This window comes from Denticeps clupeoides, chromosome 16 (genome assembly GCF_900700375.1).
Source record: "Denticeps clupeoides chromosome 16, fDenClu1.1, whole genome shotgun sequence".
In the NCBI taxonomy this organism is placed as follows: Eukaryota; Metazoa; Chordata; class Actinopteri; order Clupeiformes; family Denticipitidae; genus Denticeps; species Denticeps clupeoides.
In genome coordinates this window covers 9,774,750-9,917,748 of record NC_041722.1, presented here as the reverse complement: position 1 = coordinate 9,917,748, position 142,999 = coordinate 9,774,750, and the positions used below count along the sequence as shown (strand labels likewise).

The 142,999-nt window shown below is 42.8% G+C and overlaps 2 protein-coding genes and 1 long non-coding RNA gene across 13 annotated transcripts; all 3 read left to right on the top strand.

Moving 5' to 3' along the window:
- Positions 1–48,213: 48,213 nt before the first annotated feature.
- Positions 48,214–53,924, top strand: aktip (akt interacting protein). Of its 2 annotated transcripts, none has more exons than XM_028956634.1 (10): positions 48,214–48,299; positions 49,275–49,368; positions 49,993–50,198; positions 50,299–50,363; positions 50,452–50,552; positions 51,530–51,618; positions 51,840–51,938; positions 52,055–52,162; positions 52,904–52,964; positions 53,088–53,923. In XM_028956634.1, the coding sequence occupies exons 2-10, from the start codon at positions 49,327–49,329 to the stop codon at positions 53,193–53,195; spliced, it is 879 nt and encodes a 292-aa protein (XP_028812467.1). In that variant the 5' UTR covers positions 48,214–48,299; positions 49,275–49,326; the 3' UTR covers positions 53,196–53,923. The 2 variants fall into 2 exon arrangements, with proteins under 2 accessions (XP_028812467.1, XP_028812468.1); XM_028956635.1 differs by having other exon boundaries at positions 48,229–48,299; positions 49,278–49,368; positions 53,088–53,924.
- A 3,106-nt stretch (positions 53,925–57,030) lies between these two features.
- Positions 57,031–121,911, top strand: chd9 (chromodomain helicase DNA binding protein 9). Of its 10 annotated transcripts, none has more exons than XM_028955813.1 (39): positions 57,031–57,345; positions 61,685–63,248; positions 83,601–83,998; positions 93,731–93,842; positions 95,141–95,269; positions 95,364–95,432; positions 95,534–95,589; positions 95,936–96,053; positions 96,300–96,386; positions 96,854–96,991; positions 97,752–97,873; positions 100,112–100,355; positions 101,764–101,940; positions 102,082–102,225; positions 102,669–102,924; positions 103,232–103,442; positions 103,947–104,142; positions 104,475–104,642; positions 104,806–104,991; positions 105,084–105,194; positions 105,306–105,502; positions 106,488–106,687; positions 107,319–107,478; positions 108,826–108,915; positions 109,345–109,448; positions 109,696–109,813; positions 110,228–110,285; positions 110,746–110,794; positions 110,873–111,104; positions 111,185–111,390; positions 112,101–112,979; positions 113,208–113,371; positions 114,649–114,876; positions 115,459–115,636; positions 117,059–117,198; positions 117,302–117,529; positions 117,617–117,754; positions 117,846–117,950; positions 118,371–119,297. In XM_028955813.1, the coding sequence occupies exons 2-39, from the start codon at positions 61,755–61,757 to the stop codon at positions 119,295–119,297; spliced, it is 8,817 nt and encodes a 2,938-aa protein (XP_028811646.1). In that variant the 5' UTR covers positions 57,031–57,345; positions 61,685–61,754. The 10 variants fall into 10 exon arrangements, with proteins under 10 accessions (XP_028811646.1, XP_028811651.1, XP_028811645.1 ...); XM_028955818.1 differs by having other exon boundaries at positions 57,032–57,345; positions 104,809–104,991; positions 110,870–111,104; positions 118,371–121,911; XM_028955812.1 differs by having other exon boundaries at positions 57,032–57,345; positions 115,456–115,636; positions 118,371–121,911.
- A 2,285-nt stretch (positions 121,912–124,196) lies between these two features.
- On the top strand, positions 124,197–126,382 carry LOC114766271 (uncharacterized). The gene is made up of 2 exons (XR_003742766.1): positions 124,197–124,721; positions 125,123–126,382. It is a non-coding gene; the product is annotated as an uncharacterized LOC114766271 (long non-coding RNA).
- The last annotated feature ends 16,617 nt before the right edge of the window (positions 126,383–142,999 follow it).

Genomic DNA, 142,999 nt, shown 5'->3' with positions numbered 1-142,999 from the left:
GACAGCGCTGCAGTCTTAAACCGCCGCAGCTTTTTAACGCATGTAGATCACATGTCAGGGATCCAAGTTCCCCGCTTCAACGTGGTGTCGGAGAAGGCTGTTGGACGGCATCCCAGGGTTCTTGCTTATTTGTCTTTTATAAAACGGACAACTATCCATGCGGTGCCAAAGCACCCTTGGGCCTTTGATATCTGAAAGCACCAAGAGTGAGGGTGAACTGAGTCAGCTGCTGCACAGATGTGTGCAATGGGAGTCCTCTGTCTGAACCAGCCACAGATTAGTGACTCTTTTCCCCCCGACCCTCAATAAAAAAAAAAAAAAAAAAAAACGAGCACAAAACAATCATATGTGTTAGAGGAATATAATTCCAGCAGCCAATAATTTGCAGGTGGCAATCAAATGACTGAGCATGGAGACCACATATAATGTTACCCTTATCATTAAAGAAAAAAGGGAGCGTCACTTTTAACTTTTTACTGCGCTCATGGTCTTGGATTTTCCAAAAGGGTAAGGAGAGAAGAAAAAAAAAACCACATGCTTGTGTTTAATTATTTTTTCCTATTGTTCGGAGCCGTGTAGCCGAGGCGTTTCTGCAAAGCTGGACAGCGGTGGCTGTCAGCAAATGTTTCCAGATCGTCAGATCGTCCTCTCAGTTCCGTCACAAGATTAATGCCACCAACTAAACCAGTGGCAGAAATGACACGTAGTGATGAGGTGCCAGCAGTAATGGCCCTGCGGTTCCTGCCAAGCTGACGTGACCCTTTTGGGTCAGACCAGGGAATCTTGGAGTGAGTAAGGAAACAGCTTTTTAGGAATGGTGCTGACCCCTGACAGGGGTAACAAGGGATACAGAAACTTACTGAGGAGTATTTGCTAAAAATATGTAAATACATTTTAGAAAAGTACAAATCAGATGCATACATTTAATTACACCAATATAATAATACAATAACAAGATCAATTGTGGGTAGAAATTTTATGAAATTAGTTTAAAAAGAAAATATTACAAAAATTATATGAAATGAAGTTAGAAATAATGATGTAGTCAAACCCACATTACAACTATTTTCATCTGTTTTTAATATTCAATGAACCTTGTAAAGTGACAGAGTTGCATTGGTGAACATAGCATTCCATTGGACCATAATTGTTGCTGATAATGGACCAAGAGCTTTTCATGCTCATTATTCATTAACAGACATCTCCAGCTAGCATAGTCATAGACAACATTGCCAATAGTCTGGACATTTATAAATAAACCTTCTTCTGAAATGCACACTGTAGTGTGCATTTAATAATCATAAACGTTAACTCCTAAAGTCTCCAAGTGATTTAATATGATCAACATTACATTCCACATGGGTAATTTAAGCCTGTCAGCATATGTATATTTGCAAATATACATATTAAGCAGACATTATTTCTGTACTCTTTAATAGTCCAACTAGTAGATTTCAGTGTAGACTGCAGTCACAAAGCGAAATGGGATTTTCTGTGAAATTGGAATGATGAAAAGTCCAGTGGAAAAGATGACACACCCTGTCTTCATGATTCACTGAGTCCCCTCCAACACAAGCATTATCTGTTCTGCGTTTGTCACTTTTGACTCATGATTCAAACAAGTCAAACTACTGCAAACAGTCTTGTTTAGCCGTAAACCTGAAACAGTACGAAAGCAGTTCACATAAATCACCTTTCTTGAGTAAAAAAGTACATAAAATGTAAAATCAGATGCATATTTAAATAAGTATGATCATGTAAAATATAACCTAGATTAACCCACATTCTGATATTAATTTTGCCCCATCTGGGTATGCTGGAGTAAGTACAGTTATTAATGATTAATATGAAAATAAAAATGAAATAGACTTGAATAGAAGTAGTTTGTAGTTGTAGGAACTCACTGCTTGGAACAAAACAAAAAAAAAAATATATATATATATATATATATATATATATATATATATATATATATATATATATATATATATATATATATTTTTTTTTTTTTTTTTTTTTTGGTTTGTTTGCTAGTGTTTCTTGTCCCGGCAGTGAGTTCCTACAACTAGGAGCGATTCTACAAATGGAATAATAATTTAACGAATAAAACGACAACCGTAAATGGACATCACTCGAGAGCTGAGTGTAACCCAGATGTTTATATACAGAACGTCAGTAAGTGTGAGCGGCGACAGGACACGCTTAATTCCCGAAACAATGGAGCATTCAGATCCCCTGAACTGCCGGTGCCCTCGAGCGCGCTGGATTTATGCAGTGGTAGAATGATAAACCCGGCCTGACCCGACTCAACATCTGACCTTGGTTTTATTGCCGTAAATCAGGCATAATTAAAAATGCAAGAGAAGCAGTTATTCTAAATGTTGAACCGCAGAAGCATAAGACAGCCATTTTGAGGCTTTTCCCAGCATCCAGTGCTGCTGGTAATTAGTCGCCCATGGTAGATAAAACATGTGATTGTGAGAGACAACAGCATGGGGAACGCAGACTGTGGTTTTGAATCACAGATTCCTCGGAGAGACACAAGTCTGTCAGAGAAGGAAGCGCTTGATTTAAGCCATTATTTCAGTAAATTACGTGCTCTCGGGCCCGCGCAGGAGGTTTTAATTGCTAACACGAAATTACAGAGCGAAACTGTTATGCGTGTGTTTAAATACAGACGGGCCCTTAGATGTATTTTTGCTCGAGATGTGCTCATCTGTCGCCCCTTCTTGCACCCTGGGCACGGCGCTCTATCGAGCAGCCTTCTCATTTCTAATGGGCAATTTGCTGCTTGGCTGCTCAGATTATTCTTTTAAAACTTTATCGCCGCTAAAGGTTCTTTTTACACCGCGTTACAATGATTAACTGCATCATCTTCACATTTCGCGGCTGTAGACAGAAACTTCTGATGACATCTCACAAAGTATTCTTACATAACAACACATTTTGTTAGGATTATAGCGTGAAAATTTACATTTCATATAGCGTCATGCTTTAAGGTATCTATTTTGAGGAGTAAAAGTGTCAAGTGTCAAAAGTTCAGTGTCGGTAAAGTGGTAATCATTTCAAGGCCAGCAAAATATGCCTCAACGGTTCCCAAAAATCATCCGAAATGCATTTCTCCCCGTGACTTCTGGCTTGGCAGGCTCTCCGCTGTTTCTGTTAATGATTCTGTGGACAGATGTTGTGTGTGACAACCTTGTTGTGGGTTCGGGCTACGCAATGTCGACAAACAACAACGACGACGACAACGGCAGCGGCAGGCACCGCAGCTGAGACCGGCCCCGCTCTGCCGTAATTACGAGGGGATGGGTGCCTGAGGACGGGCGAGGCAAATGGGTGCCTCTAACCGAAAGCAAACAAATGAAACGTCCCCCCCCGATCCCGGGCAGAGAAGGATTAGAGGCAGACAGATATGAATGCGGTCAGGGCTCCTCTCTCTGCCCGCCACATGTCGCTTTTCTCTGGTCACTGATCCCAGCAGCGTCCCCTGGCCCTGGGCGGTTTGATCTGCTGCACAGATGTGCGTGTCAGGGCCACCTCTGCTGGTCACCATGCCCGCCGTGCAACTACTCTCGCTTTTTTTATGTCGTTAATTTTTTCTAAATCTCTTTTGCTTTGGTAGTAGGGTCGTAGTAGCCTAGTGGGTAACACACTCGCATATGGACCAGAATATCCAGGTTCAAATCCCGCTTACTATCATTGTGTCCCTGAGCAAGACACTTAACCCTAAGTTGCTCCAGGGGGGGACTGTCCCTGTAACTACTGATTGTAAGTCGCTCTGGATAAGGGCGTCTGATAAATGCCGTAAATGTAAATGCTTTGTGTGCATACTTCCTCATTCATCTGTATATGCATAATGCTGTGTGTGTCTGGGACGAAATCTATTTCTTTAACGCTTATAATCTCTCAGTCAAGGCTGCCTCCTGCTGGGGGGGTTTAATACTGCAGCCATTCTGGCAGCTCCATTCTTCACACACCCAGGGCTTTTACTACATGCAAACAATCCTCAAATGGCTGAAGACGTTGGAAAGTTGAGCATCGCCCAGATTATAACGTGTGATGATTATAATGTCACTTAATTACCAAGTAATAACAGAGGGTACTTCAAGTGCCTTTAGTGTAATCACACACATACCAGGAGACTATTGTTGATTTATTGGACTTGCTGCTTGTGGGAAAGTATTCGGGAGGGACAGCTAATTACGCCATATGAAGTCCTAAACTGATGAAAATGTTTGCACTGGCCAAAGAAATACAACAAATGGCTTTTTGGACGGAGTCCTCTGTCTCTTTGGATTTGCATAGCATTGCAAAAGCTCTCCAATTATCAAAGGAGCTCTCATCCAATTTGCTGAGTTGCTCAAGTTTCCATCGAGGCACGCTCTATTGAACTCGCCGAAGTTCTTGCAGGGGGATTATTGTGACCTGTTAATTGTTCTGTCTCCTTTTTCCTCCCCAGCGCATCCCGGGCTGACCCCTGAGTAACACCGCGATGATAGATATCAAATTTAACCGTTTAATTGGCGGCAATAAAACTAAACACAAAGACGACTTTGTTTGTGAAGCGCCCGGGCCAAATAAGGGAGAGTGTTGCCAGCCGCGCAGGCCCTGCAACTTTGTGTGCTCTCCCCCAAAGGGAGGGGGCCACCATTTTAGTAACCCTCCCATAGGAGCCCCTAACCACCAACCACCCCACCCCACCCCCTCCCTCATGCTGGGCTCCCTAGGGGGTGGGTCAGGTGGGCGGCCGGGCCCCCTGGTTCTTTATGGGAGGGAATTTGTATGTATGTGGACAGAATGGTTTTGTCAGCAGCCTGTTCTCTGGGTTTGTTTGGAGCTGTGGTCCCTGATGGAATATGGAACCGAATTCCTTCCCCTGTCCCACAATTGGAGTGCGCTGCCAGATTCCCTGGCAACGGGGCCCTGAATGAGGGCCAGTTCTCCTGCTCATCCCACAAAGCCTTTCATGTTCCCAAACCGCAGCCTGAGTAAGGCGCCTCGGTCTCAACAGCAGCAGACCAGCATATGTTTGCCTAATTCCTGAGACATGATGACAGTGGTCTCTGAGCCACGAAGAGAAGCCTGTTCTCGCTCGCTCGCTCTCTCCCTCCCTCCCCTGTTCCTTTTCCCCCTCCCCGCGCCTTTAATTACTATTTTCTGTTGTTGATGACTTCCAATGGTCCGATGCCACATGTTTTCTCATTACATGTGTTTTTGCATGCGCCCCCACCTCCCCGTGCCGTCTGTCCTCTCCCCCTCTCCCGCGGTGCCTTCCCGGTGACCCGATGGCGAGTAGAAAAACAGAAGCGGATGGGGCCTCTTATTGGTCGGCTGGAGGTGGAACTCGGCCGCGGCCTTCGGCGTTTCTCCAACGCTCCAGGCGCTTGGGCCAAGGAGGCCGACGAGGGCGGGCGCCGCGGACCTCCGCGTTACGGGGCTCACGGTTGCGATTCATCAGGCGGTAATTAAAACAGCGAGAATTACGGACGCCGCGCCCCGCCCCGCCCGAGCCGCGACCTCGGCTTCACACTCGCTGCTCCTCCCGAGACGGCGCGTTTCCAGGCCTGGAGGCCGGCTGGGAGGGAAAGCGCCGGTGATGCCGCAGTGTTTGCCTCTTCCGTGCCATCACGCGGCCGGGAGCCCGCAATCCAGATAAGCATCCCGCTTTCTAAGCCCAGAACCGCGTATCTGTTAAACACGCTGGGCGGCGGCTGCGTTGCACCAGTAGCAGCTTTGGCTGAAGCGGGCCCGCAGAGATTTGAAGTCTCCGCGAGCTTATTTAAATATGTGTAATGGCAGCTGTATTAAACTTGGACTTGGACACGGTTTGCTGATTTATATCTAATAACTCCTATCAGTAAATTTATCAGCAGCCCCTTCTTTTTGTTATTTTTCCTCTCGAGGCCTCGGACTTTCTTCGCAGAAAAGTCTGTTTGGCTCGCGCCGAAGGGCCTGCGGCCGCCGTCGCATGTGTTGGGTTTCACCACCCGTTTCCTTCAGCTTACTGCGCCCCAGCTATCCCCGGGATGTCTTGTGACACACACTTATCCCAGGCAAATCTGCCATTCAGCCTGCCAACTCAAACAGCCCTCTGTATAACACCGACGTCCAATTCAATATCTTTAGACTTATAAAGATGGGGATTTTTTTTTTTTATTTATTTCAAACCCCACCCCCGCTCCCTTTTTACATGAACAAATCTGACCAGAGTTTCAAATACTCAATCATTAACCCACGGCCCAGCACGCTGAAGCACTCAGAGTTTATTTTATTCTTGGGTGTACAAGCGGCCACGGTACATTTTTAGAGGCTGTGGCAGCAGCCGTGTGCCATATGTGGCATGGTGACCTCTTCCATAAACAGAGCAGTCGGCTTAGTATGATGGTTCAGTTGCACAACATGGTACTGACGGGGGTGAACGGGGAGGGCGGAGGAAATGCGGTATGAGTGCGTTTGTGCGTGCGTCTGTGGCTTGAAGAAAGGTGGGCATCGCTTGAAACTCATGTCCGGTAACGTCCAGCTCAGTCACTCTCATCGCGGAGCTTCAAGTCCTCAGCCTTATTTCCCATCGCTGGAACAGAGGGCTGAATTTAACTCCTTAAAACCCGCCTGCCCGCTACGTAACCAGTGTTGCTCTCCAAAACACGATTCTGTCGTGCACTCAGATCATTCTTCTGAGATTATTAGCCTTCATCCAGTTCCGAGGGGACCCCAGAGCAGGTAATGGCTGATGATTGTCATTATATCCACTTCAGAAGGTATTTTCTCCTCTCCAGCCTTTGTCTCCAGGCCTCTGCTCACTCCATTGATGTGGGTGGCCGGAGCTGAAAGGCGATCAGTGTGAAAAGCTGGTCAGTGGAGTGCCCCCTCCAAACTCTGCTACCTGGCTGTATCAGATGGCATAGGAGCTGGAGGATGGGCCATGAGGGTAATTATGCGTGTATGAGAGCGAAAGAGGTGGGGTCATGGGTGTCCAAGGAGTAATCATGGATGATAGAGGCCTGACGCCAGGTTGGTGGGTGGTCCTCCCCTGTGCTGAAGTCCCCTGACGCTGAACATCATCAGGCTTCTGTCCGTCTCTGCTCAGGTGGAACCTGCCTGTCCACCTCAGCCTGGACCAGAACAATCAGAAGGCCTCTACCCTCAAAATGATCCGTCTGTTCTGTTCCTTGTTCCCATCAACCCTCTCCAGCCCCCACTCCAGACCACTGCAGGCATTTCATCACATTACATCACATCAGAAGCAATAAGCTAATTACAAATGACTCCAGGCATGCGAGCAGTAAATACAGAATCAACATAATTGATTTAATCCTCTCAGTGCTCAAATGAAAAACTTGTCACAGCACAGAGTTAAAATTACAGCCCTGTTTTTCCAGAGCTGAAGTGACAATTGAATGAATTAGAAGATCAGTTCTGTGCTGTTCAGCTGAAGGGAAAATGCTGGGAAGACAAAGTGACTCACACTACGACGCTCTGCATGGTGGAAAAAGACTCTGCTGAATCACAGAGAGTTGGTGTTCGGCTGAGGTCACTTTTGTATTCGTTTTTTCTTTTTTTCCGGTTTTCCTCCCTTCAGTTTTGCATTGCCACTTGTGAATGTGTTTTTTTTTTTCAATCATTTATTGCACTGGCAAGATATGTTTTATGTATCCTAAAAGCGATAGCGTGGTTAAAAAAAAAAGCATTGGAAATTCAGTGGGAGCCACAGATTTATGCTTATTCATACTCTGTTCCAGAAAAGATGAGAGTAAAACACAAGAAGCTTTCATACCAAAACTTTTTAATGATTAGCTGACTTGTCAAACGGAATAAAGTCTACATTCATTTTCAACTCACATTTTATAGACTTACTTTAGTAGTCTGGATGATGCCACTTATCACAATGATGAGATGAATGCTAAAAATAAATAGAAGGTGGAGAATCTATACACATTTTCTATTTAACTTTGACACAAGATTTATTGACAACATGAAGGTCTGAATGAAGAGTTTGGCAGATTTTTTATGCATCACGCTACTCAGCGGCAGTCTGTTTTTTTCAGTCATGTGGGTTTGTTGGCTGTGAGATCACAAAGGCAATATTTTTTAGGCTTTGGGGATTCTGATATGAAAGTAAATAATCAATGTGAAGTAGCAGAAAGTCTGTAAAACTTGTACTTGGCGTATGTCATGTCGAAGGGGAGGACGCACAAGGCACAAGTGCTCAACATCTTTATATTTATTAAAAGAAACGCAAAACATAAAGTAAACCTACACAAACACTAATTACACATAAATGGGAAACCCAGGGCAGTAAGACAAAATGAAATGAGGCGTGATAAACAGCAGAAGACAGCACACAATGAAATGTGTCCTCTGCATTTAACCCATCACCTTGGTGAGCAGTGGGCAGCCATGACAGGCGCCCGGGGAGCAGTGTGTGGGGACGGTGCTTTGCTCAGTGGCACCTCAGTGGCACCTCAGGTGGCTCGGGATTCGAACCTTCCAATCACGGGTCCACTTCCTGGGGCCACCACTGCCCCGGCAGTGAAAAGTACCATGTACAACTGCCATGTTCTAACAGCCCTCCATGATGAAAATCACAATTGTCTGGTTTATTACATTTTTTTCTTGTGTTGGTAAATGTTTATTCGACATGTCATTTGTTTTAGGGGTTGTGTGGCACATTTTCAAAGCTAAATTAAACCAGGGCCTATGATGGTTTTGAGCTCCGCAAACTACATGGTGGTGTCACTTAATGAGACCAGTTTTACAATTCCATTAGATTTAGGCTAACTGTGATCAGAACACTTGCTCTTTCAATGGTGGCTGTCTGTCAGATGACTGATTCATTGGGGTTCTGCGTTCTGATGTGGCAGAGAGTCCCTTTTCAGACATGTCCATATGTCAGCCTGCCATGAGGACATTTTGTCCTCCAGAACGACCAACAGAGCTTGTTTGATCTTGTCACAAATGATCAGAGATGCCGCACTAAATCAAGCTTTTCCATTATAGCACTGGAATGAGATCTGCTTGTTTCGACAAAAACAAAAGCTTTCCATTGTTTTCTGTCATAGTCTGTAGCTCATCATGCTTAAAATAATAATGATGCTTCATTTTACAGCCTGCAAAAAAGAATGTGAAACACTGTGAAGTGCTGAGCCCACTTTGTGGATCCTTATCTACAAATTTGGCCACCAGACTGTAGATGATTAAGAAAATGTGTTACAACAGGCTGTAAGACTCTGTACGAGTGTGTGTCTTAGTTCTTGCTTGGTGGCAGACCTCTTCACGACCTTGCAGATGTCACATATTGCTCCCATCCACTATTGTTTTCCTAAAATATGCATCCTTGCACTCAACTGCACCCAGACTGTGGGCTGTGGAGAGCCCGGCTATGTTAGTTGTGCAAGTAAGCCATCTAATGGACAACAATGGGAGAGTGTTCGTCCAGAAATCATTGCCTCGGCCCACTGAGTTTTCCCATCTTTGCTTTGAGCAGTTAAGTCAACACAACCATTGTTTTTCAATTGATGGGACACTGCGGATGGGGAGGGTCAAGAAACACAAATATATAATGTGGAATGGCGAGAACCAAGAAGCACTGCACTTGATCTTGAGCTGCAGGAGTATATTTTTTTGGAGTGTATGTTAGAAACTATTTTAAAGAAAGAAAGAAAGAAAGAAATCATGAATAAAGAAACTATTCGTATTTTGGTTTAACAGCAGCCTGATCTGCAAAGTTATACCTACCATGGTTCAAAAAAGGATAGATGCCAAGAGGTCATCTGTGCTGTTGTGGGTCCCCAGTCATGCAGTCTGGGAATTGTTACTGGGTCATTTATCCTGGGTAAATAACCTCAAATTATCCATAAAACAAAGATGCCAAAAAGCCTGTTTCCCATTTCATCTGGCTCTGATTAATGTTTTATGGCGTGGAATTAAAATCTGCTAGAGCCTCCAAAGTGTGCATGTATGGGTTTAGCTATAGGAGCGCTTCTGCAGTTCTTTAAAGGGGAAAAAAAGACCCACCCCATCCCCTTTTCTTTTCTCTCTCTAAGCTACATAAACAGTTTCCATGTGTCAGAAGTCAGAACGGATCTATGGTGTGAAGTGGCAACAGATAATAACCCAAATGAAATGTATGGCAGTAAAGGAAAATACGCTGGCCGGCGCTGTTTGAAATCTCCACTCATCATTCTGTGGCAGCAGAATAGAGCGCATAAGGAGAGGAGAACGGCAGGCTCCTTCCTGCAGTTTCCTTTCAAAGCCGCGTTCAGCCTGAGAGCTCCTTGGCTGACTGACAGCGTCTTGGCCATTCTGTTTGGTTAATGCCGCTTAACCGAGTTTCATATCCTTTGTCATATCGGCTCTTTTTCTTTTTTTTTTTTCAAGAAAAGCCACATGCAATAGCAGGTGCCTAATGCCACCATTTCACTTATTTTACACTGGAGTCACTTTTACCCAGCCGGCCGTGAGAGGAAAAAGGACGTTTTTTTGGCTTCCATTTCCTAAATGAGATCTTTAATTTCATAGAGCCCTTGATATCCCACTGCATTTGCGATTGTGTGACAGGAAAAGAAGTCAAGACTTTTGAAAAGCACATTAACCAGAAAGCAATTAACTAGTGCACAGTAGTTAATTTTGCATTAATACGTCCACAGCTGGACTAGATTTCTCAGCCATTTTATCTTCTCTCCAGCTGTTCCTTGGCTGACAAGAACATTAAAGAGGATTTGTCCATAATAGACCAGGGTCCATATATAGACACCTCCGTCGCAGTGGGTCCCGCAGGGAATGCAGATTATCATATGGAAACCTCTGGAAAAACGGAAGTCCTTTGTGCGCTCCGACTGTTCCTCTTTTTAGCACCAGGCCTCCAAAGGGGAATGATTTACAGAGCCTTTATTTTATTTTATTATTTTTTCTTTTTTCTCGTCACACGGAGTATTGTCATCGGTGTGCATTTCAAAGTGTCTTTATTGGCACAGATGTGCAGCGAGGAAGAACAATCATGGCTCTGTAAAGCCAGGCCCAGGAATGCTTGATAACGCTCCAGCATCCACCGTCTCCACTACATCACCTTCCTCATCCAGGCTCTGCTCTCTCTCTCTCTTACAGGAAGCAGCCAAGCAGAAGTCAGGGAGGGGGGAAGGAGAAAGAAAGAAATTAAATTAGTATTTTTCTTTTCAGCTTTGTGAGGATAATGTGGATTCTATTTGTACTCCTGTAAACCAGAATGTGTTTTGTTATTGGATCAAGTCTCAAAAAAAAAGGCACACACACACACAAACACACGCACACACACACACACATAGACATACACACAGCCCTTACCCCAGTGTCACAGCGCACTGTCAAAACAAACATGGCAAGAACAACTGGAGAGAAGCTGCCACTGGTGCCACATCCGTCCTGCCTCAAACCAGCTTAAACCGCAAGACATGTACTTATGAGGCAGGCCCACACCAGGCCGCATGCCTGCTTGATTAAGTGAGTGCCGTGAGCTGCCCTGACTGACAGGCAAAGGCAGAGACTCTCTGCTTATGCACTCATCCGCTGCATCCACTCAAACCCAGAACTGCTGCAAACACAACCATGCACACGCACAAATACTTTTCATTATGCGTATTAGGGGAGTTACGGTTCAAGTGCACCATTTAACTTAGTGCAGCAGTAAACAATGATGACAGTGGTTCAATAAAGTAAAGAACTGGCATACATTTCTGCTGATAATTTGTAATATTCATAATACAGTGGTAATATTTAAAACAATTAGTGCAGGCTCAATAATTATTGATTTCAGATGATTATTGTTATATATTTCATTTGGCACCAGTATTTTATGGTGGTACTTACTTATTGTATAGTGTACCCAGCAGTAGTGCACACTGCTGTGATGAGTCTAATACAGTTGCTCTGATCAATAGGGACATTTTTAAATAAATGAAGTCGTTATTGTATTGTTTTGTTACATTGCAGGCAAGAAGGTGCTCTGTCAAATTCTTATTAAAGGAAAACAGCAACACTGATTCACCACATTCTTTAAAGTAATAAAACAAAAAGAACATAAATAATGTTTTATTACAGATGGTAAATTACTGAAAAGTTACATTTGGTTTAAGGACTTCTTATGAAAAACAATGTATTGGGGACAGGCCCAAACACTGGTCCTTTCGCGTATATTTTTCAAAATATTGACATTTCAACAGAAATTATATAAGTAACAATAATGGCTGATTGATGTGACTCTCAGTAAAGTGCTTTGTAATATGAAAGTGAGTTATGGACAGGAACAGAACCAGATGGTTAAAGACTGTCATAGATTAAATGCCGTATGGAGACTTACTTAATAGTCGCTTTGTATTTTCGTATTTGCTACATTAAAAAGATACTCACAGACAAAGCCATTTAACACAATGCATATACAAATGCATATGCACAGAAACAAGGACAGCCAGTGAAGTGTTGCTTGAGCCCATTGTTAAGAGGTGAGGGCAGCATATTGGAAGCAGGTGTATGTCCCTTTTTTCCCTCTGCATGAGAGAGCTGGTCCTTCTTCAGTTGCTCTCTCTTTCTCCAACTCCGGTCTGGTGACGTGCCAAGCATTTCTGGGCCCGTAGCATCCGACGGCATCCCGCTCCCCTGTGCACGGGGCAAATGCCATATGTTCCCTCATTTAAAGAGAGGCCAGCTCCGTCCTCCAGCGCTGCTGCGGGGTATGATAGGAACCAGATTAGTTAATATTGCTCAGCGTTTGTGTGGGATGTTGGGGTTTAAAAGTTAAGGATCTACATAGAGGACCACAATAATACCGTGGATGCCAGGTCACGCTATAAAGAACAGAGATCAGGCATCAAAGTCACGCAGTCTGATTTACACACACTCTCACATGGAGCATCTGTATCCATTACCCATCTGTAAAACCGCTGTGTCGTTTAGTCCAGTTTGTAACAGTCCAAATAAATGCCTTCTGCAAAGTCATTTCACATGTGCCACGTTTGTTTTGTTGCTTGGACGTTTTTTTTTTCTCCAAGAGCGAGAGTGAGAGAAATGAAAAGAAAAGAAAAAGCACTGCCGTTTGCAGCACAAATAAGTGGCAAACATTATGAGAGTGAAACCCATAAAAAAAAAAAAAATCTTAATTTATGGATGTGGTCTGTTTGTCATTTGGCTCGGCTACTGCATTGTTGCGCAAGGCAAACTGGGATAATTATATTCATGGACACAGTTAAATACGATTTATAATGGGCAACCAAAGGCAGACGTAGCAACAACTGTGTCTCTCTGCTGCAACGCCGTGCCTCTCCGAACCAGATGTGGGCTTCGACTCGAGCCCGGAACGTTTCCACTTTAATCGCAGTGGGAGAGAGTCAGGCAGACAGTGAGGTAGAGAGAGAGAGAGAGAGAGAGGTATAATCTCTCTGGCAACTCTTTTTTGGCAACACCGCTGGGTCATGCCATCTCCTTAGTGCTCCATGTTCTGAACCCTTGGAACACGTCAATTATTTTCTCTCCCCTGCACACATGTTGGCCACGGCTCACGCCCCATCCTGATCCGTTTATGGAGACAGACATCGATGAGAGGGCCAGGCCTGAGCCTAGACATGTGCTCAGGCAATCTCCAGACCCTCTCTTTCCATGTTTTTTTTTTTTTTTTTTTTTCTTGCGCTCGTGTGTTTTCTTTTAGAAACAGTACCTGATCTCTCCCCCCTCCTGCCCATCTGTGCCCTCCCTTTTGTGTGAACACCAAGTCCTTGAGCGAAATTTACCACCCCATCAGGATGGACACAGGCCGGCTGAGCACTTCATGAACCTTCCCTGCACACAAAGCCTTCCTCACTGCTGGGTCATGTGCGGCATACAGGATGTGCTTTCCATGAGGTTCCAGGGAGTGATGGGACTCCAGGGAGGCAGGTGTTACTTCCTTAATTCCTCTGTTCTCCCCTCGTTTTTAAACGGACGGTGCAGGAAGCCTCGGCCGTCAGGATGGAAGGCATTAAGAGCCGGGCTCGGGCCTGAAACCTGAGCGATCTGACCAGCTGCTGCACATGAGAGGGACCAGCCAGGAAATGGAGGGTTATATCAAACGCATAGCAACACATACGACTATTTCCTTCACCCAGAACTATATATATATATATATATCGCTCTCTGATGGCAGACATGAAAGAATTGTTGATTTAAATGGGCCGAACGTATTGTTTAGTACAAAAAAACATTTATGAGGAGAGTCTGTGTCCTGTCTTTTGCCCCCTATTTTGGGGTCCTCAGATCACTCAAGCAGACCCATTTGTTTCACATCGTGCCTTAACGCATTCTCGGCCCAGGCCATGCCTGCCCTGCTGCAAATAATAACACCAGGCGTTGCTAAATAGCTCCCAGCCCCGACTCGCAAGGCCCGGCGCAGAAGTGCGCGTGAACGCCGCCTATTTGCTTTGGGGTTGTTTGCCATTTGGATTTTTGTTTTGGCTTAGCAGCGAACAGTCAACCGAGGCAGCGGAGCCTGTTTAAATATGGTGTCGCTCAGCCGCAGGCCTCCGGTGCGGACAGCTGTAGAAGGAACGGCGGCCCTTCTGTCACACTCACTGTGTCACTCACATAAAAAAAAGAAAAATCACCCTCAAACCACCCCGGTCCCCCCTTTTCCCTCTGGGCCTGTTTTAATACTTTATAGCCCAATTCACATTTCTGTGAATGAAGCCTCAACACGCCAGAACATTCCGCCCTCCCCTGCTTTCTGTCAGCGGCTCATCGACCGGGCCCGTACCTGCTGGGGCGCTTTCATCAAACCTTGTTTTTGATCACAGTTTCCCTTTTTTGGCATTTAATCAAGAGTCTCGGGTACAAACCTATGTGGCACCAGGGTAACTAACCAAAATTATGCAGGATTGATCTAACAAGTGTTCAAATGTAAAAACGCTTTCAAGACACGTCGTCAGACAGGCGCAGATTCGATAATAAAAGTGCTTTCTTTGATGTCCTGGGTTTTTATTTTTTCAGGGGTATCATACAGCACAGATTATGGGCCCCCTTGTTTTATACATGTTGCATCAATGAAAAAGAACGGACCCATAATAACTTGCACATGCCTTTGCCTTTGTCTGTGCGATTCTTGCTCGGAAGTAAATTGAAGGTATAAGATCTTTTTTTTTCTAACCCCTTTCGTTTTATGGGTGATGTGTAAGACAGGTTTAAATGGGTGTAATTTGGGCTTTGAAGTGACTTTGTGACTCATTAACTGGTGCCTGTGTGCGCGCACACACCGCCACGTTTCTTTGGAACTTCACCCCACGAATCACCGGGTTTTGTGTCCTCACCTCCCAATAGACATCTGGCGCCCATTCTGGTAGATGTGGCGCGCGCCAACACGAACACATTAGGCGTTAGACTAGCGCTTTCAACCCTCATCTAACATCTAACACATGACAGCCAAAATGGAAACCTTTTGCTGCAGCGCCGCTTTAAGCCTCAGTCCTAAGGCCTTGTGAGTCCCTCGTGAGAAACACACACCACTGATATTTCTTATGGTCAAGTATACACAAAAGCATCAGCCCATTCAGTATGGATGGGTCCTCTTTATTGGATGCTGAAAGATGGACAAACCCATAGGTTAGTGTTTTTGGGGGAGTTGATCAGTAAAAAAATTGCCATCTTCACATGGCCATAAAGCAGTGGGTGTTGTTTGGGGGCATTATCCCCTGAGGAAATGGGGGAGTATTAATTATTATGCTAGCCACAGAGAAATGGATACAATGCTTGCAGAATCTTGTGGTGCTTGGCTTTCCAAATATCTCAGAACCCTACTTTTAATAAGCAGTTAACCACTGTCTTTCCTATTGCCGGTTTATTGTGTTTGAGCATTTATAAGCTTTGAGGAACAGTGCTTTGGTGATTTTTTAATAAATAGCAGTTTGTTTAAACTTGAGCATAAGAAATATCAGTAGTATTATGTGACATCTAGATTACAGTCAACTCTCTACCTAAAGCTGATGGCATACATGAGTTATCACCCCTCACATGCACCATGATGACCAGAAGCAGACACATGGCCTCTCTGTCTGATCTGCCATTTTATTGCTTTGGGTTGAAACTGTTGCGGCTGGCAGTCACAGTTTTTGACAGATACGGTCTTACATCATAAAGTGACTCATTTGCGATAAACATCTGCATTGTAAAAAGGGTGACCATGTTCCCCCACCAGCTCCCTGCTCAGATGCAGAAGGGCTTTCATTTATGGCCAAGTGAACATCAATAACATACTGTAGCAAAGCCATTAGTGCGGTCAGTCATAAATATGTCCGCCATGTGATAATGTGCACCGTGTGGTGCTATCACATTAGATTTGCCGTGTGATAAGTTCAAAGTGACCACCTGTTCGGCAAAGGTATTTTCCATTCGAACAGTCACTAAATTTATATACATTTGTAAAATTATAATGTAGCCTTTTTTCGGGGCAGTGGTGGCCTAGTGGTTAAGGAAGCGGCCCCGTAATCAGAAGGTTGCTGGTTCGAATCCTGGGCCGCCAAGATGCCACTGAGGTGACACTGAGCAAAACACTGTCCCTACACACTGCTCCCTGGGCGCCTGTCATGGCTGCCCACTGTTCACCAAGGGTGATGGTTAAAAGCAGAGGACACATTGCGTTGTGTCACCGTGTGCTGTATGCTCACAATGACAATCACTTCACTTTCAGTAGATCTCATAATCAAGCTTTTCCATGTTTTGTCAGACAAGGGCCCTGTTTTTTTGTAAAATGTATGCCATGGGTAGTTTCTATCATCACATTCAGTATAACGACAGGATTTACAGAAATAAACTGTTAAAAAGAGAACTAATTGTTAGCTATTTGAATATGACTACCTCATCCACTACCTCTGTCTCTGTTACAATCATCTTGTCCATAACTACAAAGGTTTGGTGTAGATTTTCTTTCGATTGGTGAGGACAGGTACGCCCATTTGCCATTGCACTGTTGCTACATCCAGTTTTGCCATCTCATCGCAAAATTTCAGGGGACAATTCAGTAATCGCTGGGTATTGGTAGTGGCACATCTGTGCATGCTACACCCTTAACCTGAGCAAACGTCTAGATAGATAGTCAATATTTTTGCCTAGCTGTTTAATGTGTTAATCTTTAAAAATATATATTAAAATGCATTGCTTTGCTACATTGTTTGTGCTGTGCTAACAATAGTGGCATGTTTGCATGTGAGTAACATAGAGTAAAGATGTTTTATTCTTTAATAGAAAGTAATTAATGAAACAGAAACTGAAAATTAGGTTTATAATGGATGGCAGTTCAATACTATATACCACATGTTGAGAAAGCAAACTCTGACACAAACTCATCATCCAGTTCTTTGATTCTAACCATATTTCTCATTGACTGGCACTTTTTAAAATGCTTGTTTCATTAAAGAGATTTTTCCCCCATACTACCAAATGGAGAAGTAAGACAGATTTCCCCTTGGAAAACTACAAGCTCAGAGCATTAGCTGGACCTAAAGTGGCATTTACCAAATCAATGTGGGCTGAAAAGATTTAGTTAAATTGAGTGTGCATGCAAAAGTCAATAGTGTTATTTAAAGAGCTGGGTTACAGTGGACCTCAAAGTGCCTGTATATGCTTTTCCATTGTTCATGTCTTAATTTCTTCCAAAATTAATCACAGTGGTGAACCGTCAAACTGTTCCTGAAAAGAACTGTTTTTTTCATAGATGTCACAATTTTTTTCATCTTCTGGGTTTGTTTGCTTGCTCATTGTTGTCAAAAAAAAGACATTTTACAGAGCTCATTTTCAGAAATTGTTTTTGCACCACAGGACTTGTGCTGCCTCGTTTGAGTCAGCATTTAATCACCCTGTTGGTCCCTGTGGAATTTGCTAATGACAGTCCCTAATCATCAGCCAGGAGCATGCTCAGTCCTGCTCAGAGCGCCGGGCTCTCCGGTCCTCTCGCCATGAAAAGCTGTGTCTGTCACTGGCCAAAACCGTTGTTTAACAAGTGGAAACCCCATTGCAATTAAGTCCCAGTGGTTCGGTTTGGCAGAAATTCTCTACTGGCATTCCCATTCGCTTGCGGCTTTTCCATGATTAAACAAGGAAACCAACCAACAAACAAACAAACAGATAAATAATCTGGAGGTACGACATCCCTAAATGGAAAAATAAACCTTACTGATATCAAAGCTGAAAGTTTCCAAATGTACTCTGGGACTTGGGGTAAAAAAAGAAATCCAGTGTTACACATGTAGATGGGATTAGTGAAGAACCTCGAAAATGTGGGTCTCCAGAGGTTGTGGAAACCCGGTGCTGTGGAGGAAGCGCTGGCGTGTGCTACGCTCTGCCTGTGGTTCCCGCCGCCATTCCCAACTTTGATCTTCCTTACTCAGGTGTGACAGGTCTTTGGCAGGCGCCTGGACTGGCTTGAGCTGATTTCTCTCCAGGACCAAGCCGCACGTCTGCATCCAGAGCGTGAGAAAGGCACCTATCACAAGACAGCACACATAATGATAATGGTCCAATATACCAACAGAATATGTCAAATGCAGGCACAATTTTCCGACTGCGTGCAGACATCACCAGAGGACATTCACCGTGAAGAAACCTGAAAATATGAAGCTGATTTTTAAGGGCCGAACTTTTTCATTTGTCCCAAATAAATACAAAGGCAACCAGTGCCCTGCAGGAAACAAACATTTACATTAACATTTTAAATGTATTGCATTTAGCAGAGCAACTTACAATCAGTAGTTACAGGGACAGCCTCTCTGGATACACTCAGGGTTAAGCATCTTGCTCAGGGACACAATGGTAGGTAGTAAGTGGGGTTTGAACCTGTTGCCTTGTGGTCTTCTGGTTCATAGGTGAGTGTCTTAGCCACTTAGGCTAACCCCTAATACAAAGGCAGACCTTTCCAGAAAATTTTAAATAAACTGGGTTAACCCCTGAAAATACACCCGCTAGCTGAACGGATGGAAGTGATGACGTGTTTCTACATCAGCAGTATTGCAGTATTACTGCAGAAATCGGCAGCAGTGCAACACAGAACAAAACTATGGGACGGATGTCACAGGTCACTTTAGCATTCTAAAGTTCAGGTTTTAGTTCTACTAGTACATGTCTAGTATTTTAGTAGGACCACACACTTTTCCAAGAACTATTGCACCAAAACTTGCATTTATCTGATACATTATGATTGAATGTAATTTCAAGTGAATTATGTGGTAAAAAATTAACAATTGAAAAATATACACAAAACAAATACAAACTATCTTGTGCTGTAATAAAAGCAATGAAAATGCTGCAGTTTGAATACGGTCTTCTGCATTTGCACTGCCGTAAGCAAACTGCAATAGCGTTGTGGTATTTATTTTTTCAATTAGGGCACAAGGGCAGTGCTAACTAAGCAAAAAAACAACCTCTAAAACCTTTCAAGCCAGCTCTGCTAAAATCCCTAAAATCCATCAATCCAAAATAGGATTTTATGAAAAATACTCTCTCATGCTACACAGAGGTCAAAATGAATTTAATATGGTCCCTGCCCATAAAACATATCTGGACCATTTCTATAATTGATGTTTAATGCGCCCTACAGTTGTAGAATAACACCGCAAGAATACAACCTCAAATATCTGGATACATAAAAGGAAACAAAATATCGTTTTATGTGCTGTCGCCTGGACACACCTATTTTTAATAAAAACCTATGTTTGATTTAGCCTAATAAACCTTGTTTGCAGAAGAGGAAATTAGCCTATTACCCTTATGGTTAATGAGTTGCATATTTAGCAAGAATTCAAGCGAGCAGGTTATGGCCATTTGGTCATAATTTGGCGGCCAGTGTTTAGCTCTGCATTTTATTATTTCTTATGGGATAATTAAGACATTATCCATGCTAGAAATTCCTCTGCGTTCCCAAGAACTCTAAAACCTCCCCCTCTTTTGTGTTGTTCCAACTTTTTTTTTTTTTTTGCAGTAGATCCAGCCTAAATGACTTCTGCACAGCAGCTATTTGCAGTGATCTTTGATGAAGGGATACGGCCCTTGCCCTTTCGTGATCGGTTTTGGGTGATGCTCATCACAAGAAAAGGCCCGCGTCTCCTCGATCACTTGCTCGATTGCTAAACGTCTTCTCCCTCTCCTTCCTCCTCTTTTGTGAGACCTTCCTTCAGCCGTGTAACATCTTTGTTAGCCTCATGGTCGCAATATGCAGGATGACTTTACGAAAGGTCACTGTCTGTGTATTTTTCATTAGCAACTTCGCTGTGCTAGCTTGCTGGGTGGATAATGAGAAACATCGCCTCTGCAGATCTTGGGAAACATTTTGGTGTCAGCAAATGTCGCAGCTTGATGGCGCATAAATGTAATTTATCAGCCTGCTTATGTTGACTTTTCAGTAGGACATCTTTATGCCTCGGTGAAGCAGAGATGCTGTGCCAGTGGATAATAACAATGTCACTCCTAATAGCACACAGATCTGTTTGTGGCACTCTCGCTGCCATAAACACAAGAGCTTGAAGTGGAGCAACTTTCGGTCGCTTTTAATTTAACATTATTCGATTATTAGCTTCAGACACAAGACTAGTCTTATTTGTCGGATTTATCCAGAGCCTATTTTGGAATCATTCTGTGGCTACAGTGGTGTAAATGTGTTTCTGGTCTGTGTGACTGCTGATGCTTCTGCATTTGAACTGTATGTGAAAAAAAAAATAATAATAATGCATGTGTGCATACAGCCACATCACTACATATGCTGCCTGCCTGACCACAAAGTGTCTCTGGCAGCAGTTTGGCCAGAGTTCCCATGCACAATGTGTGAGATGAGTTCATAAAGTACTCAAGACATTTGAGTTTTGCAACAATCTATTGATTGACAGTCTTCATTAAAACACCCATTACCTCTCTCTCTCTCTCTCTCTCTCTCTCTCTCTCTCTCTCTCTCTCTCTATATATATATATATATATATATATATATATAGATAGATAGATAGATAGATAGATAGATAGATAGATAGATAGATAGATAGATAGATAGATAGATAGATAGATAGATAGATAGATTTATCCTGATGTTGTTTGCAGTTTTCACAGTTTATGGCTCCAGCTTTAAGCAGTCTATTCTGTGGGAGTTTGGAACTCTTTATCCTCCACATAATAACTGTGCACAGACGTAGGTTTAAATGGAAACATTTTAAATTATGCTTTCTTGACTTTATTCTTCCCCCCCAAACATTCGAAGTGCTTTGATAATGCCCAGCGCATTTAAATTTTTGTTGAACAAGAACATTTCAGTCTCATTGTCAGACTGAATTATTTGGTATTTTGACCTCACCCCTGAGATGTTTCTCATTTCCAACACTGCTGTCTTGGCATTTGAAGTCAGACTGTCCAAGGACTGTTTCTTTGTAAATGGTCTCTGTCCAATTATTCAGGAATGTTCTGTAAATAATAAATTGTGCAGATGTTTTGACATGGCAACCTCTGTGACTTTAGGAAAGTAAAATATTACATTGATGATTGGCTGTGGTCAGACTGGTGACATGTGCATCTTCTCCCTGATGTCTACGCCAAAGCAGTGACTTCAGCATTCCTGTTGTCTGCTGTCATTTAGGGTGTTAGGTGTCTGGAATTATCAAAAACAGACACTCAGCTCTATTGTTCCAAACAATTATCATATATCATACATTCTGTGAACACTCAGGTGTGTATTTTAATAAATGTCATATTGAGTATATAATTTGAGTTTTTTGCTAAGTATTCCAAGCAAATCTATGATGGTTATTTCAGAAGGACAGAAGGAAAGGTAAGGTGCAACTTATCTTGAATTTGTTCCCTTCCCTCTGACAAGATATATTTACATTTACAGCCCTTATCCAGAGCGACTTACAATCAGTAGTTACAGTGACAGTCCCCCTGGAGCAACTTAGGGTTAAGTGTCTTACTCTTGGTAACTACTTACTCAATGGTAGTAAGTGGGGTTTGAACCTGGGTCTTCTGGTCCATAGGCAAGTGTGTTACCCACTAGGCTACTACCACCCTATTTATGCATACATATACACACACACACACACACACACACACACACACACGCACATACACACCCTAGCCGACCTGAAATCTACAATCATTTTAAAAAGCTGTTAGCATAAACTTTACAGCAGTACAAACGACCCTCGGGCTGCAAACAAGCCCGGCCTTCTGTCTTTGACACTGCCGGTGAGCCTGCCAGCGCTGTCAAGTCTGCAATCTTTACGGAAGGACAGCAACAAGCATCACTACTGCAACAGGCCGGCCTTTTACACGAAGCCAGCTTTCATGTGCAGTTGTAATACATCTCCGACTGTGCCTGGAGCGCTGTTCTAGGACAGGAGTCGATGGGTAAAGCAATAAAGAAACGGGAGAGGAAGACGGAGGCAGATGGTCGGTTCCTGCCCACGTCGATGCTCATTGACTTAACTATCGCTCTGAGAGAAAAGGAAGGGAGAGAGGGAGACAGACGCACGGAGTGAAAGTTGATAGATCCGCGCGTATGTCCTCCACCATATTTCTCCTCGTTGACAGTCAGCACGGAAAGACCATCAGGCTCCTCTTCGCACCTTACAAGGCCAGTAATTGTTATTGCCTAAAGCACCGTCAATCCCTGTAATGGGGAGGATGCGTTGGCCACCGATCTTGATGAATCAATACTCTCAGACAGTCACGATGACCTGTCTTGTTTTAGGCTCAGTGTTGCAAATGTTGGTAGTAGCCTAGTGGGTAACACACTCGCCTGTGAACCAGGAGACCCAGGTTTAAACCCCACTTACTACCATTGTGTCCCTGAGCAAGACACTTAACCCTAAGTGACTCCAGGGGGACTGTCCCCTGTAACTACTGATTGTAAGTCGCTCTGGATAAGGGCATCTGATAAATGCAGTAAATGTAAATGTAAATGTAACACAAACAGACTTCAAACGTTATATTATGTCGTGCAAGTGCTAAAACACAAAACTCGATCTGTTCCCACCATACCTGTTAACGAAGAAACTAGTCCTCACCATGGGAGAGGTTACAAGTTCTTCAACACAGACTAGTACCACAGTATCAAACACAGACTGGTCTAAATGCTCAGACTTATAGATAGCATAGGCTTGTAAATCATTCTCATCAGTATTAACTTTAGTGTAACTCTTATCTGACATGTAGAGCATGTGACAAAATTCTATACTATTATATCTGGTCAACCAGATAGAGGAAGAGTAGTCTGTAGCTTTTCAACATTCATCTCATAATATCATTATAATGATGTTTCAGATAAGCTGGTGTGATACAAGACGGCCGACAATGAAATGTCTGTATGAAAACCCTGCAATTTTCTGGACCTGAGGTGCTTTTCCTGAGTGTTTGATGCTCAGCAGTCACCTGAGAAACTAAACACTTACGCTGCAGGCATGATGGGATTGCGAGGACGGCAGGAGGACGTGTCACAGCCACTCTCTAGACTAATTAACAGGGCTTGGCGACGCAACCCAAGACAATTCCAATTTGAAGAGCTGTAATTGAAGTGACAAGTTAATTACAGAATGATATTATCAAGCTTTCCTTGTAGGCTGGACTCGCACGCTCTCTCTCTCTCAGATGGAATGGTGCCCTCCAACGGGTTAATTAAAGCGGGACACCCAACAGGTTCTGCGGCTGCATGAGTGTGCCTCCTCCTCCTCACCTAACCCCCTCCGTCGGATGTATAATTGAACGGATATAAGTTCACTTTGTCTCATTTTCGTTTACAACATTTATGAGCTGCACTTTGTTGAGGCGAAACATTCACACACACACACCCCCCCCAACATACACACACACACGTCCCCCATCCACCTCCCTCTCCAAAGACTCCATAATTAGTGTTAGCATCTTCTTTAAACTGGCTACATAAAGTTTAGTGGCGGGATTAAATCACATCATTACCATAATATGGCTGTGCGATTTGCCCCTATCTCTCTGCTTCTCCGACACATCAAAGCTCGACGGAGGGCTGGTGTAATTGGGCCACGCCGGCTTGTCAAGATGATTCAGGATGATGGCTGTTCCTCTTTCTCCAAACCTCTGGGGCATGATAATTAATGGAGAAGAAAGTCAAGCAAACGCGGAGAAGAGCGCAAAAGGAAGAGAGAAAAAAAACTTTGGACAGCTCTGCATGAATTTTTAACGCATTTGACTTATCTAGAGTTAACATTATCAATTTGATGTATAATACATTGATTAAGAGCCTTGTTCCTTTTTTCAAGACATTATTCAAGACAATGGACAATTTTGCTTTGTCTGGGACCTTATTTGTCAGCGAGTCACTGATCTACTTAATAGAATTGTTAGTCAGATTTAGATACAATATGGAACGGGAGATGACTTTAAAACTCAACGTCACATCATTTATAAATTGTAAATTGTGCTTATATTTATATGATTTGATAGCAACCATTGTGTCATTGCTGCCACTAATATGTCAGCAGGCCTCCAGCCGCTTAATGCTCTCTAGCCGTCCCCTGGCATCCTCATCAGATATACCTACAGACCCCGGCTCTACATAAATTCAAAATAAGTCTCAGTAAGAATAGCGGCATCCCGCGATAGCGACGGTTTATTTATTATGTATGACTATAATAAAATGGCAGCATATTAAGGAGGATGTGGAAGTGGATATCACTGTGCATACGAACAATCCCCAGATATTGCGAGGATGACGAGTGCCACTCAGATGACTGTCTTTTTTTTTTTTTTCGTCACGTCGGAAGCGAGGAGGACAATACCGCTGACAATGACTGTCAGGGTGCCAGCTGGCCATCCTAGTAGCCCATGTGTTATCTGAAGCATGGTTGACACCCAGCAATGGAGGAGTGCCTTACCCCTGACAACACCAGACGCAACTGTACTCCTCCGGGGAAGCGCGAGGAGGTGGGGAGGGGCACGAAGTGGCACATTAGACAATACCTCCACAGTCCCCACACCCTACCCCCTCTCCCTGTCCCCACGCGCGAATGTAGGGCACCGGGGGATGTCAGCTAAACCAAGTAACCTTTCCTCCTTTCTTTCATTTTTTTTTTTTCTCCCCAAATTTGAATATGAAAAGCTTTCTTTCTTTCCCAGTCAAAGACCATCACTTTAATGACATTTGGCAGTCATTTGATTTATTAGGTTTTAGGAGGGAGCAAGAAATCCGCTAAATATTTCATATGCCATGCTAATCCTTGTAATATTGCCAGCTGAAGCCATGTACCTGCATTGCTGAGACGCAAGCAGTGTGGATTTCTTGCTGTCTGATGGGTAAAATGCTTTTGAATCTACTGAATAATAAAACACCCTTATTGAAATATTTAGACTTTGATTCCCATTATAAGAATCTTTAAAACATGAGATTTAAGTTCACACACAGTTTTAAGAAGAAAAGAATGAGCGAGGAGAAGGGAAGATGGGGAGAAGAGGAGAGACGCCAATCACGTCGCACTCCCTAAAAAGATTCCCGGGCCTTTAAGACAAGAGCAGCAGCCACTGTTTTTTCCCTCATTTCGCTGGTAAGTGGATTGAAGTAAAACACTGAGTTCTTCAAAACACACCATGTTATCCTGGCATAACAAATGCATAAGAGGGGCTGTTTGGATGTTCGCATGTGCTCTGTTTCCTGACGATAGGAGGGGGAAGAAGAAAAAAAAAACGTTCCATTTCAAAAGTGCAGACAACAAGTAACGTATAAAACTTTCATTAACATAAGTAGCTTTAGGAACAGAAGTCGGAGAAAAGCCCGGATTCAGCATTTTTTTTTCTCCCTCTACTTTCAATACGTTCCTGCTATTAAGCGAATTGGCATTTGACATCTAAAGCTCCTTTGTCACTGAAATGGAAAAGAGAAAAAAAGTTTTCCCCCCACCATAATACTGTATTTGCAGAAGTGTTTTGCGAGGATTTTTATACTGTAGTTTGATAGTGCTCTGGTTTTTCTGATTATATCCCCTCAAACGTGCATGTTTTAATGGCACAACAACCCCCTCTTTTGGGCCCTCTTTCCCAATTCTCTAAGAATAAACTGACATTTCTGTTCTTTTTATTCGCTGTGGTTAGCCGAGTCATGAGGATGCATTGAGTCCAGTCGGTCTGTTTGTGGACGTGTGTTTAACACCATGTCGTGGGTGAATGTGTCTGTTGTTTGAACGCTTCTGCTGAGACGTTTCTGCCCGCACAACGTTTTGGCGGTCATTTGTCCCACCTCTCCACCCTCTTCATGTCTGAGAATGATCCAGTATGACACAATTCCCACGGGTGAAACAGACACGCTGATGATGAAAGCGTCTTCCATCGGTCACCATGACTGCACACACACATATACACAAAACACTTTCATCAGTACTTTCATTTCTTTCCAGAATTTTTTTGGAACGGGTAGGCTGAAAGAAGTCCAGTCATGTTTGTTACAAGTGTATGGTAAGTGTCTCAGTAATTGCAAGTTTTCAGTGGTCAGGCATGAAGAAATGGAACTGAAAATACTCAAAGGCTGAAATAACAACAGTTGTTACTGCATATCCAGCAAGAAACCATTTGGCCCTCCAGTTTTATTTTGTTGCTTTACTGTAGAATATATACATTATGGCTTCTTTATCATCTGAATTAAGTCGTCGTTAATACCATTCATGTAAACATGATTATAAGATCATACATTTATATGTTCCGCCTGAATCTCTTTGGGGTATAAGCGGCCCCGCTTCCTGCTTTGCCAACAGTGTATATCTGTTCCAAACGTCCCTTCACACAGCTGATTGAAAGGCACTGGCATGATGGCTGCCACATTGGGGGACAGCACAGGCTGCCAAACACAGTGGAGGCATGCCCACTAATCTGCGTGGGCAGGGAGCGGCACAACAAATGGGTAATGAACCAGGTGCTGATTAGGATATCCAGACATAATGCCCCGAGCCCCCCCCACACACACACACACACGCACACACACGGCTCATCTTTCACAATGTTCGTCCTCATCTTTACCTGTGCGTTGGAGAGTTTGTGTCTGACATGTGGAGTTTTGAAAATATAAATACATTCCGGAGAGGGTAAAAAAAAAAAAAAAATCCCGCATTGTGGCCGACTCCAGCAGCCGGGCTAGTTAAGGAAGCTGATCAGTGCAGCTGGGAGTTTAATTGGACATAACAGGCGTCACTTCTGCAGGCAGCCCGGAGAGGAAGAGGATCCTTGAAGGCGCGGGCGGGTAATTTGCACACAGTGATATTCACGCTTGACAACTGGAGGCAAACAAATGAGCCTGGGGAAGGCAGAGCACCACTCCACCTTGCTTGATTTGCCACCAGGGCCTGGTGCCCGGAAAAAAATAAATAAAAAAAGAGGAAGCAAAAACCCTCCATCATGCCGACCTGCTCCTTAAATTGTGAAGAGGAGGAGAACTGACACGCATAAGGAAAGCATCACTGTAATCGGAGTTAAATGAAGAGTGTGCGCGGCAGACATCACACCTGAGAGCGCCAAGCACCACTGTGACCATGCCACCCTGTCAGGAGGGTGTCAACACCACTATCCGCGCCGGATCCAGTCATTATGAATAATGGTACAAATCATTAGAATGTCAATGATGATAATGAATATGATGATTATGAGAGTTAGAGTTTGGTGAGGGGGGGGCTGAGGGTATGAAAATGGAGATCCTGTAGCGGAGGATGGCAGCGATAACTAGGGCCGTGACAGAGATAATGATGGTGACGGTGATTAGCATTGTTCTCGATGTGTCTCTTACTGACAAGGAGGAAAGCTTGTTTTCTACTGTGTGTGTCTCTGAGCCCCATCATGAAGCAGTCCGAATGTGTGTGTGTGTGTGTGTGTGTGTGTCCATGCAACAAGCAAACCAGGACAACAGTAATGTTCAAAACCCCTTGACAAGTCCACGCCATCATTACTGCCATTATCCCATTAAGTCGCTCGAGTCTACTCCAGCACCAGCTCACTTTCTCTCTATTTCTGTCCTGAGGTCTTCCTTCCACAGCCATGTTTAATGTCATACGAAAAGCCTGTTATCTGATGCAAGAAATTAATCCAGCAGCCTTTATCAACATTTTCTGGCTCACCTTCTCCCTCCCTTTCGGGTGGCTTCCTCTCACTCTCGTGAGGGCCTAATTAGACATGTCTTGCTGGTGTGATTCAGGTTGAACAGAATATTATCTTTAATAAAAATGAGATTTAGCAGAACGGTGGCCTGCGGTGAAATTAATCGAGTGCCTGGGTTCAACCATGATTGCTCGCAATAAAGAAGGCGATATAGACGAGGAGTCTGAGAACTTAATAATTGAGTTAAACCTATTGCTTATTGTTGTGTGTCTGCACTAGTATTACTGTCCAATTCTGCATAACAATAAGTGTGCTTTTTGTAGAAGAAAAAAAAGTGGATATTGGAAACTCTAATAAAAATCTGGCTACTGGTCTGCACACTTTGGGTTTTGCAATTAATTGGGGTGAAGGTCAGATCTGTGATCAGCCACGGTCTGAAAAGGAAATGAGAAGGGCAGCATTATGGTGAAATACAGCTTCTATTACGACTAAAGTCTGAACCACAATAGGGCAGGGCAGAGGAGACAAGATGCTACTCGGAATTACAAATTAAACCCAGAACGTCCACAGTTATTATGCTTACACCCATTTGCAGGGAGTGTTTGACATTACACACCACTCTTGCCTATTAAGGTTATTTTTAAAAGCTGTTATGGGGGCAAAGGAGTCACTCAGAAGGCAAGAGGTTGCATACTGTGGAGTGGATATGATGCAACTGTTATGAAGGATGACTTTTTGCATGCCTGTGTGCTTGAGTGTGTGTGCATTCATCCAGCATTCAGGGCCTCCTTGCACCCTGCATCATTATAATCTGCTCCTTGGGCTAAAAACAGACCGGGTAAATCCTCAGTGCCTTGTCGGAGGCAGAGACAGTAGCCAACGAGGCTCCAATAGAAACTGCCACTGCCATTAAGCAGGGCTGACAGTCCACACCACAAACCCACCAGTGTCACAGAGGCACCATCCCAGCGCACCGCCACGCCAGCTGGGAGCCCGACTTGAAGAGAGATACACATCCTCGCGGATTGAGTGATGTTAGCCGCTATGGGGCCAGCACCCTCCCCACCAATCATTTTCCCCCATTCTGACTGCTTCTGTGTTTCGGTGAGGGCTTATACGCGCTGAGACATCCGTCCAACACAGAGGTGTAATACAGAGACAAGGTGAGAGAAAAACAAAACCCTTTTGTTTCACTTCCATCCTTTCCGTTCTGTCACCTGTCTGCAGGTTTATGGAGAGAGGTGAGCGCATGACAGGGTGCATTCTAATGCCGAGACGGGCAACCGTACCTGTCCTCGGATCCCACCCCTAATGCCTGGTGCAGCTGCCATATCTGTCTCCATGACAACGGCAAGACAGCTAGCGGGCCCTGTCACAGCTGCCATCGCCTACAGTTCCGCCCTTTAAATTAGAATTATTATTCACATTTTCTGGACATGATTGAACGTGCGCATGAGCCTTTTTGAGCTGATTTGAGCATGCCGCGCTCTCATTTCCCATAAAGATGTATACGAACACCCTCTGGTGAAAGCGTCAGGAGCCGCTCAAGTCCCGGGGCTTTGACAAGACATGATTTTCCTCCCTATTTAGCACAACAATTATTGCTGATATTCTCTCAAGCCTGTGATGGCTCCCTCTGAACTTCATAGATATATTTATCTGAGGATAATTGGCCATTAAATCCACACCTGACAAGTGTGAAAATGCCACCCCACGAGCAATCGGGCTGCCAGGAGATGACAACGGTTGGCTGTGGGCTGCTGGAGGTTGCATCAGGAGGGGACGGATCTCATCCACGGGCTAGCCGTGTTAAAGTGAAGAGACAATTCCAATTGTTTCCTCGCCATTCAGATGTGTTTTTGCACACGTCTCTGTGTTCCTTCGCCCTGCCTTCTTCTACCTCGCTTGGGCCAAACTTTGATAGCGCCACAGGAAATGTTCAGTGTCCCACTGCAGTTGTTAGCGTTTGCAGCTCTTCGAGGGCATGCTATAAAATTAGCTTAGCGTCTGTTCGACTTAAGTTGATCCTTATCGGGCGGTTCAAAAATAAGAAATAAGCAAATAAACAACCAACGTAGCAAAGATTCAAGGCCCCGCAAACCGCAGCCAAGGCATGTCGGGAGAGGAGCATGTTGCAATGGATTTCTGTCCTGTGGTCCGTCCAACGGCCTTGGCCATGGCTCAAACCACTAACACAAATCAGACAGAGCAGATAACCATAATTATTCACAAGAAGAAAAAAAAAAAAGATGGAAGGGAAAAATGAGGCTTGGATATTGTTTCAAATACAAACCATTGTTTGCCCCCGGGGGTGAAATTTTTCCTTTATCGGTGTTTTTCTCTTCAGACCATATTTTTGATTTCGGTAGTAGTTAAATGAGAATTAGATGTGAAAAAAAAAAGACGAAGAGCAAAGGGGGGAGGGGGGAAAACTGAGTCTCTGGCCCTTTGATTTATATGCTGAGAGGAGATGTCATAACTGACATTCTGCCGTTTATTTATTTATTCATATGCTTTTTTTTTTTTTCCATTTATTTGTAGCATCGCTGAAGGGCTTCAGGATGGGGCGAGTGGGTGTGGGCAGAGGGCGATGGTGCTGACGTACAGCTTATTACCAACGGGAGAACAATCCCTAGGAGTTCTCCTTTTTCCGATCGGAGTGCTGGCTCTGAGCTACGCCAGGAACAAGGCCGGTGTTCTGCAGTGGCAAAAGTTGTCAAGAAGACGAAAGCCACGGCCTTCTTCTCTTTTCATCTGCCTGCTTCCTTCAACTTTGTATAGAATGTGTTCTCTGAAAGGGACACAGGTCACAGAGCGGGCTGTCCTCGGTAATGCGCACTCCATGTCACTGAAACATGGTGAGAGCACAGCTTTGAGCTAAAATTGCACAGGAAAAAAAAATCTATTCTGCCGGTGATAGTGATGAATTAAAAATGAAGGCAGCCAAATCTGAGAGCTCCGGACTCTTGTTTATTAATTCAAAACAACTTTTTTCCCCTTCTTCTCACGGTTCACATTATAAAAATTCTAATGTTGTCCTGAGTGCAGTTTCATGTCGGAGCAGTAATGGCGAATTTAAGAGGGCGAATAGGGGGAATCGTCAACTATTCCCATTAAGGTGAGAGTGGTATTTCTGTCTGCTTAGGCACTTCCACTTCCTGAAGACAATGACAGTGGAAGGCCTGACCCACGTTGTAACAGTGTGTTGAGGGAGCACTTGTTTGTTCTCATGCAAGACTGAAAAAAGCCTCTTTTTCCCTTGTCAATCTGTCTCTCCTGAGACTTGCTCACATCGTCATCTCTCCTTGTCATTGCTTTTTGATGACCTACATTACATTCTCTTTGCATACAGGTACACAGGGTTTACATGCTTCCTTGTGCATAAAATGCTGTGTAACTGGATTGAACTAAATGGAAGTGAAGAAGAGTAGGGAAAGTAAACAAAAGGCATGCCATGGCGAGGGACGCAGCACACTATGCGGGTGCAAAGCTTGGTGTGGGTTGTTTCTTATTAAGGCTTCTGTTTGGGCACTGTGCATAATATTTCTGTCTAAGAAACACACACACACACACACACACACACACAAAACAGCAAGACATGGTATCACAATGTTATTGGATCATACTTATCTCCTTTCATTTATATATATATATATATATAGAGACACACACAGTTGTCTAATAACAACTAGGTTTATCTCCTCAGTCTGGACTTAATTGCATATATGTCTGACGGAAGCTTCTAATGAATGAGAGTTTACTGTGTCTTTAATGCTCTTGAGAAAGCAAAAGCGCGTGCAAGACAGAAATGTTTGGGATTCAATGTACGCTTTTTTTTATACATGCTTTTCAAAAACAATTCATTCACTCTCACACACACACCAACAAACAAGTTAAAGCCACCAATTCAGGAGGAAACAATTCAGTGGGGAGTGCTTGCAAACTCCACTCATACAAAAGATTCTAAATCTCTTAAGGTTGGAGGTGTGAGGTCATGACACTTTCCACCGCCTCATGACCCCATCATGTACCCTGTGACACTTGATCTTCTTTAAAGGTGCAATCTAAAATCTATGCAACGTAGATATATTTCAGGTGAAAGCTTTAAATGAAAACTAAATAACAGTGAATTTCATATTATGAAATTCAAGTTGGCTGAAACAGGCTTTTTTGAAGTGCAACTATACAAAAAAACAAAACAACCAGTCCAACTGCTTTATTGCTTATAAGTGCCTCACTGTACATTAAAGTGTAATAACAGTTAATTACCTTTCATGGAAAATATTAACAAGTGGGAAATTATTCCTGCACTCAGAATAAAAGAGAATCAAGGATTAAGATAAATGAGTGGAGGTAAATGGAAGTGAAAATTTTTATGGTAAATGATAAAGGGGTCTTCAATATTCAATGTCAAAATGAACTTTGCATACACATCCTGTGCAGTACATATAAAATGTAATAGACCTATAATTTGTGGCCTTGAAAGTGGAAGCCCCCAAACATTCATTATTACTGTTTATCGATCACCAGATTATAGGCTGTCTTTATGCCAAATCTGAATGTTCTTTTGGAAGCTTACCTCTTATAATATGTGGTGACTTCAGGACCAGCTCTTACAAAGAAACAAGACAATATTTTCTGCATTTCAAAAGAAGGGATACAAACAGGTCATTAAGGTCATTTGTTGTGGCATTAAAAATGCCACAACAGCGAAGAGAACTCTGTTCTAAATATTTGTTCTCAGCTGAGAGGAAATATACAGTGTGGCATCATGCAAACTTACTATAGCTATCACAACACTGCCTACTGTGCCATTTAATAATTTAGGTTAAGTATTGCCCAAAGAAAACCACTGGAGAAAACCACCAGGTGGTAGTAGCCTAGTGGGTAACACACTCGCCTGTGAACCAGAAGACCCTGAGCAAGACACTTAACCCTAAGTTGCTCCAGGGGGACTGTCCCTGTAACTACTGACTGTAAGTCGCTCTGGATAAGGGCGTCTGATAAATGCTGTAAATGTAAATGTAAATGGAGAAGCAGACCACAATTACATACAAACCAACCATAGGTGCCTCAGCAGGCCAAATGGCAAATGAGGTTAATACGAAAGACATTTTAAAAACAGGTTCCACTGTACTGATCTGTACTATCTGTGAAGACCTGCATTTTCACCCTCACCAGGATGTTCATACCACTTGACACTACTAATTAGAAGTCACTCTTTAATATACATCAGTTCAATTGTACCAAACTTGTAAATTTTTGTCATGCATTACATTCATTGCCTGTTGGAACACAAATACAATTGTGACTCTTTTACTTATTCATTTATTCATAATGTATTACGGGCATGAACGACATCCATTCCAGGGACATTGCAACAGGACATTGGATTTCATCAATTCCTACAATTTTCCTGGTTTTTCATGTCAGTATAATGGAATTTCACAACATAATTATGTAAAGTGTGCATTCATACACATGATACTGATAAATAAAGAAATTTTAAAAACCCTGTGATCAAGTGCATGACTGTAACATTATAATTTGCACCAGAGCAACAAATTCAATGAGCTATGTTGTAGTTACAACAACCAAATAACAGTAAAGAAGTATAACTGAAAAAACACACACTGGTAAATATCATTCATTTTTGCAAATAATTATTGTGACAGAAGCAAAGCATACAGCGCAGTACAGTTATATACTACAATATTTTTATGAAATTATGGAAGCATATGGTCAATGGTATGTGCAGATAAAAGCTATATTAAAACACTATAATACTGTTACTATGATCTTTATGCAAAAGTTGAACCTGAAATAAACCTGGTTTTATAGGTCAGCATAATTAAATTAAACTTTTTTTTCAGCCAAATTAAATATGGGAAAATTCATATGTTGATTTGAGTTGATAGACAATTAATCGCTAATCTTTGCTTCCAAAAGATTGACACATTTTGCATTTTTATTTTTTTGTAGATGTGTGAATGTTTTAAGCTTGATTTTTTGACTGAACTCCAAAGCGCAAGGGAGAGACATGTTGGAGTTTGCTAGTACCCAGTCTGCCTGAAGCATATATGTTGGACACAATGTCAAATCTGCAAGTCATCTTGCTATGTGTTGTTAGTATAGCGTTCCACCACCTAATTTTTTTTTTTCAAACATTTTTTTTTTGCTTCAAAACTCTCGTTTTTAATTCTACATCACACAAATTCAAGCCCTCGTGTTCCTTTCCAAAAGTTTGCTGTTATCCCTGTGAGCAGAGCTAAATGAGGGAGCCAGTAAAGCCCCATTAGGAGTTTCTGCGCTGTGACGATCGCACTGAAAGTGCTGGATGAAAATTGCCCGGATTAATGTGTTAATCCGCCTCTTTAAAATGCTAATGTCCATTTTATGCACATTAAATCTCAGTGTGCATTTTCTTTGATGCGTGCAATTTCTATCAATTAAATACAGAGGAGTGAAACAGGCAGAAAGAAGATTAGTTCTTTTGCTTCCAGCGCAAATTTCTGCTTCTGCTTCCATATTTACCCTGGACGTGCAGTGAGGGGTAGATGGGTTGGGTGGCAGAAGGGAGAATGGAGGCGGACAGTTATATTTACGCTTTTGTATAATGTAAAGCAAAGACCAAACGGCAGTACGGACACCCAGCTGTTTGACTTCCTCTTCACACCTACAGTGCAATAGTTCCCTGTAAAGGGGATGGGAGAAGCTTGTCGTTCTGTGCTCATAAATGTGCAGCTCGCTGTCACCGTGCATGGAGATGCATTCGGGGAAGAAAAAATTTTCATACCCCACCGGTATGAAAATTTCCTGAATATCCCTGTCCTCTGTGGTCTGTGACAGTAACTCACGGATATTGATAATAATGTGCCCCAGTCGTTTCATGTGTTTGAAAGCAGAATAAGCGTTTTTAGATCAAAAAGGATGGCCGGGCGCATCCTGCGGCATTTCCTCCCCGCCGAACGAGCGATGCCTCTGTGAAGTTTGGGCAAGACCAGGAGTGACATGAGCTGTCCAATCAGAGAGTGCAGTGCGGCTGGCCATAAAGTGCTTCCAGATTTGTCACACGTGTGCACACACACTCATACCGCCTGCACAAACACACACGAACGCACACAGGCCCATTGTTCACAGCTAAAATGATTCCAGTAAACTCACATCTATCATGTGGGGTCTATTTTGAGGTAGAGCATTGAGAATGATTTATTGAGGACTCTGCTCTTGGTTATTTCCTTGCCTGCTTGCTCTTCTTTCTTTCCCCTCGCTTCCACTTACTGTCTCTCCCAGACTCGTCTCTCCATCACAGAGGAGAGGCACAGCACTCGGAGCATTTTACAAATGCATTTAATTTGGCATGTCTTTGATATCAGCGTGCTTAATCAGTGTTCTTGATGTACAAAAGCAGGAACTGAATAATATTAAATCCATTTGTATGACTCTTGTCTGCCTCTCTAAGACTGATAGGCCTTATTACTGTAAAAAAAAAAAAAATTGGGGGGTTGCGATGCAGAACAGCAAAAAATTAAATAAAAATAAAAGACTGTCACAATCGCTGCCAAAGACTAACCATTGGCATGATTTTTTAGATAATTAATTTAAAACATCATATGCAAATGCATGAATAGCAAAATCGTGGTACGTTTATAAAAAGTGGTTATGGAACTATTAATCTGGCGCATGTCAATGTTACAATAATGGGTTGAAACAAAAGTACTGTGCAAATTATTTTAAAGCACCAATATAGACTAATGTAATTAAAGCTGTTAATCTAAGATGCAAGCAATTTTGTTAAAATAGCATAATAATATATTTTTTTACATATTGCCTTTCTGAACAATTTACTGCTATGCATTTACAAGCTACTGTTATAAAAATCAAAAACCTTTAAAAATTTTCACAACTGCCTCAGACATTTTAATGAAGAATATAGTGTATTTGACAGCTTGATAAACAGAAATGATTTGGACGTTGCAGGATTTTGGGGGTGAATTCAACACAGACGTGACATTTTGCATCGCTCTACTGCGGAACTTCTGTTTGCACCATGCGACCCCTGTCCGCAGTCATACGCCGGCCATGCCCCCTCGCTGACAAACATCCCCTCCTGCAGATGTAGCATATGCGCGCCATTTCAGTGGGACGAGTAATTTATTAAAATCGACCTAATTTTCCATGATATATTAAATCTCTGCCTCAGTAATCAAGGCCCATTTCATTTAGCAAATGAGGTGCCACTGCTTTGTGTGATCAGAGCCCTGGAAAATTGGGCCTGTGCTCGTATTAGCTGCTGTTCGGGCCCCGGCTAATGGTCAGGAGATGGAATAGATTACCAGACAATTCATTACAGTTCAGTAACAAACGCGGCGGTGGTCGCGTGAGTGCGCATGGTCACGAGCATCTGCGCTGCCTCTGCTGTGCGGTCAATCCGGGCGGGGCTCTAAAAACGACTGCCATGCAATATTTATGCGCTGATGTATGGCGACGGAGGAACGGGCCCACTTTGCATAGTCTGTGCCGGTGGAGATGGTGGCCATTTAAAGTTAGTGCTGACGCCGCGTGTACGCCGCCACGCCTCGCCTCAAAACTCCTCGCCGCAGCCTGTACAGACCCCACACCTGACTTGCGGTCAGCGCTTTCACGGCCGCCTCGGAGCCATTCCGTCACGGTGTTTGGTGTTCTCATAAATATTACTGCGGAGCCGCGCTGTTGCAATAAAATGCCCACTAAATGTCACTAATGCAGAGATCTCTGCGAACTTCCTGCCGTGCGGGGAGATCACTGGGCCACGTGACCCAGCCGTCTGAATTCATTACACTGCTGGAAAGGACAGCGTTTTAATGCTCGCGTTCAAAGATCTCCCCAGCCCGGCCTGTCTTCATCCCCATCACGGCCTTATGGAGGGTGACAGTAATCGAGACCAGTCCTGTGAGGCAGGAAGGCTTCACTATGGGGAAGGGGCCCTTGTCAGCCAAGGGACATCTTCCTGAGTCTGATGCCCTCCCGCTGCTGTCTAAATACACCCCCTCTGTGTCCTATTAGGGGTCAGGGTTCAGAAGGACAATTCTTTTCATGTATTGGTTCTTTAAATAACGGACACTGGGATCAGAATAGAGGCTGAATTGTGGAGCTCTGAGATCCCGGGCCAAGGCCGTCAGAGACTTTTGCAATCTTGCCACTGTCATCATGACTCTGACCATGTAAAATTAGTGGCATCAGATGAGCAGGGACAGCATGCTACAGGGGCGTTCCCACTGCTTTTTGCAATTATGTCATTTGTAGTTGCTCTATTTCTCGTAAACAGGATGTCCCTAAACCTACAGAGGATGCGGTAAGACCATGTCCCCTCCAGCAAAATTGTGACAGGGACCTTATGGGATTGGACAGTTCCAAGTTAGTGTGGTCGTTTTGGGCTATTTTTTCCTCGTCCTTTCTCTTTTTGGAAAGCCTGCATGGGAAGACCAGTGTTTTTCTTTGTTGCTGGTGCAGTGCCACTGCTGAGAAGACCTTGACCTTCATCTAAAGCCAAAGAAAATCCATTTTTTTACCGTAGCATAACAAAATGGCAGTGTAAATCTTCACCTTCTTAGCCCTTTACCATGGCATTTTAGCACAGCTTCTTAAAAACCAGAGGAAGAAAAAGAACTGCAGGTAGTCCGTATTAATCAACAATTGGTTTTTATTAAGGCAGTAACTTTGTGGAGCAAAGACAGAACAACACGTGTTATGTATCTGATCTTTAACTGTAAATGTACCCTTAAAATGTCATTCAAAATGTCACAACATCTCATGCTTTGGGTTCATATTTTTGCCGTATTTGATGTATTGACTGATGCAGTCAATACATCATAAATTCTCCTGAACGAGGAGGTAGCGCGTGTGACAGCTGTCAGTCATCAGGCTCCTCCCATTTTAAACTCGGTTTCTAAAAACATCATTAGAGATCGTGTTCATAAACAATTACACATCAATGAAGAGGGTGACAACTACCAAGCAGTTCTGTGCCTTACCTTACACGCGCAAAAAAGCCCCATGCTTCTCACGTAGCGCCAGTTCGAAAAATAGTGACCACAGGTTCGGACTACAATCACTGAAAGAAATATACCTCAATTCACAAACCTTCCAAATGAGGGGCAGGTGCAGTGGGGCAGTGGTGGCCTAGTATTTAAGGAAGTGGCCCCGTAATCAGAAGGTTGCTGGTTCGAATCCCGACCCGCCAAGGCGCCTCTGAGCAAAGTATCGTCCCCGCACACTGCTCCCTGGGAGCCCGTCATGGCTGCCCAAAGGTGATGGTTAAAAGCAGAGGACACATTTCGTTGTGTGTGCTGCAGTGTATCACAATGACAATCTCTTCACTTTCACTTTCACATTATTACATGTAATATAGAAGATAGTGATAGTGAATATGAGGACTGAGAACAAGATGTTCTTGATTCTGTGAACAGAGCTGACGAGTTTTCAGATGAGGACCAGATTGTCCCTTTCCGACAGGATTAATTGTTTGTGTTCGTGTAAACTTGTTCTAATCTAATAGACTTTCATTTGTTTTTTCCCAAAATAATTAGAAAGATGTTAATAAACCAAGTGGCCTGATTCTGGGTTTATAGCTCCTGGGTTTATAACAGTAGATGAGTACTGAAACTGTAGCCATCCAAAGGAATCATAGTCTCCTTTTCTGCATGCTGTCATGCCGCCGCACACCCTGGTCGACTACACAGCTCTCCTCTTCCCACCGGCGCGTCATTCAGTAAGGAGGATCTGTCATTAATATTCACACTCAAATGACCTGTTTGGGCGCCGGATCCCTGTTTGTAAGCAGCACATCTGAGACATGGTGACATCAATACACTACAAGGATTCATTTCAGGCTTAACAAGAACAACCATACCTCTTTTCACTCTCTGGGCATCAAATTGTGGTCTAAATAATGCAAAGCAATTATGTGGCTGTACATAAGTCCGTTTTTTTTTTTTTTTGTTTTCTTGCAATCAAAAGAAAATTGCAGCAGTAATTCAATTTTCCTTTTTCAACTGATCCTTTTGGCTGAGACTAGGACAAACTCTGCCATCCCATATTTCCTCACTCTGCTATTATTATTTCCATCTAAATGAATTAGGCGGCGGCCATCTGAGCAGGGACACGGCGACAGACAATTCTGCTAAAACCTGAAGGAAATAGGAGCAGGCAGCTCAGATTGTATCTCCAGATTAATTATTCACAACACAGCTTCTCTATCCAATGACCCCAGTAAAAAAGCACAAATTATTTAGCGAGCTGCCAGGGCGGCGTTTGCTGTGCACACGTGAAGCGTGGTCCCCCAGTCAGGGATCAGCGGCATGCGAGCCCTCCGTAGGTGGGATGGAGGATGCGGGCGGATCTCATGCATATTCAGAGGCGGTGTCGCCTGACCCTCGTACCGCTTCCCTCCGTGGCCGCCGGCCCAGTCTGGCCAAGGACGGGGGTTAAAAAGAGGCCTTGATTAGCTGAGTGTTTTGGAAACAAGAACAAATAGGAACAGTAATTGTCTGTGTGTGTGTGTGTGTGTGTGTGTGTGTGTGTGTGTCCGGCAGAGAAAGCTGAGAAGAAGAAAGGATTTGGTGAGAAAAGCGAACATGACATTAAAACCCCTTTGTCCGAGGGCGTTCGGTTTGCAGCGGGACACTCAAATGTCACACTGTTACATCGGTTGCGGTGGTCAAGCATGTTGGTCTGTCACTCACAGAAACGGCATCGGTACCCTGCCATTACGCCGCGTCCGTACGTACAGCGGCGTGCACTCACAGGCTGCACAGGCTTTTTCCCAAGGAAATAAACACGCGTCCATAAAACTGGGAGCGGCGAATTCGGGGCCCTGCTGCATCGCGGCCAGGCGACGCTTATCCGAAGGCACGAAGAAAGTTTCTTTACCTGAGTAGCTTTAAAAACACTGAGAGGAAAGAGGTTTAAACACTGAGCAAAATCTTATCCTCTTTTCTTTCAGATGTTTTTTCTTCTTCTCTGAGCTGCTTGGTCCGACATTTTACTGAGCAGCATCTGTTAATAAAACTCACAGAAAACAGACCTGCTCTTGGACCATCGTGCGTCCATCGCGCTGCCCTTCCAGGGTTTTCTCTTTCTTTGTCCTTTAATAACCGCGCTGCGGCGGTTGGCATCATCTCGCGCAACCGTCCGGAGCCACTGCCAGGGGTCCGAACCGTGGCAAAGCAACCCCAACTTCACATACTCGTAGCCGTTTTGGGCCTAAACTGAACACATTTTCCTTTTTTTCCCCAATGCCCTTAGTTGCTAATGTACTCTCTGGTGACTTCAAGCATGCAGTGTAATTTTCACAGACACTCAGTAGGTGTTATAATTTTACAGTATGCCCAGAATATACGAGGAGAGGGCGGGAGAGGTGTTTGAGGGAGCGGTGAGTGTTAGCCTTGATCTTGTTAGCAGTGATTGGGGTCTCACAGACCTCACACTGGGCCGTGGTGTAATTGCCCCTGGCAGACGCAGCCCGTAACCGTGTCGATTGGGGAGGAGAGCGCCATGCCTTTGTTTGTGGCAGTCACCACATGTCCGCCTGTGTGGCACTGGCTTTGGGGAGATGATCGTTATAGCGCCGGTGCCGGCTTTTAAAACCTGTTTAATGGGAATGCTCGAACAGAGGGGCTTGGGAAAGACACACAGCGGGAGCGAGCTTCGGGGGCCAGCCGTGGAGGAAGTCTGCCACCTGCTGCTGTGTTGTAGAGAGAACGCCGGAGCCCAGTAGCCCACAAAAACACATTATACTTACGCCCCACAGCAAGTGCATGCAGTTTAAAAAATTGTTCTGAAAATACAGATCAATATAGCACATTTCACCCAACTGTCATACACTATAACTTAAATTTTAAGAAAAGCTCTTGAATTTCTTACAAATAAGCTATGTGATAGGCCTGTGAATTGCATTGGTTCATTGTCGGATCATTTATACAAAATTATATCTATTTTTTTAGTTTGGTGTTCCATGTTGTTAAAATAATTACATGACATTTCAGTCCCACTTTACCAAAAACCACACCACAATATATAAAATATCTCACATCATTTAATAAAGTGCAGTTGGTTGTTACACAAACATACAACACACAGCGAGTATACAGGCGTGTAAACATGGTTGTAAAGTAATTACTGGAAACTCCCTCTCCACATGACCTTTGCATGCCGAGGGGCTCCCAAAATCTCTTCCTTAATGAATGAATTAGCTGAATGTAAGCGAATGAAAAGCATTTGCAGGCTAATGTGTTTGCCTAAATCACACTTAAGAGTACCTATAAGTAGATGGGGTAGCCATGTTCCGCCTGCGGTAAGTGTCTAGTTTAATTTAATTCAATAATCCCGATAAATGAAATAAATCCCCTTTGGGACAGCCATCTCTTGGTTAAGTGAGATAATGTGAAATGAGGTTCGCCGAGTAAAAATTAGGACATTATGGTTGATTGAGCTTTTACAAAAAGGAGAAATATTAATACGGAGATATTCTTTATGTTTATAATTTTAGTTTAATGAATGAACGCATCCATGTGGAAAACAATCAGAATGGCAAAATGGATTGAAATGATTGTGGATCTTACTGAGAGAATGTATTAGCATTTCCTCCAATCCCAATGCAAATTGTTTCAGTGAAACTTTTTTATTCTATTTATGTCCTGACTTCATTTTATTAAAACTGCACACCGATTAAAAAAAAAAAAAAAAGCATATGGCCTGACCTGATAAAACTATGAGTATCAGCAATACAATATTAATATCTATTGACTTTAAATGGAAAAGCACAAATTAGGAACATGAAGGATACGTGAGGGTTCATTTTAATGTTTATTTTTAAAGATCAATTAGGATGGTTTAAGAATTAATGAACAATAAATGAAAAAAGGCCAGATCAATTATTGATTGTCTACTGAAAGCTTCTCGAATATTAGAGGACTATTAAGATACATAAACATTTTATCCACCTTCATCTAAGTGCCAAAGTGAAACACATTGACAGAACCACCACATAAACACACACATAAAAAAAAGATAATTTAGGCCAACTGAAACATAAAAAGTATTATATGTTAACATGAGCTCTTCTAATTTATTAGGCAAATTAAGAAATCATTTACTAAAATGTTTATTATACCTAGTAACATGTTACATCTTGTTACATCATCTTCAGTTGCAAAACTACCCAAATAATGAAACAGGTTCCATTTTGACATTTTAGGTTTAATGATAAATGGATAACAAGCAAGCTATAATAATTAAAACCAGCTAATTAAAAGTGCATCTCCTTATAATTTTAATGCAAACGTTTAATTTAATCTCCTTGTCAAAACCCAGAGAGAAACGAAATATTTTTATAGCGCAGATATCGGTAATTGACCAAGAAATGTTCATTTTATAAAGTCACGTCGTCTTTCACGTTATTGTGGAAAGGCTGGAAATTCTGAAATGGTGACGCGGCCGTTTTCCGTGCACTGTGTTAGGGCGCCACCCAGTGGCCGCAACTATGAATTGCGTCTGCCAGAAAGACCTAAAATGATTATATTAGTTTTTAGAAAACTCGTGTAATCTGCGCTTCATGAGCATTAATGAATGTCCGGTCCTTAAACAACTGTTGCTCCGCCAAACCTTGAAGTCGATCACGATGATGGGATCCTGCGTACGCACATAAATAAATATGTTTCCAAAGCGGCTTCGCTCTCTGACTCGGCTGATGGGGGCAAGATATCCGCGTGGATCGATGGCGGCCAGGGGAACTGAGCAGCAGCCATGAGCTCCGCCGGGAGCCAGACATCATGAGGCTGAGTGGACCCAAGAATAGAAATAAACCTGCCAATAATAATAATTATAATAATAATAAATAACAACACCCAATATCAATGCCTACAGTACAGGACAAAAATTTGGACACACCTTCTCATTTAATGTGTTTTCTTTATTTTCACGACCATTTACATTGGTAGATTCTCACTGGAGGCATCAAAACTATGAATGAACTCATGTGGAGTTATGTACTTAACAAAAAAAGGTGAAAAAACTGAAAACATGTTTTATATTCTAGTTTCTTTGCTCTGATTACTGCTTTGAACACTCTTGGCATTCTCTCGATGAGCTTCAAGAGGTCGTCACCTGAAATGCTTTTCCAACAGGAGTTCCCAGAGGTGTTTAGCACTTGTTGGCCCCTTTGCCTTCACTCTGCGGTCCAGCTCACCCCAAACCATCTCGATTGGGTTCACACATTGAATGAGAAGGTGTGTCCAAACTTTTGTCCTATTTTCATTCTTATTGCAGAAATCTTCACAAATCAAGATTTTTTTTGTTGAAATGATGTGTTTCATGCATGTGACATGTACCGTTTTATTTATATTAAGAATGAAATCAGATAATTGTAATATTATTGTTCCAGGGTAAGCATGTTCTCACTTTCGCTAAAAGCCTTGTCATATAGCACCAAATATCTAACATCTGCTTGGCGGTCGGTGTGTATAGTTTGGAGCTCTGCTGTTCAGATTACACTCTGCAGGTCAGAGGCACGTTTCGCTCTCCTTGTCTAGTTCTGGAAAGATCTTCATTCCACTGGCTCATGTAACATAGACATGGATGTGTCTGCCATTGTGTTGGGGCTCAGCTACATGCTCCATTCCAGCACGAGGATGATAGGCCGAGCCTTGACTTTTCATCTCTCTCCGGCTGCGGAGCGCTGTTCGTAAATTTAATTTCCAATTCGCTCTCCTTTTATTAGTTTGGGTGTTATTAAATGAGATTGCTTCATCTTAATATATTTCTAGGGCCGGGGAATGTGGCTGGTGAGCTGGTATTCAAATCCAATAACATGGCCTGTACTTAGTGCAAGGCACTAATAAATGCCAGCCTGTGATGCATATGCAGACAGGCCCCACAGATCACTCTCTGCAGGCAATAATGTTCCCGGTGTCCTTCAGAGGTGCAGCGCTGCCCCCACACACCCTGCCAGCACGCGGCGTGGGTGGGGAGGCGGGGCCTCGCGACAGGGCTGAAAGGGCACAGGTCATTAGGCAGGGCTTGTCTTCGATATTGGTTTGAGGTGTAAACAATGTCATTTTGTGGAATGAAAATGTTACTGCCGAGCGCTGCTCATCACACTCTGACGGAATGGCGCCGAGGTCCCTGACCGGGAAGGAAAAGCAGGTATAGCTCCATCGGCTGTACGTGCCAGTTGTTTTTCGCAGAGAAGACCAACACCACCGGCGACAGGCGGAGCGGGACAGTCGCTTACACAGAGAAGCGGGGTGCAAAGCCCAAGACACGAAATGCAGGAATCTAATATTCACCCCTGCCAAAGTGACGGGGTTAAAGCAGCGGCACGCCTCTCCCCGCACACACCTTTATCAGCATCACCAGACAACTGCTCATGTAAAGGTTGAAGCTTATGGAAGCTTAGCCATTTCAGGAAATGACCTTTACTTTTAATATGAATATGTCTATTTCATTATTCTTATATAGTGAAATCCATGCACACGATCAGCACCGCGGATTTCCTTTTTCATTAGTAGTGCCGAATGTCACTCAGTGAGCGCGAGGGCTCCGCGTGGCCCGCCAGATTACCTGCCCCTCTCCTTCCCCTTCTCCCATCAGCGGGGCCACGACGATGGGAATTAATATGCGCGCGGCCTCTCCGTCTCCATTTGCCGGCTGAGGCTTGCTGGGCAACTTTATCAGGGGTAACATTATTGGGAGATTTGCCGGGAGCTTCTTCATCACACTTGCATCCGTGTCGGCCCAACACTTGTCACTGTCAATCACGGGGCGATAATGCACAGATGATTCTCTCATTTGGTTTAATAAAAACGCCGGGCTTATTTGAACGGCAGTCATTACAGCAAATAATTGCCGCATTGAGGTGTTAGCCCGGTCATAGCCTGAGGGATGAGACAAGACTATTGCTCCATGAAGGACTTGGTTGATGTGTTCTTTTTTTTTACTTGTTTCGTTTTTTGTTTTTTTCTCCTCTCTATTCACTCCCTGGTCGCTCATACTGTGAAAATGGATATTGTATTCGAATCCAGCTTTAGATTTTCTTATTCAAACTAACATTGTTATTCCTTATTATGTGGACACAGAGTCATCCGTTTTCACTCAATTTTTTTTTTCTCTTTGCTGTCAGAGAAAATTTCAGCAGGTTCTGCCAGCTGCAATTTTTTTTTCTGTCATTTAAACCAGATTGCACATTTGAATCGGCAACCAGCCAGCTTTCGGAAGAAATGAAGTGACAGAAAATATAAGCACTTGACATATTTCAATTTAAGCCGAGTGCACTAAGTGAAAATTTCTATCTGTACCAATGCGTCAAGTTAATACTATCTGATATGGTTTTACGTTGTGAGAGAGAGAGAAAAAAAACGCTGAAAGTCAGCATATGGAACAGTGTAGAAAATCTCATCACAGGTTCTAGTTTCTGGAACTGCACATGCAGATGCAATTTCACAAACACTTATCTCAACTATCTAACTATGATCTTAGTACTTTCTTCTGGGAAATTTCACTTGGATTGGAGTGGTGGGTCACAGAAAAGTCAACTTTACCATTAACATTCGCAATCAACTGTAGCAGAAACCATATCTCTCTGTAATATATAATGACTGTTGTGAAGCTGAACTTGGGTTGTTTTGCCCCTTTTAATTCTTGTAGTGCTCCATCAGCAGATACAGTGCATCTGGAAAGTATTCACAGTGCATCATTTTTTCCACATTTTGTTACGTTACAGCCTTATTCCAAAATGGATTAAATATTTTTTTCCCTCAGAATTCTACACACCCCATAATGACAATGTAAAAAATATTTACTTGAGGTTTTGGCAACTTGATTACAAGTACAAAAAACTCGAAATCACATGTATAAAAGTATTCACAGCTTTTGCTCTATACTTTGTCTCTGCACCTTTGGCAGCAGTCTTTTTAAATATGATGCCACAAGCTTGGCTCACCTATCCCCGACCAGTTTGGCCCAGTCCTCTTTGCTTGAGCACCTCTCAAGCGCCATCAGGCTGGATTGGAGGTGTCAATGCACAGCCATTTTTAGATCTTTCCAGAGATGTTTAATTGGATTCAAGTCTGATGTCTGGCTGGGCCACTCAAGGACATTGATGGAGTTGTCCTGAAGCCATTCCTTTGATATCTTGGCTGTCATAATACAGGTCATAATCCTGCTGAAAGATGAACCGTCACAGCAGCCTTTCAAGAGCGCTCTGGAGCAGGTTTCTTTGGGTGTCTTTGAACATCGCTGCAGTCATCTTACCCTCTATCCTGACTAGTCTCCCAGTTCCTGCAGCTGAAGAACATGCTGCCACCACCATGCTTCAATGTATGGATGGTATTGGCCTAGTGATGCGCTGTGCATGGTTTCCTCCAATCTTTGTCTCATCAGACCAGAAAATTTCGTTTCTCATGGTCTGAGAGTCCATGAGGTGCTTTTTTAACAAACTCTGTGTAGCCACTCTAACATACAGGTCTGATTGGTGGATTGCTGCAGAGATGGTTGTCTTTCTAGAATGTTCTTCTGTGTCCACAAAGGACCTCTGGAGCTCTGACAGAGTGACCATCGAGTTTTTGGTCAGCTTCCGACTAAGGCCCTTCTCCCCAGTTGATCAGTTTAGGTGGTCGGCCAGATCTAGGATGATGGAAACCACTGTGCTCACTGAGACCTTCAAAGCAGCAGAACCTTTTCTGTAACCTTTCCCAGATTCCCCAGATCTAGACAATCCTGTCTCTGAGGTCTTCAGACCATTCCTTTGAATTCATTTTTGGGTTTGTGCTATGGCATGAACTGTCAACTTTTGGACCTTATATCATGTCCAATCAATTGTTCTTTTCCAGATGTGAAGTCCAATTAGGCAGCATATCTGAACATCTCAAGGGTGATCAGGGGAAACAGGATGCATTTGAGCTCAATTTTGAGCTTCATGGCAAAGGCTGTGAATACTTATTTTCATGCACTTTCTCTGTTTTTTCTTTTTTAATAAATTTGCAAAAACCTCAAGTAAAAATTGTTTACATTGTCATTATGGAGTGTTAATCCATTTTGGAATAAGGCTGTAAATAATGTGGAATATGTGATGCACTGTGAAAACTTCTGGATGCACTGTATATGTGTTCTTCACTCTTTTTTGTATTTATTTAAGATAAATCCTGGGTTGTGAGAGGCCTTTGAATGTGAAAACTGCAGAACGTGGAAGAGTAAAAAGCTAGCACACCGTTATGTTTTTTTCAGGAATATGCTGAAATACTCGTCATGATGATCACCTTAATATGCTGTGTTTTCAGGACTAAGGCACTGTGACCGAGTTAGGGGGTATGACAAAAACATCTGCCAAAAGTGACACTTCATGTCACACATTTGGACCTGAAAATGTGTCAGGCAGATATAAACCATTTATGTGAATGGAATTTTTGATTTGTAAATGTCAAAGAAAGTCCATGACCTTGCATTGTTGACTGATCCATTAAGAAACTGGACGCTAATTAACTTTATCCACTTTAGTAGAAACAAAATATAATCACTTAATGAAGCAATAATGAAGTCAATAATTAGTTTCTTCTTTCGACGGTGGACAATGTTATTTCCCCCAATTAGGTTAATCGGTGGACCATTAAATTAGATTCTTTTCCTAAAAAAAATAATAATTAAGCATAATTGTCTGGTTATCATTTAATTATCAGTCAGCAGAACCTATTGAAGCATTGTATCAAAATAAAACTGTGCGGACGAGCACAAGTGTTGTTTGCAATGTGCCAAATGTGCCAACATTAAAATGTTAAATTGACTTTTTATTCACTGAAAACAAACAAGTGAACGATTTAACTTAACAGACAAAAAAATGTAGGATGGTCCTATAATGTATTGAAACAAATTAGTCAAAAAACTCTAAGCTAATCCACACGTCAAAATATAATTTGTTTCATTAAAACAAATTATTACAATTAATAGAGTTTAATACTGGTAAGAAGAAAAACAAGGTTTCTATCAAAATATCATAATGTCTTTTTAACCAATAAAATAAGCTACATGAAGTAGTCCCACCCCTGACTAGGACCAATCCTATTGATTGACAGCAAAATGCAGCAATGGAAACCAGCGGGAAATCGCTTTTAACCAATAGCAGGAAAGGGTGCGTTTCTGTCCGGCTGGTTTCCTGTCATTGGAATGTTGCTTTAAAAATGTCTGACAGTTGTGCTCTTTAGAAGTCGGTAAGTACACATCTTCCTAATGCGGCGGCGGCGGTAGCAGCAGCAGCAAAACGCGACGCGTTTTTGATTAAACACTGCCAATAGTGTATTTGACCCCTCAGGCGGGCCTCGCTGGTGTGCTTTAAGAGTGTTTACGGGGTCAGTATGAAACCTGACTATGCCACTCCTGTTGGCGCAACGACTCACCACATAACAATGTCGTCGCAGCCTGTTTAATCCGCATAATTAACTATATTTGCCCATTACGAACAAAATGCGCCTGAGCAACAAAAATAAATGACAAAAATGACATGTTTTGTTTTAGAGTGTGTTTTAGGAACGGAGTTGCAGCTAGCCAATCACAGGTGACATTTATATACAATGTAGGTCGGGGAACCAATCAGATTACTTGTGTGCGGGGTGAAACGCCTTTAGCAAGTTTGTGTGAGAAGTATTTGGCTGAGATTAGCTCCCTAAGCGGCTAGCCTGGTTAGCAATAAGATTGTAGATTTTTATTGTATTTTTTTTTTTTAGCTGCTTAATGGTGAACATTTTAGATGCCATTTCCCGTCATTGGCGCTGTAGTTTTTTTGCGTTCGCAGAGCTCTGGCTTCGGACGCTTGTCAGGTTCCATATTTTTTTTTTTTTTTTTTTTTTTTTTTTTTTAAATAGACGAGACGGCTAGATCAACACTATTTATTTAGTTTTTTTTTTTTTTAAGTATTTGCAATTCAGTCTCTTACTTATACCTCGCATGGAATAGTTTTCCTACATGTGTATATTATTGCGTATTGTGTTCTTTTATTCTTTTGCTTGAGTTTAACAGTAAGGCTCAAAACATGCGGGTTCTGGGGTAAAAAGGTCAAGTTGCCGTCAGCTGTCGTCGAACGTTTGGATCCTCTGCAGCGTGGTCTTCAACGGGCCGTGGCTCCGAGAAGCCTGACTTTTTTTTTTTTTTTTTTTTTTTTTTTTTTTTTTTTAATATATATATTCTAGTAGGTATTCCACGGGCCGGTGAAGACGCGGACTCTGTTTCTCCTCATGAGTAATGAACCCGTCGTGGGGCATGTCGGCGAATACTGGGCGTAAGGTGAGTGTTTCAAACATGTGAAAATGTCCAGGTTTTCGCCATTACATGTGCGTTGCTGTCTTCTTTGGAGTTTCTAACATCCTCTTATCAGGGAAGAGCTGTGGAGACCCCTTTTTCCTTATTTTATTTTACCGGTGTTTTGTCGCAGCTTTTTACAAAGCACAAGCAACACCTCTCCACAGTCCTCTGCAAACTCTGATCTGTTGTCATTTCATGATAAAGTAACAGTTTTGTGATTTTGTTTATTGCAATCAACTAAAGCCTGTGGATCACATGCACTGTCCGATCAAGAATTTTTATTGTCTGCCTGAGTGTTATCGTTTGAAGGTAAAGATTTACTGTGATTTAGTGGCTATGATTGTGTTCTTGTTTTTAGAAACCTCTTCTATGTGCTGGACTTTATCCGGTCTTCCTGTGGAATGACAGGACAACCGTTGACTCAGAAGGGTTCAGGCATTTTGCATATTGTTGGAGCTTCATTTTGTTGCTCAGCAGGTTTCACATTTGCCTGCTTTCCAGTCCTGCCTCATGTAGCATTTCCATACTCAAAGCTCATTCAAAGAGCATTTCCAGAGTTAAAGTAATAGCATGTAAAGTGTCTGCCTCTCTTTTCTTCTTCGACAGAGATCCGACAATGAGGATCCGAGTGGGCAGGGAGATCACCGATCCAGCCCAGCTCGGCCTGCGTTTGGGAAGAAACTCCCCGCAATACCCAAGAATTCAGTCCCCATCGCTAAACCCGCATCTCCAGCCACATCCACGCAGTCTGCAAATGGCACACATGCCTCGTATGGCCCGTTCTACCTGGAGTACTCCCTTTTGGCCGAGTTGTGAGTGTCCCATAACTAATATACTAAAATACCTAAAACCATTTGTCCCTCTAATTTAGGCAAGTTTGGATTTACTAATTCCCTGACCTGTTTGTGTTAGTACGCTGGTGATTAAGCAGAAGCTCCCAGGCATTTATGTCCAACCATCTTACAGATCAGCTTTGAGTAAGTAGAGCCTGTTTTACCCATCCCAAAATGATAACAGCCTTGTCTGTGTTGCATAAAATTCTGACTTGTTTTTATTCTCTGTTAGTGTGGTTTGGTGTAATATTCATCCGACATGGACTGTACCAGGATGGAGTTTTTAAATTCACAGTTTACATACCTGATAACTACCCAGATGGTGACTGTCCTGTAAGTATTACAGAACTTTTGGGAAAAACAAAATTTTATTATTTATTTTTTATTTATTTATTTATTTTAATTGCACGTATTACATAGTTAAGTGTCATCTGTCTCATATTTAGTTGGGAAATCTTTTCATAAAAAAGTATTGCATATATTTTGCAAAGCAATTTCTATTGCTATGTAAATAAACTTGCCTTGCTGATGAACCAGAAAACCACAAAGACACAGGTTCAAACCTACTTACTACCATGAGCAAGACACTTAACCATAAAACTCCTCCACGGGGACTGTACCTGTAACTAATGAATTTGTAAGGCTCTTTGGATAAGGGCATCAGGAGGAAAAAAAATAAAATCACCTTGGAGCAGGGGTTTGCAACCTGTGGCTCCGTATTAATGAAGTGTTATATTTGTTATGGGCCGGACCCCCTAGACCGGCTCGAACGAAAGTTCAAAATGAATTTCATAATAAGTCACAAATGCCGTATATGCCCGCCAAACTGGAATGCATTTATCGAGTTTTTCGAATCCAGTATGCTAAGCCAGGGGCTGCACTGGCCATTCTTGCAATCTGATTTTCCACCCCCCACTAGAGCTGTTAATCTGTATGTTCAATTTAAAATAGTGTAAAGTAAATATATGCAGTGGCATCTTCATGTCAAAAAGAAATTTGCGGCTCCCGGTGCATTCTCATTTGTGGCAAACTGGTCCAAATGGTTCTTTGAGTGTTAAATATTGCAGACCCCTGCCCTGGAGTCTTCTTTCCAAACTGAGTTCTTTTGTGATCGGTTTGTGAATCATTATTTCACAATACAGGTCATTAATTAGCATAACTAGTGTTTTCATCTTGCAATGGATGGTTCTGAAAATAAACTATTATTTTACCTGATCATTTTATTTTTTTTGCTGCAGTTATGTCTGCTCATCTCTGTACTGACTCGGTTTGAATGTAGCACTGAACTGTGCCTGTCTCTCCCTATTTAGAGAGTGGTATTTGACATCCCGGTATTTCATCCACTGGTGGACCCTGTCTCTGGTGAACTGGACGTCCGAAGAGCATTTGCAAAGTGGAGGTTTGTACGTTTCCTTGTAACATGAGTGAAATGTGTAATATAGAATTGTTAAAATATTATACAAGATTTGTGTGTGGTGGAGTTTGCAGTGTTGAAAATGAACCTGGTTGTTTTTGCTCTTTTCAGTAAACCAAAGAGTTTGGTTCAGGTTTGCAAGTGTGGTATTTTACTGTAGAGCGATGTACCGTAGATGTGTTCCTGACTGATCTCTTGTCTCTCAGGCGCAACCACAACCATATTTGGCAGGTATTGATGTATGCTCGGACTGTGTTCTACAAAATCAACACTCATGAGCCCCTCAACCCAGAAGCTGCTGTTTTGTGAGCGCCTTTCATTCTTTGGGGTGCAAAAAGTGCATTGACTAGTTCCTTTTTTGTGAGCTGGAAATGGCAAATCTGTTTTGGAATTCTGTCCAATTTTCACACTTTCTGCTCAGGTATGATAAGGACATTCAGCTCTTCAAAAGCAAGGTTGTAGACAGTGTGAAGCTATGCAACAGCCACCTCTTTGACCAGCCCAAGATGGATGATCCTTATGCAATAAGGTAAAGTGATGAAGAGAACTTTTTATTTTAGCTTTTGCATAAATAAATCTACTTTAACATGGCAAACATAGTTATGACTTCAGTTTGCACTGCGTGTGCCCCAGTGAATTTTTGAGTTTAGTTAAGACAGTCATATCCCCTTCAACAACAGATTAATAATCCTGTGTAGACGTTTACAATCTTCCTCTGTTTTCTTCTGCAGTAGCACTTACAGGGTTCCTACGGTTATTAAAAAAAAATGACAAAGGAATTTAAAGAATTTTTCCAGGCCTTGAAAAGTCTTTGAAATGTGAAATATAACATTGAAATTCATTCATGTGTCAATCATGAAATACATAGTTCCCATAAGACTGCTTGAGAAATGTTTTTCCAAGTTCAGAACTACAAGTTTAGAACTAGAGTAGTCTATCTTGCTAGCTTTACATAGTGAACTATGTCACGTGGTACAGCATGCGTTGAGTAATTTAAATTACACCTGTTTATCAATGTACCTGATAGGACCCATTTTACTCGGGCTTGTGCAAAACACCGGTTTAAGTTAAGCTTTTCAGGGTGGTTGTAAGTTTAGTTTAACAGTTTTCCTTTACAGGCACACATTTGAGAATCGGAATGTCTATTTGCATTTCAAAAAATTTCGGTCTCATCGAGAGTTATAAAAATGATTGATTTTATGTAAATGTGTTACCGAGCTTACTCTGTCTTAATGATTAACTTTCTAACCACATCATTTTTGCTCTCTAGCTTCTCTCCCTGGAATCCAGCGGTCCATGAGGAGGCCAAGGAAAGAATGTTTTCACACAAAGTGAGTAGTTAATTTCACCTTTGCCTCCTTCATTTCAGATATTGAAAAGAATGGAGTCATTTTGGAGACAAATGTAGAATATTTTGGTTATGGAAATAAAGGATGTTTTCATTGGTTTCCTAGAGACGGCCTGAGGATCATCACAAAGGTCTTCAAGTGTCTGGCCTATCCTGGGTAAAGCCTGGCTCCACACAACCTTTCAGCAAGGAGGACTCCTCTCTCCAGACCTGAGCCTGCAACCCCATCCTCACCTCTTGGACTGGCATTGTTGGACCCATCCAACAAGTTTATTCTGGGTGCAGAGAAGCATGTCTCACCATAAGCAATGGATTTGACTCCATCTTCATTTGCAACACTCGTTCAGCTTTAAAGGTATATTAGGATTATAGAGTATAGTACCTGCTGAAATGCTTTAGAATTAAAATAAAATAAAAAAAGGGCTCTTGCATTTTCTTGTCTAGTTCAGCAATGACTGATGGATGTCATAGCAACTGCAAGGCTAGATGCAATCAAACCGCATAGAGCTTGTTCCTTAGGATAGATGATAAATGTGATACTTGCACATACTTCGGTTGCACATTTTTTTTATTTTTTTTCCTCCAGAAGCAACAGATCACCTCAAGCAACTTAAACATATAGACTTTAATGACAACTGTAGGACCTTTTATAAGAATGTTCTGATTTGGTCTGGTATTGCCTTGGAATCACAATGAGGGATTTATTTATTTTTTTTCTCTTCTCTTTCCCGCTTCAAATCCTTCCCTTAATTTGAGTTTAGGACACAATTGCTTTTTGATTTATTTTTTTTTTTTAAAACTCTTACTGTCTTTGTGTATGTAAAGTTTTAATATATGATTCAGAGCAAGCAAACCATTTAACTAAATTATGTGATCATTTATTCCATAATGTAAATTTTTTTTTTTTTTTAATGTGTTTTTGATTTAATCAAAAGTGATTTGGTGTGATGTGTAAATATATATAGTACCTTTTTTTTTTTTTTTTTGGTATGTATGTAGAGGTGTGCAACCTCAATTTGAGCTGGTTACACCATCTGTATTTATATGCAGGTTCTTTCAGAACTTCTTGCACACTACAGTTTTAAAGGTTTGTTAATTTCTATTTTATTTTTTTTGAACGGATGTGCTGTGGTTTACAGTTTTAAAGCCCTTGTCTGAAAGCAAATAAAATATTTAAATCTGATTTAAGTGTCTCACTGTAAAAATTCACAAATTAACTGTATGAAAGCTCCTACAACTAATCATTCCGACATGGTGGAAGGTGGCCAGCTTTGGTTAATGTAAGCTCATTTTATGGATTTATTTATTGGGGGAAAGGTTTACAAGGCTGCACCATGGTGTGGCCGTTATTGATGGGGCATCAAATTTCTAAGGCTGTGAATTCAAATCCCAACTCAGACATTGTGTGTGCGGAGTTTGCTCCCTGTGTTTGCTTGGGTTTCCTCCTTCCGTACAATGAAGTACACTATAGTGGTGTGAAAAGTGTTTGCCACCTCTGATTTTGTATTTATTTCCCATGTTTGTCACCCTTAAATTGAAATATTAGTCAAAGACAAGTAAACTAAATGAGGTTATGTTAAGAAAATTTCAAACCTACATGGCCCTGTGTGATAAAGTGATTGCCCCCTAAACCTAATAACTGGTCCACCCTTACTAGCAACAACTGCAATCAAGCATTTGCAATAACTTGCAAGGAGTCTTTTACAGTGCTGTGGATATGGGGTTCCTTTCATGTTAGATGTATTGGGACAGAAGTTCAACTTCTATCTTGTCGAGGTCTTCAAGCTGTTTTCTGGCAAAATTCTGCATAATGTTTTGTTTTGCAGTGATTTTTTATCTTGGCACTAGGCCATGTAGACCATTTTTTGCCCAGTCTCTTCCTTATGGTGGAGTCATGAGCACTGATCTTAACTGAGGCAAGTGAGGCCTGAAGTTCTTTGGGTGTTGATCCTCTTGGACGAGACATCGCAGCGCTCTTGGGGTAATGCTGGTCGGCCGGCCACTCCTGGGAAGGTTCACCACTGTTCCATGTTTTTGCCATTTGTGTTAATGGCTCTCACTGTGGTTTGCTGGAGTCCCAAAGGTTTAAAAACAGGCTTTATAACCTTTCCCAGAATGATAGATTAATTACATTCTTTCTCATTTGTTCCGGAATTTCTTTGGATCTCGGCACATGTCTAGCTTTTGTGGCTCTATTGGTCTACAACAGTTATTTAAGTGATTTCTTGATTACTGCCACACCCTATCAGGCCTGAATGTGGGTACAGATATTGAGCTCAGGTGTGAAGAACTACTGTTAAAATATTGGGGGGGTGTTGTTATCACTTTCTCACACAGGGCCATGTAGGTGTTTTCTCTTTTACAAATAAAATTCTCATCTTAAAAAAACACATTTGGTGTTTACTTCTGTTGTCTTTAAATAACATTTAATATTTTTTTAATCTGAAACATTTAAATGTGACTAACATGGGAAAAATTAATAAATCAGAGGTTATCAGACACAACCCTAAATAATAGGACTAAGTTAGAGGGAAAAGGATCAAATCAGGAAGAAGGGAAGCTAAAAGAGGTAATGTGATGCTCTGGGCAATGATTCCTGTTTCTGCATCAAATGCACCCTGCTGCAGTACATAAATCATCTGCTGAAGTCTACCACAATACAAAATACTCCTTCACACTCCATGCCTCAACAGATCGCATCTGTTTGAGGACATGAAGCATTTCATAAAAAATATATTTTTGTGTGACATATAATCAGTGAGTTTGTTTACAGAATGTTCATTAGAAAGGACATTAAGGATGTTGCATCTTTAAGTTTTAGATTTCTGCAATATTTAATGTAATTTTGAATTGTATATTTACATATAAAAAATGAGTCTGTCCAGACATATTGTATATAATCTACATATAAAACTGTTTTTCACTGTCTATTCTTAAAATAAGTCCAAATAAACAGACTAATGATTGTCATGTTCCAACTGAAGAGGAGAAGTGTGTATTTAGAAGAATGTGAACGTGAAATGATTGTCATTGTGATACATAGCAAGCACAGGACACAGTGCACACAATGAAATGTTGCATTTAACCCATCAGCCATGAAAGGGAGCAGTGTGTGGGGACAGGGATTTGAACCAGCAGCCTTCTGATTATGAGTCCGTTTCCTTACCAGCTAGGCCACCACTGCCACCACAGAGAAAACTCCCAATTTAACAGCACCAGATCACAATAAATATGATGTTAAGTAATAGGGGTTCCCCCATAGGGGCAGTGGTGGCCTAGCGGTTAAGGAAGTGGACCCGTAATCAGAAGGTTGCCGGTTTGATTACAGAGCCACAAAGGTACCTCTGAGCAAAGCATCGTCCCCACACACTGCCTCCTGGGCGGCTGTCATTTCTGCCCATTGCTTACCAAGGGTGATGGTTAGAAAGCAGAGGACACATTTCGTTGTGTCACCGTGTGCTGTGCTGTGTATCACAATGACAATCTCTTTCACTTTAAATAAAAATCATCTTTGGGTCGCAATCTTTGGGTCTCCATTCAATGTCTGGGTGGTAGTAGCCTAGTGGGTAAGACACTCGCCTGTGAACCAGGAGACCCAGGTTCAAATCCCACTTACTACCATTGTGTCCCTGAGCAAGACACTTAACCCTAAGTTGCTCCAGGGAGACTGTCCCTGTAACTACTGATTGTAAGTCGCTCTGGATAAGGGCGTCTGATAAATGCTGTAAATGTAATGTCTGGAGGGTCTCCGTCCCCCAGCTAACTACAGGCCCAGCCCGAATAAAATGGAATAAAATGTCCCTGCAACAGGTTCCGCGGTGCCGCCACCAGATGTCAGCAAACACCACCGGCAGGGGGGGGGCGGACGAGACAACTTTTCAGCTTTCGTCCATCAAAGCCTCAGACACGCAGGCTTTCGACGCGGCCATCCGGGAGACTACCGCTCACGCGCAGCCGAAGTAAAACCCTCTCCGATTGGCCGCGGGTGCGGCGCGGCCATCTTGTGCGTCTCCGTTTTATAACCCAGTAATGAGCCGTAACTCGCTCTCGCCACGCCGGTTCTCGACCCCCGTGACACTGGCCGGGGACGCATAGCCTACAGGCGCCGGTCCTCCCGGCGGGCAGAGAAACGGAGGCGACGCTACGCGCCGCGACGCGGCCACTTTCAACCGAGCGTCGCTCGTCCAATCGCAGCGCGCGTGACTGATATGCAAATCGACGGTTTTTACCGTCATCGTCATCGCGTCAGCAGCGGTTCTGCCGCTGAGGTCGTCAGCAGCGGTACAACTACGCCAAACTTCGCTCGCACGATTCCCCCGGTCGGAACCGTCGCTCGCGTCCGCCGAGGACTTCACGTCTCGCCGGTAAGTTGCGCGCCGTCTCGACGGCGGCCGAACCGAGCGCCTTCTCTCTTTCTTTCTTTTCTTCCTTTTTTTTTTTTTTTTTTTAAAGCGGCGCTGCGTGGGAACTCGTGGAGCTGTCACTTTGGACGGCGACTGCGTGACGCTCAGCTGCTTCGCCAGGGAATCCCTGGTCGTAAAACTCCCGAACGGGCGCCTCGTCTCACCTGGGACCTGCCGTGAACTTTCTAGATAAAAACCGCGGACACGCGCAACACCTTGCTGCTAAATAGTGATCCCGGCGGAGCGCGTCTCCCGACTCGAGGCAGGGTTCCTGTCAGGGCGTCGGGGTGGGTTCCGTAGTTACGTCGCGTCCCCTGAAGAGCGGCGAGGGGGGTTCCGACGTCGCGGAACGAGTTGTGTCGTGCGGTTACTAAGGCGGGTGAACGTAGAAGCGTGTTCGGCGCCCTAGCTGACGTGCGCGCAGCCAGATAACAACCTGCGCCTGCTTTTAACTCTTCGCTTCCAGAGGGGTGTTCTGCCGCTCTGCGCTTCCTTGTCCAAATTCCCTACCGCAGGTGTTGGCAGTACGAACGAGAGTTGAAGCGCATCACGGTGTGTGTTTTTGTGCCTCGCAGCGTAAAAAACAGCGGAGGCGTTTTTGACGGGAAGGGCGAAATGGCACAACACCGGCGGACTCGTGAAACACGTGTGCGATACACCGCCGAGCACCCATTCCCTAATACGGACGGGATAAGTGTTTTAGGGCAGTGCTTGGCTCTGTTTGAGAGCTCGGGACCAAGTCGTGCAGTTTAAATGGCCGACATTGTGGATGCCCTGGTCGATGGATGGTCGTTGCCGTTTCAGACACCTGTTGTTTATCTGAAGCCCCTTGGTGTTTCTCTCATTTATTATACATTGATGTGACTTTGGGGACCCCTTTCTTTTCTTGGGGTATGCTTCAGAGGCAAGGCAGCTGTCATGTTGTGCATTGTCATCCTATCTGAGCGGGACTGAACACAGGGTTCTAATGTTGATGGGTGACCAATCTTAATGTAAAACTTCAAAACTGTTGCGTACATTGTTGGAACGCTGTGGATGTTTTGCAGTAACAGCACAGGCACAGGATGCCGCGATTATAAATGTTGATCCAAATGCTTCCCCTGTCCAGCAGCTCAGCAGGAACATGGTTGTCCTTACCATGTTGCACACTGGTGGCATCTGCTTTAGTCCAACTTAAATCATAGATAATAGGACAGCAGTGATCATGTTAATGGCTGTAGACCCTGACGAATCAAATAAAAAGTTGTGGCAGTCGGACTGGAAGGGCCAGACCATTGATCAAGTTCCCTAAAATAGGACTGTTTTAGAGGTAATCCTTGTGAAAACTGGTTCTGTGGCACAGCTTCTGAAAATGCCCGTTCACCACATTTATTTATTTGTTTCTGTCTGATTTTTGCAAGATTTCTGCGCTATGTTTGTGTACTATGAACTTGTTATAGGGTTGTTAAGTGTAATAAAGGGTGTCATACATGGTTAAGATACATTTAATTTAGTGGGTGTTGCATAGCATGAATTCTTGTTTTATATCACTGTAATGCTAGATTATCTTTTTGGGCAATTATATACTGTTTCTACAGCCACAACCCCTCTTTACCTGATAATGGAGAAGTTCTGTCTTCTCAGTGTACCTTGCTTTTTATCTCAGTCAGATAAACCTGTTTGTGATATCTCCACAAGGTGAAGCACGGAACAGATCTTCAGAAGTTCATGCTCTTCATGTGCTGTCTGCTCAGTTTCATAACGGATGTTTAAATCAGGCCTTGCTGTGGTCACAGCAGTCTGGTGGCCAAGCATCCTTGCGTTTCTAAATCAGGCAGTTATGTTCATGTGGGCACCGAAAAAATCTGATTCTTTTTCAATCTACATTCACACACTTTCCTTGAGGAAAAAGTAGTGAATTCGAAATCGGGGGTGTGTGTCGTCTGTTATAATAGCATTACATGCATTCACTGTCACGTGTAACAGGAGCGACTGAAGTGTGTGTGTGCATCAGAAGCACGCTGCAATAAACAAAGAGAACGAAGCAGCCCAAGAATGAGTCTGCGAACAGCACCATTTGTGTATTTGTATTTACCTTAATTTGCAACCCGTTGGAATGGTAGCCAATTAAAAAAATAAAATCAGAAATGCGATGTGCCCCTCTCATTTTATATGAAAGCAGTCTTGCACCATGGGCTGAGTGAAATAATGATCATGCTGGTTACCTGATGAGGACGACCTCCTTTGCACGTTTACCTGCTGTTTCTATTCTTTGGGGACACACCGGCATCCTCTGATTTTAATCTAACAAGTTGTCCGATCGCATGCTTGAACGTGGCATTAAGAATAAACAGGCGAAGGAGACTAGTCATGCAATTGTTGCCACTTTGTCAGGTTTTGACATTGACATGAGCAAAATGGCTGTCTTGGAGTGAGTGAGAGAGCGAGCGAGTGAGAGAATTATATGCTTGTTTTGCCAGTGGACGACTGCCAAATGGCTGTGATGGGAATTCTCTTATCAAGACTTGCCTTCATCTGGAAACCAGTGTTCCAAATGAATGCATTTGGCTGCTGCTGGTTACGGGTGCAATGGCAAAGTGATCACCGGCCAAGAACTGGGATGAAATCTGACCCTGTGTATCCAAATGTGACAAATGCTGGGCCGCGGAAGAGGTCCGGTGAAACTGCAGCAGCAGATAGGCTGCAGAATTTGATGCGTTGGACTATTCCATTTCTTTACTTTTTCAGTAAATTGGGCCGTGGCATTTTCTTGATGGATCTGAAGTGCAATCCGACTGAAGATGCAGGAACACTGCAGTGAACTATGCAGTTTAGTAAGACTACACTGTTTCCAATATAGCATTTTGTTTCCCTTTTGTCAGGTATCCAAATGGTAGCTTCCACAGTACAAGGTATGGATAGATAATTATTTACTGATATATATGCCAATTATGAAAAATAATTCTATTTAATTAGGCAGAAAGAGTAGATCTGAATACTATAGACATATTTGTAATACAGTGTACAATCTACAATATTTACACAATGTTTGGACATTTTGGGGGCTTATTTCTCCTGTTTGTTTACATTGATACCCACTCTTTATATGCAGGTTATCAAGAATGGGCGAAGGGAGACAATACCCAATCCTAGTACACAGCTTCTTCTTCTAGATTTGTGCCAGGGTAGTTTTCTGAATGATGTGATTGTTTTTGGTGGATGTGCAGTTTGGCAGAACCACTCTACTGGGTGAACTGTGACCTGCCATCCTGCAAGCAGCAGCCAGGAAGTCACAGTGGTGACAGTTGAGAGCAGCGCATGTCTGTTGGTAATTGTTTCTGGCATCACTTTTGCCAGACCCTGCAATGACCCTCTCTCTCTCTGTGTGTGTGTGTGTGTGTGTGTGTGTGTGTGAGATGAGTCAGCAAGTCGTGACTGACCTCAGTGTTCCGTCAGCCTCGGGTCTGTGGTCAGAGCAGCAGCCTGTCTTGACTGGTGAAGTGGCATCAGCTGTCAGCACCGCCCACTCGAACAGGGAAGAGAGCGTCACAGGACCAGGCGCTGCTGGTTTTAAAGCAAACGAGCGGCACCTGGCTTGGTCAAGTCTGACCTCTGACTGTTCACCTGCTCCGCCTGGGAGGTTCCTGCTCCCTCAGGGGTTATTCTCACTGTTACCCCAGCAGCTTTCTGCTGTACTGGACTTGGTGCTGCTAATATTAGCCTGATGGACATGTTTGATGTGGACAATTACAGTGTGAAGGAAATGAGAGATTTTTTTACATTTTCACCAGTGGACAGTAAAAATATTTATTTATTTATTGGCAATGTCCTGCAGTAGAACTTGCATTGAAAAATTCACACCAAAATAAACACAGTGCTACTTACCACTAATCTGCAATAGCCCGTTGTTAGTTTAGTGTTTCTAATATTGAGCTTTTCATCAGACAGAATGGCTTCTGGTCCAAAAACAATGCAGTTATATTGTTGAAATGTATGTTATATTCAGGGAGCTTTTGCTTTTGTTTTCGAGTGGATAGCGCCTGTCGGGTGTGGCTAATTTGACTTGTAGGTTTCATTTTCAGTGAATGTTTACTGTTAACCAGACCGTCCAGCAAGTTAAGGCAGCACCTAGTGAACATGCAGTATTTATTATTATGGCACATATATTGTGCTGGCTAGTACTAATATTTGTTTATTGTATGCAACATAGTTTTTTTCTAAATGTTCTTCGTTGTGCTACACCTGGTATAAATACTGGGCAAAAAAAGTTTCTGTGCAAAAATCCCATTTTGTTTTTTTTGTTTTTTTCTTCCTTTCTTAGGATCTTTGTGTGATGGGGAGTGCCTGGTTCTACAACCTGTGACCACATTTAGCACCAGTGTGCTCACATCATGACTGACCCCATCATGGACTTCTTTGATGACCCAAACATTTTTGTGGGCGGGCTGGAGGGACTGGCAGATGATGGTTTTAACACAGGGCCATCCCTAGTAGATGAATTGAACCTTGGACCTGGCTTTGACTGTCTTCCAGTAGAACCCATGGCAACAGGAAAGCACCCAGGCATGATGCCACCACCCTCCTCGTCTTCTTCCCAGCAGGGGTTGGGTTATGGTCAACAAATTGGCCATTTTGATGCCATCAAGGCTCAAGGCTCTATGGGCCAACCATACGCTGAAGCAAGCAGTGGATTCCTGGCCCAGCAGTCCCAGTTTCAAAGTACGCCCTTGAGCCAAGCTCCTCAATCCAACGGGATGTTCGCAGGCAGCAGCCCGATGTGGGGGAACCATAACCTGAATGGGAACACATACCACTCAATGCCCCAGCAGCAGCATCAGCGACATCAGCAGCAGCAGCAGCAACATCAGCGTCAACTCCAGCATCAACAAACACACCAACAGCAGCAGGGCCACCACCAGCTTCTGGGCCAGACTCACCAACAGATGAACACTCAGGCATTACATCAGCATGGCGAAGCCTACCAGAACCACCACAACTTTGCCTACTACCAGGGAAGCCTCCCTCAAAGCCAACAGCAAAGTCGCCTCAACTCCCTGAGCTCAGGAGGAAACCCTTTCCACTGTGGGGTCGTCCCTAATGCCTCCACTCAGCCGAAACCCTACATGGAAGCTGCTAACTGCATGTCTGCAGCTCCACAGCGGCAGAGGGGCTTCCAGCTCCCTCAGCAGGTGCAGGGTTTTCCTGGAACTGGCTCTGAAGATGGTAGCATGGCATTCTCCATGCAGTCTTCCATGCCCCACGTCCTGTCCTCCTGCACAGTCAGCTCATCCGCTGCTTACCCTCCATTGGAGTACCCCTTCCCCCAGCAGCCAACCATGATGAACGTAAGCCAGCCTTTGTCTTCAGCCCCGGTCTCCATGACGACCACCTCATCTGCTCTTGGTTCGTCCTCCCATCACGTGCCTGACCTCTCAGCGACTACTTGTCCGTTTTCCTCTGCTCCTACCCTGAGCCGTCAGCAGAGGGTCCAGGTACCTGTTAGCCAGCAGGAGCAATGCCCCTTCCGCTCTTTGCCATGCCCCAACAAGGCCCAAGGAGCCTATGGCCAGTCAGAGATGTACTCTGAAGCTATGAGGTCCTACTCCACACGGCAGAGTCAGTTTCAACCCGAACAGCAGACTAGCTGTCAGATGTCCAACAGACACAGCAGCACCAATGGCTACCAGACACCGGAGAAAAGCATGATGATCGGGGCTCCAGAAGCAGGCTTTGAGGGTCTGGATGCCCCTGACCTCCTTGAAGATGACCTTTTGCCTGAGCTGGAGGCAGCACTTAGTCAGCCTGAGGACTCCAACTGCTCCTGGACTAATGGAAGTCGAGAAGATGAATATGAGAAATCTCCCTTCGCTGACCATATGACTCAGGTAAGAGATCCTGAATCCATTATAAGCATAAGGAGTTGCTTGTGCATTAAAACAGCGGTTACTGAGCATGTGACGTAGAAACAGCCAGCATGCTCTCATGCTCTCGCTCTCACATATCTCCCAGCGGAGGCCAAGTCCCTGCGCAGGCTAATGTTTAACTCTGTCAGAGACAGGCGTAGAACGTCAGGCTGAAACCCACAGACGCTGGGGCAGGTGGGGGTGAGCCTCCATTAAATGGTAATGATTCAGCCGTTCCTCACTGAGCTCAGGCTGCAGGTATTGGCTGATTAGCAGTGGCAGCAGTGTCTACCGGACTTAATCTAAGCATACTTAAGGCTTTAACAAGATGTGGGTCAGGGCAGGGTGGTGAGGCTGTGCACTGTGTGGGGGTGGAAGATGTTCTGTGTGTGTGTGTGTGCTTGACAGAGATAAACATGGTGGTTGTGTGGAAGTAAGGTGGGTGTACACATGATAAGGCAACGCGCAGTGATGTGGACACGACTCCATCCTGCAGCAGTGGAGCTGAACCCACTGAGTTACCATTTCTGGACTAGTGAGGTGTCAGAAGACCCACGCTGTCATGTAACTGTATCCTGTTTTTTGTGTGTGTGTGTGTGTGTGTGTGTGTGTGTGTGTGTTTTCTGCTCAGACAGGACAGTGGTACATGCAGAGACTGCAGGTGTTTTTTTTTTTTTTTTATAAATGTGTCTGCCCACACGGGCACTTAATTAAAATTAATATGGGGCACCAGTGGCTGGCTCAGCGCTGGTTTTGTGTGACTGTACCCACTGCTGAGAGGTAGGAGAGTCCTATTCATGTGCACTGGGGTGTGCAAAGCCAGCAGATGCACTGTGTGCCAGTCACCCCGGCTGGCAGAGGCCTGTGTCCTCCGCTGCTCTCTGTGGTTTGTGTTGGTATTGGAGGATTTATGCTCCCAACAATGGATGGGATCACTGCTTGGCTAATGATTCTGTCCACCACTTAACAATAGGGGGGACTTTTTTTTTTTTTTCGGGTTGGCCTGGTATTCTGTTTTAAAATGGACGTGTTTACTCTGTGTGTCACAAAGGTTAACATAAATGTGTATTATATATTTATAATTGCTGATTATGTTCGTGTGTAGGTGCGTACAGTCTTCTATAATATGATGTACCCCCCCTATTGCCACCAAAAGAGCACTGACCTATTGTGGCATGAAATAAATTTCTGAAGATATGCTATGTCATCTGGCACGAAGCAGTCAGTAACAGATCCTTTAAGTCTCAAAGTCCCATAAAGTGCAAGGTGGTGCTTCCATGGATCAGACTTTTTTTTTTTCCTTCAATTTTGATAGTTTGATAAAAGATCTTTGATTGAGATCTTAATTTGGAAGAACCTCAAATTAGTGTTCCTCCAATCATTTGCAGTGTGGCAGTGTACATTTCTGTTAAGGGGTGTGCTTGCTCGCCAACAATGTTTAGGTAGTACATGTCAAAGAGTTACATTCTCATGAATGGGAGGACTCTTACAGAACACTGCCCAAAGCATCACTACCTACTAAGCGAGGAACAACCCGGAATAGCTTCTGTTTTGGAGATGCAATGTAGCCATCTGCATCTGCTCTGTCAGAAAAAAAATCACTTTCCTTTTGTTTAACTTTTGTTAATAAGTTTGTCTGGTGTTTACTGGATAAATGCAGTAGACAAAAAAAGCAATGATGTTCAAGGTGTCCCTTGCAAATGCCAATGGTGTAAATGAAAATTGTTGCCAAGTTTTGGTTAAAAACCAACTGCACTTTTTAGTGTGCCTTTAAGGCACTTGAACATGTCGTAACTAATATTGGCACATGGGAGCAGCCATAAAATGTCTGCAAAAGTTAAATGTCTGCTTAGAGATAGGCCAGCACGATCAATTATAAAACAAGTATATAGATAGGCATGTCTTCTCGTTTTTTTACCAAATACACAAAAGGATGATATGAATAGCAAATGCCAATAAGCACATGAATGCAGAATTCCCAACAGCAGAAACACTCACAAAACTTCGGGAGGCTTTTGCAGTAGTGCAGGGAATAACATATATTAGGTTTGTCACGATACTGAAATTTCAAACTCTTTAACAATACTTGTATTGGGGGAAGAAAAAATGAACACGGGAACTCTTTAATAATGTTTATGTATATACTACATAATGAAAGAAATAACAAAATAAATAAATTGATAAACATTTGTTTGATTTTATATCTATTTTTGAGCCAAACTAATAAATGAACTCCTCACTTCTCCTGCTGCAGAAGTGAAAAATATATGTGCGTTGTTACACAATTGTAATATGTGGAGAGAGATGCAAAGACACAAACATTCTTATTGTTAACTTACTTCAACAGTATTGCTTGACAGTGGCAATAAAAATATTCATATTACGTTTGAACAACTTTACTCCCATATTGAAAGTCTGTGAATAATTTATTGAGATGTTTTTTTTTTCAAATACTTTGCTAAATTTGTCGTGCTGCTTGCTTTGATGGTGACAACATTGATGGACATGTTTATATCTTTTTGGTTTCTCCATTCATCTGGTTGATATCTGAAATACTTCCAGACAGTGCTCTTGATTTTTACATTTTGCAGCAATGGTGCTTCAGAATTAACATTGGAACTGCCTTCTCCACTGTTATGTTTAAAGCGTGTCTCTTTAATCTGGGTCAGGGCAGGGAATGTCCGCTGCAATGCCTGTTTAAAATTGTTTTAGTTTGCTGGCAATTTCTGTGAACTTGCTGATGCAAAGCTGGAAATTATGTATTGATACCACTGCTAACTGACATCAAAATTGATACTAAATTTTAGTATCTGAGAATTACATTTTTGACAACATATATTTAATACATTTTTTTAATATCTTTTTTAAGATATTTTAAGTTGAGGACTATCAGTTGCAAAATTTTAAATGGACATAAATCAATTATTAAATATTAAAATGTAAATTGGAAAAATAAAACTAAATTTAATGACAATTGAAAATCAAAACATCATTCATTTGAAATATTTCACAGTTTATTTAATTTGGGCACATTTAGCTCATCATTAATTTTTTTTTTTTTTTTATCTGTCAGTGTGAACTAGGGCGGCATGATTTGGGGAAAAAGATATATTGCAATTATTGAGATCAATATTGAGATGCGATATGATAAAGGGCACTTTATCGCATACAAATTACTAATAGTGAAATATTTAATTTCAAAGTGAAACATACAAACAACTTGTTTGTGCACTTTATAACAACTTGAAATGCCCAGTGCTTTCATACAATATTCTACAAAATTAAATAATCACAAAAAACCCTTTACATTACTGTCGAACGGCAAACCCTGGTAAGGCTAAACAATTGTTTTGATTATATTTGGCCATTATAAAATCCCGTATTATAGTTCTTACTTTTAACCAAAATGTTGTTTGGAGGCTGACTTGAACACAGGGATGCATAGCTTTGCTAGCTTAGCTAAGGTAAAGATTTGTTAACTGAGGTGAATTTCTTTAGGAAACCTTCAAAGTTTGAGAAAAGTTAACTAAACAGCTAAGAACAGTCTAAATAGTTCATGCCTACGTTTAGCCAAAACGTTGTTTGGAGGCTGACTTGAACACAGGAATGCATAGCTTCGCTAGCTTAGCCTAGCTTAGCTAAGGTTAAGATTTATAAAACGGGATTTTATAATGGCCAAATATGTAATATGAAATGTAATCCCCCGAGATCTGGTTTGGAGCGTACAGCCCCAAGCAGCACAAGAGTGAGGCATTTTTATGCACTTCTCTCCATTGCAGAGCCTATCGCAATATGGCGGCGACGTTGACGTACGATGCAGCTCGTCATGCGGCGTTTACCCATATGTCTATGCGAGTCACGAATCTGAGGTCTCCAATGAACCGAATCGAAAGTCATGTGACCAAACACGTCACATTCGACTGAAGTGAGACTTCAGTCAGCTCACAAACTTTGAGAGAATGAGTGATATGTTGCCGATTCAATCCATGTACTAATCATTTAAATCGCAGCTTTTGCGTTCATGTAATCGCACAGGCTGACATCGCGATTGCAATTAGATTATTCATGCAGCACTATTGTGAACCATCAAAGGGTGGGACTAATGCTGATCTAGCTTGTCGTTTAACATTGCGCTACCATTCATAGGCACTACCATTCACAAAAGTGATACACAGCAGCACAGCACAATTTGTCCTCTGCATTTAACCCATCACCCTGAGTGAGCAGTGGGCAGCCATGACAGGTGCCCAGGGAGCAGTGTGTGGGGATGGTGCTTTGTTCAGTTGCACCTTAGTGGCACCTTGGCTGATCGGGATTAGAACTGGCAACCTTCTGATTACAGGGCCTCTTCCTTAACCGCTAGGCCACCACTGCCCCTGTTGATATTGCCCCCAAGATATTGGTCAAAGTGCTGAAATAACTATCCATTTGAATTCATCTGCTATACCCGGTACATACTTTGATGTCATACAATAACTTTTACCAGCACTGCTTGTAATCACTCATGAATTGCAGCACTGTGTTGGAAGGGACACAACTTCAGACCAAACCAATTGTCTGTGCAAGATCAGACTTGATCAGCTTTAGACCCGCCCACTAACTCTGATAAAATCATGATGCGGTGAATGTGTCCAAATTAAATAAATTCAGTATGACACATTTAATTAATTCATAATGTTTTTAGATGTCATGTCATATTATTAATGCTTTTAATTTCACATTTTAAATAATTCATGACATTTTATTGTTGATTTATCTATTTAATTTTAATCAGTATGAAATGCATTATAACAATGTCTCAATTGCTTTATATAGGTCTACATTTTTACATGTACTATATGAGATGCATCATAGACATGTCTTGACCAAATATATGGGATTATTTGGATTATAAGTCTAATTTGTTACATTTGCAGAATTAGATTTTTTTTCTCTTTATAATAGTTTTTTTTTTCTTTTTTTTTTTTGTAGCTTATTCTCTCAGTTCCCCAGAGGGGAGATTTTTTATTTATTTTTTTTTATCACAGAATATTACCCCAGATATGATCCGTTGTCTTTGTTGCTCACTCCTATATCAAAACTCACTGAAATATACACCGAAAACGTTAAAAACAATTAATATGGCTTTTTACTCGTGCGTTTGAGTATACTATTAGTGAGCTATGAATAAAGTGGAATGACTCATTATTCATACCATTATTTAAATAATGTTTGTGTGCCATGTGACCATATCCATTCATTCTGTATCTACCCCAATCCTTTACTGTGTTGTTATTAATGGAGGTGATGGTGGTGATGATGGCAATGTGCCCTCACCAGTTAATTTTTGCACCAAATCTAAATTCTGATCACTCACATTAATGCAATTGGAATCCTAATTGCAGTTGCCATTGATTTTAACTAGTAAAACTGTAGAATGTGGTCATCTTTTACTGTAAGTGTGGTGCAGGCGTGCAGTTGGATGTCACTGACTGCCACAAAATAAATAAATGTCCAATGTGTGTATGACACTGTCTCCGAGAGATCAACAAGCTCGATCGTGCAGCTTTGAAAGAAGTTCTGCCATCCCATCAGAGAAGGTCTTCAACTGCAGTGTAGACTGGCACATTCCCACCATAGTAATGTAAAGGCTTGCCTGTGTGTGTGGAAAGGGAGATGCAGGTGCCGTCTTTCCGCAGTCTTTCTGCTTCGGTGGTTTAGATCTCGTTTGCTCCCTCCCCCTCTCACATCTGTGGTGTGTGTTTGCGAATGCGTATGTGTGTGTGTGTGTGTGTGTGTGTGTGTGTGCCTGCAAGTGAGTGAGGAGGCTGTGTGTGTGTATGTGGGTGATGGCCCCTGCTGAATTGCTGGCTTTGTTGTTTCCTGACCCTCCTTCAGGGAGGTTTATATAACTATCTCAAGTGGGCGGGGCATCAGACAGCCCTGATACACGACACCCTGTCAGTCACTGGGAGCCCCCACCCCTTCCACTGCCCTCCGGAACTTTCTCTTCTCTGCCGTGTGTATGTGTGTGTGGTGAGACACGGGAGGTTTACAGCTACTTCCTCCCTTTGATGACTGCTCTCTCAGGCATCCAGCCTGCCTGCCTGTCGCTGGGGCCAGGGAAAGCAGGGCGGAGCCTCAGAGTGAGAGGGTCAAAGGTGAACAGGAAGCCTGCCTTTTTTGAAGTGGGCGGTCTTTGCTGCAGAGCGGAAGGAAAAGTGGGTAGGAGAGGGAGGGGCAGGTTTGACTAGGATTTGGACTGTTGAGGAGCATGTGGGAATTCTGCCAGACCGAACTCCACAGTAGGTCTGAAATAAACAACAATTCTCTCCTTTTCCACTCTGATTTTGATATCTGAATGTCTTTGGGTCCATTTCAGCTAGCAGTAAGTGCTTCAGAGTTTTTGCCAGTTTTTTGAAAAGTGTGTTAATTTGGCGGCTTGCTGTCTCCGTAAGGGGGGGGGGGGTTGTGTGACTGGAATGTCAGGCTTTTTGCCGGTGACACACGTGACCTTCCTCAGCCTTAGTCATGCTGTCCTTTCAGTGCCGGGCCCAGAGACGCACAAAAAAAACTCACAGAAACCTCTAGTGGCTTTTCTGAGGTCAATGATGAGAGCAGGTATTGCCGACCCTGATGAGATGATTTGCGTTCACTTCCTACTGGTGGTTTGTCAGTTGTGATATTTTTCACCTCTCTCCATGGTGACTGCCGTTCACCCCCCCCCCCTCTCCACCTGGCCGGGGGACCGTGCCAGTAGTGACTTTCTCAGGTGACGCTCTGAAGTTGAAGAGTTCACCGGTTTCCATGGTTCCCGGGCTGCGAGTGGAGTGTTCTGTTGACAATAAGGAGGCCTTGTTTCACAATTTTGTGGAGAGGATGAGGTCTTTGCCGCCGTGACACAGGGGATAAAGTCCAGTTTGTGCCGTGGAATAGCTGTGGCGGAAGCCCCCTGTCAGAGACTGTCCTCCTTGCGCTTGTCCTTTTTGTACTTTGTCAGTGTGGCTAGGACCTTGTTAATGTTTTACCATCTGAAGTAGGAATTGGAGGCCAACTGCCGGCTCTGAATAATCTATGTTGCATGCGGTCGCTCCGCTAATTAAATCAGATTGGAATTTCTGGAGTCACATGACACATGGCTTCACACTGTTTCCCACATGAGCACAGAAGGTCAGTTCAGGCAGCGGATCCTTGTGCTTTATTTTGGTAGAGCCTCAATATGGCCATTTAATTAGTGCTGCACTAAATGTGTGTGTGTGTGTGTGTGTGTGGTACCCCTATGGCCAACCTGACCTCATTCCACACTCCTGCTTCAGCGCAAGGTCTTGCCCTCCACTTCTCTAAAGTCTCACACCCCCTCACTTTCAGACATGTCTGACTGGAGGATGATTACATCACTTGTTTGTCAGCTGTCACCTGTTTTTCTTATGACCCAGATGACTGCGAAGTCGCAGATTCAAGCCCCCTTGCTCCCACTCTGTCCCTGAGCAAAGCACTTAACCCTGAGCTGCTCCCGGGTGTCTGTGCCTGTATCTGGTGATTTTTGGGTCACTCAGGATGAGTGAGCATCAGTAATCTCACTTGTGAAGGGTCTGCGAAGATATGAGGGAGTGATGAAAGATCCCAGGATCAAACAGAGGGGTGTTTTCCAGGGCAACGGGCCGTTAGCATCACTGATTGCTTGATGAGTTTGAAAAAGATGACCCTTAGTCAACAAATATCCCCGTAAATTTCCTGGCATATAAGCCGCTAAACAGGGTTTGAGAACTTCGGCTTTTACGATGGTGCAGGGAATTTATTGATTTTTTAAATTGATTTTAAAGGCTATAGGGCCTTATCATTTCCACAATGCGGAAAACATGGATGAAATTGCGGAATCCAACAAAGAAAACAGAATCCGCTATAAAATGCAGAATTGTGTAAAATTAGCATTTCTGGCTGCTGCAGCCATCTACACGTTTCCAGGTGAGGCGGGACTTTCGCACACACCGACACAACATACATTTACATTTACGGCATTATCCAGCGTGACTTACAACGTAATTTCAAGTCACCATCGATGAAGAGATCAATTCCGGTTCACTAGGACCCCAACTATGAATACAATCTTTTTATTCACTCTGTTGTAGATTCTGTACACAAGTCGACAATAAGAAAGTTACAATTTAATCTAAATATTCTTTAAAGAGGAAGGTCTTGAGCTGTAAACACCCGGTCAGCGATGGCGAAGAGGCTGTCAGTGCCGAATTCGGACCACTTGCCCGATTGGTTCCGCGCATATGCGACATTTAGGATTGGCTTGCTGGAACACTGATGTCCTCAGAAACGTACTGAATTCGACTCTGAGTTTAGAACTGAACAATACCCAAATATTTTTTTATGAATAGGAAGAACTCTTTTGTAAGAACATATGTGACAACTACTTACAGTCAACAACTCACAATAAAACAAAGAAAAGCAAACTAGCGTGATCTAGTCATGCAAACAAATTCAAAACGTGATTTTATTACCATGGTTCATGGTGTGGTTTTTTTTTTTTTTTTTTTTTTTGTATTTTAGGCCTCCCCAATGTTTATTTATTTGATCTGGTTTTTTTTTAAAGTTTGGGCTAAAGCACTATTATTTTACAAAAAGAAGAATGAGTAATATTGCGAAATAGTTATTTGCATGAAATGCACATATTGTTTACATGTAAATTGTTTACAAAAGCAAAAAAAATGTGAGCTATATAATCACATAGTTTTTAGGTGAATAAATGTGTGTTATTGTGGAAAACATGGAATTTGGAAGAATTAAAATGGAAAACCCACCAACACGTTTAACCTCATCATATCAGACCAAATAAATTACCGATTAGATTACTGTAGATCAACGAAACTGTTACAGAAAACTCACTCACACTTAATTCTCCGTATCAGCCATTTTGCACAGACCCTCATCATGGAAAAGACACAAATACATCCATATGATGCAACTTTCAAGTTAAAAGTGATCAGTCTGGCTGTCGAAGAAGGAAATAACGCTTCTGCATGTTAACTCAAGTGCACAGGAGGGCTATGGTGATAGTGATCAATGACTTGCTTTTCCTGTATTTCCGCAGAGTAAGTGTGTGATTGAGTTAAATTTCGATACTGAAGATGAGGACATGAGAGCAATGTTAAATGTGTATGTAGTTGTGGATATTACTGGCATTTATTTAACTAAAAGTAATCTCTTGTTTCATCAGGGACACCTGTGGATCATAGACAATTGGGTCTTAGTTATGTACAATTTCTTATATATAGGTGCTCTATAGTCTGGAATTTACAGTAGTCCTATCATATGAAGAGGCATCTTTAGTGTGAAGTGTCCATCTCTTTGCACTGAAGATTCTGTCATGAGTTTTTTTTTTTTTTTTTTTTTTTTTTTCCCCCCCCCCCCCCCCCCTTCAATTGATTTGTATTTTGAGAGGGGACCTAAGAATGAAAATCAACTCGTTCTCATTCCCTCCCTCTCTTTATCCACTGAACCACTCCTCAGTCCACCTGTATTCTACGCCAGGCCTCCAGCTAACTCTGCACTCTTTCTATGTGTGTGTGTGTGTGTGTGTGTGTGTGTTTGTATGCATCCATCCTCTGCCCTAAATAATGAAAGAAAAGTAAAGTCTAGAAATCGTCCCTCCTGCTGTGCTCATCTCTACTCCCGGCAGTCTTGTTGAGCAGCACCCAGAACCCCCCCTCTGTTTTGCGACCTGCTGTGGCCCTGCAGAGCGGCGGCATACCAAGATCTCCGCCCTGATTTGCCCTCTCCGCCGAGCTGTCTGCCTGCTTCTGTAGGCGGTCCATTGATCAGAAGGCTGGTTAAGCTGACTGATGAATGGGGTGGTTTAATATCTTTCCTCAAGTGACAGACCACCATACATCTCTATCAGAGAAGCTTCATAAATCTGAAAGTCTCTATGGTGAACGCTTCTGTATCGGACGCCCTGCTATTTGGCCCTTCAAAGAGTTTGTCTTGGGTGGTGTGAGCATCAAAATAAAGTTGAAATCTAGCCAACTTTATGTTCATGACATTTGACAATATTCTTTGCATTAATTGTTACAGGACAGCCAGAAAGAACTCACACTCCACATCCACTTCCAAAAAATGAGTGGAAATGTGTTAATTACTTTATGTGTGGATGGTGTAAGATATCTTACCTTGCATTTTGTCAAGTAATAATTAAGCGTTTTTATTATTAATGGCTTTTCCATTCCCACTGGAGCAATGTCAGTAAATTACACTAGGTTTGCATAGGCTAATGTACCAGATTGGTACATTAATGCACCCCTAGTGAACGGTATACGAATTTCTGCAATAGGTCCAGTGACATCTTTTTCACATCATCATCATCATCATCACAGTCCTTCTTCAGAGGCAGCATAGATATTACATTGATTTGGCCTGCTGGCCTTCACGTCTGCCTCTGTTTCGGTATCATGGGAAGCAGATCAGTCTGGCTCAGCACCACCGCTCCCTTCCTGTCCTGTTGCTGAAACTGATAATGATGGAGCACCTCCTGAGCGACCACAGACTGACCTCCGCTACGCTTGCATCACAGCGCAGCAGGCGCTGAGACACAGAGAGAGAGGGGTCCACACTTTTTTTTGGTTCCTTTCACCGACATGGAAAGGCTGAGGCATTCTGTCGTAATTAAATTAAGGAGACAATTAGTTCCACTTTCAGGTGACATGCTGACTGTATGATAACATTTGTATGTATTGGGGGTGGGGTTTGGGGACCAGTGGTTCAGAGCTGAAGTAGGGGTGTTGAAATTAATCGTATAATCAATGCATCGCTATGCAGACGTGGACTATTCTGCATTGTTGCAATACAGAACATAATCGATTATATCATAATGACGTTGCTTGGATCAATATCGAGGCATTGATAATTGTATTCCAAATCAAATTGTGAGACCAGTGAAGGTTCACCCCGCTACACTGAAGTGCAAGTGATGTTAAGTCTTGCTAATAATATTCAAACACAAGTTGCTAATGGTTGCAATTGCCTCAAATTAGCATAGCAATTTGTGTGCCCTGACCCAGGATGGGGAGCTGGCTAATTACTATAAATATCCCAGGCATAGAGGCACACATACAGAGGCGTTTTGGAAGTGTTCTAGGTCTCAAAAGCCATTTCAAATGTGTTTATTCATGCCAAAAAAACAGAAGTCCAGTGATTGGGCATTTCAGTCCTGGCTGTTTTAGTTTCGTAGGCTAGATGACGAGGTGTCTGTATAATCATAGCAAGATTTAACACAATTGATAGAATCATTCCTTAACATTTTCTTACTGTGATAAAAAATGTTTCATTATTTATTGGTAATATTTTAAGGTTAAAGGCCTGTAATGTAGTTTTGATCAAACCAAGCTTAATGCACTACACATGTTAAGGTTATGCAGTTGCTAACAAAACTAGTTTGTAACAATAGTTTTCTATAATTAACTTGCTGTCTCCCATGCGCCAGTGAGGCACACAGACATTTTTAAAATGATGTCATAGGAACACTGATTGTCACATGTTGTCACATGACTGTACCAGGAAGTTCAGAATGTCACCTAGGGACTCATGTCACCATGGCCCATCCAACACGTTCGTGTGGGGCCCATATGGGTTGGAGATGTGCTGGTGTGGTCTGCCCAACTGGGACCCAGTTAATTTTGTCCGGGGGCTCTATTGGGTAACCTTATGTGGGCAAGCTTAGATTGGGAGCAAAAGTTGCCCTGATTTACCCACAGTCATAAAAACACTTAGACCAACATGGACCTCACTGGCTTTTCATTCTGCTTTTAGAAAATGTTCCTTTAAGCAATTTCATTGCTTGTAGGTCTCCTTGTAGTTCCATGGTAAAACCATCAGGGTACTTTTAATCCTTCTGAGAGTTTATATTGTATCAATCTGTATCAGAATTATATTTGTAAAACTGACTAATTAGTTTTAAATTACAGGTAATATATGGGTGGTCCATATCAGCCCCACCTTAATTTGAACCTATTTGAGGAGCAGGATTTACCTTGATTTAACCACCGTCATGGAAAAAACAATATGGAAGTCACTGGCTTTTCTGTTTTAAGTGGTCAAGCTTGTTTATCAGTTTTATCCTTTGGTACTGAACTGGTAATACTATATTATTACCCTTAATTTTAGGGTTGACGTTAATAAAAGGATTACAGTGACTTTTCATCATTTTAGGTGAATGCATCAATGCTGACAGATGTTTCACGCTAAGGTATTTATTACAGCTTTACTTCAAATACAAATGCACAGATACAAGAACTCCACCCTTTCATCGGTGCTGAAACTTCATTTAGAATGTAAATCGACTGTTGATTCATATTGACACTAAAGCAAACTTCAAAAGAAGTAAGAGAAGAATCAGCAAAAATTGGTTTGACTTCTTAAGTTTTGCAAGCAGAACAGAGCCACAAACACACAACTTAAAAGTGTTTTTCATGACTGTGGGTAAATCAGGGACTACTCGTTCTCCCCATATGGGTTTAGTTTCATTAAATAATCTGGCAAAAACAAGCACAAGAATGGTGTGTAACTTTTGTAAATTGATTTTAATATTTTTTTTCTAAACCTGATCTATACGCTGCTGGAAACCTTGATTGAACATCAAGGCTTGCCCCCATGGGACCACCATGGAACCCCGGGACAAAATTAACTGGGACTTAGTTGGGCAGCCAACATGAGCCTATATACAACTCATATGGGCCCCGATTGAACGTGTTTGCTGGGGGTTACTAAAATGCATGGGTACCTTTTGTCGTTTGTTTTGTGTTTGCTTTAAATTTAAAAGCATCACAGTTAAAACCATTTTGTTCAGCAATAGTGTAGCTAATGGTTGAACTGGTAGTTCTTGGTTCTTGAATCCTCTGATCTGACCACAACTATTTGCTAATTTGCTAACTAGCAATTTAGCAGTGCAACCACATATCAGAGGTAGCTGTTTTGCATTTTGTGTATTGTAACCTTTCCCAGTGTTTATACTGCTCTGCACAGTAATGCCGAAGCTTTTTTTTTCTTCTTAAAAGGTCCCCTGACATGATTTATTTGTTTTGCTTTTATATAGGTCTTAGTGGTCCCCTAATAGTATGTCTCTCTTCGAAATTGAGCCTTGGTCCAGCCACTATTAGAGAGTCCCACATTGAGATTTCCCCAGGAAGTGCCGTTTCCATGTCTTTAGCTTTAAATGGTTATGAAGAGGTGAGAGGTGGGATTAGGAGGAGAGTATAGTGAGGGGGCATTTGCAGAAGTTATGTCATCACCAACAATGTTTGGCGCAGACTGTACCTTGTGTAACCTTTCCCCTTATGAGGACATAATGGGAGAAATTCCAGATCCGGAGAGTCTCTGAACGGCTAAGCAGATTGACCAAATCTCTCTTTATACCCCTTGCCATTTCTAGCCACTGCAGGACCATAGACAGGCTAGGAGAATTCAATTTAATATTGGAAAATGTACTTATTTTATTAGTTTTTATTTCATTGTTATCTATATTGATTTAAAGCTATGCTCTGTTTTGCTAATTTTCTTCCTGTCTGCTCCTTTTCCCACCCACTGCTAATTTGATTCAGATCTTGCGTTCCAGTGATAGTGGCTTAAGGATCTTGGGAATGGCAGTGCAGCATTAGGACCTCACGTGAACACGCCTAGGTAATTTTAGGTGCTTGTGAATGCTGTTCAGTACCATTTTGCCGCTCTTGTGTGCATCATTCCTCCTCAGTGGAGCTGCTCTTCCAGTTCTCACTAGTGGCCCTTCAGCTGATGTTCCAGCTCGGCGAATAAATGATGGTTCTCTGCTATAAAAGCCCTCCTCCCCCTCGCCGTCTTTCCACAGATGGCTGAGCAGATTTACATTCTGCCAATATGTCTGTGTGCCTCCTTTTCTGACACTCAGGCGCATTTGAGCTGCTGGGTGTGTGTGCTGTCAGGAGTTTGTGGAAGTGTGCTGCTGTGCACCTCGGTTCACAGGAATCATTACCGTCTGATGCACTGTTTAATTGGTTCAGGAAGCATTGCTTTGCATCACATCCCCTTTCGTTTATCATCCGGCCCGCTCTCGCTCTCTCTCTCTCTCTCTCTCTCCCCGGCAGTGCGCCGTGCTACTTTAAATTGGCCAACAGCCTCAGTCCTGATTAGTGCCTCCTAATCTTTTTTTCCCCCGGCCTGACAGCGTAATCTATATTCTATTAACCAGGACACAAGTCGGGGCTGTGGTTATGGTCGGGGAAGGTGAGTGTTGTGGTGCTATTAGCGTTCGCAAGCACAGGGCCGGCCTATTATTAGCATTAAGAATGTGGAATGTGACACACTTACCTTTTTATGCATGTGTATGTGTGGTACAAGTCTGCCTTCTCCTAACGTACTGGAATACACTCATCGGCCACATTATTAGAGAGACATTTTAGACTTTAGCCTTCAGTTGTCTATTTTCCCTATCCAGTCACACCCTTCCAAACACTACTGACCCTGATAAAATCCTATTGAATCCTTCCTTCAGTCACAAAATGCCCACCGATGAGTAGGGTTGTTGTCTACAACAATGTGAAATTCTGTGGACTGTAGCTCTGATTATTGGTTTCTAATAAAGTGGCAGTCAAGTTTAATTTTGAATGGATTAAAAGGACTGCACAATTTTGATAAATTATTTGAGACAAAACTGAAGTTGTGATTTTATTTGAAACGGCTAATCATTGTCCTTTTAACTACCCAGCCTTTATTGAATCATTTTAACAGGATTAAATGTCTTTAAATGTAACTTTACAACTGAAAGCATGTAAACACGAACAATCAATTATATAGTAAAGAAAGACAAGTAATGAATACAATCAAAATGGAAAGGAGCAAAATAATTTGTGTATACTGTGCTTTTTCAAAAATGTCAGCTGATTTAAAGAATATATATTAATAAGCAATAAAGCCATGTCTGGGAAGACGTTTATCACACGTCATATGTGGGCTGCCGCCTTTTTTTATATGGATCGGAACAGATGTGTGTTAGGAAGCCGGTGTTCTCTGTATACTCCTGAGGAGCCGTTCTGTTCGGTAAGCGCCGATATCAATCAGGATGCTGTGACCTGCTGTTGGGCAGAGATGAGCTTTTATTTCGCCTCTGCGGAGAACCTGTGCCTCCATTCGTCACCGAGGAAACTCTTCACATGGTGGTGCGTTGTTCTTGGACGTGGGAGTGAAGCAGCAGAGCTCTGATTGGGTACTAGCCGTTGTGGTGAGCACGGGTGGGAGTTTCATCCGTGGTGTGTTTGGGGGTGATGGGAGATGGAACTGCGGGAGTGGGTTTGTTTTCCCTGACTGAGTGGAACCATGGGCCTTGGGTCAACCCAATCCGCCGCTTTCATTTCCAGGAAGAGGCGCCCCGCACAGTCTCCGTGATGAGGTAATAAACAGGAGACGGAGACGGACACCTGTGCCTCTTCCCCACTCGCTGCTCTGCACACGCCCGCCTCTCTATTTATTTTCTTCCTTTTTCTGCCTCACTCCCCTCCCCCCTGGTGGAAGAAGCCACTCCCATCAGCAGAGCAGAGCAGCACTCACACATCGCATTTGCATTTTAACTGTTAGGCTGCTGGTGAGCTGCAGCTCCTCACGCCATGTGACCACTCCTGCATGTGTCTGCTGGTAGTTCCAGTTTCTTTTTTTTCCCTCTTCCCGTCTCTCTCTCTCTCTCTCTCGCTCTCTCTCTCTGTCTGTCTCACATGCATGCATGCACGCACGCACACACACACGCACACAAACATATATAAATATATAACACTCTCTGGCTTTCAGCCATAGTAAAGGCTTGTCTGGTAGCAAAAATATCTAATCAGCCCCAAATCATTAATTTCTTTATGCTAGTCATGATGGTGTTTACCTGTATAAACTTGCATAAATATTTGTGCATGTTTTATGCATCAAAATATTGCTTGAGCGGCAAGGCCAACACCCTAATGTTAACTAATATTGCACTATGTGTAGTATTAGGAGCCTGTATGTAGCAGTTTGCTGATGTGAATCTCTTTCTCTTAGTAGGCCAACTGAGCAACACACACACTCACTCTCACTTTCCTTGTTTGTGTTGCCTGCTCAAAACCACGCACAGTAATGGCCCGGCGGCTTGTCTACAGAACCCATATAAATACCTCTTGCTAAAATGCCGGCATCTTCACATGCTTCGACAATGCAGTCAAAAGGCACAGTCTGGACGTGAGGTGCAGCGTTACAAACATCACGTCTGCTCAGTGTTGTCAATCAAAATGTAGCAGGAAAATATGTAATAAATCTCGTTCCATAATTTTTTTTTTTTTTGCCTGTTTGACCCTCGTCTGGACAAAGGCTCCCTGTGCATGCGGCACATTGAAAGGAATCTTTTAGATGTGGAGTGTGTCACAGGTTGGTGTGGCATCTCGTCTAGCGTCCCCAGTTCATGACTCATGCTGAATCCCCGGCCTTCAGCACAGCTGCACACATCTTGTGTGTGTTTCTGTGTGTGTGTGTGTGTGATTTGGGTGGGGAGTAGCTAATGACTACTCAGCAGCCGCAGGCTTTTTTTTGTGAATACAATCTTCAATATTCCCAGCGTCAGGCTTTCGCTGTGCCGGAAAACATTTCACACGGATCAGTTTTTTGATGTAACCCGGCCATCCAGTGTCAGACACTTCTGAGAACCGCTTGTTCTGTGTGCCACTAGTTGCGTCACATTCAGGTTGTCTCCTGACAGACTGACCTTCTCTGAGTGCTCTGCAGAGTCTCCTGGGAAGACCCTGTTTCCTGGAAACGTGTATGGGAAGCACACAGTACCGTGTCCTCAGCACTACATGTCACTTACAGTTTTGGAATGTTTCTAACTTTCAGGCAGTTCCCAATTCCTTAGCATTGATATTTTATATATTTCTATATTCGTTCAGTGTTTATATTTAACTGCTCATTTTACTTGTACGCAATTATACTAGACAGGAATTGCTATGTCATTTTATATTGGCACTTCTTTGCTCTAAGCCAGAGGCACATGGCCGAATGTGAACGCCTCTCACTCAGTCGATGAAGGGTAGCATGTTGCGTTATTTCTAGTTAAAGAGGACTTGTTTTTTGTAAACACTAGTGAAAGTGATGTGTGGGGACCATACCGTGATCAATTATTTGGTGACTGACTATCAATAACAAAACCATTTGTTGTATGGGGTGGGTTGTGTGTTTGTTCTTGCCACAGGGGGGCAGTATTAATGTTGCTCTCCCCTGACCCAGAAAATCTTTTTTTTTTTTTTTTTTTATAAGTATCATATTTAGATCAATTATTAATAAACAAACCTGGTAATTCTGTGCATTTTTGCACTATTAACTATTATACATTTGATTTGTTGTTCATCTAGTTTTTGTGTGTGTGAGGGGCATTTTTTCTTTTTATTTGCATCCATATAACCATGTTTCACCCTTTTTCTTCAACCATGGAAAAAAAAAAAACGCTCACGGGGCAGGGAACAGCAGAAATTGGGGGTGGATATACCCTTTAATGTAATAACTGCTAGCACCATCTGCTGGCCTACTTCCTCTCACAGAGGCAGAGAGAGAGAGAGAGAGGGTGAGCGAGGGGAGAGAGAGAATGAGAAAGAGTGAGCAGCCGAGAGAGAGAGAGAGAGGGGGAAAAAAAGAGTGGATTTTAACGACATCTCTAATATTCATGCTGATGCATTTTGCTGCTTTGTGCTTTCATTTTCCACCGCTCCGCCGGAGACTCCAGCTCGCTGCCCGCGCCTTAGCCAGAGAGAGGGGAGGGGAACGAGGGAAGAGGAGGGGAAAAACCAAGTGGAAAAGAGGGGAAAAAAAAGCAAGTTGGCGACAGAGCTAGTAGATCGAGAAAGAAAAAAAAAACTTATGTATTTTGTGTACAAAAGAGGAGTAGCCCTTACCTTTATCCTGAGAAGAGGAGGAAGAAGAAGTGGCTGAAAAAAAAAAAGAGCAAGAAGGGGCACGCGAACGGGGAGCGGAGAGAACGGTCGGCGTCGGACGGACCGAGGGAATCAATGAGAAGGGAGGAGAGAAGGCGGCAGCGAGAGAGAGAGGGAGCGAGAGGGGAGGGAAGGCTGAGCGAGTCGCCGCCCGTAGCCCGTAGCCGCCGAGCGGGGAGCAGCAGAATGAGCGGCCGCGCCGCGCACCTCCACTGAGGGCAGCCGAGCCGCGGCCCGAGCGGGGAGGGAGGAGGAAGCAGCCAGCAAGCCGCCCGCCGCCACCGCCACTTACCACGGAGCTCTGAACACCGGGGGGGAGGGAGGGAGGGGGCGAAGAGACGTAACGCTCGCGGAAGAGAGAGAGAGAGAGAGAGAGAGAGAGAGAGAGAGAGCGAGAGAGGAGGAAAAAAACTGCAAAAGGGCAAGGCTTTTGTTAGAGGGAGAGAGAGAGGGAAGAAAAAAAAAATGTCGACAGTGAAGAGGCCAAGAGGAAGGGTAAGTGAGAGCCCCTTTTTTTTTTTTTTTTTTTGCCCGAGAGGGGAGCCGGATGAGGAAGGGAGGAGGGGCCGGCAGGAACTGAACAACCTCTGCTGCTACTGGCTTGTGCTGCAGCCTTCGCCGCCGCCGCCGCCGCCGCCATCTTGAGCCAGCGTTGCTCCGCATGCCTATTCCCCTCCCTTCATTTGCTTGGCTGTGGTAGGCCTTAAGGTGACATGCGATGCTCTCCCCTTTTCCCTCGTCCCTCCCTCCCTCCCTACCTCCCTCCCCTTCTCTTCCCTCTCCCCCTCTATAAACTGGTGCAGTTGGTGTTGCTGTTGTGAGGTGGTGTTCACTCGCTTTCTCTCTCTCCCCCCTTCCCTCTGTGTGTGAGTATGTTAGTGAAAGTAATGCGTGGCACCTTAAACACGCCTTTCCTCCCCCCAGCTTCTCTCAGGCATGGTGGGAGCCAGTGTGCAGGCAGGGAGATTGAAATCACTGCAGTGCTGGCAGCCTGTAATTTTAGTTATTTATAGATGTATTACACAGCTGCAGTGCGCTCACTTTGCTGCATTTTTCTTCATTTACTCTCCCTTCCCCAAGCCCCCACCTCTCTCCGCACACTTTCTTTTAAACACACACTCATACGTCTTCCCCCCTCCCGTCAGCGTGTTCCATTATTTTTACTAACCCCCTTCAACTGTGTGTGTTTCATCTTTTCTTTCCACAAGACCCAAAAAGGGTTAATGAGAGTGTTCTAGTTTGGGCCGATCATTTTCTGTAATAGCTTCGGTGCCGTGCACGTGAGACGCATAATGCAGCGCCCTTTTTTATCTTCCAAAAAAATGTTTATAACCTTGTGTCAGCCAACTCTTTGTTTCTGATTCGAGGTAATTCCCTTTTATTTAGCGACTGGCTGTGCCACAGTCAGCCGCTGGTGGATTTAGGCGGGCAGTGGGGAGCAGCGCTGGCCTCATGTATAATTCACATATTATCATGTATCGCGCTGACTGTATAATTTATGCTGGCTTGGCTGAATTGCCCGAGTTGAAACAGTGTTGGAATGTGCACTGGGGTGAAGACTGAGGTGTTTGTGACGTGTGTATTTTACATACACATACAGAGTAGGAGCGTATGACTGTTTGCGGTATTTTGTTAAATTTACTTTCCTGCTCCCCTGAACCAGTTTTGTCCTGCTAGACGCGAGAGTGACACCCGTTCCGTGCCATGCCCACTTGGAGCTGGTGGCGCTCTAGGTCTTGTATCATCTCACAAACAGCATCACACATATGAGAGTATGGGAGTATAAAGTAGTGGTACGCAATTTTGCATTTCAGTTTGAATTTGGTCCAGAAATGTCCAGTGATTGGACATTGTCTGGTGGGAGGGCTTTCACCTCTTGGTGCTTATAATCTAACAGGCTCTGGTGCTTATGGCGTCTTCTGTGTTCCCAGAATGGCAGATGTCACCTGAACCTGTTGAACTGTTAAACTTCTGGTATTTCAGCATTGCGCCTGTCATGGCTGCCCACTGCTTACCAAGGGTGATGGTTAAAAGCAGAAGACACGTTTCGTCGTATCACTGTGTGCTGTACTGCAGTGTTTCACAATCACTTCACTGAAGTTAATAACACTAGCACAAGCTGATCGCTCCGGCCCACAGCAAAACGCCACTTGTCTTAAAGCGGATTTCAGAACTGTTACAAACCACAGCATAACAAAAATTGCCTATCGAAAATGCTTTTGAGCAGACCTACTGTGGTAATAATATTGTTCACTTATAGTTCACTTTACAAAACATAACGCATTTGTTTCTGCATATAAAACCTTGGTCAGCGGTTTGTTTTTGTTTGTTCCAGTTGGTTGTTTGGGGTGTCTGGGAAAATCTTCTGTCCTCTGTTTCTCCACAGCCTCCCAAGAACACTAATGGTGCCAGCAGCCATGCGCGGGTCCTCAGCCCCCCGATGAAAGGTGGCATGTCATCGTCATCGTCCTCTTCCTCTTCTTCATCCTTGTACTCCTCTGCCTCGGAGCGACGGGCCCAGAAGCGGCAGCAGCAGCAGCAGCAGCAGCAAATGGAGAGCCTGGAGGACAAGCAGGAGAAGGCCAACCGGATCATCTCGGAGGCCATTGCCAAGGCACGTGAACGTGGGGAGAAGAACATCCCCCGGGTCATGACTCCCGAGAGCTTCCCCAGCTCCTCCCAGCACAGGGGCCACCGCAGCACTTCAAAGGCACGGTCAAAGGAGAAGACCTCCAAGACGGCCCACATCATCTCTTCTCAGCCCAAACAGAAGTCCAAGATTGGGTAAGAAATGCCCCTTTCTAATCTGCTGGGTGAAAATGCACACAATGGTAGCGGTGGGCTTACCAACATTTCCTTCTACTTCCATTTTGTCCCTCATCCCTTTATCCCGTGTGGCTCCTGGAGAAACCTGTAATTAGGTGTATGTAAGATAAATGGAGAATTTGAAGCGTGCATATGTAAAAAGGTTCGGGGCCGCAGCGGGGAGCAGGTTTGTTCGGAATCGATGCTGTGGTACTATTACTGGCGCATTAAGAAGCTGCCGGGCAGATCTAGATCCTTATTAGGAGAGCCCGAGGGGCAGGGAGAACACAGGTTATTTGCTGATTGGGCCCTGAGGCGGGTTGAGGCTGGCTGGAACAGCGTCGGGCCCTCTCGCTCCGGAGCTGCTTGGGTGAAGACGAGACCTGCTTGGTATTCTGCTGCAGAGGTGGTACTGTGCGCTCGCGATCATGACTAATGATTTTTGAAGATCGGTACTGGAAAATGGGTGGAAGTGCATCATGGACGTTTTCCGCTCCCCTCCCTGTTTTTCTTCAGATGTTTTGCTCTGCAGTTTCGGGAACTAGTTGTCCTGATTTAGCGCAAGTACCAGAAGAACTGGATCGAAGGAGAGCCTGCGTCTGTGCCTTTTATTATAAATTGCACCGATGATGTAACATATAGCTCTCAGAGTGAGTCAGGCTTAGAAAAAGTTCCACTCTGAAACATCCCTTACTAAGCCAGAAATGGCCTTTTGATGCTGGATATGGTTTATTATAATCAATGCTAATAGGTTTATTGATATTGATTGTCAAGATTAAACAAAAAAAAAATTCTACAGCAGATGTAGTTGAGTCAGCTGTACATGTGAACTGACTCAGCCGTTCATGTTGGTTACTCTTTAAACTGCACATTTGACTTTCCATCCGAGGGTTCCTCGATTAGCTATCTACCTGACCCAAATACCTTTGTAATAAATGAAAGGCAAACAATAATTTTTGTTCAGGAGGTCTACTTTACTCCCTCCTTTCTCTCATAATATAATATATTTTAATGCAAGCGATTGACCAGACCAAAATCCACCATCGGACTATTTCATACCCATTTTATGAATCACATGAAGACAATTGATTTTAGATTTGGCTATATATTGCATAGTATAACTTGTATATTTGACTAAATATATAATTTTTAAGATTAAGCGTGGTCAGTAACCCTTTCGCTCTTTGACCTCAGCAGTAAGCCTAGTATTGTGTCATTGCATGATAAGAACATAAGGACCATATACTTTATTTCATGTAGTTGTACATTGCGCTATAATGACAACTGGTGGTGTATATAGGGCCATAACGATAGGTGAGCCGAGACCAAAATTGTAATTTTTACCTAAATCTCGTAACAAGGTTCTAGAAGCCACACACAGCTTGGTGTAATCACATTATGAATACGTCAACCCTTTTTTCCATTTCACACATTTCACAGTAATACTTGTTAAACAGGTAATTGTTGTTTTGTTCAGTTAGTAAGAGAGTAAATTATACATTGTTTTTACTGGAGTATATGTTACAGCCACACACTCACTAGACGTCCATCAGTTTACTTAATTAAAGCTCTGATAATATGGATTTGGAGTTCCAATACACCCTTAGTTACATAATTAATAATTAGTGTTTGTGTGTACCGCAGGCTACAACCCAGTTGACATGCTGATAAGAGTAATGTCTGCAGCAGCTTTTCAGCTGCATGTGGACATTTCACTGGAATAAAGTAGGGCTGATCTCCCAGTGCGGTGGAAAATACCCATTCAGTAAACTGGAATCTCCTCACTGACCTGCATTACCCAACTGAACCAGTTTCAGTAAGAATGGCCTGCGTGTGCTGGTGTGTGTGTGCGCATGATGTCACTTCACACTCAGTGTCTTTTGTTGTGGGTGCTCTCCCGTTGAAGTGTCGTTTTGTCTGTGTGGGATGTGTGATAGACCTTAGAGTGTGTGTGTGTTTTGTGTGTGTGGGAGAGGCAGAAGCTGAACAGTGCAATACATGTTGACGGACGCAGCGGTGTTCATGTTGCTCAGGGCAGGTTTTATGGCGTGGCAGAAACCCAAGTGTGCGCCGCCCAGGTTTTGCTCATGAAATATTAATGCAGCCTTTTACCCGCGTGCCTCCGCTAACCTTCTCCAAGACTTATTACCTCCGTCTGTGTGTGCGTATGTGCGTGTGTTCGTGCCTTAGAGGCTGCTTGAGAATGAAGGGTGTGGCGAGGGAGCTGCAAAGCAGGAGAAGGTTTGCAGAAATAGGTCTGATGGAGGCTAAATACCAGAAGCAGGGCCAGCATCGGTGGGGCTTCTGAGAGTGAAGAATACACTTGTTTGAAGGCTATAGGATATACTCTACTGTTCCAAGCTAAATACTCAAAAATAATTAGCTTTTTATCCCAGTTTTTAACATGTGGGGAGTAAACAGTCACAAGTCACCGAGCTCTCGAATCTCTCATTTCCAATGCAGAAGAAATCATTATCTAGATTTTAAATAAATAATACATCTATTTCATGGAATTATATTTTCCTGGCACTATTTGGGGAGTGTTTTGCGAATGTAGTGTCTTCTACAGGGTTTGATAATACGTCCTTGGGTTTTTGTTTTTGTAGCAGTTGTGTTCCCAAGATGGTATCTCTAACAGAGATCATGTTTGTGATGTTCCCTGACACACTCATCTACAAGACATTACTTTTATTGGTTCTAGCTGTGGGCATCATGGGTAGTAACCTACTGTCACATCTCATCAGGAGTGGCCTGTGCACTCAGGGGAAAGAAAAAATTTATCTTTATTTTGTTTGAATAATGAAATAAGCACATCACCTCCCCAGCATGCCAACAAACCAACCAGAAAAATAGAGTGAACTGTGGATTTTGAGGTACTGTAACACCCACATCTCTTAAAAAGTCTGTGACCCTAAGGACTGAATCTCTAATTAGTGAAAGTAAGTCACTCAGGATGATAATAGTATGGGCTTTGCCACCACTGTGCTCGCATGCACCAGGTGAGCTACCCTCAGAGCACAGTCTAAATAAAAGCTTACCCATTTAAAAAAGAATCAAACCTGAAATCATATTAGTATTTGAATCCATAACAAAACTCAATTTACATGTAATTTAACATCCATTTCATATTTGAAATGATCTTGAAATATAATAACAGTTGGACTTTAAAATCCGCATTTAAAAAAGCATGACTGAACAGAAAAAAAAATTGTGCTAATTTTTACATCCAAACACAGAGCAACTGCAATGCTTTGCTCATTTGCAAGTCATTATGGCCAGTGGAGCCATATATTTTTATTTTTAATTTTTTTTAGGAAAAAATTATCACCATTATCACCATTTCTAGCCACTGCAGGACCATAGACAGGCTAGGGGAAATAGTATTAATATTAAATCATCATTTCATGTCAGGGGGCCAGAGCTTTAAGCAAACTTTGAGAGAATGAGTGATATGTTGCCGACTCAATCCATGTACTAATCATTTAACTCGCAGCTTTGATTGCGATTAGATTAATCGTGCAGCACTACTTTACATGCATTTAAGAGAGTGTGTCAGATGTAAACTGGCTTCACACTGGATTGCTAATCTGCTTTCTGAAATGGCTATATATGGGACTGCATAATGTTTTCCATATTTCTTCTCATAAAAACCCCTTTTTTGTCTGTGGTTGAATTACAGTTAGTGTGTTAATGTAATTGGCTGTTATTATCTTTGTTTGAATATAGTGCCATTGTCCTGGTTAAAGGTGGTGGCATCCATGACCCGTTGCCAGGTCTGCTCTTTTGTTTACATGTAAACACAGCTGGTGACATGGCTGGATTAGAGCGCGAACTGGGCGCCATTTGTATGGATGTGTCTGTGCTTTTTGGGACCCTGCAGAACAGAGGGTGAGGTGTGCTTCTTGAGAGGAGGAGGAGGAGGAGGAAGAGGGTGGTAGACACTTCCATTCATACAGGGATTCTCGCACGTGCCTGGCTAGACCCACACTGCTTTGGGCTTAATCCTCGCCTTTCCACCCACCCACTCTTTGATTTATTCCTGGTGAATGAACAAAGCAGCACTGTTGTGGTATACGTTTGTTTGGAAAAGGTGTGCTACTGTGGGTGCGTTAGAATATGCCTCACCAAATGTGCTACTAAAGATAGGGGAAAAGTGTAAATAAAAAAAAACACACACACAAAACATTCTTCTTAACGAAGTTACAACTTGTGTAGTGGTGGTTGGACGTTTTATGATGTACATTGTTCCATGATCCCCATAAAAATATAAACCTTCAGTGCGTGTGAGAGAGACTTCATGTGGACACACCCTGGCTCTCTGATTTCTTTAAAGGGGACGAGACACTATTTATTCACAATGTAGCTGGAGGAAAGTGCATTTCAAAGCATTAGAATCAGCCTGTTGCAGCAGGTTTGTTTTTCACTCGAAAATTGTATATTTGTTCCATGCTTTTGTGTTGAGTGATTAGTGCATGTTTCCTTTTCATTTCTCGCTTTATAATGCTGAACATTTTTATTACCCTTCTGACCGAGTTAATAAAGTAGCAGCACAGCCCTTGATATATTGAAGTCCTTTGGGAATTATTTTTTCCCAGGCTGTGTTTTTGAAAAAATTGAACAAATTTTTTCCATTTTAGATGACCTTTGACTCTACTTAAAGCATTGCTCTGTTATCTACTGCATGGTGATGGCTGGCTGTAGAGCTGTATGCTGCTTTCAGTCCAGTGCGGTTGTGTGAGTGTGCCGGTGTGCATGAGGTAGGCCCGCCTACGTCCATCTCCGGTTAATTTAGGGGAATAACAACATTGATGTGGAGCTTCATTTTTGTTCTCAGTGCTGACCGCATGCGAGGTACAGTGTGGTTAATGGAGTAAAATGTGAACACGCTGTGGTCCATACAGTCTTGGTTTTGACTGTAAACCATTGGGGGTTTTCTGTTAGGGTGCTCTGTAACTAGGCCTGAGGTGCAGCGTAATGTGGCCCAGTTGAAGAAATTTTATATTAATCGTAATTGACAATATGTAATATTTAATAAATATTCAATATTTAATAAATATCAATTATGATACAGGGCTGCTTAGAAGTAGGTCTAGGAAATGGTAGTAGCCTAGTGAGTAATACACTGGTCTATGAACCAGAAGACCACAAATTCACAGGTTCAACCCCCACTTACTACCATTGTGTCCCTGAGCAAGACTCCAGGGGGACTGTCCCTGTACCTACTGATTGTAAGTCGCTCTGGATAAGGGCATTTGATAAATGCTTTAACTATATATACTGAGTATGACTCATAATAAGATGCACTGACTAAAAGCAATAATATCATGATGGTATTGTTATTCATATTGATACTTATATATATATATATATATATATATATATATATATATATATATATATATATATATATATATATATATATATATATATATATATATATATATATTGTACAGCATCTGTGTAACTGAATGAAAAATACAATTTAATTACTTACATTTTAATGTCAGTACTTTTCAACTGAAACACATTGATATTGGACACTAGTTGTTAATGATGTATCATTATTATTATTATTATTATTAATAAAACAATTCTGTTCTTATTTTATGTTAAGTTTGTTCTTATGCTTACATTTTACCATCCTTAGTCAAATAAAGAAACTAAGCATTTTAATTTAACTGATATTCAAACAAAATTTCTTCAAGTCTACTTCAAATTCTACTTTCTTTTATTGCACACAGAAATTGAACAGCCCCTTGTGCCTTACTGTAACACTTAGTCCATTTTTAGCTTGAGACTTACACCTTTGTGTAAGAAAATTGCCTTTATACATAAGCCATTTAGGCTGGAATCAATGCCTATGCCACCCACTGTTTTTCCTGCATTTCAACAGATTTTTCCTCCTTTTTACTTGGTGGTTACACATTTAGAATATGCTCATTATTAATATTAATACCAAGTTATATATATTTGCTCTTAGCAGGATTCTCTCTTTGATTTAGAATTTCCCACTGTGCCATGTGCAGTCTAACCAACAATCTTAAGTCTGTAATCTAGGCGCTATGAACTGTGGGACATTTCTAAAGGAATAATGAACCTTCTGTTTGAGGTATGCCCAGCACTTGTTTGTAAATGCTTCTTCCAGTTGGTGCCTTGAACAGGCTCACGATCCCTTATGCCAAGATTATAAATAATTTTGTGTAGGCACTCACTCTTCAGCACAATTTATATGAATAGTGTGTGTGTGTGTGTGTGTGTGTGTGTGTGTGTGTGTGTGTGTGTGTGTGCACAAGCCTGTTTTGAGTCCTGGGTGACATTTGGTGATTGGAAAAATGGTGAAAGGGATATTTATTTTCGTGAAGATATTTTAGAAGTTTATTTTTATAAATATATATTTTCTTCATTGTTTCACTAGTATGTCTTGTGTGTCCGGTTAGATATATATTTGTGTACGTATGACAATAAACTTAGTGAATTGTAGAATTTGCTTGAAAACATTGACTATAAAGCCTTCATTTGCTGTGTGTGTGTGTGTGTGTGTGTGTGTGTGTCTGTGATAGGTAGTGTACTCCAGGGTGTTGCCTCCTCATGTTGAATCATCACACACTTCCTGACACTATCACACACACACACACACACACACACACACACACACACACACACACACACATTCTTCTTCACTGGGAGCTCCATCCCTCAAGTCATTTCACAGCTGCCGTCCTGTGTGAGGAGCTGAGCTTGCGTGTCGTGCACAGGATGTGACGTCATCGGTCTGCCACCCACACAGGCCTGCTTCCCTCACTGCACGCGTTGCCAGGCAACCGCAAGTCACATTGTGGTGAGGATTAGCAAAGTGTAATTTCATCGGGAGTAGTGGGGCCTGTGTGTCCTCACAGCAGATGGCCTTCCGTGTGAATCACCAAGCAAACAGTCTATAGGACGATCACAGATGCACTTCTGCTTGTGTCTGTGTATGTGAGTGTGTGCACATGCATGAGCGGGATGTAGAGAAGGAACATGCTGTGTTTTTGTTTCAGTCGATTGAAAGTCTACTCAGGAAGCCAGCAGCACTCTCTGCAGCCGATTAGGTCAAGTGTGAAGTAGGGAACAGTTCCTGTTGTGATCTTCTCAATTCACCATTATGAACAACACATGTTATCTCTCTATTGACCATGCCGATATGTTTTATATTGACTCACATTGACCAGTCTCTTGATCACCATGAAGCTGTTTAGTTTTGTTTGGGGTTTCTTTGTAGGCTAAGTGGGAGGAGTCTCTCTACGTTCTTGTCCACTGTTTACATGATTTCTTCATTTAACTGAAATGGGGTCAGAGAGAGAAATTTGTCGCATGTTTGCATGGTGGGAGGATGCGATTTCCTAATTTAGGAGAACTGGAACACCACCTGGTAGATATAAGCCCTGATGTCGAGAGAAGGCTTTTATTTATCACCATTAAATCAATACCAGGGTATGCAGTAGCACCAGCTAAAGCAATTGCAGTAATTCAGACTACTCAACTCAAAAAAAACAACCCCGACCAAGGGTCTGATCAAGTGTGAACGTTATCAAGTTTAGTTTTGTTGTGTAGCCAGAGCCAGTATATGCTGATAGCATGCAAAAACCTTTGCTTTAACTGCACACTGACCTTCAGTATAATCATTTACAGACATTTGTAACAAACTATATCAGCCAGTTTGTCATGACAAGCTTAGACCCAAACACGCAAAGACACACAATGATGCAACACAAGCTGCTCATTTGAGGAACCAGTTGCATGCTTGCATGTTAGGGTGTGCAAACGGGGACAAGGAGAGCAGAGGCTGGTCTCTGTTTGCAGGTGTAGTGCTTGAGTAACACTGTCAGACGTTGCAAGTCTCTGGCTTATTTTTAGGAAGAGGAAGACAATAGAGAACCAAATGAATGAGGCTAGAATGATTGTGCACACACCCATCCAAAGAGAAGACAACACTTAGCCACTGTGAGAGGGAGTTATATCTGCTGTGATGTAGGTCCTTCGTAACATTTAACCTGAGATCTGCCTAAGCATTTCAGAACGGTGGATTCGACTCACAGGCAGTCCTGCACCACCTCACTGCCAAAGCATGCAAATGGACCATTAGGAACGAATCCGATCCCCCTGGCGCCGCGCGAAATCTGTCCATGTACACACAGACACACGCAGCACTGAACTGCTGAGACTATCACATAAAGTCTCCCTCTCCCACAAGCACACACACCCTGTCCTGATGGGCCCTCACTCACTGCCAACTGTGCCACTGCATCAGCTGTGCTCGCCCCTCTGAGAGAGAGAGAGAGAGAGATGCTGGTCCCCATACGTTTGACTTTTATTTTTATCCCCCCGTCTCTGTCTAGACCAGTGTTGCTCAACACGCCCCGTGAAGGACCACTCTGTCAGCTGCAGTGTGTCGTCCTACATTCACCAACGCTCATTTCTCCTGTTAGACTCCAGTGCAGGTGTCCCCTACCCTAGTCCTGGTGGAGATGCTTGCTTATTTTTGGGTCCATCCTCATTTAACACACCCGATTCAAACTCCCTTCTTGTTGCCAGCCAGTTCTGGAGTTGATTTTAGGAGTGGTGGAAGCTGTGTGGGGTTCATGCCCCACAAATCTAGGGTGTCATGCCCTGCTCTAGGGCATGATACTTGTTAACCACAATTATCTAAATGTGTCCTTTAATGTGATTTTGCAATTTTATAGAAACCCAAATGTAAGATTTTTAGATCAGTTTTGTGTAACTTGTACATTTTGTAGATCATTTTGATATTTAAGTATATTTGTTTAAGTAAAGTGAAGTGATTGTCACATGTGATACACAGCAGCACAGCACACAGTGCACACAGTGAAATTTGTCCTCTGCATTTAACCCATCACCCTGAGTGAGCAGTGGGCAGCCATGACAGGCGCCCGGAGAAAATTATGCTTCACTTTTAGGTGTGTGGCGCAGGCCCAGCAATACTGCATATGTGTCATTGTTTCACTCGTGTTTTATGATCGAAGCCTGGAAAACATCGCCGTAACACACTAAGTCTCGTGTCCAGACTGTTCGGGCCTGTCGTAGTGACTTTGCTGGAAGGTGTGTGTGACCGTGGTCCACAATCTAGGCTGCCCAGCATTCTACCACGCTACTCTGCAGCCCTGTGACTCACACATTCTGTGTTCGTTTATAGTGCCATGTACTCATTATTGCAGGATTGCTCCATTTAGCTGTAATGAAAGAGGAAATTCATCCAGACCTATTGTATGTGTTTGTGCGTGCCTGTGTGCGTAGACGGTAATGCAAGTTAATTCCTGTTTTACAGCAGGTTTAGTCAAACTTGTCAGTGTTTTTCTTTTTTTTCTGTCCTTCTTGTGACTGAAAGGAAACTGTTTCTCTTTGTGATAGGATCCTTTCTGTGCTTGTATAAATGATTTTTTTGTTTGTTATTATTTTATTTTTAATTCAGGCAATCGGCAAACAAATTCTAGCAAAGCCCATGCACGTTCCACAGGTCATTTATTTTGCACAAGGACACCACTTGTATCATCATCCATAAATTATTCAAATGCCTAAGAGTTTTACATGAGCGCAGCAGTGGGAAAAGTGTGAGCGCGGGCCATTCGTTTTTATGAAGGGAATATGTAATTGTTTCTTTGTGTCGGCAAGGTGCCGCGCAAGAACAGTGCTCATGTGTCTTAATTGTCATTGCAGAAAAATTGTCATCAAACTCGGGAAGAAGAAGAAGCGGAAGCCCGAGTCTTCCGAGGAGGAGCAGTCTGATGATGAGCCTCCACCGCGGAGAGCCTCCAAAGACGATGATTCGGTGAGCTGTATACCACCCCCCAACGCACACTTATAGCTGTAATTTAAGATGTGAATGAGACTATCGTATCCAGACATGGATCGTGTATGTCCTGACGTCTGTGAGAACGAATGAAAAATGTTGCTCATTGTCTGCTTTGGGAGTGGAGTTGTTGGAGAGGAGACTCTCACTGGTTACAGCCTGTCCGGGTGCATTTAGAGAACTGGGGGATGATCATTTGCTCCCATCTCTCTGCCTGTTCAGATATAATTATCCTCATTAAATGGCACCCAGACTTAATTAAAAACTGTCTGCTGATGACTCATTTAGTTTTGGGTGGGGTGAGAATGAATGTCTATAATGTCTTCCTCACATATGCTTTAGCATAGCCTTGCGACCTTTAATGTTCGCTAAATTGAGATCATATGGGCTCTTGCCCAGCCAGACCTCCTGCATTTCTCTTTATTATTTCATCAGCGATGAATCTCATGTATTCCCCTACTTGTTCGCTCCCAGAGGAAGCATGCTGACAGCAGTGCCTTTGATCACCATCAAACTGATTTGTAGCAAAATAAGTCTTGCTAGTACTGATTGCAGCATGCATGTTTCAACTTGGGCTGCAAGAGAGTGGAACCACAGTGCACTACAGAGTTACAGTAAATGTATATTGTTTTCTTCAACCCTTTCTCTGGAATTTGAGGTTGTAGCTAAACGATGCAAATTCACATCCCTGTGATTTTGAAGAGAACTCTGAGAAGATCATGAAATCAAATTCAAATTATTTATTTGTCACATACACAGTCATAGACAGTTAGATATGCTTAATAGGCTGCTATAGACCACAATATTGCAAATATTGCAAGTATACAGTGAACCAATATGCAAATATTGCAAACATAACCACATATTACACTTATGTTTTAAACATAAAATATGGGTAACAGGTAGGGTGAAGGTGTGCAAATGAGTAAAGTGTAAGTAAAGTAAAAAAAAGAAATTGTGAAGTGAAAAGACAGAAATGTTTGCAGATTAATTTTGTTACAATTGTTAATTCTCTGACTGCATTTGCAGAGGAGCCATATCTTTCTTCAACTCCTTCATCTTCCCATCGAGACCAGATTTACATTTACATTTAATGCATTTAGCTGACAGTCCCGCTGCAGACATTCAGAGTTGAGCAAGATGCAAGGACACAATGGTAATAAGTGGGGTTTGAACCTGTGACTTTGTGTTCTTCTGGTTTAACACACTTGTCTATACACACTAGACTACTACAAGTGGAAATTTCTTTCTGAACGGGTTGTTTTGTGTGTTTGCAGAAAAGAAGGTCCAACCGGCAGGTAAAAAGGAAGAAGTACACAGAGGAGGGTGAGGAAGTAAAGGTCATCGCAAAAGCCAAGAAGACCAACACTGCTGCTCGCAAGGAGCCTGCAGTTCAGCTTTTTGTGGTACGAAGTCATCCTCATGATCCTGAAACTTTGTTTTATCAAAGTTGAGCAGAATTGGGGAAAAAAAAAAAAACATAATTCATCTGTTTTGCAGGAGAACCCAAGTGAAGAGGATGGTGCTGTTGTCGACAAAATCATGTCTTCGCGGATAGTGAAGAAAGAGGCACGAACCATCTACTCCTATGTTTATAACCCCAGTTTCTTGTTTGTGTTTGTTTATTAATTTTTTTCGCTCATTGTATCCTGCTCCATCCATCCATCCAGGTCTCTCCAGGGGTTGTGGTTGAAGTGGAGGAGTTCTTTGTGAAGTACAAAAACTAGTAAGGCTCATGTTTTAAATTCTTATGTTTGTTGAAGTGTAAATTGTTCCCTTTTTCTGCAACCGCTTTGAAGTTCAGTGCAAGGCGAAGGAGTTCAAGTTTAAAACAAGAATCTGAGCAGCGGCACGTTGGGGCCTGTCACAACACGACCGTGTGGAAACTGCTCTGCTGAATGAGTTTCATATGGATGCCTCTGTATTTATTTTAATTTTCTGCAGGCAGCGCTATTTGTGGTGTACAGTTGAAAGCGCGACGAATGGCCTCTCTGTGGGTTTGGCTTTTTAGGGGCATGGCAGCAGCAGCAATGGTCTTTGATGACTGATGTGCTCACTGTATGTCTCCACAGCTCTTATCTCCACTGCGAGTGGGCGACAGAGCGGCAGCTGCAGAAGGACAAGAGGATCCAGCAGAAAATCAAACGATTCAAGATGAAACAGGCCCAGAGAGCACACTTCTTTGCAGATGTAAGAGTGTGTGTGTGTGTGTGTGTGTTTATTTGTTAGGGTTCTATGAACTTCATTCATACATTGTGGGGAATTTACTTTAATTTGTATTACTGTCCAATTATGTAAATAATTAGTTTTGTGTGTGATTTAGTTTTGGTCTATTAGATTCCAGTAAATGCTGTCACCATGACTGCATGTGCATTGCGTGTGTGTCTAGTTCTATTTTGTTGTTAGAATGATCATCTTTTATTTTTTTTATTTTAGATGGAGGATGAGCTGTTCAACCCAGACTACGTGGAGGTGGACAGAGTGCTAGAAGTCTCCTATTGTAAAGACAAGGACACCGGAGAGGTGTGCCTTTTTTTTTTTTTAAACAATACATAGATATTAAAGTGCCTTTTACAAAGAATATGTTGCTGGACTATGGTGTGCGGTTTTATTGTTAAGCTTAAAAGAAAGTGAGTACTATGTCTTGTGTGAGTTGTGTGGCTGTCTGTGTGTGTCCCTGTAGTGAATCACCTGGTTAAATGACTGGGTGTGTGTAGTTTGGGGGAAATCCTGCTCTTTTCTCTGTATGTAGTCAGACCTGTATGTAAGTGCTGCTAAATAAGTCATTGGGTTTTTTAGGTTATTGGACATAAAGACTCAAATAAGAAAGGAGCCATGGCAAATTACACAAAGCTAAATCATGCCAATAATATGTTTAAGATTGTGGTATATGGTTGGATTACTTTACTGTTGTGCTGCTGTGGCATGCAAGAATATGAAGACTTGTGTGTTTTTAGTTACATTGTTGTCTTGTCTCTCTGTCTAAAAAGTCGGTGGTGTATTACCTGGTGAAGTGGTGCTCTCTACCCTACGAGGACAGCACCTGGGAGCTGAAGGAGGATGTAGACCATACTAAAATAGAGGAGTTTCAGAAGCTGCAGGCAGCCAGACCGGACTCCCGCAGGACTGTAAGTGTTTTACACTCCCACAAGTACACGCTTTTCTCTGTTAGTGCTTCGTTCTCTCTGTGTACTCCCAATACTCTTAACAGTGTAACTGTTAATTCTGCACCTTGATTTGTCATGGCAAATTCTGGAGATTCGTTCTGGAAAAATGTCCACAACAGGGAATTATAGTAGGCAAATGGTTAGGTTAGGCAGAAACCAAATCGGTGTTTCATTTTTATACATTGCTCTTGGTTATGCGTCATCAACACGTCTATGCCCAAAAGGTAGTTGCAAATGTGTGTGTGCGCATTATATATATATGTGTGTGTGTGTGTGTGTGTGTGTGTGTGTGTGTGTGTGTGTGTGTGTGTGTATATATGTATGTATGTAACCAAACAAATATATTATTTATCTGTGCTCTTTCATGCAAATACGAAGACAGACCCATAGAAAAACTAAATGTTAGCATGTGTGCTCAGTGAATGTAATCACCTAGCTGGCATCATAAATAATTTTCTGGCTGCAAATTTCCAGTTGAATTGGCCATGTTTATGAGCAACTTATGAGCAACTTGCTGGGCCCTGGTGGTCTTATCTTGGTTCTCTTACAACTCCTGAGCTCATTGCAGGTTCACATGTTCAATGTATAACTGTGTGAAAGTACATACTTTGCATAGCCCTTAGAGGTCCACAAATATACAGTCGATTCAATAAAAATCGGCCGACATATGTATATTATAACATTTTTTTTTTTCTCTTTTATTTTTTTTTTCCTCCTTCAGGAGCGTCCACACGCCAGTAATTGGAAGAAGAGGGAGCAGTCAAGGGAATATCGCAATGGCAACACGCTCAGGGACTACCAGCTGGAGGGGGTCAACTGGCTCCTCTTCAACTGGTACAACAGGTCAGTCACTGGTGTCCGGTGGCCCTGACTGCACCCTCTGCTCCAGCCTTTATCATGTCAGAGACCATCTGAATAGCCTAATATCCCAGAATCCCAAAACCTGATTTAAGCAGTATGGCCATATTGCTTGTGACTGAGTAGGTGCTTCAAAAAGGTCAGAAGAAATGGGTAAGGCGGTTAAGCAGGGATTTGGGACGCAGCCTGTTGAGCTCAGGAGTGCGTTTGCCTGTAGCCAGTCTTTAATTTGCTGTACCTTGTACTGGGCTGGTGTGTGTGCAGCGGTGTTCCATGCTCACAGGAGACATCCAGTGGTTGTATCTCACCACTGTTAATCAGTGGCAGAGTGACCACCAAAGCTAGGCGGGTGGCTCTCACACTGGGCACTGTGCCGCGTACCATGAAGACACCATGATGGATCGATGTAATAGAGGGTTACAGAGTGCGTGGGTGACTGTTATGCCCTGGTGTATGATTGGTCTCTCGCTGGGGAACATCTACAGGGTGACTGCCCCCAGTGCGAGCGCACAGCTGTATAATAGCCTTCACTTACACAGTGGGGGAGAAAGATCACGTGTGTGTGGGAGCCAGATTGCTAAGTAGTGCAGAAGAGGGGCCGGTACTGCATATCTGTGCCCACATCCCTGATACACTGGAGGCATGCTCACAGACCACACACATTCACTGTGGCTAAATACCTTTTGCTGCACTGGGCCCTGGTATTTGGTGCTTTTATTTGGACGATCGACTCTGCATATGCAGAAACTTCATTTTGTTATTTAGTCTGACTTTGCGCGAACAGTTCCCATAATGATGACCAAATTACGTCTGCCTAGTTCAATGGCTACCTCTTTAATCTTTAATAATTAAAAGTTATTGAATTTGGTTCACAGGTCTTACATTTAGTTCCCTGTAAAACCATGGCTGTCACTGCCGACAGGTTTTTTTAAAATTACTGTTTAAATTAACTCTTGAACCATTTGCGAAATAGAAAAAAAGAATAAAACTGTTTCTGAAAACAAAGAAGCTCCGCATTTTAATGATAATAGTGTAATTACGGGTAGTGGCAGAGTGGCACGCAGCACTGTACTCAGATCAGGAAGGCACTTCACTACTGGTCCTTGTCAGTCACTCACCCACGAAAGACAGCGGCGTCATTATTTGTAGCAGTGATGTGCAAATGTCGATTTAATCCTTTATGGGTCACACAATGAAAAATTTGACTTGGTTCAGCCAGTGCCAGGGAATGTGTGGGAGGCACATTGCATTTTGTGCTGAAAAACATCTTTTTTGTTTACACAGTGTTGAGATGGTTTGTTGAGAGATTGCAGCAGATCTTCTGTAGCCCTCAGAGGCCAATTTGGTCATTACTATTTTAACCCTTTGGGCAAAGTCTGACTATATAACAAAATGACGTGTCTGCATTTGTCCAAATAAAGCAATAAATACCAGGGCACAGTGCAGCAAAAGGTATGTAGCCACAGTGTATGAATGTGTGGTTCTGTGATCATGGATGAAAACCTGCTCCAGAGCGCTCTTAAACTCAGACTGTGGCGACGGTTCAACTTTCAGCAGGACAACGACCCTAAGCACACTGCTAAGATATCAAAGTAGTGGCTTCAGGACAACTCTGTGAATGTCCTTCAGTGGCCCAGCCAGAGCTGAGACTTGAATCTCTTGAAATAAATATGCATTATTACATAAAATCATCATCAAATAATCTGTTTTATTACCAGTTAGGTGGTATGAGCTGATTTTATTTTCATCTGCTTGCATATTCACATTTCCTCACCAGTGTGAATAGAGACAGGGACTGTATTGGAATGCAGCCACCTGGGCTTTCAGGTTTGGAATGGAAATACGTGGACCCTGCAATTAACACTTTATGACATCTAGCTGCTTCTCTAAAACTGGCCAGACCAGAGGGCGGAACGTGCCGATTCCCTCTGATAGGAAGTATCAATAAGAGTCTTTGTGTGAGGAAAGCAGAGCTGCGTGAGCATAAGAACTTGCTTGAGGCTGCATTCACATTCCGGCTGAATTCGATGAACTGTGAAAAGTTGTAGGCAGAATATTAAATAAAGTCTGAGATAAGGCATTTTATGCACTGGTCACTTGAGTGTCAAATCTGCTGCTCAGATTGAAGTGTGTCTACTGTGTGCAGCTCGGTATTGAGATGAGGTATTTTGGCTGCTTTCAGTGAGTAATACTTTTTCTTTATTTACTCCCCTGGATGCTCAGGCGCAACTGCATCCTTGCTGATGAAATGGGTCTGGGAAAGACCATCCAGTCCATCACATTCCTGGATGAGATCCGCCGCGTCGGCATCAAGGGGCCTTTCCTCATCATCGCCCCACTCTCCACCATCGCCAACTGGGAGCGCGAGTTCCACACATGGACCCACCTCAATGTCATTGTGTACCATGGCAGCGTGGTCAGCCGGCAGATGCTACAACAGTATGAGATGTACTTCAGGGATGCTCAGGTGAGGGTCCAGCACCTCATTCACATATTTTCATTGTCTATTTTTGATAGGGCTATCAAAGATCATCTGTTATTTTTTGCCATTAATATTAAATAACTGGTTCAAATTTTAATTTACACTATTAACTAGTGGTGTGAACCTTCACTGGTCTCACAATTCGATTCGCTTACGATAACAATTATTGATGCATCACGATGCATGCCATGCATTACCCTACATGGTCACAAGAGTTAAGGTCTCTTATACCTGTGTGGGCACTTTGATTTGCTTTATTGTTCTACATCCAACCCTGATGTTATTGTGACAAAACGGTATTCTTTACAGAATTAAAAATTTTAAATTCAAGAACTAAACATCTCATTTCACATGACCCTGATGGGACTATTTAGACTGTGTACAGATTGAGAACTGTACACTGTGTGGACGCTTTGATTTACTACAATGAGCAGAAAAAGGGTCTGTGTTTAGTCCGCACTCCCCTGACGCCACAAACGCCAGAAAAACGCCTGGTTCCAACGTCCATGGCGTCAGGTGAGTGTGGACTGAACACAGATCGTTTTTCTGCTCATTGTTTAAAATTAAAGTTGCTTTCAGACCAAATGCACTGCGGGGCTCAGCGCAAAATGTAAGCGTGTTTTTCTAAACTCCTGGTAAGATGATAATGTCGTGTTGTAAATCTCTGGACACTCAGAGAAGATCAGCTTTTCCTCCATTCCCGCTTCAAAGTGGCAGAAAGAAGCCTCACCTGCTTGGATACTATCGGTTGCTAGAAAATACATCATGGATGAGCTGATTTTATTTTCTGTGGCGGTTACTTTGTGAATAGTACCATGTTTAGACAGACTGGTGTGTTTTTAGTGGAGTGGTGGGTGAGGTTGTGTGAGTTTAAGTGCACACACCACGGGTGGCACTTGTCAGGCGCTGGCCCCAGGCAGACAGGCCCGCTGGCGCTGTGTGATCGGGGCTGACAGCACACGGTGCAGACATGGGAGGCAGGCTGCTACCAGGCCTCTCTGTAGACGCCTGTGATGTCACACCAGCCCTCAAGGCATGCCACTGCCTGCTTAGATCAGACCAGGGGAATAGTGGAGCATTCGCGAGAGTGAGAGTGGGGAAAAGCAAACCACATGGTGTGTGTTAGAGGAAAGAGAGTAGAGTCCAGGTAAGTCATAAATAGGTGCTTCACTAGCCTGTATGTACTTTATTTTAGGAGGGATCCTTAAATAAGGTTTATTTATTTATTTATAATGTTTTTTTTTTTTTTTCTATTTAAAATTTGACCTAACATTAAAAAGAATATAGTACACACAACTATTTTGATTTATGATTTGACTACCATCATTAAGTGCATATCTAATTCCTGAAGTGGCATTGCCTCATTCACGTGATGTCTATATTTGTTCTGCAGGGTCGTGTTATCAGAGGGGCATACAAGTTCCAGGCAGTCATCACCACTTTTGAGATGATTCTCAACGGCTGCCCTGAACTCAATGCCATCGACTGGCGCTGCGTCATCATCGATGAAGCTCACCGCCTCAAGAACAAAAACTGCAAGCTGCTAGAGGGCTTCAAGCTCATGAATTTGGTGCGTGAACTTGCTTTCCCACATATGCGACAGGATTTAGAGTGTTAATGTGTGATCATGCTATCTGACGCAAGTTAGATGTCAGCTGGCTATGTGTGGCATCTCCTGCTGAAAGCACTGACCGTTGACCTTTGTCTGCAGGAGCATAAGGTCCTCCTGACGGGTACTCCTCTGCAGAATACTGTGGAGGAGCTGTTCAGTCTGCTGCACTTCCTAGAGCCGGCCCGCTTTCCCTCAGAAAACACCTTCATGCAAGAGTTTGGAGATCTCAAGACTGAGGAGCAGGTACAGAATGCGCGTGTATATGTGTATGTTTTGCATAGTCACCTCAGATCATGACTTTTATGATCAACTGTTCAAACTCATGTGACTGTGCAGTGGTGGCCTCGTGGATAAGGAAACATACCCGTAATCGGAAGGTTGTGGGTTCAAATCCCAAACTGCCAAGGTGCCACTGAGCAAAGCACCGTCCCCACACAGTTCCGTCTTTTATGGCTGCTCACTGCTCACTAAGTGTGATGGTTAAATGCAGAGGTGCTGTGCTTCACAGTTACAATCACTTCATTTTCACTTTTTCTTGTTTGCCTTGTTCCTGTTTGCATAGTGTATAAGTCTGGTGTACTAATGTTTGACGAAACCAAATGGAATCTATCTAATTATGGCAGCATGTAACAAATTTATTTTTAATGTCTTCAAATGTACATACATTCATATATGTTTGTGTTCAGGTGCAAAAGCTGCAGGGTATCCTGAAGCCCATGATGCTCAGGCGACTGAAGGAGGACGTGGAGAAAAAACTGGCACCTAAAGAGGAGACCATCATTGAGGTGGAGCTCACCAACATTCAGAAGAAGTACTACCGCGCCATTTTAGAGAAGAACTTCGCATTTCTCGCCAAAGGTGCTGGGCAGGCCAACGTTCCCAACCTGGTCAACACCATGATGGAGCTGAGGAAGTGCTGCAACCACCCCTACCTCATAAAAGGTACAGGAATCATAAAAGTTGCAACAATGTCACTGGATCCTTGTTTTGAGACATGCATTGATGGCTACTCAATAGCACAGGGTCTAAAGGTTATATTTGGTTTCACTTTGAACTAGTAATGAATCTTTTTTTGGAAAGAACTGACTGTTTGGATTCAGTGAAGTCTGGTCCTGGAGAACCGACTAATTAAATGTGTTTATAATCTTTGGAATCTGATTACTTGGCTAATTGGACTGTAAGGTTTAAATGAAAAAGCTTTGTTTAATGAAGCAAGTCATAGATGCCAAGATCTACTTGCATGACACAGGGGCTGAAGAGAAGATTCTTGAAGATTTCCGTGAGGTGTACAGCCCCAATGCAGCTGACTTCCACCTGCAGGCCATGGTCCAGTCAGCAGGCAAACTAGTCCTCATAGACAAACTTCTTCCCAAGATGAAGGCTGGTGGCCACAAGGTCCTCATCTTCTCCCAGATGGTGCGCTGCCTGGACATCCTGGAGGACTACCTCATTCAGAGAAGGTTTGGTTTTCTTTCTTGGTTTATTTATTATTTTTTAATGTTTAATATATTTTGGAAAAATTGGGGTTGGAAGTATTCCATTTATTTTAACCATTTTAACATGGTTGTAAGGCTCTGAAAACCTTATTCATAACCATAACTCAGCTCCCCTCTCTTTTTAACATCTCGTACCGTCTCTGATGCTGAAACAGACCAGGGAAATCTTGATTGTGGTTTAGACTAGCAGGCTTGCAGGGCCTTGCCAGGGTTCAGTTGGAGGGCACAGAACCCCTGAGGAGCCCCTCGTCAGACTGAGGGCTGGGGGCAGCTGGAAGTGGGTCAGTGTGTGGTGGAGGTGGGGGTTGTAGGAGGGATACATCAAGGGCACTCCTCCAGGGGGAAAAAATGGGCTTTCCCTTTTCCCTTAATAGCCACATCTGATATGCACTTTGCAATAAACTGACGAATATAATGAAGAATATTATAGAATTTTTAACAATAACAACCTGCATTTGCTCTGCTCAGATACCTCTATGAGCGGATAGATGGGAGAGTCCGTGGGAATCTGAGGCAGGCAGCGATCGACCGGTTCAGTAAGCCGGACTCGGACCGCTTTGTCTTCCTGCTCTGCACGCGTGCTGGGGGTCTGGGCATCAACCTGACTGCTGCCGATACCTGTATTATATTCGACTCCGACTGGAACCCGCAGAATGACCTGCAGGTGGGATCCTAACGCTGAGACCAAAAAAAATCAAAAGAGCTTTCCTGAGTGATTTTTCACAATAAGTTGTCACTCTGCCAACAATGCAAGTCTCTGAGAATGTTCCTAATCCGAGGTCTTTGATCTTTTAATTGACAGAATTGCCATTACAGCATGTTCGTTGAATTGCATTTTTCTTTGTACAATACATAAAGAAACATGTTGAAAAGAAGACGTTTATAATTAAAATTTTTTTATTGTTGTGTTTTTAATAATCACTTAGCCAGTACTTAAGAGGTAGGTTATGGCTTGAGTCTACTGGAACAAACAGAATTTTTACTTTTTTCACTCAGGCTCAGGCTCGTTGCCACAGAATTGGCCAGAACAAAGCAGTAAAGGTGTACCGCCTGATCACCAGGAACTCGTATGAACGGGAGATGTTTGACCGGGCCAGTCTGAAGCTGGGGTTGGACAAGGCAGTGCTGCAGAGCATGAGTGGCCGGGAGAACAGCGTGGGAGGGGTAAGGCCATTGCAGTCCTCCTGCAGGGCATAATAAAGTGCATGGTGCTTTATTTTTCTCCCCCACACTAATGTGGTAAATAATTACATATTTTTTGCAAGAGCCTGCAGATGATGAGCTTGCTGATGAGAGCTTTGTCCATCACACACTCTCTTTCCTTTAGCAGATACAGCAGCAGCTGTCCAAGAAAGAGATTGAGGATCTGCTACGCCGTGGGGCCTATGGAGCCATTATGGATGAAGAGGACGAGGGGGCCAAGTTCTGTGAGGAAGACATTGACCAGATTCTCCAGCGCAGGACCAAAACCATCACCATTGAGTCTGAGGGACGAGGGTCCACTTTTGCTAAGGTATGGATTGTCTCTCAGCATTCCAACTGTGAATAATTGTATTCCTTTTCTCTGAACGATTGTTCATTTGCATTTTTGTTTTTCTTTCTCAGGCCAGTTTTGTAGCATCAGGGAACCGCACAGATATCTCTCTCGATGACCCCAATTTCTGGGATAAATGGGCAAAGAAGGCTGACATCAACCTTGACATGGTTAATGGAAGAGTAAGTGTCCCCTTCTCAACGCAGATCCCTAGAGCCACTCTGCCTTATGAAAAAAGTCTGATAATAATTAGGACTGAAATATTTTTTTCCCCTGTCTCTTCCCCTTCACAGAACAGCCTTGTTATTGACACACCTCGTGTCAGGAAGCAAACCCGGCCTTTCAGTGCCACTAAAGATGAACTGGCTGAGCTATCAGAAGGGGACAGTGACGGAGATGAAGAGCCCAAATTTCGACGCCCCTATGACCGCCTTAACAGCTACGGCCGTACCGAGTGCTTCAGAGTGGAGAAAAACCTGCTGGTGTATGGGTAAGCCACTGGTTTCATATTATCAATGTTTGCACTGACAAAAAGCTGCATCGATAGAAACATTTGTTTATGGCAATAGAGATATTTGCTGTTGAATTGTATTTACGTATGTTACATAAACAAATATATACCTTACACTTCACCAACATGACAGCCTGTGACTCTGGAGCAGTATGAGGTTCTTTGACTGCCTCCTTGTGGCTCTGAGATAGAATTTATAATTTGCTACAGAGAAATGTACTAAAGAGTGCAGACTTTTCTTTGCAGTTCAAAACTTTGATATATGCAGGTATATGGGGCATGCATTAATTTTTCTTATTTTTTTATTTTAAATAAAAAATTTAGTTCTTTGTGTGGTTTTTTTTTTTTTTTTTTTTTTTTTTGTGGTTCCATTGAGTTACCACGTAGGGTGCTAGGGTGTTGCAGACGATTGAAGTATAACTTTTGTTGCTGAACTAAGGACTGTATTTAATGTGGCGATAAATTTTGTATTTGATTCAGTTTGTGTAATGGAATCTCTTTTTTTTGTGAAGATAGTAAGCAACACCTGTAAATAGTTTTAACAATTCTTTCTGTCTCACAATGTGCTAACCAGAACTGATGCTGAGTTGAAACATTATAATAATGAAATGATAAATATAGCCCAGAGAATGTTTCAGCTCCCAGGGTACTCAAATGGGATAGAATGGCTCTACATTTCTATTGCAAAGCCCTGTGATCTACTTCTCTATTAAATACAAATTGTTAATGACTGAATACAGCCTTTGTTTTTCAGAAATGTTTGCTAATCCATTTCATTACTAATCCTATTTTTATTGCTATTAGTTTTATTCATTAATATCTGTACTCTGAACATAATATCTGAACATTTAATTACAGTTCACTGTAACATGTAGGCATTTTTGTGAGTGATTTCACTGAGGTTTGATGTTAAATCATGATAAACAAATACTGATCAGAATTGCTCCTTGTCTGCTGCTCACAGGTGGGGCCGCTGGAAAGACATCCTGGCGCACGGCCGCTTTAAGCGGCAGCTATCTGAAAGGGATGTGGAGGTCATCTGCAGGGCTCTGCTCTCCTACTGCCTGGTGCATTACCGTGGCGATGACAAGATCAAAGGGTTCATGTGGGACTTGATTGCCCCCACTGAAGACGGACGTACCAAGGAGCTGCAGAACCACCTAGGTGAGATGCTTCACGGACCAGTTCTGAGTGGGCCACCCACTCGCTTTTTTCATTGTTATAGTTATTGAAACTACATTTCCTCATCTCAATTAGGACACAGGTTTCCGCAGGTCCTGATAAAGTCTTAAAAAGGGCAGCACTAGTCATAAAGCAGCAGTCCGGGCAATGCAACACACCTCATGTTAGAGCTGTAAATCTTTGAAGGTTCCAGCACAATTTCACCTCCTGAGCATGGCACTAGAAAACCTTTTTTTGAAAGAAAACTTTTTTTTTTTTTTTTGGGGACAATGGCCATGATTCCTCCTCCATCTACGATGCCACAATTGAATATATCAAATAATGAGATATTGCTACAATATTTTATATATTATTAATATATTTTAAAAGAACATCTGACCCCTTTTGCCGAGGAAAAACTGTGGCCCTTGGACAATTGCAGTTGACCCCGATGCAGGCTCTTAAATTTGATCAAAGGGGCCTTAAAAAGGTCTTAAAAAGTCTTAAATTTGGCTTCGTTAAACCTGCAGAAATCCTGTGCTTACTGCTTTTATGAACATAGCTTGTAATCTTACAAGAGAGGGGGTGGGCTGCTTGCTGCCATCATGACTGAGTGTCCTCTCTGCTCTCGAAGGCCTCTCTACTCCAGTCCCACGTGGCAGGAAGGGGAAGAAGATGAAGACCCAGTCAAGCTCGTTCGACATCCAGAAGGCAGAGTGGCTTCGTAAGCACAACCCTGAGCACATACTGCAGGACGATGGCTACAAGAAACACCTGAAGCACCACTGCAACAAGTGAGCATTTACCACTTCCAGCTTTTACACTCAACTCAAATATTAGACCCTGTTAGGTGACTCATATCTATGTGGTGCAAACTAAAGCATAAATAAAGTAAATTATTACTAATTATTAAACTAATTATTTCTAACAGTTACCAGATTATGGAGGCTCAAAATGCAACAAGTCATCATCATATATATTTGTTGATCTATTGTTTTGGCCCTGTTTAATATGTCAGTGCTTCAGTGTCTCAGCATAATATGTGATTTGTGTGATTTGATGGACAGCTTGCATTATGACATCAAAAGCTCAAAGACTTTGTATGACATTATCTACATTTCTTCAATTATTATCAATTGTGCTTTCTATTGATTCAATTGATGCTGACTATGCTGCCCGAGGGCCCATTAAGACGCTAATAAGCCAGAGTTTGAAAAAAAGCCCATAGAGGTACAGTGAAATGTGGAATAGCCAGATTGACCTTATTGTTTAAAAATGTTTGAGTGTGTGAGACCCAGAGATTGTGTGTGAGGGGGTGAGGTTTTGGCAGCGGCTGCTGCCCACACAGAAAGTTCGCCTTTGTTCTCAAAGCGCTTCTGCTGAACCCAGGGGATCGTTCGATCCGTCACACCACCAGGCGTAGACACACTGGTGTGCTTTGCTTACGTCTGCGTTTTCCCCAGCAGAACTGGAATGCCACCAGTACCGGGCTTTGTGCATCACAACCTTCCAAAGCCTTTAATTGTCTCTGGAACTAGCTGTAATTAAAGATTGGAGTGGCGATGTTCCCCCATGCTTTACATAAGGTCTTCCGCTGAGCTGGTTGGGTGTTCATGCAGTTTGGAACCATGTGTGTGTGTGTGCGCGCCAAGTGATGTAGGAAAGCACCGTGCTCGCAGGGACAGGAAGCAGCAATAGCAGCACCTTGTACACACTGAAAGTACATCTGGGGTCACAGTAAGTATGTGGGGGAGTGTGGGTGGGACATCTCTGTTTTTGTATATCGTTCCACTGTGGGCGATCGCCCACACAGTATCAAGCCCATGTGGATCAGGGAAGTTCAGGCGCCGCCGTTCCCCAGCCTCACACTGCGTGGATGTCTCCCGTGACTCAGTTCCTTTTTAGTTATGCTGCATCAATAATAACTGTAGCTCGCCGCAACCAGAACGACATCCGTTTTTTTCCCCCAACGCGGCCCATTCAAGCCATTCGTTTCAGTGTCTGACCTTTCTTTGTGTGCGCACGTTGCTTTGCTCGTTCAGCAGTTTGTTTGAATGGCAAGCCGCTTTGTTGTGACAGCAGGACTGTGTGTGTGTGTCTGCGCGCGCGTGCGCTAACCAGCAGGCTCTCTCTTGGCTCAGGGTGCTTCTGCGGGTCAGAATGCTGTACTACCTGAAACAGGAGGTGATTGGAACCCAGTCGCAGAACGTGCTGGATGGTGTGGAATCCAGGTAAGCCATCAGTATCTCCCACTGCATCTCTAAAACTTCATCTCTCTCCTCATGCCTCTCTTCAGAAGGGTATTCGATGTAGTGAGGCTGAATTAGTGTACCATTAAATGAATACATTTGTTATAATAAAATATTTGCAATTAAATCTTTTTTTTTTTTTTATAAACTGTAAATGTGATTTAGGCATGAAAGCTGCTTGGTTCAGGATGAAATCTGGAAATATGCTACAGAACCCAGAATGTGACTGAGTAGAAAATGAAAACAAAAAGTTTTCCCCCTGCTGTTTGTTTAAGGTGCTGCAGCCACTTGTTTTCTGAGCCCAACAGTAGGGGGCAACCTTGAGCAGTTCAGGAGTCCGATATTACAACAACTGGAAGTAAATATAGAGAGCGGTTTGTTGAATTTATTTGGACTGCTCTGTCTCCACAGTAAGATTGAGATCTGGGTTCCTGAGCCAGACAACTCTGAACTGCCAGTTCTCTGGTGGGACAGAGAAGCTGACAAATGTCTGCTGTTTGGAGTTTACAAACATGGTGAGTCATTTTTGGGTCACTTTTCCATTTCTCAGCATGATTTACAGAAATCTAGATATGTGGGGCTATTAGAATATTCCATAACATTGGTTGTAGCAGTGTGATTGATGGGTTGGATGGATTTGTTGTTGCTATGAGAGAGTAAGCAGCTCATCTGTCTAAATGCATTGGCAAATCTCATTCTGGACATTTTCTGCTGGCTTCTGTTTAATCAATGCGTTTTTTTCTTTTGTCTGTTTAATGTCAGGTTATGAGAAATATAACACCATCCGCGCAGACGCTGCCCTGTGCTTTCTAGATCGAGTGGGTCGTCCAGATGAGAAGGCCATTGCTGCTGAGCAGAGAAGCAATGACTTCCTGGATGGGTAAACACACTATTAAATTAGGGTGGTAGTGGCCAAGTGGTTAACCCACCCGCCCATGAACAGTAGGGGACCACAAAGTCACAGGTTTAAATCCCACATACCAGCAAGACATTAAACCCTGAGTTGGTCCAGGGGGACTGTAACTATGAATTAGATGCTGCTCCGGATAACAGTGTCTGCTAAATGCTGTAAACGCAAATGATTAAATACTTCCTCTTTATATTTTTCCCAAGCCAAATTGGTGTGTTCTGTTGCCCTTGTTTTAATCCCTCGATTGGAACGTATTCCAATTGATGTGCAGTGCTAGTGAATCACCTTGGTCTGCATGGTACCTGGTCAGGCCTGTTATCTCTTCCATCCGTTTATCCATCTTGAGGGCTTGCTGACTGCGCTGTGTTATCTTTGTGTGCACAGGGATGTGGATGACCCAGAATACAAGCCTGCCCCAGCCTTGCTGAAGGATGATATGGAGGTGAGGCCAGGGGAAGTAAGGGCCACAGGAAGTCTTGTGTATTATCTTTAAGACATCTACTGTTGGGTTCTGGCACCAGATTAAGATGAGTCTCTGAACAGAAATGACCCAGTACCAGAATGGTATCATCAGAAAAATATATTTATCATGAGTAAACTGCAGGAGGAGTGAAAATTCATCAAATAATTTTTTTTTTTCTTCTGCAGAATAATAAATATTTGCAAATTGCACCTATTGCATATTGTAATATTGTACATAGGACCAAACTGGTTATGCCAATAATACTTTATGCCAGTGAGTCTCTTATTAAAAGTACTGTTTGACACAGGACCACAACACGGACATTTAAACTGCATGCCACAGATCCTAGGTGTTCTGTCCTGCTTTGAATTCCTGTAGATGTGTTATTTGACCAGTCCTGTTTACTGTTAATTAATGTGAAACTTTCCTCTGATGGCAGGATGATGCCTCTTCACCAGGGGACCTGGTCATCACAGACCCAGGCATAGGTGAGTTTTCTCAAAGGAAACCGCACAAAACAAGAAGTTTGTTACAGGATGACATTAAATGAAATGTTTTCTCAGAAGGTGCTCCGGTATTGGACGGCGGTACTGGAGCCTACTGGCCTTCATCTTCAGCTCTGACAGCGAGACTGCGCCGCCTGATCACGGCCTCACAACGTTTCACCAAAAGCCGGCAGATCCTGCACATCCACCAGACCCAGCAGGCCATGCTGCCCCCTCCCCTGTTTTCCCTGCCCCCAACGCTTAATGACACACTCAACCCCAAAATGGCCGCCAAGATAGAGCGACAGCAGAGGTAAGTACAGATATGAAATCCTCAAATTTAAAACAAACCTGTGTACAAATTTTCCCCTGACTGCATCTTATACTTTGCAGGTGGACTCGGCGAGAGGAAGCCGATTTCTACCGTGTAGTCTCCACCTTTGGTGTGGTCTTTGACCCAGACCTTGGACGTTTTGACTGGACCAAGTTCAGGGCAATGGCGCGGCTGCACAAGAAGACTGATGAAAGTCTGCAGAAGTACCTGTGTGCTTTCACTTCCATGTGCAGGAGAGTTTGCCGGCTGCCACCCAAGGATGGGGGTGAGGCAGACACACGCGCAGACACACGCGCAGACACACGCGCAGACACACGCGCAGACACACGCGCAGACACACGCGCAGACACACGCGCAGACACACGCGCAGACACACGCGCAGACACACGCGCAGACACACGCGCAGACACACGCGCAGACACGGATCCTTCTTGTGGTTAATCATGCCCAGCCTTTATATAAAGCTTTTGTTTTATCTGATTTAACAGGCAATAAAACATTTTAACCTTTAACTAGGGGTGTCAATCAATTAAAAAAAAAATTAATTCCACATTTTTTGATTAATATGATTAAGCCAAAAGAAAATCCTTCGGATTTCAATCATGATTAATCACTGGAGTTCTTAAGACAATGTCAGTGATAATTCAATTTAGCAATTTTTTCTTTTTTTGTCAGTGGTTCAGTTGGGCAAATCTAAATTTTCCTCCTAAAACTTCTTTCACCTCTATCTTCTGTGTCAGAGGTCAGCCATGTTAATGCATCTTTAAAATTATTAATCACAACAATTAACATGTTAATTGACAGCATTTTAACATTGGTTTTAATTCATCCTCAATCAAAATTTTGTCATGGGAAAAATGATATTAGATCAATAAATAAAAAAAGAAAATAGTCACTTTTATTTCTGAATGTTTAGTTTAAACTAAAAATACCTCCATTGAAGTGACTTTATTATTATAATTTTTTTTTCTTCAGACTCTGTGGACCCTTCTCTCTCCATCCAGCCCATCACCGAGGAGCGAGCATCTCGAACACTCTACCGTGTGGAGCTTTTGCGGAAGGTTCGGGAGCAGGTGCTGCACCACCCTCAGTTGTATGAACATCTGGCACTGTGCCAACCGGGCCCAGACCTGCCCGTCTGGTGGGAGCCTGGCACGCACGACCGAGACCTGCTCCTTGGTGCCGCTAAACACGGAGTCAGCCGTACCGACTACCACATCCTCCGAGACCCAGAGCTGTGCTTCATGGCTGCCCAAAGGAACTATAGTCAGAACAAAGCTGCTCAGGCTCAGTCCCGCACCCCCACCCCCCTACTGCCCCCACACTTCCAGACAGCCATGGCTGCTTCCCCCCTTGCAGCTGAGGCCCTCAACAAAGGGGAAGAGGGGGTTCACTTGAAGGATGATCCAGAGGCTTTTGAAGGGGAAGAAGCCCGGTCAGCACAAGCTGACCGTTGGGCTCCCAGAACCGGATCTCCAGCCCCCACAGGTCAAGACTGTGAGGACGTGGAACAGAAGCCTTCTGTGGAGAAAGGAGAGAATGAGAACCGCATGGTGGCTGCCCGCACCAAACCTCTCACCCCCAACTCATCTGCCCGCAAGCAGAAGAAGGCCCTCAAGAGGAGCCGAAGAGCAGAGCGACAAGGGTCAGGGTCAGACTCTGACTCTGATGGCTCCTCCTCCAGCTCTTCTCATTCCTCCTCCTCTTCCTCTTCATCATCTTCATCTTCACGCTCCGGCTCCAGTTCATCTTCCTCGTCCTCCTCCTGCTCCTCAGGGTCTTCCTCCTCATCCTCCTCGTCCTCTTCTTCCTCGGAGGACAGTGGCAGTGATGGTGAGGATGGACAGAAGGATGGTGAGTTTAGCTGATTTTTTATTTTTTTTTATCAGGATGTTTTTTTCTGACTGTGTTCCGTACTCCACCATTGAGTGTGAATTTGTCTCTGGCAGTGAACATCTGAGCCATTTGGTCTGTGAACCATACTGACCGTGATCTATCCCAGCAGATGGTGTGAAATCTGTGTAACTGTGACTGGTGTTGAGTGTGTACACAGCAATTATGGGTGTGTTCTTTCTGTCGCAGCATCTGCGGTTCCCAGAGCGAAGGGCTTCAACGAGGACAGCGTGGCATCCCTCAGCACAACTCAGGACGAGACACAGGACAGTCATGTGACTGAAAATGGCCTGCCCAACCTTGCCCACCCGTTCCAGGGGGGATACATGCTGGCAGCGTCCTACTGGCCTAAGGTCAGACGCTCCGTCCTTTATGGCATATACACACATATAACAAATTAATACACTGATCATATGTAAGACATATATATGTGTGTGTCAATGTATTAATTTGTTATACTCAATTATTCAGTGTTTCAATGTAAACATCTATGGGAATTATAGCATAAAGTATGTTAATTTTATGATGTTATATATTATTGCATCATTATAGATCTTTTCAATCCATGATAGGGGCGGTGGTTGCCTACCGGTTAAGGAAGCGGCCCCGTAATTAGAAGGTTGCCGTTTTAATCCCGATCCGCCAAGGTGCCACTGAGGTGCCACTAAGCAAAGCACCGTCCCCACACACTGCTCCCCGGGCGCCTGACATGGCTGCCCACTCCTCACCAAGGGTGATGGTTAAAAGCAGAGGACACATTTTGTTGTGACAACGTGTGCTCTGCTGCAGTGTTTCACAATGACAATCACTTCACTTTCATAAATTTTCAGTTATAACAGAATCTGGTCATTTGGGGAAGAGATTGCTGTTCTCTTGATCTAATTGCCACCAACTGGCTTCTGTAATTCAGCAAGAACTCACACACATGCCAATTTGTTATGCAGCGTAATAGTTATACAACTTTTTTTTTTTTTTTTTTTTTTTTTACAACTAAGTTATTTCACCAGAGTTACTGTACATTTACTATAAATACTGTGGAATCTTCCCATATTCCCATATTATCTTATCATGTTGGTATATTAATTACTGATGCTCTCCATGATTGTCATCATTCAAGTTTCAAACACAAACTTAAAACGTCACCAAAAAGTGTCCACGTTAAATCCCAACTTTAGAAGCACAGGCGTACACACATCATAATAGACTGTTACAGATTACCTTCATTTATGAATTTTTGGGTGCTCCCACTCTTAGTATTAACTATTTTTTTTATAAATCCTCTAGTAGCTTCTTTGAAATTCAGCACATTAAATGTTCTCAAGGTCTGAAGACATCCTATTGCCAGAACGTTTGGACAAACATCAGACCTCCCTGCATTAGCTTCTGTAAAAAACTGACTGTGGTGTAACCCACTGCCTGAATTTACAAAACTTTTAAGACCTGCTGTAGCAATTCCTAGTTTAAATATTTGTCAATTTCCCAATTTGACTCCTGTTGTTTTGTAATTATTACTGTTATTATTTTACTACTTTTTGCTATGACTAAATGTTAATCATATTACTGAAGGTCACCCATTGAGCAGATTGTCAAAGTTGACGTGACTTATTGTGATTCCTCTCGCTCCCTGCAGGACCGGGCAATCATTAACAGACTGGACAGCATCTGCCAGGTGGTGCTGAAGGGGAAATGGCCCGGGGTGCGGCGGACCAACGATCCCAGCAGCACTGTGGCCTCCTTCTACACCACCAAGCTGCTGGACAACGTAGGGAGCCTCTGCGAGGACCCCTCAGCGTCCCCGCAGGGTTCAAAGGTGAAGAAGCATGTTGCTGACAAGGAGTTCTCAGTCAAAATCAATAACGTATGTTTATCTTCCCCCACCCCTACCCCCGTTCTCCCCTCCCCTTCCTGTCCCCATGGAGCTGACTGCTGATCATGGTGTTCGGCATGCTTCGTCTGGAGCTTGGGGTTTAGACTTAAAACTGTCCGCACACACCAACACACACAAATCTCTTGTACATTCACTATGCTGCTGCATGCGCCGCTTTAATCCAAAAAAGATGGGGCTTAACGCCGAACAGCATGGTTCCCTAGCATGGTTGTTGGTCCCGCAACAACTAATCTTTTTACTACAGACTGCTGCAATAGAGTCTGTGAGGTGATGCCTACTCGAATTTCTACCCCCGCTGCCCTAACACAGTGGAGATTATTGGTCAGTTGTGCTTTACTGATAAAAAAAATGCACAAGATCAGAGATCCCTGCTCCTCAGTGTTTCCTCATGATCTCCCTCAGACCAAAAATTCAATGTGTATACCAAAAGACAAATCCTGACCATGTTTCTGGCAAAAATTCATAATAATTATAGCCATATTGTAGCTTTAGTTTTGATATTTTTATGAAGGGGTGTTTTTTTAAGTGAGGTGTGCTCTCTATCCACAGCAGGAGGGGGGTCTAAAATTGACCTTCCAGAAGCAGGGCCTGCCACTGAAGAGACCACTAGAGGGTGAGGAGGGCCTTCTGGGCCAGCAGATGTACCTGGCTCGTCTGCAGGAGCTTCAGAACGCCTCGGACACCAGCCTGGCTGACTTCACCAAACCTTCACCCAGCACCTACCCACACGGTAAAGACACAAGAAAAGACACAAATAATCAAATGTGTCTGAAAAATGTATAGTTTTGGGAAAGTATTTTTTCTTTTATTTTAACATTCAGCGACTTTTGCAAGATTTTTTATAAAATCACCAACAGGGGGCAGCAGTCCTGTACATTTCACATCAAAAAAGGCTCTTGTCTCAGTGGTGGTTTCTAGTTGTTTTATAAAGGTTAATATCTCTGTCTTCTCATTGAATGTTATGCAAGGTGTTGATGCCACCTTCCTTTTTATACAGTGAGTACGCAAGGTATTCAGACACTCTTAATTTTTCACTCTGTGTAATATTGCAGCCAATTGTTCTGATTTGTTCTGATTATCCTTGAGATGGTTCTACACCTTCATTTGAGTCCATTGGTGTTTGATTATACTGATTGGACTTGATTAGGAAAGCCACACCCCTGTCTATATAAGACCTTACTGCTCACAATGCATGTCAGACCTAATGAGAATCATGAGGTCAAAGGAACTGACTGAAGAGCTCAGAGACTGAATGTGGCAAGGCAGTGAACTGGTCTCACACATGAAAGCCTGCATGGAGTTTGCTTAAAAAATAAATAAATAAATAAATGCCTGACTGACTCCAAGATGGTGAGAAATAAGATTCTACCAAGATAGAACGTTTTGACCTTAATTCTAAGCGGTATGTGTGGAGAAAACCAGGCACTGCTCATCACCTGTCCAACAATCAAGCATGGGTGTGGCAGCATCATGCTGTGGGGTGTTTTGCAGCTGCATGGACAGGGTGACTGGTTGCAATCGAGGGAAAGATGAATGCAGACAAGATATCCTGGACTAAAACCTTCTCCAGAGTGCTCAGGACCTCAGACTGGGCCGAAGGTTTACCTTCCAACAAGACAATGACCATAAGCACACAGCTAAAATAACAAAGGAGTGCCTTCACAACAACACCACGACTGTTTTTGAATGGCCCGGCCTGACTTAAACCCAATTGAGCATTTCTGGAGAGACCTAAAATTAGCTTTCCACCAACGTTTACCATCCAACCTGACAGAACTGGAGAGGAGCTGCAAGGAGGAATGGCAGGGGATCCCTAAACCCAGATGTGAAAAACTTTCCCAAAAAGACTCAAGGGTGCTTCTCCTAAATACTGAGCAAAGGGTCAGTAGGACCATGTGATTATTTCAGCTTTTCTTTGTTAATAAATCTGCAAAAATGTCAACAAATCTTTTTTTTGGTCAATATGGGGTGCTGTGTATACATTAATGAGGGAAAAAAGATTTTAATGGAGTCTGAATACTTTCTGTACCCACTGTAGCTCTTATGTTACCAGCAGAACTGGAGCTAAATGTACAGTTTAAATAATTGCTTTAAGGTTTTGTAAAGTCTTTTCTGGATATATGTGAAATGTTAGTACAATATCTGTTCTCAGCTCTTGCAGGTCAGATGAGACTGAACGGGGTGATGGACGGCCAGCCAGCGGTGAAGAGGAGGCGTGGGAGGAGAAAGAATGTGGAGGGGGTGGACCTGCTGTTCATGAACCGGAATCAAACCCCTGTCGCGTCTGAACGTGTAAGAGCCATTCTTTTCCTTACCCCATTTTATCTTTCCTTACTTTCTCTCTGCACCTAATGTTTCCTCACTTGTGTGTGTATGTGTTCCCATCACCCTTCAGGTCCCCCCAGGCTGGAGTGGACTGAGTCAGGCTGGCCTGTCTGTGCCCCCCGGGCAGCAGGGCTTAGTCCATAGTCAGAACCAGCTTGACACAGAGTCCCGGGTTCCTGTCATTAACCTCAAAGATGGGACCCGGCTGGCTGGGGATGATGCCCCCAAGAGGAAAGACCTGGATCAGTGGCTCAAAGAACACCCAGAATTTGTGGCAGATGTAGGAGCCTTCATCCCTGTGAGTCCCTGCACCCTGCTCCCTTTTTCCCTGTGCTTTGAACTTAGTTTCTATATATCCAGTAACCTGATACTGTTTGCACTGTAGGGTGTGAATAAGGTGCAGTTCCCTGACACTCGGCCCAAACAGAAGCGGCACCGATGCCGAAACCCCAACAAGATCGACGTAAACAGTCTGACTGGCGAGGAGAGGGTTCAGATAATCAACAGGAGAAATGCGCGCAAGGTCTGTCCACGGTTTGCCTGTGCTGCTTGTGTGTGAACAGTTGGTTTGAATGAACTGTTCTGACTTGAATTGCTCTCTTCTCTTCCTTTAGATCGGTGGTGCCTTTGCCCCTCCTCTTAAGGAACTGTGCCGGTTTCTGCAGGAGAACCCAGAGTATGGAGTTCCACCAGAGTGGGCTGATGTTGTGAAGCAATCAGTGAGTAATCAGTGAGATTCTCTGAGATGTGGGATCTTATTTTGCTGGGCAATAGCTGTATAGTTATCAATGGGGTGACAGCCGTGTAAAATACACAAATCAAGCTGTCATTATTTATTAGGTGTTGCTGTCTTTTGTCCAGACTGTATATAAACCAGAGGATACTGTATCGGGCAGAATAAATGAATAAGTGGCATAAAATTGATTTCAGGGTTTAGACAAAAAAGGATAAACCAAATATGTGCCACCAGTTTTGCCATAATGTTAGACATTACGGTTTTAAAAATCTCTCATTTAAAACATTTTAATTATGTTGAAAAGCATTTATTTAGCATTTTATAACATTTCCGAATTGAATCTAACAATTAATAAAAAAAATTGACTTCAATATTAAAATGACATTGGTTCACTACTCTGAAGGGCTATCTACCAGAGAGTATGTTTGACCGGATCTTGACTGGACCCATCGTACCAGAGGAGGTGAGTCGACGTGGCCGTCGACCCAAGAATGCCATGGCCAAGGCTGCTTCTGCAGGGTCCAACGCCGCAGCAAACCCCCTCGGCCTCAACCCCATGATGGCCAATGGTCTCCTCTCAGGCCTGGACATTTCCAGTCTACAGGCGCTGCAGCACAACTTCCAGAACCTCCAGTCCCTGCAGCTTACCGCTGGGCTCATGGGCCTGCAGCCCGACGCCACCAATCTGGCAGCCATGTTTCCCATGATGGTCTCAGGCATGGCCGGGCTGCCCAACTTACTAGGTATGAGTGGGCTGCTCGGTAAAGTGGCCCAGGAGGGCGGGTCGGTGCCAGGGACAACCTCCACCGAGGACAGCATGAAGCAAGGAGGCTGTAGCAGCTCCTCAGGAGACACGCCAGCCTCCTCTACAGCCTCCACCAATGCCCAGCCCCCCGAAACCAAAGCTGAAAGGACCGGGGTTCCCGTTCCGGAGACCTCGACCTCCAGCGCCACCACATCCACCTCCAACCCACTAAGTGCTTCTGCTGCCTCTGCAGCCTCCAGCCACCCACTGGCTCTCAACCCCCTCCTGCTCTCGAGTGTGCTCTACCCAGGGATGCTTCTCACTCCAGGCCTTAACCTCCCTGTGGCCCAGGAGCCACAGAACTCAGACATTAAGCCCGTCCCTGCACCCGCCCCCTCCAAAGCCACGACCGTACAGACAAACCAGTCAGAAGGAAGGGGGGAGGAAGCAGCGGACGTCACTGAGGAGCAAAAGGAGAACAGTGGTGCAGAAGGCTCAGCCTCAGGAAAGGCGGAGTCGTCTTCCTCAGAGTCCGAGAACTCCTCTTCCTCATCTGAGGATTCAGACTCTAGCGATGACGACTGATGACTTGCATAGACAAATAAATAAATATATGTTTATATATATCCCTTAGAGGCAAATCCACATATACACATATGATTTACCCTGCACTTACATTTTTCTTTTATTTTGTAAATATTACATCTAAAAGTGTTGTGTAATAAAAGAGTTATTTAAAAAAAGCTGACAAAAGCAAGATTTGATGAAACTGAAATCAAATTTCAGTGTTTGTATCGGTACAATCTTGTTTTGGAAGACACTTTGCATGTCAGACTTGATTAAGGGTTACAGACTTTGTGAACTTGTATTACACGATGTACAATTGCGGCGAGAAAGAGTTTTTAAAAATGGCATTATTATGTTAATGATATTAATTTTATTAAAACAAACATAAAAAAAAAGAAGACCGACCTTATTGCTCATGTCGAGCTGTACTATTTAATATATATTGAGTCCTCTTTGGGGAGGGTGACGGGTGGATTTGGTGTTGATTTCTTTTGTTTCCTGTATATATTTAAAGGATCCTTGACTCCTCTGCTTTGCAGAGCATCCTATGGTAAAGTCAGCAATAACTCGGGCAGCTAATGAATGTCACTGAAGCTGTAGATCCTTCACGCCTCTTTTTTCGTCTCACACCACCACCACCACTGCTTCCAACAGTCATCCTTAAACACACCCGCTCACTCACCCCCCCCCCCCTCACTCTCTCTTTCTCCGTCAAACTCAGACACACACAGTATAACACTTGTCCTCCTCTTCCTCGGCATACTGTAGTAGCTTTAACAAAAGTAACGTAGCCTTGAGAGTCTCTGCTGTTCCTCACCCCATCGGCTGTACGTTCGCGCTTCTTCAGACTTCACCCACGCGTCTCGGGGAAGCGCTTTTATACTGTACACGACTGCTGTACACGATACGATTGCACAGACTACCCCCGTTCCTCTGGCGTTGGGGGGGGATGTGATAAATAACGCTACTGTGTTTGAGTGCCAAAGGCTGCACTGTTGGAGGGGGCAGGCAGCGGTGAGGGTTTGACCTGGGCAACAGGCGCTGTGGGGCTGCACACTGTGTTCATTTTTATTCCCCCAAGTGTCATTTGTACTATAATTTTGAGTTTTATTGTTTATTGTTCATTTAAATACCCCCGTCTGATGTGTTTGGGACACTAGTTAAATATTGCAGGTACTTGTTTTCCTTTCTAAGGAAATGGGCTGATTTTGTGAATTCACAATGTTGCATGGATATTTCACCAGTCCCTAAACCTGGACAAAACCTGGGTGTTCAACTCCTGCTCCGGTCAGTACATGAGGGCGCCCCCTCCGCCTTTTTTCAGCATGCTGCTATTTGAAATGTGGTTTGTGGCCACATTGTTTAAAGCTACGTTTCTCACCTACAGCTCTCAGTATTCACATGGTGTGATCCGTCCCACAAGCAGCAGTGCGTGTGTTCTCCCGGCTGTATTCAAAAGTTGCCATTGCCTTTATTTTCGGGACATGTAATATAGAAATCTGGCCTGGTGTCTGTGAACTGCTCTGGTCCGTTAGTGTAGTTGTTGCTGTTGTTGTTAAGGATCCATTCGTCATGTCTTCGCCTCAGACTCTTCCCCGCCCCACCCACCCAGACTCGCTTCCTCACTCCCCAAACCCCACCAGACTTTCACGAGTCATGGTCAACTACAGATAGACATAGAAGTGCCCTTATGCTGTACCTCTGAGTCTGAGTGGATCCCGCTCACCACCGGCATGCTGAACCGGTGTGTCGTTCTTGCCCAGTGGCTTATCTGGAGACGCGCTGCGGATTCATAAACGCTTATTTTGTAACTAGACCGCACTTTTTTTGGTAACTATATTACTGTTGAGGTACAGCACGTGCTTCGTTAATCCTTTGGACTGTTAGGCACATCGTGAGGAAAGGTTGAGCACTGGAAAAGCCCGGTGGTGACAATGTCCCTTTATGGTTCCTGTGCTGAACACTGGCCCAGACCCAGACTGAAACACTGAATCCAGTTCGGCGGGTTCCTTCCCCTCACCAGGAGCGTAGCAACTCTCCAACGCGAGTCTGAATGGTATCAGGTTAGGCTCAGCAGCGAACCCGCCCCACCCATACCTGCCCCTGAGCGCCTGGGCCGGCGCTGGGTTTCGCTCAACAGCCACAGGCTTACCGATCAGGATCAGGACGCCCTTCACGTAATTCTGCTCAGGCACCGCTACTTCCTCCTCCTCCTCCTCCACCACTCTCTTTCACTACCTTGCTTCTGGTTTTGAGCCGTATCTGGGAGTTAAATGTCCCAAGCAGGCTAATACTTGTGGGAGGATACATTTCTGAACATGTTAAAACGTTGGACTTTTTTTTTTTCTGTTTTGTTTTTCTTTTTAATTTAATTTGTGACTTATGAATTGCTTGAATAGTATGTAATATATCCTAAACGTGTCCTGGTGTTTTCACACTTTGCAAGTTCTGGACTGATGTGATATGACACGGGGAACTGCTGACCAACGTGCAAGCTTAAAAAAACACAACTCTGAAAGTTTCTTCACCTTTTCATTTTATGTAGTCAGAGAAATGACATAGACTTGCCTTTTATTTTCATTATTATTTTTTATTTTTTTTGCTTTATTGCTTATATACTTTTTGAAGTAATTTTGAAGTCTTCTTTTTTTCCTTTCTTTTTTTTTTTTTTTTTTTTTGGACAGTTGCAATATTTGCAAAAGTTGTGGTCTGTGTAGTCAAATAATGCTTTATGTAGTGGAAAAAAATGTCTTAAGAAGTCATTTGTAATTTATTGAATTACTTTCTATGAAGTCTATAGAGGAAATTGAGGTTTAATTATTTTTATTAAACATATTCTGACTATCCACAAAAAGTCTGGCTCTGCTGTTTTTCTTCACCTGGTAGAGTTCTAGGATATCACATGTTCATGTCTTCACCACTTCACATTAGCCTTCATGGCGATGTAAGTGTTTCTTAACCTTTTAAACATTCTACATGGTGTCTCATATGACTTCAAAACATACAGTGCAAGACAGGACTGCAAATTTGGATAGTGCAAGAAATTATTATTAAGAAGTTACTATTATAAGTGAAAGTGTGTGAGGGGGCAATGGTGGCCTAGCGGGTGAGAAAAAAAAGGACCCGTAATCAGAAGGTTTACAGAACTGCCATGGTGCCACTGAGGTGCCAATGAGCAAAACACGCTTTCCACACATGACTCCAAAAGACGTTTTATATCAGTTATATAAATAAAAGGACTATAACTGAGCAGCAGGTAGTGGCCCTCATTATTCTCAAGGCACTTTGCTCACCTGGTTCTTTACTGTGAAACCACTCTGTATGCGTGTCCTTTTACGTCTCCTCCTCCTCCAGGTTGCTGCAGCCTCCTTAAACACATTCCAGTCAGCAGAAGGTTGCCGGTTCGAATCCCGATCTGCCATGGTGCCACTGAGGTGCCACTGAGCAAAGCACCGTCCCCACACACTGCTCCCCGGGCGCCTGCCATGGCTGCCCACTGCTCACTAAGGGTGATGGTTAAAAGCAGAGGACACATTTCATTGTGTCACCGTGTGCTGTGCTGCAGTTTTTCACAATGACAATCACTTCACTTTCATTATTATAACAGCGTCGAAGAGCATATTTTCTGGGATAAAATGTCATTTAAATACAATGACTCAACTCTGATTACATATCGAGGTTTTGTGGCTCATGTCACACTGCCATACCAGTGAGTGAGAAAAGACATCTGCGGTTACAAGTGTCAGAACGCCATTTCAGACAGAGGTTGTTAAAAAAGACTAGATGCTGGTTCTAAAACAGATTAAAAGCTCAAATCTCACGTGGCGTAACGTGCTTATCAGGACATGGTTGTACTCTTAAGAAACGCAAATGTTGATTAATCATCCCTCAATCATCAGCATCAGACAGTGTGTTTCGCCTCTAACGTTCCGTGTGCTCTGTCTGATGCTTTTTTTTGTTTTTTCCCCCACGTCAGCCTTTGTGTTCTTGGAGTACGGAAGGTGGGGCTGTTCTTTGTGTCTGTGTACCTGTTCCGACGATAATTTTTCGCCTGTGCTGCAGCTAAGCGATCTGTTGTTTATGTACTTGTTTCCAAGGCGGCTTTGGTTGCCACTTTTTTTTTTTTTTTTTACCTGATCGCTTCCCTTTTTGGACTTTTAACAAGATTTCACTCCGTATAGCAAGAACAGAACAAAAAGTGCTCACAACCTGTAATTTTATGTGTTTTAATAGAAAACAGCTGTGTGGTCCATTAAAATGAATTCAAATTGACCAGAAATCCTTTCTAGAATAGATAATGCTGTTCATGTAAATCTATGGCTGTTAATGAATGGAATATCTGCATAAATGTGCAGACGCCCATTATCAGATACAAATAGCCTTGCATTTTAATGGGATGCTAAAGCACCAATCAAGCCTAATATCCTTTACCGGTTATTCGATTATTAGTCCTTTTCCATAATCTTCATACAGTTGAACTAATTAAAGAAGTGGTAAAACTGGCCAAATTCACACTGGTTCAGAATCTGGTGAATCAGCAACTGTGGATTTGACTAAATTATTTTGTCTATTGATTATTATGCATATTGTTCTATTATTGCTCATGGAAAAGAAGGGAATTTTAGAATGCCCCTAAACTATTGAATGTTCATTAACTGTTTATCTGTGGCTTGATGCTAATAACAAGTATGAATTTGAAATTAAGAGGAAAAAAAACACACCTTAGCTACCATAGCAATTGAAGGACAAACAATTCCTGGTCTGTATATCAGTGACTGTGCCTTCACACGCTCAGAAGTTAAACCCCCAACTCAGGTTTCTCGGCGGGCGGTTACAGGAAGCCCTCACACGGCCGACCTGCAAAGGCCTGTAAACCGAAACCAGAGTCTGCGCACGAGTCTCCAAAACTCCCTCCAAAACAACCCGAGTTCTCCTTCATTAATACGTTTTAACTACGAAGGGATTTATTGATTATAGATTACGATGACAGATTAAACTCAGACTGGAAAAGGTCAGGAAGAAAGGGAAAAGTCCGGCATTTTACTCTGAGATTACTTTATTAATCTGCCCTTCGGATAACGTGAGGCGTCAAGTAGACTTTGACACACAAGGTGCTTACATCATGCGCGACATGAAGTCGCAGGGGCTGTCATGGCAACAAGGACACCCGCTTCCACAACAGGTTATGGTCATCCTGAAATTCTCCACACACACATGCTGTGTGCGCTGTGGACTGACCGGTCGTCTGAATATGGGCTGCAGCACAAGCAGGAGCGCTCTGGTGGTGGACCCCTCCAAAAAGCCGGAGGAGAGACCCGAAAGTGCAAAATCAAACAAGGACGACTCCGACAATGAGGCTCAGGAGGCACCAGAGAACGAGGATGGTGCTGAAGGAGATGAGTCAAGTTGACCCATTTTTTGGGAAAAAAAAATCCTATAATGGTAAGACATGGTTACATTTACATGCACACACATATAAAGCCATTCGGTAAATTGTTTATCATTTGAAATAAATCTGTACCCTATTGAGGTTTAAAATCCAGCCCTTTCCTTCGAGAAGGGCCACATGTTTGATGTGGGTTTATGCTCTGATTTTAATCTTCACATAACTCTAAAGATTTAAGAATTGGCACTAGAATGAGTTCATCAAGCGCTTTTATTTGATATTGTTATCTGCACTTAAATGCCAGTCATGCACCTCTCCATTTATGTTAGTAATTACTATTAGATTATGCTGGCGTGTGATAGCACTACTGTTATTTTTATTTAGTTTGGTGTCTGATCTTGTTAAGAATACAAATTCTCAACTTCTTGAAACTAGTGCATATTTCTTTCTTTGTCAGCTCAAGAAAGTGGCAAGTGGGGATATGGATGCAATAGCTGGATTCTTCTAACTCTTCACGTACAGCTCCAGCGTCATGAACAACTTCCAGATGAATGTGTCATTTGTCACTATGTATCGTTCTATTTAATATGATCATTTTCAATGGCACAATGCTATAGATTTTTTACAATTATACTTCACTAGTTTAGATCAATGTAAATGTGATTTGCAACTGACTTATTCTTAAAAAAATATTTGTAACCATCAAACATGCTATGTACATATATTAAAACAGCTTGTTCGGTTTGTGTTAAATACGGATTTGGCACCATTTCACCACCAGGTGGCGCAGATATTTCTTTTTCAAACCCCTCAATGGCCATCAGGGGGCAATAGCGCTCTTCCTTAAATTTCCAGCCAGCCACAGACTCGCTCCATTTGCTGGACAACATTCATCTGAAATATATGTTTTAGTTTATTACCACCAAGTGAATTGAGCTGGAAGGGAATAACCATTTTGCAAAGCCATATCACAATCTCCCATCAGCAAGGCGTCAGGAAATTACATGAAAATATGACCATTATAGAAATGGAAAGTGTGATTGAATAATGTGTTTGAGAAGATAAATGAAAAGCACTTTGTTGGAAAATGTAGTGCTAAATAGCTTTTTAATTTCAGATGCTGGATAAAAGAATAGTTCTTTTTCACCCGTTTCTCTAGAAATTGATTAGAAGGCCCACACCTGAAAAAAAAAAAAGTGTCTACTCTATCATCTCATTATCAGTTAATTAATATGCAAACCCAAATGCCAATTATCTTCCCTGTTGCATTTAACCGAGATGAGACATTGATGTTTCAGTGACAGTGGGATTGATGACTTCCCCTGTGCTTTTGTAAAGCCCGGCGAGCACAATGATTGTCGTTGTCCCTAATTGTTGTCAAAGACAATTGAATTGAAAGATGTCATCAGACTGCATGTCACTGTATTCAGCGTGACTGAGCACCCAGATTGCTGAGGACTGACTTGACGGGCGACTGCAGTGACTGCACTACAAACGTTACAGCAGATAATGATGATCGTGTTCGGGTTTTAGGGTTTTAGTTGAGCTGGTGCTGCAGACTGGTTTAACAAAGAAACGTGTCAGGAGCTGTTTAATAATTAATAGACTAGTTTGAATGTTTATGGCTATGGACTGTGAAAGCACATATGAAAAATTCATATGATTAACTAAAATAAAGCTGCTTCCTGGTGAAGGAAAAACTTATATTGAAGACAAATTATGTACTCTGTTTCATTTTTGCAGGCTCATTATCAAAAAATCAGAACATTCAGCAGACAATCCATGTAACATTAATACATGCCTGTAAAATGTGTCCTGTTTGAACCAAGTTTTAGTACTTTTGCTATTCAATGCATTAAAAGACAACTGGAACAAGTATAAGTGCAAGGAAATTAAGATTTCTTTTAGTCTCAGGTACTTAAAGTGCTTCACTAATCTCCATGTTACCACAGGGAATGGGGTCTTGCATTACTGCAGGTTAATTGTTTATTGGCAATGATTTATTCAAGATTCATCAGTAAGTGTCTGCGCCCTCTGGAAATCACCTTCGTAATGGGCTCTGAAGTGGACCGATCCTCATCTGATGGGATATAAATAGAAATATTCTTACCCAAATCACCTGGTGATGAAATGCAACGGGTGGCAGGGGGGGTCAATGTTCATTCAGAGACAAGCCAGCTACTGAGCTTTCTGCTTCCTGTGCAAAGCGGTGACAATGCTATCATGCATTCTCTACAGTCATTGGTTAAGGCTGAAATTCATTTTATTGTAATGGCTGCACTGTCAGTGATAGATGCACTTGTAACAACATAGATGCACTTGTAACAAAACAATCAATTAAGGGTTAGTTTTTTTAAAGTCCCCCTTTCATGAAAATTTCACTTTGTGAGATAATTTAACATTACATTGTGGTTAGTGAATGCTGTCAATAACGTTGTGCCCCCTCAACTTCTGTAGGCCTCTCTCCTCCTTGTCCCGCCTCTCTCCAATTCATTAGCATTTAAAGCTACACACATTTGGGAACTCTCATTGTGTGGCTGGCTTAAAGTGGCTTTTAATCTGCACCATGGCTGAATTTTGGAAAGAGGCTTCAGATACAGTATTAGGAGACCATACAAAAGTATAAAAAAAAATTCATGTCAGGGGACCTTGAAGTTGATGCAACAAAAATTTGGGTCGGAAAACATTTGGGCAAGACTAAGGGTCTAAACACCATCAAAACACAAAGGGGGTCCACAATATAGGAGATAATTAAGATCAATAAACATTCAATAATCAGGAACTAACTTATAACAATAGCACTAGAGCTATACAAATAGAGCACTTGCAACTACTATCTGTCATTGTGGATACGCAGCATGTAACTTCACAGTGAATGTTGTCAAGATGTTTTATTAAAGATACAGAATTAGCCTGATGAAGGAAAATGTTAACAATAGCATGAAGGCTTGTGGTTAAAAAGGAACTTCATGCCAGGAATGAACTTTTATTAAGATGACGTGATAAGAAGTATTTGTGGCATTATAATGTAAAATGGTAGGGAAAACAATGCATTACTACCATTAGGAATTAACATCTTAAGTAACATGGTTGTAATCTTAAGTAATGTTAAGTAACATGGTTGTAAAATTAGACCGTGCTGCTGAGAAGGTTCACAAGAAAATCGTGACAATGTCAGTATGTTTGAAGAGTGAATGTGACAGATGTAGCCAAAAATGGACTGTCCCCATTCAACGACTCCTTCACATGTAACTCATAGCATTTTTATTTCTTCAGAAGCATCACCAGAATGTGACTCTAGTCTCAATGGAAACCTTGGCCTTTGAAAACAATTTCAAAATGGTTAATTACAGGATAAGATAAAATTTAAAATTTAACAATCACTTTTGTGGTTAATTAGTTCATCAATTGCTCTTAGCTATGTTCCTATATTTTTTAAAACAGCTGTTATAAAACTACTACCAAAGACACCTACTCTTAAACACACCGGTTTCTAACCTTCCATTCTTTAGGAAGTACATGCATTTATAATATCTAGATTGGACTACTGTAACTCCTGGCTGCCCTGCTGTTTCCCTGAATAAGCTCCAATTTGTGCAAACCTCTGCAGCCAAGGTTCAAACATGAACAAGACTGTATGAACACATTACTCCAGTATTGTCTTCTCTGCACTTTAATGTGAAACTGAAGTGATTGTCATTGTGAAACACTGAGCAAAACACCGTCTCAACACACTGCACGGCTTCCCAGACGTCTGTCATGGCTGCCCACTGCCTACCAAAGGTGATCGTTAAAATAGAGGACACATTTTGTTGTGTGCACCGTGTGCTGTGGTGCAGTGTTTCACAAAGACAATATATCTTAGTATTACTATTATATCTTAGTAACTTATTAGTTCCTCATAACTTGGGTGATTGGGGGCTTACTTGCTGCAAGTATGCAGAGTATGCAAAATCACTGTCATGGCTGCCCACTGCTCACTAAGGGTGATGGGTTAAATGCAGAGGACAAATTTCACTGTGTGCACCATGTGCTGTGCTGCTGTGTATCACAAGTGACAATCACTTCACTTTCATACAGTCAGCCATTAACCAAATCTCCACTCACCTTTAGTAATTCTGCAATAGTTAGTGCCACCGGAAAGGTTTAAATCTCTGATCAACACTTATTGTCTGGTAACTTATCACTAACACAGCCGTCTCTTTTCTTTATCCAACACCATCCTCTCCCATGTGGATGGTAAATCTCTCCTGGAGAGCATCCCAGGGTGGAGTGATCACGTCTCATTTCTGACCCTTGTGGATTTTCCTGCTTGGCCCCTACCACCTGCCCCTCATAAGCCATCCACTGATTCCACTAAAATGCTACCTCAACACTACATCCTAATATACAATTGGACAACAATAACCTCTATATGCCATATTTCCTGAATAAATCTCATTGAACATCCCAGGGTAATCCAGTGCTGACCACATGAGGAAATGTTCCTCTTGCTGAGCTTTAACTCCTCCGAACGTTTCTTCTTTTTTCAGGGAGTTTTTTTCCTTGCCACTGTTGCCTTTGCCTTGCTCACCACGGGCCTTGAGCACTCTTCTATTGTTTGGTGCTTTGGTAGATTTTTAGAGCCTTTAAGAGTGTAGAGCTTTTGAGAGGATCCAACCCAACCAAAGATGGTCATTGACAGCTGACAGATTGAAATAACGATGAAGAGAAAATCACCTTTGCTGATGTACTAGATGCTGTACTAGTGTGAATTTGCCCAGTTTAACTGCTTCTTGAATCAGTGCAACTGTTTTCAACTAAGGTCATTGAAAAGGGTTTCAATAATCAATGAAGCTTTTAAAGTGACAGACCGTTAGTGAACACATCATTCCAATGAAACTAATGTTATTTAATTTTTTTTAGAATGAGGATGTAAGATGGGACATCACAGGGCCATGACGTTTCTGCACCTTTGTCTTGCATAGAGGTTCAACACGTCCGTTTTCCATATCTTTGTCAAATGGCAAGAGGTGTGAAATGCCAGCCACGGGTTTTTGCGATACCCCACCCAAAGGCTGCCCCAGACGGGAGACTCCGAGGGCGTGATGACAGAAACAACAAATTCTGATTGGTCTGTAGCAACTTCTCGTGAGTCAAATGTATAAAGAATGTTCACTTGTGGTTTTTGGGGGACTTCCATTTTCTTTTTCCATCACGAACTGGGCCTGCCAGCTCCTGAGTCTTTGCCTCCTTTCTCTGTCTTCCTAGATTTTTCTCTTTTCTAAATACAATATTCACATGTAACTGCAATAATAATTTACTGATGTTAATAAATTAGAAACTGTTCATCCTTTTAACCTCTATTGTGCCATGCCTCTTTCTGCCAGGAAACATCAAGTTGGAGTGGTTTGAATTCAGTGCCTTTGTGTGTAAAGAGAGATAATTTTTTACTCTGTTCTCCACAGTTTTACAAGGACATTTCTTAGGGACCCTAATATTTTGAACAGTTGCATTCTCTCTTTTCCATTTTCACATATACACCCTCACATCTAAGATCCTCATTAGAGACAGGTCACAATGTGCTCGAAGGAGGAATTTTTTTATCATTCTGGGTTTATATTGTACCCCCATCAAAATCCATAAAATGAAATAGTTTATGCTTTAACACTGAGCAGAATACTGCAGAACTTAAGTGCAGAACATTTTATCAGCTTTTAATGCCATTTATTAAACTTGCCTTTCCCAGAACTATGGCCAGGTTAATTTCATACAGCCTTAATTTCTCCATTTTGTTTTCTGTTTTATTACACGTTTTTTTAGTTTTATCTTTGTAATTAATCTGAAATCAAATGTTTATTCCAGTTCCGTGACACGAGAGGGTTTAATTTCAAACATTTCAAACTGCCCTTTTACACATTGTATTGTTTAGAGTTGGTCTATATTCACATCAGACTGTCGGACTGAGAGCCACACAGGATGTACCGTATCAGCTCACCGCTGTCCTCCGTCTAGTTCTGGTTCTTTCATTAACATCCCGCACAATTCGCCGTCCTCCCCACAATGTTGATATGCGACTGCGTTATGCCCATCTGAAACACTATCTGGCACATGAAAGGACACCAGATAGCAGTCTTCTCTACTCCCTCCCGTCCTCTCCTCCCCGCCGAGAGACGCTGTGTGTGTGCAGCTAAGGAGAAGTATTCTCCAGTCCTGATGCGGTTCAAGGTGAGAGATTGTGAACGGAGGGCGTGTGGCAGCTGCTGTGTAATTATTTGAAACCCAGTGAAGTAAAAATACAAAAGCTGCAGTGGCAGGTGTACCCATTCATCTCACAGATTTGTTTTGCTTGTGCTATTGGAGGGAGAGTCTTTTCAAAGCAAATGGAGAAAAGTGGGAAAATGTATTCCAAATGTCATTCATTCAGGCGCAGTGTCGAGGTGACCTTAAAATATCATCTCTCCCTTTTTTGTAAATGTGGACAAGTGGGTTCTGCAAAATACCACATTTGATAAGAAAGGCGGTTCTGGATGAGAGCTGGGGCTTGTGTTGCTGTGCGCTGGAGGAAAACTGGACCAGGCTGTGGCTGTGTACATGTGCATTTTGCACCCCTTCATGCATGTGGATGGAGGATGTTCTACCATTGATGTCATAGAAAGGTGTGCATAGAAATCATATTGTTGCATAACAATACAGATCCTCGAAGGATGAGAAATGTCAACATCAGCCAAAGCAGGTGTGGTATTTATAAAATGTCAATCATAATTCTAGAACAGAAGCAACATCAGAATGTTTGCTTTTGCTAGTTAACATGGTCCCAATATGACTATAATAGAAAGTTGTAACATTCACTGACAGCACCGTGTATTACAATTAAAGGAAACAGAGCAAGGGAGGGGATTGCACCTCTCGTTACATATGACACATGTGGGTGGTAGTAGCCTAGTGTGTAACACACTCGCCTATGAACCAGAAGACCCAGGTTCAAATCCCGCTTACTACCATTGTGTAACCTTAAGTTGTTCCAGGGGGACTGTCCCTGTAACTACTGATTGTAAGTCGCTCTGTATAAGGGTGTCTGATAAATGCCGTAAATATAAATGTACACACTGATAGGAGGGGTCTATTGCTGTGCAATGTCTGTAATTTCATCTAAAAACAGTAATTTGTAAAGAGATACATCTGTGCATGAACACAGATGAAGGCTCTAAAAAAGTACATACTGACTCTTTCAATTGCTCACTTACTGTAGATAATCACTACATCCATATCTGACAAATTCACTCATACACTCACACATGGTCAATTTTGAGTCACCAATCCACCTAGTGGGCCTGCTATTAGGTGGGAGGAAACCGGAGGCCCCAGAAGAAAATGCACACCAGAACGGGGTGAGTCAGGACCATATTTTTATGAACAGTATGAACAACAGAGTGGTTGATAATTTCAGAATAATATTTTAATTATAGAAGGGGTGGTGTGGTGTATTGGGTAACACACCCATCTAGGAACCAGAAGACCACAAAGTCACAGGTTCAATCCCCACTTACTACCATCGTGTCCCTGAGCAAGACACTTAAACATCTCCAAGGAGACTGCCCCTGTTACTACTGGCTGTAAGTCGCTCTGGATAAGGGCGTCTGTAAATGTAAATGAGATAAAAAACTATGCAATTACGCAATGATTAGAGCTGCTTGTACAGTGCAGCGTGGTAATGTACAAAATAGCATAGCTTCCATAGAAAACATGCTGTAATAATGTGGTGAGCAGTTGTTCATGCTTTCTGACTGTATGTCATTTAATGCCCATAGCATTTTTTTTTTCAACCATGTATCTGCATGAAGCTGCTTGTTTGTTTGAATGCAGCAGATAACAAGGCTAAATTCATTTACTGCAGGCCTGCGGAGAACGTGACCTCATCTCTGAGAAAATAATTAGCACACAGGAGCCTCTCTCAGCCTGATAGGAGTGCAGAGTACCACGCACTGTTTTGTGTTATTATCGTTAGTAACAGGAAAGCTTAAAAAGAGGAAGAAAAAAAGTGCCTATGAACCAGTGAGTATAATTCTAGGAAAATAATTCATAAGCGGGGGCTTATTGAGAATTGCTTATTTTGACATGGGTCCGAATAAAGGCAGGGCAGGTCTCAGTTTCTGCTTGCCTTGCCTGGTCGAGATCTGGAGCCTTGCTGCAAAATGCCATTAGGGTCCAATCATAAATATCACACGCCGTCTCCAAGGGATCATGTTATATGGACGTGGAAAGGAAAAAAAAATGAGATCAAGGCTGACTCTACCTGCAATTGGATTTCTGAGTTTTTACATTTCAGTCATTACCCCAAATAGCCTGGATATTTTACTGCCACTTGTAAAATATCAAATTGCAATGAAAGAAACACGGCTAAAAAGAAAAAGAACAAAAAAAAGAGAAAGGCATAAAGGGACCTTTCTGCTCCCTCGGCCAATGAAACGCAGCTTATTACCACCATTTTAGTAGTTCCACAATAACAGTGAAATCGCTCGAATCATTTGTCTTGATAAATATCCATCGTGGCGGAGTGTCGGGGTGGTGGGTGTTGGAGGGGGTGGGGGTGTCGAGGGTGGGAGGGCTGCTAATGAAAGGCATTGAACATTGGCACTGTGGCAAATGATGGTAGTGTGGCATGACAGCTTGTTATCAAGTACAGCCGCTGAGGAGCCCAGACATCAAGACCATGAAAATCAAGCCCGGAGCTCTTATTGTGCGCCTCAATCAATCACAGCATGTCGAGCATCTAAGCCGCGGTGTTTATTCAGTAGCAGCTCCCTCCAGCTCACGCTGTGTGGTACCTGCACAAGCTTCTAACGAAGCTCATATATATATATATATGCGCGGTTCTTCTTTGCATGAAACATGACTGAAGTGAATTATGGATCTGTTTAAATGATGCAGCACAAACCTTAATGTCTTCAACATTAAGGCCCCAAAATGACCTTCTGAAGTTGTTTAAGCTGCAGAAGGAGTGGTGATAATACCCTGTGATAGCTACCATAATGCACCCTTCTGCCGATGTCAAGAGCTTCTTCACTACTCTGGTGGTATTTTTTTGGTTTATTTATTTTCGGACCTTGACACAATGGGACATTGTTCTTTCCCAGTGACAGCAGCAGATAAATGACCAAGGGGTTAAATTAGAGCATCTTGGTCATTGCAGGGCGCTGTCCTGCACCAGTGCTCTGAAATCTTGGTGCCCCCGCGCTCAGGTGGGTCTCCTTCGTGGGTCCTGTTACTGTGATCTCTGATGTGGGAGAGACCAAAAGAAAGCGAGAGAGAACAGCCCGAAGCCCTTCCAGTCATTTGCACCTAATTACACAGCAATCATTAAAATGCTAATACATATGACTAAAAGGGCAATTATAAGCGTAATTAAAAGACTTTGTTCCACTGCTCTGCTTTGGATAAATATATGACCATTACTTTCCCTATTTTGAATTTGACAGCCATTATTCAGCGTCGAAAGAGTGGCACACTGTGTTTTTAACTTAGAGAAGGCTTAACTGTGTGAGGCTTATGTCTTAAAGGGGCATTCATCCAGTCAGTAGCTAACAACAAGCCTCTGGCTTTCAGCTCTAGAATAATGACACTTGTTACGGGAGACACTTGACACTTGTTACACTGTAGCCAGCAAATATTGTGTATTAGAAATGTATGAAGTGAGTCCAGCACCCTTGAAAAAACAAACTGTAAACCCACACATTTATGAATGTCATATGTTCATTTTGCTATCAATTCTGAACGCCGAATGTGGCAATATTAGTGTTCAAATGGTCATGAGACGTTATATCCTTTTTGTAAGTTCTAATCGTCTTTGAATAAAACACATGCAGAATGTCACGAATGATTAAAATGACTCTTCACATCACTCTTCATCACAATCACATGAATAAACTATGATGATGGAAGTTTCGTGTCGTTTGTGATTCAGTGGAATTTGTTGATTCACCATTGTGCCCCAGATGATACTTTGGTCTGAAATTCACTCTTAGATGGACACTGTACAAGGCCTCTAATGATATTTCAATTTGATGCGCTGCCTGTTTACGCATCTTATCATAATAGCAATTTCATCTGCAAGTGTTTGCTTTCAGATCAGACCCTATTCTGTTCTGCAGATTTCATGTACAAAACAATTTATGAAAACATTTTGTCAGGTGTCACTGCCCAGCTTTTTGTAAGAAATGTTGCCATTTAAATACCTAGGATTGCACATGTTTCAGTCCCAGAACGGCCAATGGCACAGCTAAACTAGCATTTAAAGCACTTGCTTTGTGAATCACAATAGAAATGCACCTTGTGAAATAGACCACAAGCATTTACATTTTACATTTACAGCATTTATCAGATGCCAGAGCGACTTACAATCAGTAGTTACAGGGACAGTCCCCCTGGGTTAAGTGTCTTGCTCAGGGACACAATGTGGGACTCAATATGTGTAAGTGGGACTTGAATCTGGGTGTTCTGGTTCATAGGCGAGTGTGTTGCCCACTAGGCTACTACAACCACTATGTAGCCACAACTGAATGGCAGTTCCCATTTTCACCACCAGCATAGCTGTTCCCTTTTGTCTGCCACGGACTACCGCTGCCATATGCAGTACACGCACGATATTAATATATAGTTAGACAGAATGACCGATTCCTTATTGTTTAGGCTCCGAGGGGAAGCATTTTAATTCACATATGAAATCACCATGAACACTCAGCCTGGATGGGTCAACTAGTTTTGGAGGTGAGCCAAATCATCTGTTAGCTCATACTGACATTTTATACCCACTATATCTGAGTTACGCCCTAGGCATTAGGGTCTTATTTAAATGGGAAGTGCTGATACAAAATCCTCATTTTTCTTGCTATAACTAATCACAGCAGTCCATAATATAAATACTAATTTTCTATGTTTATATGGTCCAGATGTAGCACATGGGGATTTCTAATCCAATGTGTATGTCTCTGTATACAATATTATAAACAATAGTCGTTTTGAGAAAAAACGAAAAATGCTAGTATTTATCCAACATAAAATTCCACCGTTGATCACGCCAATGTTAATGAATGTTAACACAGATGGGAAGCTCTAAAATGAGAAGTGATGAATTCACTACAGCCTGGCGTTGCTGCTGGCCCATTTGCTTTCAGGGGCTGGTGAAGTGTCAGTGTGTTTTTTATAGTGTGTAGTTCTCCATGATTTCCCACTGGAATGGAGAGCTGCTGGAGAATGTGAAACATCTGCTGCCACTCGGAGAGATACATATAAAAACCATCATTTCTATCAACGCTATAGCAGAGTCAAACAAGAAGAAGAAAAAAAAAAGTCAAGCACAACATTCAAATACCTGCCTATTTCTGCAGCATGTTGACTCAGGGGGATTGACAGTCCAAAACCCATTAAATTGTCCACTGTTGCTGACTTGAAATAAGAACCTGGAGGCAATACCAGCTAAAGTATGCTCACACAAGAAACAGGGCTATATATCTAAAGAGGACATGTCATAATCTGCTGCTCTTACTGTATGTAGTATATGTCCTCTTTTAAAACAAACAAAATGCTATGTAATAATTTCTTTGCTGCATTAAATATATCTAAATGCAATAGAATAAATGCATGCACTATTATCCACATACAGGAAATAATCATAAACATAGACTCGAGAAATAGTCCAAACACGTCCTTCTGTGGAAATGAATTCATAAAAACGTAATGCATTTTCATTCTGAGACTGAACTGGAATCATTTGTTCCATCAAGTCACTTCTCATCTTTGTGCGAATGAGATAGAAAGGTCTGTGAGTCATTAGATGAGAATGAAGCAGCAGACTGTGAAATAAATGTTTCGAAAAAGAAAGAATGAAAAAAAAAAGGAGGAAACAACAACCTTTTTCTTCAAACACTCTGAGATCCAGGGACGATTCAGCGCCACCGCTGTTTACCAATCCCGTACTTCATTTTGCCTTTGTGTATCCCTGACGATCTGTCCATCTGTCAGTCATGAAATCTTCGTTCCAGCTGCCGATGCCCTTCTTCAGGCTCTCGCCAAGAGCCTTCTGAGTGTCATTCGGACCGGATCTTTCCCCCCCAACCCTCTACTGCAGGTCCAGAGATGCATTAGCACATGTCAGATTGGTTGTGCCACATATTGGGAGAGGAAAAGGAAAAACAAACAGACAGCTGCTCCCAATTATGGCTTTACTAGGCGCTGATGGGCCAGTAATTACAGGATTAGGGACATGGAACTGCGCAGAGCTTCGCGTCCTGCTTTGGGAAGCCTCGCGAGGGGAAAATATGGCTCGTCGTGGCCAAAACACTTAAGCAACAATGTTTTTGCATTACGACCGATGTCAGTCAGCGTGTCCATTGGTGACGTGGAGGCCGTTCTGCATTATCAACTCCAAACCAGAGTTTGTTGAGGTTCCTGGAGTTTAACTGGTGGTAATAAAGGTTGAGCATTAAAGCAACCCCACCCCCCTCCTTCTAGGCCCATTTCTTCTAGGCTCAGTAATGAGGTTCTGGTTGTCAGCTCTGCGAATACAGGATTGAGGTATAGGCATATCTTATTCTGCCATGAAGAAGGCATGTCGGTAGGGCACCCCTGTCCTGTGTATTTAGGGGGCTGATGATCTGCGTGTCAGTACCAATGGTAATCGACTCTCAGTTCCTGGTGTCAGCTGGAGTTTATGAAAACTGACATCGCTGGCATGGGCGCATGGTCCATAATTGCACACGGCCAGTGATGGATGTTGGCACTGTCCACTTAACTCTAGTCACCATGACCTGCTTAGAACCCTTTACCCCATCCCTGTTTGCCATCACACCCAGCATTAGCACTCCCGGAAGCTCTCAGTGTGAGAGCGAGGGAGACTTCTGACACTTCACCGGGCCTCAGGCTCAGCCTGATCCCTGTCCCCTGGATCAGTGCAGAGCTCGGCGCGTGTTAGAACTCAGCAGAGCTGACTGCGGACAGCGAGAGCCGCGCAGGAGCATATGCTCGAGACGGAGGGTACAACCCCACACAGACCGGGCCGGCGTGGCTGATAGCTGCGGGACGGACGGGGAAGGGCTGTGTTATTCACACACGCATTCCCTCAGCTCCACTGCACCGCCCGCTGCCATAGCAACCAACTGGATTGAATTAAACATCGTATGTCTAAGATTTGAGAGCCGAAGCCCCGGACGTGATCTAATTAAAGCTAATGTGTTTATATTTGTGTTCTGAGCCTCCGATTGCTGTCTCAGTGGGCTGGCCAGGGCTAACACTGACATGATGAGGCCAGTATTAGGGACGCTCAGCAGATCATGGTAATTGGCGCTGATGATTGCTCTGGTTTTTGGTTAAGCAGCCACGTTAGCAGCACGACGACCCGTTTATATATTCTACAAAAGGAATTTTTCCACATCTTATCAAGCGCACAGTAAATAACCAACCATGCCTCGCTGTCTGACTATCATTTACAATTTGCATTCTAAGAATAGTCTCTGTTCTCCAGCACGGGTCCTCCAGGATGACCATATCCACCCCATCATCCCAATCACCTGTAAAATGCACCCACAGTTTAACAGGCTTGTTATTACTTCAGGATATGTCTTTTATTTATTAGGTGTCTTGAGGTAATAGATAGGCTCTTTCTTCCTGCTGTGCTTTTCGAGGTGAGCCTGATTGCAGCGGTTGATAGCCACGGTTGGGGATAGAATGCTGGGGCTGCCACTGGGGCTGGGGCTACAGTATCTCAACCACGGAGCTGGACTACTCTGTCTGCGCCGAGAGTGGTTTCTGATTTTCATCTGACATAAAACGGATTAAGCAAAAATCTGACGAGGATCCAAAGTAAAGGCCTGTAAAACCAACTGTTTGATTGAACGCATAGCATGCTTTCACCCTGCGTACAAGACAGTATCACAACTAAATATATACAAGGTACGTTTTGATGTGTACAAGTAATGTATGCAAAAAACTAAAAACAAATAAAAATGCTAAATACACCAATACGAAACACCCCATTAGCATATGTTTATGGTATTGTATACTCACCGTAACTAGCTGTGCCACAATATACCCTGATGCACCGTGACATGGCTGTGACACAAAGGGTGGGTGTTTTAAAGAACTCACAAATACTCCATGTGGTTTTCTTTTGCTTGGTGAACAAAACCATAAGTGGAATCAGCTTGAAAGTCACAAAACTTGATATGTCCTTATTTATTTCCCAAACTATCTGAGGGAACCTGTGTTTTTGTGTGATGACCCCGTCTTGTGCCACTTACTGCACAATTTTCTGCAGCCAATCTTGGATGAAGTGTTCTGATTTTCAGTTGGCAGCTTAGACAGGAGAGGGTGCTTAGGTTTTCATCTTTGAGCAATTTGTGATGAGATGAAAGTGAAGTGATTGTCATTGTGAAACACTGCAGCACAACACACGGTGACACAATGAAATGAGTCTTCTGTATTTAACCATCACCTTTGGTGAGCAGGGGGCAGCCATGACAGGCTGCCCGGGGAGCAGTGTTGCTCAGTGGCACCTTGGCAGACCGGGATTCGAACCGGCAACCTTCTGATTATGGGGCGGCTTTATCCGCTAGGCCACCACTGCCCCTGAAATGCCTGTGTTATCACGATACCAAGTACCATGGTGAGCCTGTTTTAACTCTGTAGCAGACACTCCTCTAAGACCATCAGTTTCAGACACAACCACTGATGCTCCAACTATGTTTTGCAATTCTTATAGTCAACTTAATACTCTAAAGTATTCTATGGAAAGAAAAATAACTTGACAACCGAAGGTAACAGTTTCATGGATCTAGTTAATTATGAGCAACTGTCCTCAAAATGTCTACATCGTTTGAATGTTCATCTCACCCTAGTTTCTGCATTTGAAATTGCTGTATTTTTGTATTACAAGTCAGAAGATCTCATACGTGCTACTCCATAATCTTTAACGATTCCAAGGGTGAGTGAGTGTCCTGACTGGAATTGAGAGTCTACACTCGAGAGGCCTTTTCAGCTTTCAACCCAGAGCAATTTCTGCTGCTGAGTCGCCTGTGCTGTGTTGATAAGCGCTGTTGATGGCATATCTAAATTCACCAAGCCACTGGTCACAGCTTTTATTGTGGTTATTTACATGCTTATTGCCGTTTTCTGCCTCAGTTCACTCTCAGTGTTTGCCAGCTCCTTGGTAAAATCCCATGAGCAGATTGATTCAGCCAATATATTTAAAGAGAAGATATTATACTTCTTTGCTGATCATATCCATGAAGAGTGAGTTGCAGAAAGGGTCCTGTGTAGCTTTTGCATCACTTTTGATTTATGTTTCATTCTGCTTATAAATCACAGAGCAAGGAACAGTGTTTAAAGTTATTTAAAGATCCATGTCAGACCAGTTCATGCAAGGACTAATCTACGGAAAATCATCCAAGATTCTGTCTTGGGTGCCAGTCATTACCCGTAATTGATGCTGTCAGTTTGAAACAAGGCCTTGAGGAACATTCTTACTTCAAACATCACAAGAACTATCAGCTCTGCTTTAGTTTATAGCGTGTTCATAATGGTGACATCTAATTACCTGCATATGCAGCCATAAATACACATCTTTGCCAGAGGAAAAGCATGAATAATATAAAAACGAATCTGCGGGACCATGCAGCTTTGGAACAGCAGCTTCTGTGGTTCAGAGCTTAAATGGCAGTAGGCAGTTGTTTCCATTTTGTTTGCCTCTCCATCTGCAGTGAATAACAGCAGTGGTGCCTTCGAAATATACTGCAACTGCGATTGCTGAGGAACATCCTGTCACTGCCGCTAGCATCAAACATTTTGCTCGGCAGGAGAGGCTCCAATGCGTTTTTGCACTGGAGTTCATCTCGATTTCAGCAGAAGGGCTGGCAAAGAGGGGAGAAGAGAAGAGATTTTAGTGCACTCTGTGTTCTCTGTGATAATGAATGCTTTGTCAGGGAGAATCCATCAACGGTCACTGTGGGGGAAGGAAATGTCAGGAAAAGTTATGGTTTGTTGGCTTTTAACCCACGTGGCCCAGCCCTGCAAAGTAATTGAAGTACAGAAAATGTCATGTTGCTGTACTTCATCTATTTGTATAGCTGTCTTGCAGGATAAATAGAAATATTGCTGTAACAACCCAACAAGTATGAAGCCTTTTTGGCCATTGGTAAACCACGGGGTTCAGTGTAATAAGCATACAGACACACACAATCATAGCCTGTGTGCACTGTGTAGTTTACACTCCCTTTAATAATACGCCATTAAGGTGCTTTTAATGTACCATTTTCTGTTTCAAGACGTCCATTTAAGTTGAATGCCTTGTGTTTGAAGCGCGTTTCTTTAAGACTTACAAAAGGAAGTTTGCTTATATGTTTGATGTTTATGTTGTGCTTTGTTTTCTTGTGTTATAATAGCACAATAGCAAGATATTGTGCTATTGAAAGTGCTCTGATAAGCCCCTTCTGCCATTAAAAAAGGCCAACCTATATCCCTAGGAAGCTAAACAAATGCTACTATTCATCTTTCTTCTTTAACTGCACACTTTCTTTACAATGTACTGTGCTGCTATTTATTAATTTCTGTTCATATTGCACTCACATACATTCATATACTGTGAATTGTTTTATTGTATATTTCTCAATTGTCCAGTTTGTGCCTGCTACTTCTTTTGTCATGTATGGGATGTTGTCCAGTACACATGTGTTTTGTGGTATTGAACAGTTATACAACCCCTCATGAATCTGTTTGCTTATCTGTCCTTTTTAGGGTATACTTTTTCTTTTCCCTGTGTGTACTTGTGTACTTATAATCTGTTTATTAAGCATCCTTCCTTGAAGGATCACTTCATGGATCACTTCTATGGAACAGCCTCGCATTTGCTGCATAGTTGTCCCATAATTATTTTTCACATTCAAAACAGTTGACAGATCTCTATCTGTCTGTCTATCAGACCAATGTGATGAGAATAACCAGAGCACAAGTGTAATGAAAAAAAAGATTAAATTCATGAATTTTTAACAACATTGTTTCATTCTAGTGTGCGTTTGTTTGTTCGGTACCAGGTATTGATCAAATATAGATGATCAGCAGACATATGTTGCACTCCTGGAACCCTTCCGTCTAAGGTACTGTGTCATCTCATGTCAGCAGTGTAGTACCTTGTTCTCGCAGACTGATTAACCTCTTTAGTTATGTGAGATGGCTCCTCACGGCAGGCTGCATCTGTGCTGCAACCGTGAGGCCAGGAATAACTGGCGGTATAAGACGAGGCAGAGCGGCGGAATTCAGTCCCCCTCACTCGCCCCCAGGCGAACATTCTTTATGTGAGTAATGTTCGAATGTGAGAACCTTTATCCTGCAGCCATCCAGCATTCTGTTTGACTATTCTGCCTCCTAAGTAAACTGAAGAATTCTTCCAGCAGTTTGCTGGTGTTGTGAGGTATTTATATGCCTGCAGAAGTCGAAGCAAAAAAAGAACGAAAAAAAATGGTAAAAAATAGATATCTGAAAGAGCCAGAATGTGTACTTGATAAAAATTTGATGAACCATCTGGATGTGTCCTGTCAACATTAAGATGCCACAACAGTTCAAAAGTTTTTTTTTTTTCTTAAACACCATTTACATTAAAAAAAAGCAGTGATTTGTTTCTAGAACTACGATTGGGTTAAAAAAAGGAGCCTGCAATCTTAAGTAATTGTTCCTAGAAATTGATTCACACCCAACCAAGCGTGAAATGACATTGGCAGATGACACTGCCTGTTGTGCAGTTACAGTGCCTGGAACACAACACAATTTTAATAGGAGTAATCAGCTACCTTTTACTGTGGGGAGGAAAGCTTACTTCTCAGTAATCAGCTATGGCAAGAATTGCACCACTAAATGTGGCTGTTGTGGCATGAAGTAATACTCAAGCAGAAAAACAAATACTACAAAGCAACATTTTGTTGCCTGCCACGCCTGATTGAGATCTTGATTATTTTCCATGTTACTTTAAACCCAATTTTTTTTCTCAGAAATTCTATTAACAACCAATATTAACATTAACAGAAGTCTGTGTGCACCTTGCTATCCAGTTAATCTGAATCACTCAGTATGTTTATATGACATTTGAGAAAATCGTATTTTTAAAAGCTGATTTTTAAATTAAATGTAAACATGTTAGTTCAATTCAGCATGTTTTCAGATGTACTATATTGAAAGTTGGACTAAGCAACTCCTGCTGCGTTTATTCTACTGGACTCAAACTGGTCTAGGTGTTCTGTGCATGCTCCACAATTCCCTTTTTCAGCTTATTGGAGCCAGAAAAGGGCATCGTCTAGCTGCAGGTAAAACCACA

What these genes read in the sequence shown, in the direction of transcription:
- aktip (XM_028956635.1), top strand. Translation starts at nt 49,327, where the DNA reads ATGAACCCGTCGTGGGGCATGTCGGCGAATACTGGGCGTAAG. An exon ending in AGAGCATTTGCAAAGTGGAG is followed by an intron (nt 51,619 to 51,839) that starts GTTTGTACGTTT and finishes CTTGTCTCTCAG; the next exon opens with GCGCAACCACAACCATATTT. An exon ending in AAAGAATGTTTTCACACAAA is followed by an intron (nt 52,965 to 53,087) that starts GTGAGTAGTTAA and finishes TTGGTTTCCTAG; the next exon opens with AGACGGCCTGAGGATCATCA.
- chd9 (XM_028955809.1), top strand. Translation starts at nt 61,755, where the DNA reads ATGACTGACCCCATCATGGACTTCTTTGATGACCCAAACATTTTTGTG. An exon ending in AGCAATGACTTCCTGGATGG is followed by an intron (nt 109,814 to 110,227) that starts GTAAACACACTA and finishes TTGTGTGCACAG; the next exon opens with GGATGTGGATGACCCAGAAT. An exon ending in CTGATGTTGTGAAGCAATCA is followed by an intron (nt 117,951 to 118,370) that starts GTGAGTAATCAG and finishes ACTACTCTGAAG; the next exon opens with GGCTATCTACCAGAGAGTAT.